Below are 144,179 nucleotides of genomic sequence, written 5' to 3' on the forward strand. Positions count from 1 at the left end.
GCTCAATTATTGAAAGAGAAATGCCAGATGAGCAGGCTGGTTTTAGAAAAGGCAAAGGTACCCGTGACCAAATTGCAAATCTCAGATGGATTATGCAAACCAGCAGGGAGTACAAAAAAGATCTGTACATGTGTTTTATTGATTATTCGAAAGCTTTTGATGTTATCCAACATAACATTCTTTGGAGTAGTCTGAGAGACATGGGAACGCCAATGCACCTGCTGGAACTCATAAGGTCATTGCATGAAAATCAAAAAGCTACAGTTCGAACAGCATACGGAAATACAGCTTGGTTTAAAATTGAAAAAGGAACACGCCAAGGGTGCATTTTATCTCCTTCTCTATTTAATATGTACACAGAAATGGTCATGAGGAGAGCAGGGTTGAGTAATTCCAATGTAGGAGTGAAAATCGGTGGCAGAATTATAAACAACTTGAGATATGCAGATGACACTACCCTTTTGGCCGAGAACGCACAAGATCTTGAAAACCTAATCATCAAAGTGAAAAAGGAAAGTGAAAGGGCTGGATTGAAACTCAACATCAAAAAAACAAAAATTATAACAACTGGTAAAGCAGATAACATAAACATCAAGATCGAAAATCAAGAAATTGAAACCGTGAATGAATTCATATTTTTAGGCTCAAAAATAAGCTGGGATTGTAATAACTCACCAGAGATAAGGAGAAGAATAGCGCTGGGAAGAAATGCATTTGTTGGAATGAATAGCATTTGGAAGAGCAAGGATATAAAATTAGAAACAAAAAAGAAGCTGATCAAAACTATAATATTCCCAATTGCAACTTACGGATGCGAAACATGGACAATGAACAAAACAGACAGAAGAAAGATTGACGCATTTGAATTGTGGTGTTGGAGAAGGTTACTGCGTGTTCCTTGGACAGCCAAAATAACAAACGAGAAAATTCTTGAACAAATTAAACCGGACATATCTCTAGAAGCTAGAATCGTCAGGCAGAAACTTTCATATTTTGGCCACATAATGAGAAGCAAATCAATGGAAAAAGACATCATGCTTGGTTTGGTGAGCGGAGGAAGAGGAAGAGGGCGCCCGAAAACAAGATGGCTTGACACGATTGTAAATGACAGTGGCATAGGAGTGCATGAATTGAAGGAGGCTGCGTGGGATCGAGAGATGTGGAGAAAGATGACGTATAGAGTGACCGAGAGTCGTAAACGACTGAACGGATGATGATGATGATGATGAACGATCTACCTACTGCGTCCTCTTTCATGACCACTCTTTTTGCGGATGACACCAGCCTAAACATGACACACCATAATTTGACTTGCCTAGAACAACAAGCCAATGAAGAAATAAAAAAGATTGATGTATGGATGAGAACCAATAAATTATCGATTAATTACACTAAAACTAATTTTATGATCATTTGTAGAAATCCTCCTGTTGCAAAATCGTTCTCTCTCACCTTAAACGGCCAAAGCATTAACAAAACTGATCAAGTAAAATATCTTGGAGTAACGATGGACCACAGATTGAACTGGAACGCCCATATATCTGACCTTTGCACAAAATTGAGTAAAGTATGTGGCATTGCTTACAAAATCAGATACTATGTCCCATTATCCACATTACGATTAATTTACTTTTCATTATTTAAATCAAATCTTCAATATTCGATAATTAATTGGGGTAGGGCCAACAAAACGTTAGTACACAAGGTGGAAGTGATTCAGAACAAATTTATTAGAGCGTGTTTGTTTGGTGACAGGAAAACTTCGACGACCTACATGTACAGCAAATTTCAGGTATTAAAAGTGAGTGACCTTGCAAAGCTGGCATATGCACAGTTCATGTTCAAGTACGAAAATATTTTTTTGCCAGCATGTTTCTCTGGCTACTTTGTTAAATTAGACGACATACATCAACATGATACAAGACATAAGGCTAAAACCAGATTTTTTCTTCCCAGGTTTGAAACAAACTTTGGCAAAAAAACACTCCATTTCTTGTGTGTGCAAGTGTGGAGTGAAATTTCACACGATATAAAAGATTTACCGTTCCATTGCTTTAAAAAAAATCTCAAAAACCAACTGTTACATGAATATACATGCGTACCTTAAGTGCTCAATACAAAGGATAACTTACCTTTACAGTAGGCCTATATCATCATATCGTACTTATTAATCTTTGTTCTCTACAGTTATTAGTATCAAATTGCCCTGTTTTTGTATGCTTCACATAAAAATTGTTGCAATTTGGTGGTGGTATCCACGTTTTTCTTCGTTATTTCAGGAAAACTTTCGCAAGTGCTGTAGCCTATTATAGCACACAATCACTAATTATTGGTGGTTGGTCAATTCTTGGTCGTTGGTTTGAATCTTCATCCTCGGCTTACTCAGTCTGAGAATGCAGATTCAAACCAACAGTAGTTGTTTTTCAATCTCAGTGGCGAACCCTTTTTATTCAATGAAGTAGTGTGCCTGCCTCTGCACACTAGTGTACTTATGAATGTGTAGTTAGATTTACTGTGATGGGGTGGTGGCTGACTAGATGACTGCTTATGGTCTTTCGCTACCATCCTGATTGCGCCATAATCTAACCAACAGTTGTACAATGCATTGTTTTGACAATTACATTTTACTCTGATTATTTGTTAATATATGGCGCTGTTAAAACAAAATAAATTGACTTGACTTGACTTGCTAACCTTCGACCAGTTCTTTACTGTATTGGAAGCGATCTTGCCCGGCAAAGATAGGAAGAATTACCTGTATTATACAGCTTCAAAAGCTAAGCATGCAAATCAAAATGTTGATGTAGAACTTGATGACGACGCTACTTTCCAACAACCTCAAAATGATACAGGAGCACTGCATCTTGGCTACATAGACTAGCGGTGGAAGATGAATTTTTCTTGGTGTTGATGAAGCTTCGTCTGGGTTTGTTTTATACAGACTTAGGCACAAGGTTTGGTATTAGTTCTGCATTCGTACTGTACACCGTGTTTTTCATTCATGAATGCACCTCATGTATTTAAGGTTGATTAGTTTGAACATATTCCGTCATCGTGATGTTATCATAGCAGCCATGAAGCCAGACTTCAAAAAGGAGTACTCAAGCACCATGATCATCATCGACTGCACTGAAGTCCGTCTCGAAGCACCACCCTCACTTCATCGTCAGTCGCAAACGTACTCAAACTATAAAAGTACGAACACTGCAAAGGCATTAGATTAGTGGGAGTTGATCCAAGAAATGGGAGTAGGCTATTAGGCTACAGTGTATTTGTATCTCATTTGTACACTGGTAATGTGAGTGACAAAGAAATATGTCAGAGGAGTGGATTTTTCACCTTTTGAAGCATAAAATAGCTGCTAATGAACTGCACTTCAATGATGCTGTTATGACCGAAAAAGGGTTTCTTATAGAAAAAGATTTAGCCTACATGGTAGGCTATTGGTCTACATTTGAATATCTCACCGTTCTTAGGTAGGCCTCAAATGAGTGAAGACGAAGTGTTGAATACACGAAGTATTGCACGCCATCGCATTCATGTAGAGCAGTGGTTCTTAAACTTTTTGAGACACGCTTCCCTTTTACAATTCTAAAAAAATTCGCGCCCCACCTTGTTTCAAAACCAAAAAACATTAAGCAGAACAGCAATTCATTTCCAGGTAAGTTGCATTAATGCGAAGGATGTAACTTTTTTGTGGATACCAAATGTTTACTTTGGGGATTAGTAGCAGATAATACACATCTCAGATCGGCTTCACGTCTAAGTTTGTTTCTAGATTTTGTCTTTATGTTCACGAGAGTAAAAAATCCATTTTTGCACAAGTAAGTGGATGAAAATGGAAGAAGTGTGCGTATAGCCACAGCACCCACACTCTTGTAAATGTGCACATATTTCTCCCAGAACTTTGTTAGTGGCATTGCTTCAAGGTTGTCCCTTGCAGCAGAATTTCATTTTAGCTTCATGAATTTTTCCTGTAAATTGTCGGGAAGAATTTTCTCATTTAGACGAAAGGGATTCCTTTTCATCTGCAATTCTGGAAGTTCTGTGTCACCCAAGTCTGGAAAATAGCCTTCAAAGTTTTATTTCCAAAGTTGAAGGTAGCACTCCACTTCGAAGTTCGAACTTCAGCTCGCCCTTCAGTTCAATTTTGGTTTTTCTCAAGGACAGTATCAAGGTTGGAAAATGAAGCTGCGTTTCCTTTTTGAACTCGACGATACCACAGCCCCAGTTTTGCTATGAAAGCCTGGATGACATCATAGTCTTTGATACGAATAGTATTCTTTTCCTGCAGGAACAGATTTAAATTATTAAGGGCTTCGAAAATGTCCACGAGGTAGGCCAACTGGATGATGCCAAATTCCGAAAGACGCTTCTACAACTTCCGCCGACGACAGTTGGCGAAACCACTCGCTACTTGCAATCTTCATTTTTTTAAAAGAGTTTTTCTTGCATTGGGGAAAGCTAAAAGTTTGCTTTGGTGGTCAAGGTTTTTTTTCCAAGATGACGCTGCGAACGAGTTGGTCTCAAACCGTCATTGCTCAGATTTTAAAAACATATGACGCATTGTAGCCTACTTGGTCATTTACTATGACATCTACAAAGCCAAACTTCAGATAACTTTTGTTACCGTATACTTTCTTTTTTTCCCCACTCATTTTATGTCAATAGAACTGATTAATTAAAAGTAAACCTGATTAAATCAATGCTAAAATTAAAAAAATAGTTTACACATGGTAGCCTACTATTGTAGAATTGGGGATACTGTTGTAGCCTATTTCTAGCCTCTGTCACTTGTTGGTCAGTCGTTGCCATTATTGTTAGCCTACAAATAAAGCTCGAGGCTGCTGTGTCAGAAAGCTGTTGTGTTACGAGAGTTAAGATTTCGCGCAAACATTTAGCAACGTCTAAAACATCACAAAGAATGCGAGATGTGACAACAACACTTTCTGCAAACATTGTAGGCCTACTGCTGTAACAGAAAGTTTCATCTTCAACAATCAACTGTCCAGCGTAGTTGTGAAGACATGTTGTCATAATTCATGCAAAATTTTTCAATTTCTTGCGCCCCCCTTGTGAGCCTCACACGCCTCCCAAGGGGGGCGCGCTCCCCAGTTTAAGAACCACTGTTGTAGAGAATGGGCCATAAAAAAATTCGTTAATTTCACATCTTCGACAGGAAAATACCAGTGACTATGCTTGGGATCACCAATGATTAAATGAAGTGTGGTTGGTTTGTTGCATATGTTATGCAGAATGAAAATAAAATGTTGCAAGACAAGGTACCACTAACGTGATCCATAATTCCCGGTCAAAATGCACACGCTCCACACGGCCGTCCTAAATTGCCTTTCCTAATCTGTTAGCCAACACTATGATTAAAACGAACAAGAACTGAAGTGTACCGATAACCTACAATTCATAAACACAAAAAATTACTTTTACCTGCCAGCGACCTCACGCTTGCTTGCAATAACAAGAAACGCCTTCATAAACCGTAGAAAACAAACGATTCTTAACTCTCGGACTCCGCGTAACTCAAACGTCACGCTCTGATGATTTTGAATGTGCAAAACGTCTATTGGCCTGCATCAAGAGTGCAATGTCGTGTATTGTTTGCGTATCTTTCAATCGCCCGATATGAAACCAGCGATGCAGGGAAATCCCTGCAGCGATCCTTGAATAGTTCCCATCACCCTGAGTGTGCCTTTCGCGTCCACGTTGGAGTAACTGAGTTAAATTATTAGTTTATGCTGATAAACTATGAAAACTTCATATCCTACTGCAACAGTGCTTTTTTGTTTTTGAGCTCTCTTTAGTGGATGCTTTTTCTTATTGAGAGTCTTGACTAATATAGCCTAGTCTTTCGCTGCTTCCTGTCTGTTGTTGAATATTTTATTTTATTTATTTGCAATCAGACTCAAAGTCCATAGAATTCAAATTTTTAACAGTCATCACACAAAATATCAGACTAATATTGTAATAATATATATTTGTACCGGTTTATATTTGTACCGTGTACTATTTTTTGCAGCAGACAAAATAAAAGGTTTTCCTCTTTCTTTCTCTCTGAGTCTCAAGCTACAAAAAGGATAATTTAGGATTTATGTTTAGGGGTATAAGAAACTACAAAAATTTAACAAGTTAAATGTAGCCTAATGTAAACTGTATTTTTGGTTTTCGTTTAAAAGATGCTAAAGTCATAGAAAGGATCTGTATTTTTTGATAATCGAAGCTACAAGCTCTTTTTCGCGAAATTGAGAAATACTTATCCTGCCTAACTCGAACCAATTTAGTTTATTGCGACAAGTGTCAGAAAAGCAACATTCTCCGCGGTGAATTTTACCTTGTTCTAGAGTCGTTCGGTCTGTTCTCTTTTGAAAGTCTCTTTTCAAATGGAAATCTTTTTGGTTGATATATGTTACAAGTATTTTTCAAATCCCCTCTTATTTCATAATATAGGCTACCGTAGTTTAGCAGTAATATGATGCCTTTTTAGCAGTAGGCTAATATGATGAGAGTTATGAAATCGAAACAATTACGCAGTTATATCGCTTCAGAAATAAATGTGGTGAGCGTGAGCTGAATTCCTTGAGAGTGGCATTTGTTAACAGGAAGCATGACCTAAATTCCGTGAGAGCAGAATTTAGATTTCGAATTTTCACATTTGAAGTGCATTTGCAAATTGCAGTTCTCATAGGTTTTGGCCAGATATTCTCATAATTTAAATCTGTTAGCTAAAACATAGTAGGCCTACATGTTACAAGTGCTGTATAAAAAATGTCCAACGATAAAACGTCAATACAATTCAAATTAAATTTATATTCTGTAACTTTACTTCACTAAAAACATTGAGTTTGAAACAGTTGGCTTCTGTCTGCAGCATATTATTTCATTTAAGTTTATTATTTCTTTTGAATGAAAATAGTTGTGAGATCATGCAATTTTTACTTTGTTGGAGACTATATGTGGGCTACTTGAAATATTGCTCATTATAATTACTTTTACTTTCATTGACTTACACAGTCAAGTAAATTAATCGTTTAAATTGTGCCACATATAAAAAAAAAGTAAGCAGAATATATAATACATAAAAACATAAGTGTTACGGACAATCGTTTCTCAAATCAAACGTCACATAAAACCGTTAAGGTCTACTTAACCTGGTGTCTTACGTCATGGAATATTGCTAAAAAATGAGCAGAGATTGCATCATCTCTTCGTAACACCTGTAAAACATTGCACAAACCTTTTTAACACCTGTGGAATTGCTTAACAATACTTATCTACTATTACGTCACAGTTACAAGTTATGTGGTTTGAAATATCCCAAGTCAGTTTCGTCATTTTAGAATTGTCGCTGGAAAATTTGGTTGAATAATAAAACTGTTTTGCTTGTGCTTACCAACCAGACAAAGTTTCCGTCTTTTATCTCAGAAATCTGTATTGTGGTGACAAGTTTTAGTGCGTACCGTGTTGAATTTCTTTTTCGACAGCCCGTGGCTATTTTTTCTTGAAATACAAATCGTGAAAATACTTTTTCAGAAGAGTATTTTTTCAGTGTCATCGCATACAGACGATAGGATTCGGGAATTTTATGTTACAACTTTCCCACGAAGATGTTTTGTTTTTTCCGCTGTGACCAATAAGCGAGTTTCCATCCTTTATGGGTCTTTCCTTTTAATCATAAACTAATCCGTCAACAGTCAACACCCATCTTTTTCTTGAAAGTTCATAAAACTTGAAATGTTTTTCCTTGGTTTGCAGCAGTGTTTCAAACTGGAAATTTTACCTTGCAAGATGCGCATAAGCGCATTGCGCAGAAGCACGAAACTATTTAGCATTTTATAAGTACGGTATGGCACTGTTACCGTACGTTATAAAGTCATAAACTTAATTTTGGTTTGCAAAAACAGCGATGCATACGAATGTGCAGATAATTACTATAGATCATAAAAAATTATTAGTATCCATGTATTGCAGGGTGCAACCAAACAAATAATGATGTGATGACTGTTAAAAATTTGAATTCTATGGTTTCTTCATAGGCTGTCATTCATTACTACATGTGTGCTTCTCTCTGTTTTTGTTTTATTTTTTGCTATTTGTTTTTTTTGGGTTTTGTGGCCGTGCTAACTACTGATATATAGCCTACTACATAATTTTTCACACAGGCACGTTTTAAACCTTTCAAGGTTTTGCCACCTTTTCCCGTTCGTTAACGTGCTGGTAGGTTTATATCGATTTTTGTAGTTAGTATCTTTTTCGTCCCGGATGCGTTAATGACGAAAAATAAAATGATTGATTGATTGACTTGAGTCTGATTGCAAATAAATAATAATAAAAATAAAATGAAAGCAATCTTGTTTATGAGAATGAATTCAATGAAAGATAAAATTGAATCAGTAAGTGAAAACAATCAGGTTTCGCGGTCTAATTATCCTAAATAAAGCTTGTCAAGAGCTTTCGCTTGCAAAAATATTTGGATTTATAACTTTTTTTGGCATTAATTTAAACCATGGAGGAAGCCAAATATTTTTGCTACAGTACAACTTGTTTTAATGTTGGCAGTGGCTATTTGACCGGCGCCGGTCTTTGAATCTGAAACACTATTTGACCGTTCATGACGTCACTATACAGGGATCTTTTTCTCTTTCAAAGCAAAAGACGAGAAGCGCGTATATATATAAGTTCTAAATTAGACAACTTTATTCAACTCGACCTGTGGCGCGTGCGATACTTCGCTGGCTTCTATTCTAGAGGGAATGAGTTCGATACTACAAATTTTATTAAATTTTAAATTAAATTTTAATTAAATTTTGACCCGAAGTGCATTTTTGTAGTCAATTTTTAATTTGAGTTGCCTACAGCCCAATTTTTTATGTCTTTTCAAATGGGAGTAATAAAGTTAGAGTTTTTTTAATGACAGTGGCAATTTGACCGGCGCCGGTCTTTGAATCTGAAACACTATTTGACCGGTCATGACGTCACTTTATAGGCATTTTTTTCTTTTTCTCTTTCAAAGCAAAAGACGAGAAGAGTGCCTATATAAGTTCTAAATTCGGCGGTTATGTTTTCGATACTACGCGGAAGCGTTCTTTTATTTTTAATTTTTAACTAAATTTTGACCCAAATTGACTCAATCGTTAGGCTGCTGCATTTTTGTGGTTATTTTTTAATTTGAGTAGCCTACAGCTCAATTTTTTACGTCTTTTCAACTATGAGTAATAAAGTTAAAGTTTTTAATTTTCTGGAATTTGAGAATTTCTCTGGGTAATTTTCCGTTCATCGTAAGAGGATGTGACCGTGTTAGCCGAACGATGCATTACATTTTTGCGTCGTTCGGCAAACACGGTCACATCCTCTTATGACGAACGGAAAATTATCCAGAGAAATTCTTAAATTCAAGAAAATTAAAAAATAAAATTAAGTAGGCCTAATAAAGTTAGAGTTTTTAATTTTCTGGAATTTGAGAATTTCTCTGGGTAATTTTCCATTCGTCATTACATTTTTGCGTTGTTCGGCAAAGGGCAACACTAAAAGGCGGAAATGCGTAATGCGGAAATAAGCCGGGCGTGAAATGGCGTATTGTCCGCAGAAGTAGCGATCTAATGCCGATGTAGAAAACGCGGAAGTACGATCTTGGCGTCCATATTGTTTAACATAGCGATGACTTCATCATGAAAGAATGAAATGTTGCAACATGGAAAAAGGCGGAAATGCGACTTTTAACAACAACTCACCACCGAACCTACTTTTATGTTGAAATATCATTGAAAGATATTGTTTAGAAGCAATTGTGAGGTCGTTAAATACTTTGACTGTTTTAATTCCACAGCTATTGGAGTAAATTTTGAAATTTAATGGAATTTATTGAAATAGGAAAAAGGCGGAAATGCGATTTTTAGCCACAACTCAATACCGAACATTTTCTTATGTTGAAATATCATTGAAAGATATTATTTAGAAGCAATTGTGAGATCATTAAATACTATGACTGTTTTAATTCTAAACTTATTTCGGCTTATTTCCGCGTTTCCGCATTTCCGCCTTTTAGTGTTGTCCTTCGGCAAACACGGTCACATCCTCTTATGACAAACGGAAAATTATCCAGAAAAATTCTTAAATTCAAGAAAGTTAAAAAACTCTAACTTTATTACTCATATTTGAAAAGACATAAAAAATTGGGCTGTAGGCAGTGTAGGCTACTCAAATTAAAAATTGACCACAAAAATGCAGAAGCCTAACAATTGAGTCACTTTGGGTCAAAATTAAAAAAAAAACGCTTCCATGTAGTATCGAACATTCGAACTCATTCCCTCTGGAGCACCAGCCCGATACGTATCCTACGTGCCACAGAATCAGCTGAACACAGTTGTTAAATTTAGAAGTTATATACAGTAGGCACTCTTCTCGTCTTTTGCTTTGAAAGAGAAAAAGAAAAAAATGCCTATATAGTGACGTCATGACCAGTCAAATAGTGTTTCAGATTCAAAGACCGGCGCCGGTCAAATAGCCACTGCCTTTTTTAATTTGCTGGAATTTGAGAATTTTAAACCATAAACAGACATAACTAAGCAACAACACTACATTTAACATTATAAAAGCAAAAAACAACAAGCGAACGTTTTCGGCTAGTCATATAGCCCTTTTCAAGCCTATAAGAAAAATACATTATTGAAAGAAATGCTAAAGAATCATATAGTATCACAGCAAAAATATGGTCAAATCTAAAGATTTGAGAAACTGCCTCGCTCACACAAAATGATAACTGAAAATTACACAGCGCAACGGGTCAAGTATTTCAGAGGTAAAAAGAATTGATTGTTCAGACAAGGACTCAGGCAGATTACGCAAGAAAGACAGAAGCACAAGAGATAGTGGCACAAAACAAAGTAATGCGAAAAGCACAAGACGTGATAATTTAATCAAAAAACTGTTAAAAGGTAAGAAGCTCCGCAAGCAAATAATTGCCTGTTGAGCCCTGGGTTTAAAGATTTGATGATCAATGCCTCATGAATTTTGGTTCCGAATTCGGACAAACACTTACGTACAATTTTAAAAGACTGCAATGACGGTTTATTATTTGAGCACGATTGGCAGTTTCTAATATGGTCTTTAATTGCACTGTTTTTATTAAAATTAGCCAAATTCAAATGCTCTCCCACTCTCGTCACCAAATGTCGCGTGGTCATACCAATGTATGACGATCTCGCATCATGCGAGCAAGTGAACTTATACACGACGTTAGAACATAAGCGGAAAGGAGTTTTGGACTTTAACTGAAAATAATAACCAGCTTTAAATGTTTTATAAACGGGAAAAATCTTAACGTTAAACTTCAATGCAATAAATCTGGACAAACTTGTGGGAAAACGTTTGGATTCCTTGCCAACAAACGGGATTGTTAGAAAGTTTTTGAAATCAGGCTCCTCAACTGGAGACGTAGTGGAAACCGAATTCAAAAACCCTCCAAGAACCTTATTAAAAAACCAAGTCGGATAATGATTAGCACCAAAGTATGAGCGTAATTTATTAATTTCATTATTGAAACAGTCATTGTTCGAGCAAATGTCTCGAGCTCGCGAGATAAGGCACTTGATCAAAGCAGATTTGTAATTAGACGGGCAAACAGCGCTGAAATTAAGGAAAAGATTAGTGTTTGTCGGTTTACGCCAGACCCAAGTATCAAATCCATTACCATTTATTTTGATTTCTACATCCAAAAAAGGTATAGTCTCTGTGGCTTTTATCTATACAAAGATAAATTGTACAAGCAAATTGACGGAGTGGCTATGGGTTCGCCTCTGGGTCCCACTCTTGCCAATTTCTTTCTAGCCCACCTTGAAAATAAGATTTTTTCTGAAAATACTTCCCAATTCTTTCCCAAGCTTTACTTACGTTATATTGACGACATTTTTGCCATATTTGATGACGATAATTCTTGTTCACAGTTTCTTGAAGTACTCAATACGCAACATCAAAATATAAATTTTACTGTAGAAAAAGCCACGGAGACTATACCTTTTTTGGATGTAGAAATCAAAATAAATGGTAATGGATTTGATACTTGGGTCTGGCGTAAACCGACAAACACTAATCTTTTCCTTAATTTCAGCGCTGTTTGCCCGTCTAATTACAAATCTGCTTTGATCAAGTGCCTTATCTCGCGAGCTCGAGACATTTGCTCGAACAATGACTGTTTCAATAATGAAATTAATAAATTACGCTCATACTTTGGTGCTAATCATTATCCGACTTGGTTTTTTAATAAGGTTCTTGGAGGGTTTTTGAATTCGGTTTCCACTACGTCTCCAGTTGAGGAGCCTGATTTCAAAAACTTTCTAACAATCCCGTTTGTTGGCAAGGAATCCAAACGTTTTCCCACAAGTTTGTCCAGATTTATTGCATTGAAGTTTAACGTTAAGATTTTTCCCGTTTATAAAACATTTAAAGCTGGTTATTATTTTCAGTTAAAGTCCAAAACTCCTTTCCGCTTATGTTCTAACGTCGTGTATAAGTTCACTTGCTCGCATGATGCGAGATCGTCATACATTGGTATGACCACGCGACATTTGGTGACGAGAGTGGGAGAGCATTTGAATTTGGCTAATTTTAATAAAAACAGTGCAATTAAAGACCATATTAGAAACTGCCAATCGTGCTCAAATAATAAACCGTCATTGCAGTCTTTCAAAATTGTACGTAAGTGTTTGTCCGAATTCGAAACCAAAATTCATGAGGCATTGATCATCAAATCTTTAAACCCAGGGCTCAACAGGCAATTATTTGCTTGCGGAGCTTCTTACCTTTTAACAGTTTTTTGATTAAATTATCACGTCTTGTGCTTTTCGCATTACTTTGTTTTGTGCCACTATCTCTTGTGCTTCTGTCTTTCTTTCGTAATCTGCCTGAGTCCTTGTCTGAACAATCAATTCTTTTTACCTCTGAAATACTTGACCCGTTGCGCTGTGTAATTTTCAGTTATCATTTTGTGTGAGCGAGGCAGTTTCTCAAATCTTTAGATTTGACCATATTTTTGCTGTGATACTATATGATTCTTTAGCATTTCTTTCAATAATGTATTTTTCTTATAGGCTTGAAAAGGGCTATATGACTAGCCGAAAACGTTCGCTTGTTGTTTTTTGCTTTTATAATGTTAAATGTAGTGTTGTTGCTTAGTTATGTCTGTTTATGGTTTAAAAGAGTTACCTCTCTACCCAAATTGTATTTGAGAATTTCTCTGGGTAATTTTCTGTTTGTGGCTATGCTAACTACTGATATATAGCATACTACATAATTTTTCATTCAGGCACGTTTTAAACCTTTCAAGGTTTTGCCACCTTTTCCCGTTCATTAACGTGCTGGTAGGTTTATATCGATTTTTCTAGTTAGTATCTTTTTCGTCCCGGACGCGTTATGACGAAAAATAAAATGATTGATTGATGTGACCTTGTTTGTCGAACGAAGCATTACATTTTTGCTCTCAACAAGTTAGTTATATATATACAATGCTTCTTTTAAAAAACTGGTAGGCCTAATGCGGAATGGCCCGTTTCGGCGAGTCCGATTCGGCGAGTCCGATTCGACTAGTCCGATTCGGCGAGTTCCCTATTCGGCGAGAGCCTTTTTCGGCGAGTGCCCTATTCGGCGAGTTTTTGAAATTTTTAAAATGAAATTATCGGGTACCGTAGCCTAACTACAATTGCCGTTTTTACATCGTTTTGACGTCGCTAAACGTTGAAATCGTGCAGAAAGGAATAAAAATAAAATGTTTGAACTATTAAATTAAAATTCGTCATGTCAGTTCAGTTGTTTTTATTTTTGACCATCATATCAAAAACAATACACGTCAACATAGCAAAGGTCGAGAAAAAGATAGAAGCGACAAAACGCGAAGTTAAAACGTGCTTGTGACCGAAGTAAGTTATTGAGTTGAAAGAAATTTGGCACGGTCGCAACACCTTCAGAAAAATTTAAGATATGAAGGGAAAATAAACCAAACAATGTTACAAAAAACATCATGTTTATGTCTATAAGTTAGTACTTTTGAATAGTTAAAATGATTAGTTTGGATCAACAAATGTGTGACCCACAGCTTAGATTGAAAGGAAATTATCGGGTACCGTAGCCTAGTTATCCCGACTAGCAAAAATTTGTTCCTAGAACCCAGTTAGCCTAACAGTTCATTTTTACATTGTAGTAACAGAATAAAAAGGCTAACCAAATGTGTGGCCTATCGTTTTAACGTCGCTAAACGTTGAAATCGTGTAGAAAAGAGAACTTTGCTGACTAGGATACGTTGAAACTGAAAAACATTCACAGAAGCCCTACGATACGTTGCATTTTTAAGATAATGTATTCAGACGTTGAATCAATGTACAAATGAAATGTTATGCTAAATGGGTTCTTGGAACAATTCGAAAGGCTTCTGTGAATTTTTGCTGGTCGGGATAACTGGGCTACGGCACCCGATAATTTCCTTTCAATCCAAGCTGTAGGCGGCCTACAGTAAGCCACACATTTGGTTAGCCTTTTTATTCTGTTACTACAATGTAAAAATGAACTGTTAGGCTAACTGGGTTCTTGGAACAAATCGAAAGGCTTCTGTGAATGTTTCTCAGTTTCAAAGTATCCTAGTCAGCAAAAGCTCCCTTTTCTACACGATTTCAACGCTTAGCGACGTTAACACGATAGGCCACACATTTGGTTAGCCTTTTCATTCTGTTACTACAATGTAAAAATGAACTGTGTTCTTGGAACAAATTTTTGCTGGTCGAGATAACTAGGCTACGGTACCCGATAATTTCCTTTCAATCCAAGCTGTAGGCCACACATTTGTTGATCCAAACTAATCATTTTAACTATTCAAAAGTACTAACTTATAGACATAAACAAAATTTATTTTATTTTTTTTTGTAACATTTTCTTTATTTTATTTTCCCTTCATATCTTAAATTTTTCTGAAGGTGTTGCGACCGTGCCAAATTTCTTTCCATAGGCGCCGACTTTTCAAAAAACCTTGGGGGGCGAGAAAGGTGATGACGTCATAACCATAACGCTATTTTACTCAATTAAAATAGTCTTTAATTAAGCTTAGTGTCTTGTTTATATTAACAAATAGGTCGCAAACCGTATTTATTAGAAGCGCTGCTTGAAAGGATTAGTTTTACGCATGCAGTACGCCTAGTCGTAAAATTTTTGAAATTGTTAGCTCATAATTGGAACTGTTGGAAAACAAGCCGATTCATTTCCTTTTCGTGCGAGTGAATAACAACGATCAAGACAGTGAAGTTATCGAAATAAAACGCAAAAATCATGATCTCAAGCAGAGTGAAAACCCGCTATCAGTTTTATTAACCTCGTTTCGCTAATTACTTTCAAAGCGTTGACAACGGCGAAGTGTTTTCTCTTCTGTTTTTTATCGAAAGTCTTTATAGTCTTTTATTGAATACAGTAGGCTATACTCGAGTAAAGGTCGAGATGTTCCCACGTGATTTTCACCTCAAAAAGACAAGTTCAACTAACACGGGACAAGCTGTTGTCTCCAGCTCGGCAATTTTCAAAATGAACGCACTAAAAATCATTGTCGACGTAGATTACGGAGTGTGAAATCGCGTCGGCCTAAGTAAAACTTTTGAATACGTTTATTTGCAGTGATTTAAACTTAATTTTCAAATTCAATGATTTCTTGTCAATTCTAAACTTTATGCACTTGTTGAGCAATATGCAAAGCTCACGAGACAAAACAGAAAGAGGAGATCAATTTTTTTATTTTTGCGTGTAGGATATAATCGTTCTTATTATAACGTAACATTCCATGATCGTTGAAGTCGATGTCAAACCTTAGCGGTCGCATAAAACAATGATGTCAGGTTAGCTAGGTGATAATAGCGGTAAGAGACGTCGTTAATGCAGGCAATATCTGCGACCAAGACCATTAAACACCTTTTCTTTTATCGGTTTTCGATTTAATTCTCACACATTGCGAAGAAAACAATGCGTTCTGTTGAATCATAATTGTCTCACAGCGGGAAGACCTCGTTGAAAATAGCGCGTCTAATTTAGCTGGTTTACTTAATATTGCAGTGAATAGTTACGTGACTATTCCAGCAGTGCAAGTTACTCTACCATCTACTTTGAAACTTCCATACCGTATGAGAAAGCCATGCGATCAGCTGCTGTTTTGCGGGCAAGAGCAACGTAGGCTTTTCTTGCTTTCGGCATTCTTTAAGTCCGTTTAAATTATCTAAATCTCTTTCACGAAGTGTTTTATCTTTGAAACACCACTTGTCATCACCATTTTTGTTGCCCTTCAACCATAAATTTACGGGGGGCGCCGCCCCCCGGAAGTCGGTGCGTATGTTTCTTTCAACTCAATAACTTACTTCGGTCACAAGCACGTTTCAACGTTCGTGTTTTGTCGCTTCTACCTTTTTCTACCCCTTTGCTATGTTGACGTGTATTGTTTTTCATATGATGGTCAGAAATAAAAACAACTAAACTGACATGACGAATTGTAATTTAATAGTTTAAACATTTTATTTTTATTCCTTTCTGCACGATTTCAACGTTTAGCGACGTTAAAACGATGTAAAAACGGCAATTGTAATTAGGCTACGGTATCCGATAATTTCCTTTCACAAATTTCAAAAACTCGCCGAATAGGGCACTCGCCGAAAAAGGCTCTCGCCGAATAGGGAACTCGCCGAATCGGACTAGTCGAATCGGACTCGCCGAATCGGACTCGCCGAATAGTAGCAGACCCGGCCTAATGGTATGTAAATTGTAAATGGAATGCAACTCAGATTAAAAATTGACTACAAAAATGCACTTCGGGTCAAAATTTAGTTAAAAAAAAAAAAAAAGAACGCTTCCGGGTAGTATCGAACTCATTCCCTCTAGTATAGGAGCCGGCAAAGTATCGCACGCGCCCGAATCGAGTTGAATAAAATTGTCTAATTTAGAACTTATATACGCGCTTCTCGTCTTTTGCTTTGAAAAAGAAAAAAAGTGCCTGTATAGTGACGTCATGACCGGTCAAATAGTGTTTCAAATTCAAAGACCGGTGCCGGTCAAATAGCCACTGCCTTTAATGTTTGATTTGTAAGTGTTGTTGAAGATGCTCAGGTGCAAATCCAGGTTTTTATTTTGGTGTCCTATGGTATGAGGTTTTGGTGTGCACAAAATCAGTTTTACGATGTTACCACATTATTATCGAACTTTTTGTCATAACACATTAAAACATAGAACTTTGTGTAATGTGGTGAGTTACAATATTGGTAAGAGAAACAAATGTCAGTCAAGTTAGTGTTTTCAGAAGATTTAGATGTTTTTTTTTCATATGAGGATAAATCAAATAATCCTGGAAGCCGGTATTTTGTATAAAATCAGAAACTTTGTTGCAACTAGTTTGTGCAAATTAAATTTCTTTTTATTGTTAGGTTGTTCTTTGTGGTATATTCAGGTATTAATTTTAAAAATTATAAAACAAATATATAGTTACTCAAGAAACTAGACTTATCATATACATCATGGTGGATACAAAGTGCTGTGCCCTGTTGGAATATGCTGCTTACTTCACTTTGGGCGTTGCTATTTTGAAAGTTGTTCATACTTTGTGGAAGCTTCTGGATACATATTTTCTTGGATCTTGTCCTGACTTTAAAAAATATGGGGAATGGTCTGTTGTCACTGGAGCGACTGATGGGATTGGTCTCGCATTTGTGAACAAGCTTGCAAAATGTGGCCAGAACATTGTTCTTATTAGCCGTAGTGGAGACAAGCTGCAATCAGTTGCTGATCAAGTTGAGAAAAAATATGATGTAAATACTCTTATAATTCAAGCTGATTTTGCGAAGTATGATATTTATGACAACATTGCACGGAAACTGAAAGGTTTAAACATTGGTGTATTGATTAACAATGTTGGTGTGTCCTTCAGCTACCCAGAATATTTCTTGAATGTTGAAAATCTTCCTGATGTTATTGATAAGATGGTTTCCATCAACATGACGTCAACTGTGAAGATGATTGAGATTATTTTACCGGCAATGGCTGCAAAAAAGAAAGGAATTATTTTAAATGTTTCATCCGCTGCTGCTGCTCGTCCGACACCCTTATTGTCATTATATTCAGCATCCAAACTGTTTGTCGACTGCTTTTCTAAAACTTTAAATTCTGAATATAAAAAGAATGGAGTCATAGTTCAATGCTTAATGCCATATTATGTCACCACTAAACTATCAAAAATTCGTCGACCAAGCTTGATGGTGCCAACTCCAGAAACCTTTGTGTCTTCTTCTTTGAAAACTGTTGGAAAAGCAAGCCGTACTTATGGGTATTTTCCACATGCTCTTCAAGCAACAATAGTAAATCTTCTTCCAGAAAGTCTTTACATTTGGATTTCAGATCGAATGCACAATCAAATTCGTAGAAGGGCTCTACAAAAAAAGGCTGAGAAAAAAGCATAGGATTATTTGAAGGTTTTAATGATAAAAATGTGCAGTTTACACCATTTTGAAATGACAATGTGTTACGTTTATCTGGCTGGTTAAAAGATTAAATCTGTTATATTAATATGAAGTGATTTAATGTTGTTTAGAGTAGATACTTAACCCAATTGGCATTCTCTAAAATCACTGTTGCGACACTTATATTACCAATGTGTTCACATCATGTAGCTACTAAGCTTACTTCTGCTGACCTATAAGTAGCTTCAAACATGCTTTGTTTGCTAATAATTTTTGTTTAATTTTAAGTATGTGATGTATACTATATGATAGTATATAATAGTGAATAGTTTTAATGGGCCGTTATACTTGGCTGCTGATTTTATTTAATGGCTTGATTAAAGCTAATAAAGAAACATGATGCTGATTGTTGAATGATATATACATATACTGTAGGTTTGTTTTGATTGATAAAGTGATGATTTAAACTTGTTTTTGTACAACATTATATATATATTCAGAATTAGAGAAGTGTTGATGTATTGCTTAGCATAAAACCTCTTTTGATGCTATGTCTCAAACTTCAAATCTAGTACGTACTTACAATGCTACAACTCAAAGTCTTTATTTTAGCTAATAGTACATTTGAAAATATGATAATTAAATTAAATTTCTTGCAACTTTCTTAGTCTAATAAACCATTATAATATACAATACATTTTAAAATTGGTTCAAACGTATGATTTTTGTTATAAAAAATTTGCATTGGTTAGCAAAGCTCCAAAATCTTGGTACAATGTTGCATAGTAGTTGTTTTAAATATGTTTGCTTTGTCATTAGATAGTCACTAACTAATATGATACTAAACTATTGATTTTCCTTGCTAAATATGCAAAGTGTTTTAGGTGCCATGAAACTGTTCATTCAGTGATTGCTTGTATTTTTGATACCGCTACATGGTTTATAAATCACTTGTTATTATAAATGATGATTTTTGCTCAGAAGACTGTTTTCTTTAATCCATTTAGAAGACTTTTCAAATTGTCTAATTCCCTGGTTTTTGTTAATTTGAAGCTATCTTTTTTGGCAATCTCTTAGTGACTAAACAATATATCATACTATTTGATTTGTATGAGATACTGTTGCAAATGTTAATTGTTATGCTTCGGTTTTGACCAATTTGCAGGCTTTTTAGCACAGATTTTGTAGCAACTGATTAGTGATCATGGGTAACTGCCATACGGTTGGACCAAATGAAGCATTAGTTGTTTCTGGTAAGCTTTCATTGGTGTATACCAGTGGTTCCCAACCTGGGGGTAAATTACCCCGGGGGTAATTTGCCTATTTTTGGGGGGTAACAAGACCCGATTTGGAAACAGTAAAGGTTGTGAATTTTATAAAAGCGAAAAAATTGACTAGCCGTCTTTTCAAGGAACTGTGCAAGAAGATTGGAGAAAGATACGAAGCATTACTATACCACACAGAAGTATGATAGCTGTTTTGTGGCAAAGTGATAATCCACCTGGTAGAACTTTGTAAGGTTGTCCATGTTTTTCTGATAGAAAAGCCCGACTTGGCTGAATACTTCACTAACCAACAGTGGATTTCCCAGCTGTCTTACCTGGCTGATATCTTTTTTTGGTGAATTGAAAATAGGCAATTCAAGGTAAGAATGTAACTGCGATCCACACCAAAGTAGCCGTAGCAGCAATTATCGCGAAGGTTAAGTTGCAAGCTAGTTGGAAGAGGCACAGTGGCGCAGTTTCAGATGCTCAACGATCGACGTCTACCTTGCAGGCAATGGACTGAAGTTGACAGCGGCGTTGAAGGAGGACATAGCTGACCACGTAGGCCAGCCAGCCAAGAAGATTGACTTCCAAATTTGGACATGCACAGTGCACACGGCTAGTCTCCAATGGTGCATTGAGCCCTTCACATGTGATGACAGCCAGGTGGATGATGACGACTTTCCGGCCAAAGAAGAATTTATCACTCTCCGAAAGAACGAAGCGTTGAAACGTGATTTCAAGGGGAAAGGCTTGGAACCCTTCTGGATTGGCAGACTCCAGGATGCACTAACATTAGCGACACGGGCATTAAATATCCTGACATCTTTTTCAACAACGTATCGCTGTGAACAAGGATTTTCAACTGCCTTGTGAATGAAGACAAAGAAGCGCAATCGTCTGGATGCCAAAAGCGACGCAAGAATCGCCCTCAGTAGGCTACCACAAAGCCCAGGATCACAAAGCGGGCGGCTGAAGTCCAGGCCCAACCTTCACATTGAATGTTTGCCATGCATTGTTATCTTGTATTCAGTGAAATACATAGCAATAAACACCTTTGTTTTTGAAAATTGATCGAGGGGGTAATTACCTCACTTCAGGGTGGAGATTAGGGTAACAACCAAAGAAAGGTTGGGAACCACTGGTGTATATTATTATACTTTATCTCTAAAGTCTAATTTCACATTTTGAAAATTTTTTAATCTTGATCACATTTCTGGTATGGTAGACCTTTAATTTTTGCAATTTGAATGTGGCTGGATTATACTAGATTTGCCTGATGTTGATAACAAAGTGCATTATCTTGCAAGATGGACAGTTGGACATACAGCAAACTTATATTTTATCAATAAAACTATTCTCTGTTTACTAAAGTTCTGCATATATTATCTTTGAACTACAGTTTTGACACTTCCCAATACTGAATAAAGATTAGCTTACAAATGTTTAACATTTTTAGTAATTGTGTTGTACAAATATATTTGTCTTTTCACAGGTGGATGTTGTGGGAATGATGGTAAGAAGTATGTTATTGGAGGGTGGGCATGGGCTTGGGCATGTGTATCTGAAGTACAAAGGTAAAATACCCCAATGTATTTAACAGAAAATGATAAAGCAAATGTAATTGATTAAATGGTCTCCAACATTATAGATGTCGAATGACTTTTAAACCCAAATGACACTATTTGTGTTTTTACCTTACCCAAATATCGTGAGATCGATTAGGCAATGTTTCAAGAGGTTATTGCATCTATAGGGTTTAAGTCATTATGTCACTGTGGCATTTTGGTAAGACGTTGTTATAGCTTTATAGTATCCGTGTATGGTGGCATACAAATGGTGCATTGGTGCAATCAAGGTGGAAGTCATTTGGACTGCCTCATAAAGACTTTCTCCAATAATAAAAAGATAGCAGTACTGAAATTAACACAATATGTACGATTGTATGGTATACTAATGCACTTGTGTATCGTTTTTTGTCTTTACCTAATTTGTAGCGAGCGACACGTTGTGCAAAGTTTTCTATGCAATCATCAATGGAGAACATTTCCAAGCATAGATCATTAATTTTGTTGTGTTATGCTCCTACAGGTTGTCTCTGGAGGTAATGACATTAAATCCAACATGCCAAAGTGTGGAAACTGCACACGGAGTCCCTCTTACTGTAACTGGTGTAGCACAGGTGCATTTCTCTTAACTTGAGTTCAGATTAAGTTATTCATATTCCTGTAGATTTATATGTTTAGTTATTAGGTTACCTTCTTTAAAAATGGTATTGCTTGTATATTATAATCATCTTGCATATTATACAGTTACAATGCTACTATTTCTACATACATCATTGAACCACCATTATCTATCATTTTATTTGTTTACTTTTTGTGAACAGGTGAAAGTTATGACAGAGAAGGAACTTCTTTCATCCGCTTGTGAGCAGTTTCTTGACAAATCTGTGACTGACATTGAAAACATTCTTCTTCAAACTCTTGAAGGGCATCTCCGTGCTATTTTAGGTAAGACAGGGAAGTGTTTATAGATTATGATTATATAACTAATTAAGCTATAGTCACTGCAGTAATTAAACTTGACTTTTTGGGATGCAACGTCACCTGGAGTGTTGCTTTTTGCAGTCAATAATAATAACTATGTTTTATTTTGCACCCACTGCAACAACATATAGTACACTGCGGTCACAGATGCTATACAAGTCACAGCGAGCACTGTGTGTTGTGTAACGCTTTGCACAAGGCCCGTGCACGAGGGTTTTAGCCATTCAATTTTTTTTTGTATTAAGTAAGCTGTTTCCACCTTTCAATGACTAAACGAATGCTTGATTATTTGCCTTGCATTCTTGTCCAGTTATTCAACTATGTACGCACAAGAAGTAAAATAAGGTTTTTGTGGCTTCGCCAAGGCATCGGTCTGCTTGATTACAACGGAGACGCTCAAGTTTATTAATAATTTACTCGCTGTACCTGTGTCCGTACTATGCTTCGCTGTAGAAACTCTTTGTTGTTCATCCTTATTGATTTATCGCGAGAAGGTTTGTTACAAAAGAGCAGCACTTCGCCAAATCAAAAAAAAACCAGGGGTTATCACAAGGCTTCAATTTTACATTTTAAGAACATTTTATGAAATTATTTAAACGATTGCTTAGCAACTAGAACGATTGACGATACATCTGGAATGCCAAAATTCTGTGGAGTGCAGACGTGTTTGACAAGTTCTTTCATTGAATTTCTAACTCTTCAACTTTGCACCCTAGTCAGCGTAAGCTAGTTTGGACAGATTCTTGTATTGCAAAGAATATGTTGTTCGCTGTTTTAAAGCACTTTACGTTAACTAGACAGTAAAAAAACGACATAACGCGTTTACTTTTGCCTTGCCTAGCCTCTGTTTCAGCACTTGGACAATAAACGTGATGAGACAATGTGGTTCATTGTGCTGTTCAAGTTTGTTGGATTCCTTCATTTTCTGCTCTCCTAGGTACCTTGTCGGTGGAGCAGATTTACCAAGATCGTGAGACGTTTGCCTCATTGGTGCGAGAAGTAGCCGCGCCTGATGTGGGAAGAATGGGCATCGAGATACTTAGTTTTGTTATAAAGGACGTAGTCGACAACGTCGACTACCTGAGCTCGATCGGTCGGGCACAGAGCGCTATAGTGAAGAAAGATGCTGCTATTGGCGTTGCTGAAGCTGAAAGGGATTCGGGGATAGTGGTAAGTCATGTAGTCTTATTAACAACTTTTCAGCTTCGGTTACACTTGCATGTAGTAGTTAACATCTCAACAAATTTTGAAAATACGCACGATATTAAATGTACTGTATAACCAAGAATCAATGCACGTCGTGGACTGCAATAGCAATGATGCATACGTAGAGAGAGACATATGATACACTGATACAGTAAAGAACACAGGAACACAGTAAAATCCACAGGTTATCTGTTTACTTGATAACATACCTTCCCAGACAACAAAATCTGTGATTTTTACAGTGATTCGACGTTTGAAGACGTTAAATTAATGTAAAAGTGACAGATTCTGCTGTCTGGGTTGGTAGAATCTGCAACGCGGTTTTCTTCAGTGTACATATTTTGATGTGAACCGCTTCCTTATTACCACTTCACAGTTTTCCCACTGTTTTAGACTAGACTGAATGCATGCTCGCTAAGCTGTTTCATTGATAGTAAGCAGCTGTTTTTTTCTGATGCTTAATTGTGTTCACGGAAACAATTCCGTTCAAAATAGTCGAATGGCAATGTGGTTTATTCTGGAGTACTTAGTAATTTGAAGTGATTTGCGTTTCGTGCATCAGATTTATTGCTGGCTAAATTGTCACATTTTCGAGTAGCTTTTTGTAATTACAACGAGGCAGTTGTAAACTTAAAATACAATTAAGTGATGTGGGTGACTAACTGAAACTCCCTGAAACATATTACTGCACCAACCGAAAACCATCAATTTTTGCTTAATTTTTACGAAGTTTGATCGATATACTTGTTCATTTTTTATGGTTCAACTTAACCGGCAAGAAATCATAGTTGTCAGTTTGCCAAAGGTATTCAAGTGAAAAAACGAAGCTATGTCACCACATTGCTGATCTTGAATTGCTTTACTCAGGAAGCGAGATGTGACAAAGCACTTATGGACGTGAAGTTCGACGCCGACACCAAAGTGGCCGACTCTGAACGAGAATTCAAAATGAACCAAGCAGCTTATCAAAAGGAAGTCAATACAGCGGTGAGGACTTCGCTCTCTGCATGTTTCTTCGTGTTTTTCACAAAATTCTGCCCGACTTTATTTGCTTATTTTAACATTATTGAACTCCCTAGTCATGTATAATATATTCAATGCGTCAATTTGTGAGCAACTCAGTCAACAAATCACCATTTTCTACGTTGATTCAATGTCTGCAGACGTTGCTTTACTGACTGGGTACTAACTGAAGCACCTTATAGCAAACCATCTACGGTTTTGTTTACCTTCTTTTAACTTCGTGATTCGTTGCTTCTTCATTGAACGTGACTACTGACTGTATGAAATAACTTAGCGCTTTGCGGTCACAGCAAAATTGTTGCAGCGTTTTCAGTTCACGACTATCGAGTATTTTTTTTTTGCTTACATGCGTTTGCATGCTCACACGTAGGGCGTGAGCTACAGTTAAAAGCAATGTTAGTCTTAGGTTTGAAAGGTGTTAGAAATATGTAGTATCAGCAAAACCCTGCTTGCGGCCGTGCTGTTTACAAGCCTACTTGTTGCATATTACTTCAATTGGAGTGACTTGATGAAATTAATTTTAATCTTGTATAAAAATTTTGTGTTTTGCTGTTGGGCTTGGAAGCAGGATCTAAAGCAGCTTTTGGCCTACTGTTAAAACCTCAATCTGTAAAGGGTTGTAGGTACCTATCGTGCAATGAAATCATTTCCTTCGACGGGATACGATTGTGGCAATTGATATGTTGCGCACTAAAAGAGATATTGTTGATGTATATGAACTGAATGCTTGACCTTTGTCTTGCTGCTTTTTGTGAAGTTTTTCCTCTTGCTCGCTTGACTCAATGCTCTGTGGTCGTTGGTTGATGGAGTTTTTGAGTGCTTGGTCATTTGGTGTTGCTGAGTTCCAGATGAAATAAGTTTCAGTCGCACTGCGTAGCGTTGTTTCAACTGCAGGAACACCTTGGCAATTCCCATTTGCGACGATCAAAATCACAGTACCCAAGTTCTTCCATTTAAGCAGTTTAACTTTCTGCATTTAAGTGTCAACGTTTGTGGATGACAATGTGGTACTTAGCTGATTGCTCAGTGATGGTACCCCGGACAGTTAATCAGGACTTTTTTTTACATTGGTTCAACGTCTGCAGACGTTGAGTAATTCTGACTGTTTGCACTGGAATAATGCTTACGGAATTTGTAATGACGCTTTTTTACTTGTCCCACCAGTACGCTGCTTTGCTTGTATTGCGTATTTCGTTTCGCATCTTTCGGAAGATCCGTCATTTTTCCAGCAAGTTCTGCCAAAAAGCTTCGTATATTAAGTTAACGCAGCACACTGCTGTGTCACATGCCGACAAGTAGGCAAACCGCCACTGAGGATGTCACATGATACGTATCGGCTAGCCGCAGATAGCAGACAAGCCACTGGCCCGCAACGAATGTGTTTGCGTTGTTGACGTAACAATATGTAGAAACAACCTTCGAGTTAGATTTTGTGACTATGATGACTTAAGTTGTGTGTTTAGGATTGGAAATCAAGCTCATTCATGTTTTAACCCAGTCGCACGTTTGTTCACTACCTTCGGTATCATTAGTTCGAGAGTGTTTGTTTTTAAGCTTTGGCCACAAGACTTCTGGTTGTGTCTTTCTAGCTTTAAAATTAAGGCAAACTATTCAAGATATTTCTATGTTTGTTGCATTGTGTTGCCCATCTACAATAATGGTCGCTGCAAAGTATCCGACAGCATAGTTTGAAACCCTCCTACGATTTCCGCAGCTACGTGCAGTATATTCCTGAACCTGATACGCTTCAAATTTCCAATTTTGGAATATATCACTTCTCTGCAAACAAATTTCTTGGAAAAGCTTTTGTGTTTCATTTTCTGATCAACATTTCTGATGTATAAATCTAACTTTCCGTATAATCCGTACTGTACTTTTGTACTGAGATGAAAAAATGCAGTCTTTGATTTTGGTATACCTGTAAATTACTTTTGTTTGTTGGAACAAACAGTTACCGTCACGTCTTCTCAACTATGTCTGTGCAGACGAACACCGCTGTTTAGTTGATGCACCAAACACGACAGAATAGATGATGTATATACATGTAATAATAATTCGCATTCACTTTTTTCCAGAACGCTCAAGCGGAACTGGCATACAAACTTCAAGCAGCCAAAGAAGAACAAAAGATTCGACGAGAAGAGATCGAAATCGATGTTGTGCAGAGGCGAAAACAAATTGATGTTGAAGCGAAAGAGATAGAACGAAAAGATCGAGAGTTGGAAGCCACTGTCCGAAAACCCACCGAAGCTGAGGCTCATAAAGTTAAAACACTCGCTGAAGGAAAGAGGTAAGTAGACGACTGATATATATATCGGAAAATATCGGCAATATCGGAAACGTGTAAGGTTTTAGCTCCGCCTTAAATAGCTTGGTGAGTGAGTACTATGATAGTATGACAGTGTCGCTGGTTAATAGTGGTGTTTGTGATGTCAAAATAAGCACACAGCTAGTTGTGGCTAAGCAATCACAACATGTACAAGTAAAGTTCATTTGCAAGTGAGCTGATATGCTTTGACAGCATAGGAAGTGCGTGATCAAGTTTTGTCAACGTAAGAAGTTGAGTAATTGTTAGTTGTTTTTGTGGGGCCAACAACATTGTACCCTTGCTTCTTGGTGATAGTGTTCTGCACTGTGATATATTTTTTACCCTCAGAATCCGTCGCACGTTTAAACTTATCCGGCTAACCGCTTTGCCCGCAAGGTAGAAGTTATGGTCTGTGTTTATTGCTACTGTTAGGTGATCATTTCAACTACATATTGTGATCTTAGATTAACACCTTCCTTGCTTCTTTAGAACAAAAACCGTGGAAGCAGCGCGCGCCGATGCCGAGCGCATAAAGTTGGTCGGCTCTGCAGAAGCCAGTTCGATTGAAGCGATTGGTAAGGCTGAAGCTGAGAGCATGAGACAGAAAGCGTCCGCTTACAAACAATATGGAGATGCTGCTCTTATGTCCCTTGTGCTTGAGTCCCTACCAAAGGTAAGATCAATCATCTTGATAACTTATAACGCAGTTGAATAAAATGAAAGGGATGCACTCTGAAGTCATGTCAAGATGCCAAATGGTTGATTTATGTGTGATATGCGCTACCGCTTGTTTTGCATGGCGAGCCAAATTGACATAAGTTTGAAAACAGTCATTTTTCATAAACGTATGTCGCATATCAAACTAAATTTTGCTTGCCTTAAAATTGGTCTTTTGTTTCAGATTGCCGCCGAAGTGGCCGCTCCCTTGTCGCGCGTGGACGAGATCGTGATGTTGGGTGGGGAAAATGATAGAACAACGTCAGAAGTCACCAAGCTGCTAGCCGAGATGCCCCCAGCCGTGCAGGCCATCACCGGTGTCGACCTTTCAAAGGTAAGAGGACGTGCCTTTTCTCTCGGCGTTTATGAGCGATTATCGAAAATTCGTCCTGTCTCTCTGTTTTGGTGCATTTCGTGCGGTAGCCTATTGTTGTTTTTGAATGAAAAGTAAATGAAACGAATATCAACTTCGGAGTCATTGCTAATCTTAACCTAAATGTTTTTTTTTAAGTAGCTGTTCTTCTGTGCTCGCTAATTGGATTTCATTTCTCTGCAGATTCTCAAGCAGGTGCCAGGGGCACGGTGAGAAGTCAGTGCGGGAATGATGGTTTTTCCTAGAAAGAAACTATACCTCGGAATTATCTTAACTAACAATGAAGATATTTTACGTTCACAGTTCAAGCTTCGCGCGTTTAACATGAGCCACTGACTAATCGTGTTTTAACAAACATTTTTGTATATTACATTATTCTAATGTTTTCTGCTGTTGGAGCAGCATTAAATTCATTAGCTTAGTTTGTTCAGTAATCAAATGTCGTCTGTACCTTGAGTAGCAATTGTAGGTATTTCTTACCTTTTTATAAAGTCTTTACCACCCGGTACTATTGCTATGCCGTTCCATCCCAGACAGCAAATCAATCGTCTGCAGATGTTGAATCAATGTAAAAAAACGACTGATTTGCTGTCTGCGATAGAGCTCTCTAACAAGAGATGTATGGTGAACTTTTGAAGTCTTCTTCAATGTTGATTGGAGTGCCAAAACCCAACCAGCAAAAGTTGACCTTTCCCAGACTGCAAATCCGTCGATTTTTACATTGATTCAACGTCTGCCGACGTTGAATCAATGTAAATAATGACTAAGTTGCTGTGTGAATGTAGACTACGTCAAAACGATGTAGAAATCGCAACTTTTCCTAATTGGGAACAAATATATCAACGTACCCCCGCAAATAAACGTAGCTTTGTTAACGTTACCTTGACGTATTGCAACGTTGTAGCAACATTAAATGAGCTTTTGTTTTAGTTTTTCCGTCGAGGTGCAGTGAGTTTGTTTAATATTGCATGTGAAAACATTTTCCAGCCGACAAACTAGTTCTTTTTTGCTTTAATCCGCAGATGTTGATCCGTATAAAAAGGCACCCATTTTCTGCCTGGGTTGAAGTAATTAAAAAATGTGTTGATTTTACGTTGAATGTTGCGTGATTGTCGCAAATAATTCGACTTGGGTCAGTTCGAATCCTTTTTATTTCCATCACGACGAAAACAATACATGCCAACACAGCAGGGATTGAGAAATAGGTAGAAACAGCAAAGCGCAAACGTTAAGGCGCGTTCGAGTCCAAAATAAGTCAAAACATACGTTAAGGCCGCAATATCTTGATATTTAGGTTCCATTGTTATGTTTCTTCCCAGAAAGCAAATCAGTCGTTTTTTTACGTTGATTCACCGTGTGAAACATTTCGACGGTTGAGACGTTGCATCAATGTAGCAAAGGACTAATTTGCGTGCTGGGACCACGACAACTTGCTAGTGATATTGTTCTTACACAAAAATCCAATAATGTTTAGTAACCAAAGAATTATGTTGCAAAGTCAAAATGGACGTTTTAGAATTAAATTGAAAGTGGTGACGCAACGTGCCATGTGTCCCTTCAGTCGGCAGCTTTTTGTTTTAATGTGATTTCTGTTCTTTTATTGTAGGCTTATATGAAATACATGCATGCTTTACTTCTCGAAATGTATCGTAACTGACACATTTGTAAACACGTCCATATCTGTACTTGCAACAAACGTTATTTTCCATGACTTCCACCAAGCCATGTTATATATCAAATCTTCTTTGCTGAAGCTTTTTTCGGTGTTTTTGTTCAATTCTGTAGATTTGCAACATCTTGACATCATATTCACTGATAGTAGTAGGCCGAGTGCTGAAGCCCGCTTTCAAGATTGTTTTTATCAAAACATGAATTAAAAATTCGGACGCCAACTTAAATTGTGAACAGTTGCTTGAAAGCGACAGATATTTTTTGTTTTAAAACTGGACGTGGTTTATGATTGTGCCTTATTTTCGGCGTTTGATAAAAGGCACCGTTGTAGTGTTACTATAACTGCAGTTATGCTTTAAGACTAGATTTGTAATCAAGATTACCTCTTATTGGAAGTTTTCCGGCTAAAATTCGCCTCACTTCAGTCGATCGTCAACATTTGTACATAGATGCAAATATATTCAGGAATAACACTTGCTGTGCGTGTTGTGATGGTTTCAGGTGAAAAGCTTATTCTGGGGACTGATAAGAAGTAATTTCTGTATTGTCTGAGAAAGCTTTCTGCAGCTTAATGGTAGCGGTTTCTCACAAATGCAAAAGCTTTGCAGTGTACTACCTACAATTTAAATACAAGTAGGCTAACTGGCTCACCAACCCCTAATAAATGATGCGATAAACAATTAGTCATTGAGACTTTGCTGTATATGCCAAGGGCGGGGTACAAGCAGTGTTCCCTCTAAGGTGCGCAACTGAGCAAATGCGCAGTACCACCAGACTATTTGCGCAGTAAAATCTCATTCTTGCAATTTCCAAATTGAAAAGTAAAATGATCTTCAACATTATTTTTGGACAGAACGCTTCTGCGCTTATCGCATTTATACCGTGTGCTGATGCACAGTACCCTTTTGTTACATCACAATCCTTTGTCTTTGCTTCACAAACACTCCACACTCGTGGATGCAAGTAACTTTATTACTTAGCTTGCAAAATATAGCCTATTTTCCAGTTTCGACTCTGAAGACTGGTTTAACTAATTACAGTAATTATTACAATTACATAAAACAGGAAGAAACTATTTGAAGTAAATGTGTAATTTGTTCGCTTTTTATTAAACTTCTTCTAGACCAGTGGTTCCCAAACTCGGTTCACAAAGTTGGTAATTCATTTTAACTCAGCATTAAAATGCTCATGCTCACTAAATCAAATAGTTGCTCAGCGTAAAATTTTCTTAGAGGGAACACTGGGTACAAGGTAAATGATAGATTGTTACTGTTCCTCTGTTCGCCTCAAAGCTGATTCTCGCTCCTTTTCGAATCATGAATCATCTTCGCTTTTTCTTACATATCGGTACGCGTATTTGTAATCTGCAGGTTGCTGCAGCAGATAGAGTGTTTTGACCGGTGGATACTTTTAACATAGGACAGTTTTCCCTATGGGCCAGCTGACTGCAAACCCTTCTAGCACTCAGCCAGAGAGTTGATTCTTGCTTTGAACTTAGTTTGGTAATTACAGAAGAAAAAATGGTTCATTCGACCGCGTGGTTCATTTAATTTACTTTGTAATGTGCAGGACCGCAATCAGCTGATTTAAATCTTGCCTTCTGGTTGGTTGATACTTGCAGATTATAAATACGCTCCCGGTTCTAAGTGATATTCATTTCCTAACAAAGTGCTATGATATGACGTAATTTTCTTGCTTCTCGTCACTGTTACCCCAATTTCTTCATGGCTATATTGTCGGCCTATATGAGGTTAATAGCTAGGGTGGTTACAATTTTGTATTTATCAAATATATAGGCTATTTTTGACATCCCTGAATTAAGTTTCAAAAAAACGATGATTCGCTGATATTTCGTGATACAGCATAGGCTAGTAGGCTACCAGTAGTCCAGTTTTAATAATAGCTCCATGATCATTGATCAAGTCGGCATTTCTAATAAGCCAGCCGATTCGCTTCGAAAATACAAAACAAATGAGTTGTTGGTTTATTTTAATTAAAAGTGCTGTCGTCTGTCACATCATTGTTCGATTAGGTAACACACAAGATGAGCAATAGAACTGGTAACAAGAATACACGAAACACAATTTCTTCATTTGCAATCTGAAAGAAAAAAATAAATACAGGAGTTATAAAAATAGTGTGAAAGTGTGGGCTAGTGCTAAAGCATAAAATAGCTACATGTTATCTTGTTGAGTTTGCACCATCTAATGACACTTTTTAGTCTTGGTGGTTCGGTAAATCTGACCAGCATTGTTGAAAACGCAAACCTGTTGCGATCATTTTAGGCTACTAAAGTAAAATTATTTTGCAGGCTTAAAATAAAACTTGGCCTACAGTAGTAGGTTATGGAAAAACAGTCACCGGAAAATCGACTAAGATATGAAAAGGCTTAGGCCTACGTAGTCTAGGCAACATCGCATTTCTGTGACGTTTGACATTTATATAGCCTACTCTTCATTAAGGTTGCTAACATTAACCATGAAAAATAAAATGTTCAGTCATTGACTATTTACTTTAGTACCAGTAGTGGAGCTTTTTAACTGTTGGCAACGCTACAGTCACAAGCGAGGTAGCCTATAATGGAAACGATGCCTACAGCTTCACTCTTCACAGTAGGCTGCTGATTTATTTTAGAAACGTGTGGTCACTATTTTAAATTATGTAACTCAACATACAGACCTATTTCATATAAAAACCGACATTCAGTCGGAAGATGCTCTATTTGGACGAAGGATGAGGTCCCGGGATGGGGGTTTGGTCGAGGATATCTTCACCCCTAGGGCCTTCTCACCCACTGGCATTCCATCACTTCTGTTGTCGTAGTGGTAAGCTGGTAAAACAAGTGCTGACCGAATAGTCTCGTTAAGAAAATAACTGTTTTCGTGTTTGAGGCATTTAGCTCTCAAGCGTCATTGTTCTTCAACGTTGTGAGTGAAACAGTGAGAATCGTAACCTACGTTTAAATTCACAGCTTTTAGATAATTTTCACTATTTTACACTTGAAGTTCAAAACTTTGGCTGAAGAAGTAGGCTAGAACTACATCAGTGGTAAATAGGGTAATCGTGACTTGGGCGTTGCTTTCTTTTGTTAATTTTAGTTCATTGCGGTAGTCTACATTGAGTTCCGTTTTTAGCAGCATGATCGTTGCTTACTTCACAAATGCAGATACAAACAAACTCTTTTAACCTGATGCTGCGGGTTTAGTTTATTAGATAAACTAAACTAAACCCGATAAACTAAACTTATTAGATAAACTAAACCCTATAAACTAAACTAAGAAATAAACATTTCTTTTGACATATCGAGCTAACAACCACGGTACACGCCTAATAAAGTGCACGCTTTACGTTTGCTGGTTTTCAGCTCGACGTTCCATAGATTTAGTCATATCAAAAACACGACTTTAGAAGAGATGTAACTTTGGTGTAGGCTACTATAACAGCTGATTGATGGCAATTCAAGTAGCCCAATTGAATTGAATAACTGTAGGATTCAACCGCTTAGGCACAAACAAACATCTAATCTTGCTGAGCGAGCACAAGCAAACAGCACTAGTCTGAATAAGCCCGATAATGGCTTCAATTTTTCTGCAGAACATCAATGAAAGGATATTTGCTGTAACTGGAAGCTGAATGATGTCGGTTTCAGTGACGATTTCAAGTTGATGGTTTATCGTCCCAACGCCCGAATCCCCCTCGACGCCGACCGCTACGGCGTAAATTTCCAAATTGAGTTTCACCTCCATACCAGCCGCAACCTGGAAATTGTGATCAAACTTTACAACAGAAAATCTATTTCTAGAATCGTATGGAGGAAGAGATTAAGTTAATTAATTATTTTTTATTTTTCGGAACTAATATGTCGCCTATGGAACTGAAACTTGGCAAAATTACAAAACTCAGCTGAAAAAGTTTGAACTAGAGCTCCAGGTATCGCTATTTGTAGTTTGCAGTTAGTATTCCAATAACTACGTTCTGTCAATAGGTAGATATATTTGGTCAATATATTTGGGATTACTGTGTCAAGAGTTCACTACTAGATTTGAAGAAACAATTGCATATCAGACATAAAATACATTTCTAATTTCTATTTTAATGGAGACTGTCAAATGAAATCTTGAACAAAACGCAGGATTCTTTCGCTTAGCTAAACCAGGTGTTAGGTCTGCACAATTTTTAAAAGAATTGCAGATCAGCCAACTCTGGTCGATCGTTGCATCAAATAAAGTTTCAATATCCCCCTCACGCGTCCTCAACAACGTACCAACAAAACCATCCTTAAGTTAAACTTACAGGCCCGGGCGAGTAATGAACACGGAGCCCAGTGCCGGGAGGTGGTTGTTTTATTTTGAATCGGCAAAGATCCACACCAACATTCCGCATTCGCACGGTGTACAAGTAAGTGGTACCTTCACGGAGTACGCCAAACACAACCTGTGATGGAATGAAGAAGTCCATCAAATATGCTCAGTCTGACAGGGAAACAAACTGAGACGACAAGCGTTGCCTCTTTCATGCGTTGTCGATTTTGCTTCGAATTTGTCAGAAAGTGAAAAGGTGACTTTTTTCGGTGGAAATTTAAATGATCTGATAGGCTGTCACCAGGTTCCATAATTGTTTAAAATCGTTGTAGGAGACTTATATTGGTGAAGTATCAAAAGACATATAAAAAAAATTAATAACACAAAAAGTATCTAAAAATCTGCTTCGTTGCAACGACGTTTTTAAATCCAACTTTTAGTGTAGTTTTAAGGTTTGGTTGTTAGGCTACCGTGTCTGAGACGAAAAAGGGAGGCTATTAAGTGTCTGAGACGAAAAAGGGAGGCTATTAAGTGTCTGAGACGAAAAAGGGAGGCTATTAAGTGTCTGAGACGACAAAGGGAGGCTATTAAGTGTCTGAGACGAAAAAGGGAGGCTATTAAGTGTCTGAGACGAAAAAGGGAGGCTACTATGTGCCTGAGACGAAAAAGGAAGGCTACTAAGTGTCTGAGACGAAAAAGGGAGGCTACTAAGTGTCTGAGATAAAAAAGGAGGCTACCTGCTACCAACAGCAAGGCTCATACCGGCACTGCGAAGGATAAGATGACAAATTCAATAAAATGTAAAAAGCAAAAATTTTAAACACGGAGTAACTCACTTCAGGAGGAAGAAGCTGAAATCCTCTTTCATCCGCATTATGGTTTTGTAACAAACCTCCTGCGACTGAAGAAGTCCGAACCTTCCTCCTAACTCCATCCTCCACCTTGATGAACTAAACAAAACTTTTATTATGACGTGTGTGGACATAAAACAACAATAAAATTAAACAAAAATCTAAAGAGTTTCCAAACTTAAAAAGAATAAAAAGGGACCTTGCGCTCACTACAAAGATGATTTTTAGAAAATAGGAATTATTGTTCAGAATCAACGCTAATTAAGGGTTGTAACATGTTTCAACAAAACGATAATATTAATAATGGCAATACTTCACACTTGTTGTAATTCTGCAATAGCTTATGAGAGGACGTTGCCTTTTGACAATCTTACGCCAATGACATCACAAACCCTTTCGTTCGGAACTGCGCCGGGTTTATCGCTGAGAATGGAGGTTGGGAGGCGCACGCGGTCTTTTCGGGGATTTCCGGTGACGTCATACAGCAGGCTACGTGTGAGAATGAGGTCAGACGACTCGGTTTCCAAGGGCAACATGCTGCTGTAACGACTGGGATCCGTTGTAACGGCGGTCAGGTTGCTTTGTGTGGGAGTCAGTTGGCCTTTGCAAGTAAAGTATAGAGCGTAAGCAGAACTGTATGTAGCCTATGTTTCTCAAAGTATTTCAGACTTTGCTGCTAATTTTCATTCATCGAATGCTGGTATTTGCACCACAATCTAATTTCTTGACATAATCTATTAAAGAATCGGTTTCACTACAATAATAGAATCTTCAGATTATTCGAACAGAAAGTATTTAAATCATTTTATTAAAGTATTAAGGTTTCTTAAACTTATGAAAATATAAACTTATTGATCTAAAAAAATTTGCATCATTATTATTCTTTCATGTTCTCTTTGACAAGCATTGGTTTATAAACATTGTTTTACAAAAAAAAATTAGAAACAAATTATAGCGCAAACAAACACTTTTACAAACTTCACCAACACATTACATGTGATATAACAAAGAATCTTCATATGTAGGAAAATAGAAGTGTCTGAGCACTGAACTGGCACCCTATCGATCGACACGGAAACTAGTCCGCCCACCGCTACAAAGATGATAAACTTCATTGTCATCATGAAAGTGTGGCAATGCGGCTTCAATATTCTTAGTATTTTTGGTTACTGACGTACGCTGAAACATTTTCTTGACTTCACTCCTTTTGCACCATTGAACAGTCAGTATGCAGATAACAAAATGCGTCGTTTTTGACGCATTTTGCTGACATCTTACTTTCGCGCTGCTGTGCTGATGTTGGGTTCTCTGGTATCGGAGAAGGTTGGTATTGTTGACTTGTCAGGCTCGTTACCGGTTCCGGCTGCTTGTTACTTGCACCATTAGAGGCGTGACTGGGGGTGGGGTTGCCTGGAAAAAGTAATTAAAGTCTTCACTGAAGGTTTATGAGCCTGGTATCGTTATGTAATGCTACTTATTCGAAAAAAAACACATGTGAGTTAAACACGGCGAGAGGTTTTACAAGATCCTTAAATTCACATCTTTCTTCACTTACTTGGTCTGGCATTACGTTGTTGCTGGGCCCTTGCTGAAATAGGGGTCGGGTTATCCGGCCGAACTTTTGTTGGGGTCCCACCTCCGCTAGCATGGGCTGGAGTGGGGTTTGTGGGGCGTACTTTGGAGGGGGTATCTGACACAATTCCTCCACCTGACTCTCGTCTACCCAAAGAAGGGTCGGAGGAAACATCTGGAAAATAAACGTTTCAACTAAAAAAAGAGCAATCAACGTGCTAGCGATAACTGGTGGTCTGATTGTCAAACAATAATGACTTTTTGTTGATATGATCGTTAGCAATAAGCAAAAATATTGAAGCAAGATTAGAAAACAATTTTGTAGAATTCTGAAGTAATTTAATCCAACTTATAGGCGCTATTAGAAAGCAATTGATATTTAATCCACATGTTTGGCAAAATAGTAACTCAGTTAATGCAAATGTAAAAAAATGTATTTTTGTCGAATGCAAGCCGAGGCCATTTGGGTGAGTGAACAAGGTAAGAAGCCCATGTCACGACACCGTCGCACGAACTCGACAGGTGTGGGCTGTGGCATTGCTGTACTTTTAAAGGGTGCGCATTAACTTTTATCGACACAACCAACTAGTACCTAGTACACACATTCAATAGCCACAGTTGGCCACAGGAAACAGACGTTGAATCAATGTAAAACTAACGGATTTTGCTGTCTTGGGTACAACTCTCACCTTGAGCGGATGGAGATGTAGAACTATCAAGTCTCCCTCTGTCCTCAGCTTGTTGGCCAGCCTCGTACATTCTTGCCTCAGTGCCGTCTGTGCGAGGGTCGTTGCTTAACTGCCTTGCTGCACTCTTCATGTCAGGGGCTTGAGTTAGAAGCCATGCTTTCCCCTGCTCGCTTTCAAAGTAAGCTGGCACGTCAAGTTTCTTTAATGTCTTACGGAGTTCCTTATCTTCTTGTATGGATCGGCTACGTATGAAGAATATTGTAAGAACAAAAACGATGCTGATTTTAACTAAACGAAACAAAATGAGGAAGTGAATAAGGTGATAAAACAGTAATAAAAAAATATGATTAGATGTCGCAATGATATTAACTTGATGGTGCGACTAAGATGCAGAGCTTTTTTGTAATTATGCTTAAATACAAGACGGTGAAATGTATTTTGTTACATACTGAATCCTATCCCAATCAGATTGAGTCAGTTTACACTTCGGAGGGGGCACAACTGGTAATGGTGGGGGCGCCACTGCCGTCTCATATTTCCTTTTGACAATTTCCGAATTTTGCTCGTCGGGAACTTCCGCCGGGAATTTCTTCAAACTCTCAGTTTGAGAAGGAAATACTCCTGATGGAAAGAGGGCCACCGCTTCGGGTGATCTAGGGGTGCCCTAAATGAAATCCAGAAATACTGTCATTAAACCAAGTAAGCTTTAACATTGGTAATTAAATTTTTAAAATATTGTAAATAAGTTTAAAAAACTACTATATGGGATGTGCATTCAGTACCTCCTGCTTAGTCGAAATTCTTGGTTTGAGATTTAGTTTTAAAAGTAGGCTACGAACTAGTAAGCACGAACAAAACGACGCCTAGTCTGTATTGTTCATTTTCGAGCATCAACGAAGGTTTGCGCCAATTTATGATAAAAAAATAGACTGTAAAAGGGTAAAGATTTCAATAATAAAACCTTTTTCACTATTAGTGGCATCGAGTCATGTTAAAATATAAAAATTTAAGCAGCTTAAAGTTAACCCACACCTCGTCGTCAAATTCAAGGACAAGTCTGAGTAAGTCTCTGGCCTTCATTTGCTCTTCGGAGGTTCTGGGCTCATGGACTCTCCTCGATTCACGTAGGAACTCCTGCTCACAAACAGCCTTTCCGTATTCCATCACCTTGGTGGCAAGATGCTGTCGAAGTTCTGAATGATGAACAGTTGGGTTTAAGAATGGTTGATCTCACCACCCAGGTTAATCTTGGCATGTTCCAGCACCTGAACTTGATTTTAAACTTAAAATTTAATCAAGAAATGTAACCGGGTCTATACAGTTAATAAGACGTTAATTTAATGTAAACAACAGCAAAAAAGCACATATTTGTATAAAATACTCTTATAATTAACGGTAAAATTGTGTAAGTTTTGTATTATTCTACCGCGTGGATTTCGTTGTAAGACGAGCAAGTAAGTTGGTCGCTTTACCTCGGGATATGGGTTGATGCTGAACTAGCTGACGAAGTTCCAGGGCAGAAGGACAGGCTGGGGCAGGCGGGGGTAACAGTGTGGGGGGTGCAGAACCAACTGCCAACCCTTTGCCTACCGTAGTAGCAAAACCAGGTCCCTGTTTCTTGACCTCTCTAAAAAAACGTCAAATTTATTTTATTTTTCCTTAAAGGTTAATTGAATAGTAACTTGATACGGACTTTATACAGATACTGATTTTGTAAGGACGTCAAATACGAGAGCGACGGACGGCCATGATCATCAATGTCTGCATCAGATCAGGCACAAAATTAACTCATTATATTAAACAGCAAAATATATCGATAATAGACGCACATCTTTTATTAGTTGAACATACTTTTCTTGGCCGAAGTGATATTATTGACTACATCACAGTGCACAAGGGTAATCCCCGGTAAAGTGGGGGTGAAGCCATAAAGCTACCGGTGAAAAAATTTATAGCGTTGAAATCACAACGAATTCACTTCGCGTTGCACTAGGGACTTATATTACGGGACGCACAACTCCGTTGTTCCTTCAACATTAGAAGGGTCAATTGCCAATTTGACATTTTTTTTACGCTTTACTGCAGGCTTGCTTTCAACTAAAAACCTTAAATTACTTTAAAACCAACTTAACTCTTCTTATATAACCCATAAAAAGTAAAATATTTTGTAAATTAGATAAAAAACGTAACCCTTCTAGTGTTGCGGATAAGCCAAAAGCGGATGAAGTTTCGCATCCCTATTATCTACTATCCCTAGCGTTGCACGAATGGAGTGACGTCTGTACGTCACGACCAGGGCCAACCTTTAGCATGATCCACTCCGCAGCGATTGCTTGTTATTAGAGTTAAAATAATCACTTAATTAATACAAAAAAAAACATAAAAACAATGCGGCGCTTACTTTTGTGGGAGAAGTTTTAAGTCTCTTGATTGAAGGTTTTTAGGAATAATATTTTGTTCTTCCTTTTGCAAAACCCAGGCATCTCCACTGTTGCCAAAGTGTGGCCTCATCACTGTGATGCCTGTTGGGTAAATGTTTAACACATTTAATCACTCATTGTTTACAAGTTGTCAGCATTCTTCATTACTTCTAAACATATACGATCTAAAAATCTTATTAATCGACAAACCAGTTATAAAGTTGTTCTTCGTGCGCAGATGTGCTTGTTGTGTGGTAACACAAAATTACAAAGTCTCCGCAGTAAAACCAGATTTCTAAATACTGACCAAATCCTTGCAGGACTGACATAGGTGGACGCTAATGCATCACTTGACATATGAGTGGCGCTACATTCTGAACACCGGACATTTTGTTGCCCTTGTTCGGCAAATCATTTTCGATAGTTTTAATTAGTTGTACAAGAAATCGTGGAACTCACATTAAAGGATCAATAGCTACTATCATGTTGTAATGAAATGTAGAAAACCTCTGATTGAAAATAGGCATTTTGTGAACGTGTTTCGTTAATAGGACAACGAAGTACCACATCTATTAGTAAAAGATTTATTCCGAGAAAACGATAATGGTAAGATCCAATATGTACGAAAATGCTTACGCATGTTGATATTGTAAATAGGGTATAACCACACCGCGTTACAGTACAACTTGAAATAGTTATCTCCGTTGAATGCATCGCTATACGTTGTCATGTGAAACAGCATGGATCTAAACTGCCAAGCAAACTCACCCATCACTTTAATGTCGTCCGGCATTGGCTCTCTGATGACTGCGGTTATTGGATCCAACTGAGCGTCACTTATGTAATCCTGCACATCTTTGTAACGTAACAATTCTGTTCCCGTGCCATCGTGATTGACTATGAATAACCTAAGTCATGTAGATTCATCACATGTTATGAGGCAAGAACTGTAACTAAAATGACCACTGCCTTTAAGTCAGGTAAGTTTTAACAAAGTATATACAAATCCTGCACTCAATGACAAAAGAAAAAGTTAACAGCACTGATGCGGACGTTAATGTCGACTTTTTGTGTCACTCGACGTCACTTTTTAAGAGAGCAGAGACAAAGACCCACGGCTGCGTTAAGTGGTGAGAGAGCTGATACGATGTTCAAAGCGGTATCAGTTCGACACCTCTCATAAGCATACGACTGTGTCATCGGCAAGAGACTTAAGGACATGCTTGAAGGTGGACATGAAGATTGACTTCCTTGCCTTCCCGTCCACTTAACTTAAATCTTCCACCATAAAGCATTAACATGGATATAACAAAACATTGGTCTAATGTTCATCAAATATAATCCTGAACGCGTCTGATTGAAAATACATATTCAAATATCAAAGCATAAGTAATAATGCGATGTCAATCCAACCTGGGGGGATGATGCCCAATTGAGTCCATTTTGGCAGGTTTCACGTCACTTTCTCCTCCTCCCTCCTCTGATTGCACAAGGATGTTGGTGGTGATGACGCTTATGTCTCCTGTCGTTTTTACCTGGACAAATAAATAGAACATAAAGGTGTCTGTCGTAAATGTATGGAAAAATAATCTGACCTCAACACGACGAAAGCAAAACGTTTACAAAAAATGAAAAATTCTTCTTTTCAGTGGCAAAGAGCATCACAGATTTGTGTAATGTTCTCAGCTCAACTCACATCACGGCTGAAGAAAGTTGAGACAAAGCAAGGATACTTAGTAGTAAAAATTAAAATAATTTGAAAATAAATTCAAATTTTGAAAATAAATTTAAGACGAACTCTCAGACGTAATCAGGATCAAAGCGTGGAAGCGCAACAATTGATTAAAAGAATAAAGTATATATGGTCTCACTTACTTGAAATACGTTTCCCTCCTGATCCAAAGCTTCACAACAGACATTTGAATTGTGACGCATCAGATACGATCCTACTGATTCAGGATGAGGAGGAGCAATTTGATCTTCTTCAGCATCTTCAGGAGTACACAGTGCAGCAATCAGGAGATCGTTGTTAGGTTGGGGTGTATACGTTACATTGCCATCATTTGAGATGTCGACTTTTCCTCCATTCCAGTGACACAACTAAAATTATTGGTATGTTAGAAACTCTTTCTTCAAGCAATTGGAAGTGTACATCACAGTGAGCAAATACTGTAAAGAACCGGCTCGGTAGCTTACTGGTTAGTGCACCCGCCTCTTAATCGGTAAGCACAGGGGTTCGATACCCTGTCGGGTCATACCAAAGACTTTTTCAAAATGGTACTGAATCTAATTCCTGCTTGGCACTGAGCAATGGAATGGATTCGGGTAATAATGTGCTCAGTTGCGTCTTGATACGGTTGCATTGACACTGTCTGCTTTGTAAAGCGCTGAGGAGCAACACAATTCTGCGTTGGATACAGCGCTATATAAACACAGTCCATTATTGTTATACCAACTGAGAAGGAAGTTAAAAATATTGCATAAACATGCTTTCGTTGCAAATGTACTGAGGAGGGGTAAGATTTTTTTCGTGCAATTTTTTTATTTTTTTATTTTAACATTACCTCTATAATAAGCAAAATCATGTCATGAAACATGAAAAAAGTTGGTTAAGCTACTGCAGCAGTTAGAAAAGCACCGTGGAACAGTCTGTCACAATTGCATGAAGGTAAATAAACACTTTGTTGAGTAGACTAAAATGAAAATTAAATATGTTAATCAGCAAACCGGCAGGGGTGCAAAAGAAATCGTTCCAGAAGGTACAAATCCATTTGGCGATATCAAAGGCGAAACTTTATTTCGAAATATCCGCGGTAGTCTACAATAAATTTAATACTTTGCAGGTCCACGTTTCAAGACCTGACAAAATGCCCAACTTACAATAAGCTACAAGCTCTATTCTAATGACTGAAAGGCTTAACTTGATTTATTTTTGATAAAAGCTTGTACTAAAGTTATTATATACATTGTATCAGCAAACTTGTAGGATATGTCATTCCTACTTGATATGTTCCGTCAATATTCGTGGTCAAGGTTGACCCGCTGCCAAACATGGTCATGCATGAGCGATCGTTCTGGTTGAAAGTGACGGTGGCGAACCCTGGACATTCCACTCGAACAAACCAGATCTTGCCTGCTGAAATAAGAACATCGATCGATGCAATATACACCGATGTTGAATCAACGAGTGTTTTTCTTTCTTGTTTGTTTCTGAGTTTATCCGTTACATAAAAATAGTTATTACTGTCTAAAACCTCTACAGCCTGTTTTATCCTAAAAAAGGGATCATCAGAAGATCCTAAAAATTCATTTGTTTTTACTTTTATTAACAATCATTGGCTATCATGCATTGAAAATTTTAGTTCGCAACTGCTATAACATCATTTCTGAAACATTCTATCTGTTTTACGCAAAGTTATAATTTCACGTTTTGCTTGAAAACGTTACAAAAAATCAAATCAAAATAAATGTTAATCAAAATGTTAATCCTACCAGCTTCCACTTTCAAATTCGATCACGTGCTTTATTGCACCAGTGATATATTTTGCAGTCATCGTTTCAATGTAACAGTTGCAGCAGTTTATCTTATGACTATGCTTGGTCATCAAAAGCATCATACACAGCCAGGTGGTTGCAGTCTAGAAGTTCAGCGGAAAAACGATCGGATCTTTGTCAGTTTCTACAAAAATAGATGAAAATAAATCGCTGGCATCATCACCAACCTTCTTCTTCACTTCTCTCCTCCTCCCTGCAGTATCTGGTGATCCTGGTCCCATCCGCGTGGTCGCATACCGAGCTCCCATCCGGTCGATCTACTCTTATCACTTTATCCTCACGAGAGAGTAGAACCTACACACAAGCAAGAAGATTAGAATTGATTGTTCTCAATATCCGTTTATCTTTATCCATTCTTTATCCGTTCAGTCGATTTCAACTCTCAGTCACTCTGTAACATGTACCATGTTTTTAAATAACAAATTTATATTTTAACATTTAACCGAAAATTATCAGTATTGCAAAATGCATTTCAATGCTGCAAATTCAAAACCTAACGTTCTCATAGAACATAAGTCAAGCTTCCTGTTAACAAACGCCACTCACACAGAATCTAGCTCAACACATCTGTATTTCTAAAGCGACATAACTATGAAACCGGTATAGTGTTTCCCTTGATTCTTACGATAGCTATTATTCATGAAAAGGCTCTACCGGGATATTATGATATAAGCGGGGAATTGAAAAATGCAGACACTCAGACTTGGAATTCGAAATTTGACTTGCAAGCGAACGGACTGAACTTTAGAACGAGAATGTTAAATTCACGACTGGGGAATGTCGCTCTTTTGACACCGGTCGCACTAAATTATATTGATTAGAGATATTTTTCAATTCTCGAATAGCAAATTTGAAACTTTCATTTAATAAAAAATGATTCATTCTATTTAATTCGTTTGCTTTTTGTAGGAAGTCATACCCCTAGACTAGACAGCCAGAAGCCTAAATTATCCTTTTAATTAGAGACTTAGAGTCTCTCAATATTCTTTAAATTATCCTTTTTATTTCCTTTTTATAAACAAATTACGACAAATTAGACAGCCAAACCCTACACTAGGGGCTTCAGACACGTAAAATCCCTACAACTCTATCAATCATCTCCCTACACAGACCTCGATTCCTCTCACAGCCCATCCCGCTGTTATTTCGGGACGACCTTTTTATCTTCCTCCACTGACCAAGCCAAGCATTGGAAGAGATTGTAGGCTACTGCGAAAGCGCGATATACGTTTTTTGTAACATAAAAGTTAAATGGTGTAAAAGTAAAATCCTAAAATGTTACAAGCAAAAAGTTAAAAAACCATCAATTCCAATTTGTCGATAAGACGCGGCATTCTATGCCAAACTTTCTTTTCAGAGGACACGGTTTGACTTGATCAGAATCGTCATCAATATTAGCATTAAACAAGGTTGCATCACTATCGCTGATATGTTGCCTACGTTGCGATGAATATTATGCTACTTCTCCTTGACAGTTTGCTCTTGATGCAAATCAACTACATAAACAATAAATTGAAGGAAAAACTAAAGTCTTACAAATCGTACCTCTCCAGACACTGGGTCAGTGGCACTATAACACAACAATGAGTCTTGTGAGACCACAGAACCGTCGAACTTTGTCAGAGTAACTTCACCAGTTATGTAAGTTGTAAGCCAGGTCTCGGCCGTCTCCTGTTCGGCCTCCAATCTAAACGAGCAAAGATATCTTGAAAATCGAAATGATAAACCAATCATGATTGTTAGCATGGGAACTAATTTTACACCGTGATAAGACAAGTGGGATGGCGGTGGGATGGCGCAACGGATAAGGCGTTGGCTTTCCAATTATGCACACCTGGTTCGACTCCCGGCTTTAGCTGGTTGTTGAAAACACCGCTCACCTCTACCCAGGGTGTAATAAATTGGGTGGGCGTAGTTGCTGAAGTAAAGGCGGCCGAGAGAAAGGAACTGGCCACCCTACTCTCCTTAGTGCCGAAGGCTTAGTACAATGAGAACCTTATCTTCTCATACCCGACACTTGAATCAAGTATGGGACCCCCCTTTCTGATAAGACAAGTAATGGAAAAGATTTGAACCTGGGACTTATGTACATCAAAGATGTGCTTTTCGCTTTACACCGCACAAATCGCTTTTTTGTTTTAAACTTGGCTTTACGACTATAACATCACATTTTTCAACCGTTTTTAAATCAAAGTTGAGTGATTTTCTTGAGTGCATTAACCATCTAAAGACATTTTATCAAGATTATGTTCACCCCACCTTGCCCCAGCATCCGCTTCCAGACCAGCTGCAGCTTGGCCTCCTAAAGTACCAGCGACTGATGGATCGGTGACCGTTGCTTCTGGAAGCGTTCTTCCGCTTGACCTTCGACCTTTTGACCCTAAAGTAAATGCAGAAAAATATGTTGATGTTAAAGCTGCGATATTGGTACACGCAAAAAATGCAAGCAAACTTTTAGAAAACTACTAAACCCGACAAATCGGGAGAAAAAATAGTCCATCGCTCTAAAAGTAATATATTTTTTGTATGTGTATGACTTATTTAAACAGCTGGCTGAATAGAAATCGAACATTTAGTTTGTTTCACATGGCTACCGGTGTTGGATTCTGCACATATAATATTAACTAAGTGAAAGGCAATGAGTGGGATTTTTTATTCAAGTTACCTTTCTTGCTGCCCGCAGACATGGCTGTTCTCTGGTCGTCTGCAATAACAGGCTGTTGGCTAGCCACGCCTGATGGCAAACTATTTGGAGTCACTGGGATGCGTTGGTCGGTCACGATTGGCCCGGAACCGGCATTGTGACAAACTGTTCCGTCTCCAAGCAGGATCTAAAGCAGCGGAAACCTTTTTGATCTGTTCCAACTACAAACGCGTTCAAATAATAAAAACAACCCATAAGATCTTTACTTTGAATAAAAAGGCCGGTCAAACCTTTTTCAAAGAAAAAAAGGCAACATTTAACAAGCGAATTACGAGGCTGCCAATTTCTACTTCAATGAGTCGCGTGGATGAGTTTATAAAAAAACGTTTTGCAAACTACAAATATGTTGGTTCGGCTCCAATGCGAAGCATGCCACTGTCTGTTTACGGCACTTCATGATATGCACATGCTAGCCGTAAGAAAATTGTAATTACGATCTTTGCCTGTACGTTTACTGAATTTAAGATGTCCACCTATCTGGCATAAGCCTGTGGGAGACACTAGACTTGTTCTATTTTAAGTGACGCCAAGTTGTCATAACTGACAATGCAGAAAAGAACGGGTCCGCCCCGATAGCAAAGTGATTAAGTGCTCGACTCAAGATCACGCGGCGCTGATTTGGCACTCGCGGTGTGCGCTTGAGCAACGCATTTCAGGAATGCTCTCCATGCAGCAGCTACCAGTGGATAAAATAATTCCCCGGCAACAACATTTCAACAATCGGAAACTTCACTCTGCCAATCACGGTAACCGGTACTGCGACAAATGCCACTACAAGTATGCAAAAAAACAGAAATAACCTATCAAGGCTTTGTCAGGCCGAAGATTCAAAACCAACCAAGCAACGGGATATAGTTAAGACAGGGTGCTCAAAACTAAACGAAAGAACCCAATAAGGACCAATATTCGGCAAATCACACAAACCTTGGTACTGCCATCTTTCATAACTTTAATAACCCTTCCGTCTGCAAGCAAAAGTCGGGACACTTCTTCCATTGCGGGCTTAGCTCGCAGTTGCTCAGTGGTTTGCTTACCAGCCGTCTTGTAGCGGTAATTTTGACGCACCATCAATTTGAAGTCAGCCTCATCCGCATCCGAGTTGATGACTGAAAATATACTTGATAATTTAACTTGAAAATTTCACTACTGCACTGAATGCTATAAAACAATATTGTGAAATTTTTGTTTTTTTGTGTTATGTTAAGTTAAAATAATACCATAATTTGCATTGAAACATCACACAAATCCAAAAACTACAGTATATGTCATTTAATCATTGTTACAAAATCATTAAAATATGATGTATTTTCCGACATCTCCATGATATATAGTTGTATACGGTTTGAGTATTTAGCCTTCTGCGGACGTAATGTATTTCGTTTTCAAGTTGCAGTGAGGAGTCCTAACTGGCGAAAACCGGTTCTGCATCGAATAATTTTTGCAATATGCTCTGTGAGTGATCCCGGTATTTGGTTGCCTTGAAGGTTTCACGGGGATGATGATGTAATGGCTATTTATAACTATTCACCATGTTCTTGAAGGTCAATGATATAACTAATGTATTTTGTTTTTATACAGAGTTGTGGAGTGTGGACAAGACCTCGTAAAAGATATTTGTGATCTGTTTCATCGATTTCACGTCATCCGTTCTCGCTTTTACCAAAAAAGGAATACACGTATGAAGATTACCCAACAACCATCGAAGCACTTTGAAAAGTTAATTTTTTCAAAGTAACTTCAAAGACCTCTTCAAGAACCTAAGTTTAGTGACATGTTGTCTAATCAATATCTTTCACTACTCTTCGCAGGACAAGTGCTTTCAGATTGATTCTACATTGCTCATCAAACGTAAAAGCAAGATCGTATTTTTTTCGTTGGACGGTCGTTCAGCGGATACTAAGATTACGTTATGGGGGGAGCTAAAAACTCGACAAGATTTCAGAAAAAAAATTTGCATGTTTTTTGAGCTTAGTTATTGTTTTTGACAACAAGCTGAAAACAGAAAAAGAAAATGATACATAACTTATTAGTTGCGGAGTTTCAAAAAAGTCAGGATATTTGTAGTTTTAATTACCAAGAATGTTTTCAGGTTTGTAAACCATAACAATAATTTGGATGCAAAACAAACTTAGGCAAACACAGGAACAGATGTCTTGTGAGATGTTTAGCATTTAACCTGAGCTTTTTTAATCATGAACAAGAGAGTAGTCAAGATATGTTGTTGCTCTTAATTTATTTGCAGGTTTTAAGTATGAAAAACAAGACCATTTCTTTAGGAAATATAATTTTAATAGGTTTTGTGCTATTCCTTGCTATCGTAAAACTCACTAAAAGAAACTCAGCAGTTTCTGAACTGCGGCAATCACCTTCATTCAACAAGACAATCGTGTTTAAACGGAGCTTGAAAGGAACATTCACTGGTAAGCTGTAGGTGGTGTCACGCGCGTCACCATTATTTAGCATTCAAAAAGTATTAAAATCATTGTCTACTATCCAGTGGTGAGCAACTAAAAATTTCTGCTTTGCGAGTTAATGCTCAAAGTGAATTGACGTCAAAATGACCTTTGAACCCTGGCTTTCGCTGACAATAAATAAGAGTTTGAGCCAAGCGATGCAAAACACTTTCATTAGGCTTAATCATTTACTCCATAGATCTTTTCGCAAATAAAAATATTCGGCGTTCATTAATGCTCGTAAAAATAAGCATGTGATTATAATCTTTTAAATCTGATTGCATTCTTTGTAGAAGCAACGCCATTGCCAGAGTTAACAAGTTCAACTGAAAACACCACGAGGATAATGGAATTTCAGAACGGAACCAAGCTTATATTTTATTTGTGGAAGTTTCGCTACTCATTCATAAATGGCAGCAACACAACGACTTCCACCCATAACAGAAGTGAGGCATCACCAGAGATCACCATAGCAGAATATGACGCTAACATTGCGTCATCAGGCGATGACGTCATCACGAAAGAAAATGCAACAAATTTAACGAGAAGGTTACATAAACAAAGTGACCTAATGAAAAAATTCCATTCTTCACTGCTTTCAAAAATAAAGGAGCGACGCAAGTTGCACGCAATGTCGACTACTTCAACCAAAGAAACAGCTATTGCTGGCTCAACGACAAGAGACACACCACTATCGTTTGATGCATCAAATGAAAGCGAGAAAGCGGAAAATGATACGTTCACCTATGGCGAACTTGTCGGTGCTATTATTTCCGCAGCTCAAGGTGGCATACTAATAACACTTTTGCTCTGTGTGTGCGTATTCGGTGTGTTATGTTCAAAAGGTGTAGTTACAGTACAAGGATCTCACAAGACTCCTGTAAACCCCGCATCTAAGCGGCAGCCACCAAACCGTAATAATGTGATTCAGGCGCAGAACGGAAACCTTGTACGTTCACAGAATAAGCTCAAGGCAAGGCATCAACGCAAGACAGAAGTTGACACTGCGAATACGGTAAGTGTAAGGACTGTGGCTCACAATCATAGGCAAAGAAAATGTGCCAATCAAGAACCAGAATTTGGGATAAAGCGTCACAAAGTATTTTGTCCAGAAGAAAAAAGCAAAAAGAATCAAAACACTTTACTAAACGTGTTTCAAAAAGCAGCAGAATCTAAAAGGGCAAAACAAGAAGCAAAAAGAAAAACAAACTATATTCAAAAAAGCAATGTCTTTGAAATTAGTGTCACTGGTTGAAGCAAGTATACCAGTAGGCTATATACGTCGATGCATCCTAGCTATATCGTGTGATGTTGTCAACCCAAAATAAGCTTATCTGAAGTTACAGCAAAATCCGTCAGTTTTGCATTGATTGAACGTTTGCAGACGTTCAATTAATGTAAAAATGGTGGATTTTGCTGTCTCGGAGACGGGTTAAAACGGTAGTGCTAAAAATTACAAAAGTCGGCCACCGACCAAGTAGACTGAAAACACTGCAATATTTACATTTTAAATTTGTAGGATGTTTCTTAGTCTATATTTATTGCGATATAATTAGAGCTACGTTCTTGTTATTACTATCAAGCATATTTTGTTCTAATCTGTGTTAGAATTAGGCTACAGCACGGGAGAGAGTAGTTTGGCTTTGTTGCACCCCAGCCAATAAATGGCATTTTTACATTGATTCAACGCCTACAGACAAACAATAATTTCAAAAATGCATTAATTTATCGACTGCGCATAGCTATAGGCTCTGTTTCTAGTAATTTTGCTATGGTTGAGTAGAGAATTCAAACCCACTAGAATGAATCTACTATTTGCGGGCTACGTGCGATAAACAGTAATTTGAAAAGTAAGCAATTATTACAACCAAAAGTTCTTGATATATGTAATCCGATTTGATATAATCCGCAATGATGTGTTCGCATCGTGGTTTGCATGCAATACGATTTGTTTACACCCGTACGTCGGTATGATTGCACATTTGTTTATTCCTATTGCATCAAGGATATACTTTTTTTCTTTTTGATTTTACTGCAGTATTAGATGTGACTTGGTTGTTATCTGATGTATGTTGATGATTTTTTTTTTGAAAAATGCATCATTTCCTATTTAATATTTTACCACTATTGTTAAAATAAAGCGGAGTCGATATTAAAAATCCGCACATGCTGTATTGTGCTTCACAAAATAATTGGCAAACAAAATCGATCATTCCAAGTAAATAGCTAAAGAAGCAAATTCAAGTCTCCTGAAGAAACAGAATGTTTAGGTGACGAAATAAAAGCAGAATGAAGTGTAGGTTTGTTGTGATTTTCATTGTGAACAGCTGGATTATGCACTCGTCTTAACAACAACGTAAAACCAACAACAAGTTGTCTCAAATGGCATCCTTCAAAACAGGTGGTCACACAATGCTCTGTATCTTCAATTTATGAAAGGAGCCAATGTCGTTTGTTTTACGTTGACGCATCGTCACAACAACGCTAAATATGCAAAATCAGACCATAAATGAAATCACAGCATCTCTTTTGGCAGAGATGAGTGTTTGCATAGGCGGCTGTGTAAATGCGTGTAAAAGCTTTCGGCCAAAATAACAAACTTTCTCCCGCAAAGAATTCGCTGTTGTAACGCAAGTCATGACATCCACCATTCAAAGCAACAAGAGCATGTCTTGCGCTCAACGATTCTGTATAAACCACAGAATAGGGACAAAGTTATTCAACATACCAGCGGAATTGTTTTGAGAAGAAGTTAGTTATTGGAAAAAGTAAGGTAAAGTTGGTCCCATACTTGATTCCAAGAGTCAGAGATGAGAAGGTATTTACACGGTTCTTAAAAAGTTCTCATTACACGAGAAACATGAAAGTTACTGAGATATTAGCCAGTTTTGCAATTTTAATCATCAATGTAGAAGCAGATTGTTCATACCACTGTGAAGCGTTCAGCTGCCCTTGCGACTGTATAAAGAAAGAGGTAAGAGATTTCCCAATGTGCAGTAATAACAAATGTAGTAAAATGGAATCGTAGTATTACACACCGACCGTTCTATTTGAATAAGCTGCATTTGATGAAGTTACACGCTTATAGCAAAAGCTCAATTAAACTAAATATATCGACATAGCGTGTAAACTTATTTCATTGTTGCTATGATAGCCTACAAACGTTTACGCTAATTGCTTTACATAACGCAGCATCAGAAATAGCTATCTCTATTTCGCATGGTGGTTCAGTCAACACTGGTTTTGTGTGATAGATCATAAAATTATTGAGAATATGATGCTAATTATTATTATGCAGGTTCAATGTGGTAATCGAAATGCCACAGACATATACAAGTTTCCATCACACAGGAGTTTCCAAATGATGGATTTTGGAAATAATAGAATCACTGCGATCAAACGACGCCATTTTGCCGGGCACTATATGTAAGTTACGGAGTTAAAAAACTTTTAATTAAAAAAAACAAGAAATTTAAGACACGTAAAATGTTTAAGTTTAAATTCACGGTACATAACATGCTACTGCATTTATTCCAACGTTTTGTCTATCAGACACGACTGTCTTCTTTAAGGAGCTATAAGCTAACGTTAAATGTTTATTAAATCATTGCAAGCTTGAGCCTCAAAGCAGTAAGAAACAACAGTGCAGTAGCCATTTAACGCTTGATAAAATTTGAACTCTCGAGAGAAATTAATATAAAAATATTTACGTAGCCTACTGTGTAGGTGCATACACTTTCTCCAGAATTCAAGTGTCGCAAATACATTAACCTCTGCGTGGGGTTGAAGGTTATAGCAGCAGGTTAAACACTTGTGCGCAACTGCGTGCAAGTCATACCAAGCAATTAGTCATTTTTTAAAATCTTTTCAAGCTTAGTCAATGTTGATTCAGTGTGAAACAAAAAGATTGGTTGGCTGGTACAGACGAAGAAAACTGTTATTATTTATGTAACAATTATTGTATATATAAAAAACTGTTTGTATTTATGTACAAAATGTTTGGCGCATTGGTGAAAAACGTACAATATAATTTATATGATTGTTGTTGTACGCAGGCAAAAGTTGCACTCGTTAATGCTGCCAGACAATCAAATAGAAGATATAGAAGACGACAGCTTCAAGACATTAATGCATCTGACTTCTCTCTTTTTGAACAGCAACCACATAAAAACCATCAATGCACGTACATTTGCAGGCTTGCATAAACTAAACAAACTCTATCTCAATAACAATCAGGTAAGAATTCCATTGTGATGCTTAAACTTCTATCAATTTACGGTGTTGTTGAATTTTTATAAAGAAAATATAAATGTCTTTAAAATTGTGTTTTGCATGTTTGGTAGTAAGTATGGACCTATTGGCCTGATGCAAATAAAATAGTTACAAAACAAGCATAAATCCTGAAAGGTTTATCAGCACTAAACATGGGACAAATCACCGAAGGCCTACAAGTCTCTAAAGTTATATGAAGCAAAATAGCTTCCGTTTTAAAATATCTATTTGAATTTTCTAACAGCAATTCTGTTTATGTATCAGATCGGCAATGCAGGACATATGGGTTACTTTGAGTTTTTATGTATTTAAGTTCACTTTTTGCAAGCTTTTTTGTTATGTTCATGCAAATGATTTGTGTTGCAGATTAACATGCTCACAGAAAATGTATTCGATTCATTCAGAAGCAACTTGAAATTACTTTATCTTCAAAACAATCAAATCCATTTCATTGCGCACAAGACGTTTTGTGAGTTTCCTCATCTGAAAACATTGGACCTAAGTGGCAATAGACTTGGAAAACTTGACAGTAGATTTGTTTACACAACCCCTAGTTTAACGCATTTGTTCATGGGTGATAATCCTTGGATTTGCGACGAAGAATCAATATGTTTGTCATATGGGGTGACACAAGAGGCGAGGAAGAAAAGTAAAAACAAATTGTCCCTTCATGATAAAATGATTTGTCAAAAACCAGAAAAATACCAGTTAAAAGACATGGCCGTAGTGCTGCAACTTTTCAAGTGCGATCAAGATCGCATACAACAGCGCGCAACCACAACAACTCCAACAGTGACTGACGATTCCCACGGCAATGCGCAGAGGATCGTTTGTAATTCATTGTTACAACTTTTTGGTTTACTGGTTTGGCTGATTATGCTTTGTTTGTTGTAATGCAGTGTCTTGATAAACGACGATCATTTTATAAAATCGTTTATGTTCAATATTAAAGATGTGGTTTACAGCATTTTTATCATGATATATAGAGTATCTTTGTTGAATTTATCGCAACTTCATCTTAGCAGCAGATTTTCTTTCTACTTGTTTTTAGACCTTATTTAGCTGTAATTTGAATAAACTGATGATTGATTTTGCCTTTTCCAACAGAAGCTATGAAGCATGTTGTGCAAAGGGTTTTGTTTTTTGTTGTTTTCTCATAAATGAGCCAAGCTACAAGTTTAATTGCAAATTCAAGCACATGTATTTCTGAAGTTATGCTACAAAAAAAAAATGCAGCATGATATTGGTAAGTAGATTCCGTTATGGAGTGTAACCTACTTTCGTGAGATTGTTTTACTGTATCTTCCTTCATAGGTATGCACATTACACACTGTATCCTTGTGTACTTTGTTCACTGTAGCAGTCAAGCAAAAATTAATTGCACAAAAATTAGTGAAGTTTGGCGGAGACACAGCATTGGCTACGTCAAATTGGCTGCTCAGTTCATGACGAAAACTATGTGCATGACCTATAGGTCAATCACTTTATACACTCTCAGTTGGAAAAATGTTAATTTGACGTCATTTCAACGTTCAACGACATTGAAACAACGTAAAAGTGACAACTGTTGCCAGCTGGGTAATGCACTGAGAACACTCAGCCTACATCAGTGGGGTGTGTGAAACTACGTTATTTCAAAACTTCATGAAATATATTCAAAATCCGAGTTTCCGATTACATCATTGTATCGAAGGCAAAGTGAAAGGAAATAAATATGTTCTGACAAGTGTCTAACCCACAACAATGCTTGATATAAACAACTCGGTTACATGCCTTGAATACAAACAAATCATATTTTCACTCGAGTCAGTTCAATCCTAAACAGCTAAAAATCAATTTCGATCTCCTAGGCTAGATTATCTTCAGTTAAGCTTATTCAAATGGAGAGGGCATCATATGCAATCTTGAGAAAGCAATCGTTCAGGTAGTCCAGGTAAAAGTAGTTATCAATTGAATAATTATAAAATGTTTGAAATTTTGCTATACTCTTACCAATAGATGAAGGATCTATTTCGTAGCGGATCGATAGTCCATCGGGACAGGAAGTAAAGAGCTGGGGGAGTTTTGGAATCATTTTCTTCCTCCTCTCCAGCTCTTGAGCTTCCTTAGCCTCCAACAGCTGCTGCTCCAGTTCCTCCTAAAAACAATACTAAAATTTAAAAAACAAAAGCAAATAACTACTAACGCATACTGTACAGACCAAAGAGAACATGTTTGAATAAATTTTTAAACTAAATCAATCATGAAATTAATTCGACTCGTTTTTTAACTAATATCGGAAAAGACGTTCGACTGAATGTAAAAGTTCATTTCAGATGCTTTCTTGGCAAACTGTGACTTGGTGTTTCCGCCTACTTACGTTTGATACAAGCAGCTTTAACTATTTGTGGAATGAACAGAGCCTTTTGATCGTTTGTTTCTTTTTGATTAAATAAAAATATTAACAGATTTGGTGATGATGATGATGTTCGCCCTTCGTTTCCGAAGATGGCCAATGAGACTGAGATCAAGTTTCTTTTTTCTTTTTTTAGTGTTGACTTTGGTCAGTGTAGGCTACATGAGTGCGGAGATGGCTGATGAGGCCTATCTGTGAGGTGAAACTTCTGCTGCAGGATGGACATTGGAAGGATGGTTGGCTAGGGCCAGGGTTGTTTGAGGCTCGGGCCTTGCGATGTTCTCGTTTTCTGACAGCAGATAGCGTACGGTGTTTCTCAGCTGATTATGCGCCTTTATAAATAAGACTGCGCCATGTTGGTCGTTCTGCGGCTAAGTCTTCCCACGAATCTACGTCGATGGCGAATTCTTTCATGGAAGCTTTTAAAGTGTCCTTAAAGCGTTTTCTTTGACCACCTACATGACGTTTGCCGTTAGTCAGTTCTCCGTAGAGCAGTTGTTTAGGAATGCGATGGTTCGGCATCCGGTGGACATGGCCAGCCCATCTTATTTGTGCCTTTTTTACGAGGGTAAGAGTGCTGGGCATGTTTGCTTTACTGAGAACTTCGGTGTCTGGGACTTTGTCCTGCCATCGAATCTTGAGGAGCTTTCGGAGGCAGGAGAGGTGGAAGTGGTTCACCTGCCTTTCGTGTCTCCTATAAAGAGACGAGGCCTCACATGCATACAGAAGGGTCGTCAGAATAACTGCTTTGTAAACTTTTAGCTTTGTGGGCAGCAGAGAAGGTTGACTTTCTGATATATGAATATCCACCAAACTTTACTCTTGAAGCTCACCCTGCATTGCCTTTTCATGATTAGGGAGAAAAAAGGATTTTAGGTTTTTTTTGTGTTTTTACATCCTGCAACCGAAACTAACTACAAAGCATGCTCATTGCTCATGCGCATTCACCTGCAGCCTTTGTTCTTCCAATCTGTGAGCTTCCAGTTCTTTTTCAGACTCTTTGCCGCCCTTTTTCCCTCCTTTAGGGCTTTTCGACCGAGGACTCTTGCCTCCTTTTGGAGATTTCCTTCCTCCTTTTTTGGGTGTTTCAGCTCCTGGAGGTAGAGGAGTAGGACTAGATGCAGGAGGAATGTCGCTCAGTATCTTTGTCATCATTTCTTTGGCTTGCACTGAAAATAATTTCAAGTGAAATAAAAGTAGAACAATGCAGCTTCATTAACTCTGAACCTGAACACAGCGGTGGGATGGCGCATCGGGTAAGGTGCTCTCTCTCCAATCATGCAATCCTGGTTCGACTCCCTGTTTATACTGGTTGTTGACAAACACCGCTCACCTCTACCCAGGGTGTGATAAATTGGGTAGGCGTAGTTGCTGAAGTTAAGGCGGCCGAGAGAAAGGAACTGGCCAATGGCCATCCTACTCTCGTTCTAGCATCACTCGTTCAAGCATCGGGAGATGAGAACATAAGCTTTCGTGACTAAATATTTTCGGTTGCATTCTTCGCCACTTCTTTGTTGAGTAGTAATGCCATTTTAAGTTATTTAAGCTTACATTGCGTTAGTTGTTCATCAGACAATAGATTACAAGGTCATGTCAACTTTCTTGTGATCATTACTTCTCTTTCACACAAGTTTGACACGAGCTTAGGGAATTTAAATAGGAAATACAAAATAAATATATCAACTAACCAGCTGCAGCAGAAATACCATCCGGCCCGTTGTTGCTGAATGACATCGTCATCCCATCACACAAGGTAGCAGACCATGAAGTGAACAAGCTGTGGTAAGGCTGTTGGTCTTCAGCATTGGTGTCGGTCAGATCACTGCTGTTCACACGAGAAAGATGGCCATCTAGTAATTTAAAAAATAATATATTTTATCAAACGTTATCCAAAATAAAAAAACATGGGTCACGGGAACTCTGGTTTTAATCACACACCACACTCACAGGTGGGTCCACGTCCATTCTCACAGGCAACAGCCTTGACTGGCTGGCTAAACCATATGAAACTTTCTTCTGTGTAGCAGAAGGTATTTTTTAAGGTAAAATTTATGCACACTGCCAATACCTGTGGTTAGCATCAAAAAGGGCATTCGCTGGAAAACGTTTGCTGAAAAAAAACTTTTAAGATGTACTCACACTGTAACAAATTACCTTTTTCTGAAGGTTCAGTGTCTCCTTTCTCAACGTTGTCGTTCGTTTTCATTTGGGTCTGTGGGAAGGTTAAAAGATCAAAGAGTTCAGCTTCCTCTTCTGGATTCATGGGTTCCAGGACATGCAGCACAAATACGTGGCCATCTTTGTACAGACTCGTTTTAACTGAAGTCCGACCTACATAAAATATTTAAAACGTCACTCAGAGAAGGTGACTAGTGTTGCTTATAATAAGGAAAGGACTAAAAGGAAAGTCCTGAAACGAGATGGCTCGATATAGTGACGAATGACAGCGAGATGGGTATGGAAAAGCTGATGGAGGTGGTGAAGAATCGAGAGTTGTGGAGGGAGAAGATTTTCAAAGTGACAGAGAGTCGAAATCGACAATAGAAGATGATGATGACTAAGCCTACCAGTAAAATTAGCTCAACGTGCCTTACAGCATATCAATATTTACAAAATTTAATGTATGAATCGCTCACTACTAAATAACGTTTTTATAAGGTCATACGTCATATTAATTGCACCTTGTTTGTAAGCGACCTTCTCCACTTTAATGGTACCACCATCGCATGGGTAGACATGAGATATGTTTCCGTCAGCATGTATTAGATTGTTCCCAACGTCGTAGCTTCAACATTATAAAATTTGAAAATCAACAAAGAACAAATCCATTCTGCCACAGTCTAATCAATGTGTTGCAAAGGTACAAACACAAGACACTTTTATCTATGGCAGATGGCAACCTCAAATCATTACAAAAGCGATAGGTTAGAAATGAACTTTGCCGATATCACCTAACTCATTTTGTCATTAATCAATAACATGCACATTAGGATATCTTGAGAAAAACTTTCATAGCAATCTGTTATACGATGATAATATTATTCAAGCTGCAATCAGTTAAACACAATTGTTTCTCATTCATTATTCCACTAATTTGACGAAATTCTTCTGGATTTATTCCCACTTCAACTGGATCGCCGGTGCAGATTGCAGTCCTCCACATCACTTTGTCAGCAACATCTTTCTCCTTCACTCCCACTATTTCTATATCTTCTGTCACACAATCTCCCTATCTTCTTTTTGACCTTCTTCGCTTTCTTTCACCAATTTCTTATTCCTCTTCCGACATCATGTTCGTCTCTCCATACTACATGACCCAACTATTTAAGGCGCGACTCTCTCTCAGCTTGTCTTTTAGCTCTCCAACTTGCATTTGTTGCATGATGATTTCACTTCTCACTCTGTCTTTCTTTGTCAACCCCAGAGACCATTGCAACATTTTTATTTCTGCCACTTGCACTTTCCCTTCCTGTGTTTTCGCCAGGGCTACCGCCTGCATCCCATACAACATTGCTGGTCTTACCATCGTTTTATAAGTTTAGTTAGACAAAACAAAAAGAAAAATCAACAAATATTTCAAGAGACATTTTTCGTTTCTTATTTCAGTAGCGGGAAGTGGCAATTTTTCATTACAACTGCAATGATGACACGATGTACTGAAGCAAACAAATTGTCTATCTTCCACTCGAACCTACCCGACAAAAGGAAGTTCAGGCATTTTCGGAACATCAAGATCCACATGTCTGCTTTCTTTGTCTGGCGTGGATGATCTCGATCGAGATTTAGAGCGGCGCCCTGCAGACTGTGACCTTTTTCTCGATCCACCTGGAGATACGATCAAGTTCATATACTTCCAGTCAAATGCAATTATAACAATAATTATATCAAATGTAATAGATTGAGTTTCGCTTTTAGCAGCATGATTGTTGCTTACTTCACAATGTAGATATTAACGACCTGTTTTAGCCCGATGCTGCGAATTCGCTGTGGCAATAGCAGCAGCATCAGGTTAAAACAAATCGTTAATACCTACATTGTGAAATTATATCTAAGCTTGCGTAAAGGCAGAATCCTTGATTGACTCTATACTGATAGAGTCAAAGTTAATGTTAGGATTGCTACTTTAAACCTTAAAAGATGGAACATCGTAGCCTGATATGAGGTTTAAAAGTCAGTGACATGTCCTTACTTGAGGGTCTTGAATCTAACTTTCCCGAGGATCTACTGGCAGCCGATTTTCTTCCTTTGGATTTATCAGCTGACTTTCTTGCTTCCTTAGGTTTCTTTGGAGGTTTTTCTTTCTCTTCCTCTTCTTTCAACTTGGCTTGAATTTCCTTCTCGGCTTTAAGCGTACCAGCCATTATGAAGGGTGAGCTAAAGTGGTGGCTGTCTTTGTCTTCGTTAGTTCCGGCTTTGCTGGAAGATCTCGACGGACTGCCACGACGACCTAAGCAAGCAGTAGTGAACCATGAATGATACAAGCACAAAACCCGTCGCATCAAGTTATTTATGTATCTGTGGTCAGGAAGTCCAATGTATCTGAGACGTCCGTGTATCTGCATCGGTAAACGTGTCAGTTTATCTAAAAACTAGAGAAAAAAATAGAATAATAACAAGCACGTCAGACCATGGTAAACAGATGTAAAAATAGATAATGCTAAGCCGTCCAAAGTAAGCCAAATAATATTTTCTAACAAACTACTGCACAAAAAAACAAGAAAAAGCGACAGAGATCAGGTTTTAGTCAAACCGTTGTGTTACATCGCCTGCGTTGACTCTGCTTTGGTTGCTTGAAAATGTACAATTCAAACGATTTAAGAAAAACGCATATGAGACAACCGGGAAGTACAAACTGTCAACGATAGGTGTCCTAAGCTGTGGCAGGCGTTCAAAACTTCCATATCTGCAGTCATGCAAGATATATACGGACCAAGTTTTGAAAAGGCCTTTCTTAGTCATAAAATAAAGGTTATCTTAATCATACAATAACAACAATTCCAAGGCAGTTGATTGCGATTCAAGACGCACTTAGCGTTAGTCCTGGAAAGAGCTCGAATTATTCAACAAACAACAACTTGTTTTTCAAACAACGTTCAACAAACACAAACTTGTTTTCGACTTTGGTCTTTTTCCAGTAGGTGTAGGTGGAGTTTGTGCTTGTTCAGCTGCCGCCTGGGCTTCCAGCTGCTGCTGTTTCACTTTCTCCAACTCCTCAGCAAGAACAGCAGCATGGTGTTTTTGCTCTTCAACTTTTGTCCACGCCGCGATGGGTTGAGCCACGTGCTCCAAATAATTTCTTAAAAACAACGTAAAAATAACGTAAGCAGGTGATATAACTGTCATTTGCCACAAACAAAACATATTCAAAAACACATGAAGCCTGCTATGTTTGCGTAAACGCAATCAATGTGATAGAAAGAACAAAATGCACAAAAACCAATTAAAAACAGCTCTAAGACAACGTTTGTAGGTGGGTAAAGCCCACTGCAGTGTTCTTATGCAATATGCAATCCGAATGTTAGCTAACAATCGTTAAAGATTGCAAATGGTTATTTACTGCTGCAGCAATAGATTTTTCATGCTATAATTTGATTAGGTTAAACTATTAAAGAGTGCGAAGTCTCTAAGGTTAAATACAGTCATGAAAGAGCGAGACTTGACAATCTTTGGGCGTTGTTCTGCTTTTCCTATAATAAAAAGTCTCAATTTACAAAAACGAGGAGCACTGCTAGTCTCGCCAACCTGAAACCGACGTCGGAGTGCAAGGATGCCGACCAGTTGGATATAGACTTCAGATCATCGGACATTGGGTAGTGGAACATGACCAAGGTGGTATTGTTGCGCTTGCTGTAGTAAGTGTCCATGCATGGATAGGCATGCCTGGCTTCTTCCATCATCTGCAAGGGGGTCGGTCATCATGATTAATGTTAATGATTATCATCATGATTATCATTATTCATCATGATTAATTCATTTGTGGCGGTAATTTTTATTTGATGTGCATCTTGCACCTTGATGACACCTTCAGTCACTAGATTTCGGTTATACTTTCAAGGTTCTGTGTTCGATACCTTGGTAGCCCATTTGTTTTTATTTTCCACCGGGAACAAAGTTTCTGTAAAAGTTGCTAGCGATAGATCAAAATGAAATCTTTAGGCTATGAGAAATGAAAGAACATTCGTGGTTGTAATTAACTTGTGATTTTTAAACTTGCGGTACGAGAAAGTTGGAAAATCTTTTTAAGCAAATTTTAACTATTGACTGTACTTTTTTATTTGAACATTCAAAAATTTCAACTGGGCTTGTTATTTAAAGCTTTCTGAATTTTTATTGTAATATCACTGCTAAATAATAATGTGCAGGCCAAAAATGCAACACTTTTATAACATCTAATCGTCCCTAATGTTGATACATAAACTAATAAAACATGAAAATGTTAGCTTACTTGAAGCAAAACAGCTGGTTTGAACGTCTCGGTGTACGAGTAGTTATCTAATCGTCTCAACGGCTTGAAGTACAACTCGACTGGCTTCGCAGGCTGATGAGATTCTTCCTTGCCCAAAGATTCTGTTGCTCCTTTTTCTGAGAATGTTTGACAAGTAAAAGCATTTTGCTGCATTTTACGACTATTCCTAGTTACCATGATATGACGAAATTAAACAGCGTAGTCCCTACGTGCAAAAGCAAGCTTATTCCTGAGTTTTAATGCAAGGGAAAACTCTAAAAACGCCGATCTCTGCGAACAGGCTAAATTGGTGGTTTAGGAATTTTCCCTTTAAAATGTAAGGGAACGTATACTGTAGACTTTCACTCATAGAATTGGGTGATGCTTTTTGTATGCAGCTGTAACGCATGAACTCTATTTTGCTCAGTCTTACCTTGGTCACTTTTCGGTGGTAAATTCCCATCTTCGATCGATTTCTTAGCAGCAGAGGTATAAGGGTCGTCCCACAAATTGCCTGAAAATTCGAGAAGGAAGAATTTAGTTATATAAATTGCAATTGTAGAGAACTATACAGGATGACAGGAAGCGGTGACAGATGGCCAACGCTGGATCGTGATTAGTACAGGCTGAGAATGAACCTTGCCAGATCCCGTCCCACCTCGCCATCCGTAAGACGGGACGAAAAAACGGAAGACAAGACGCTGTCACAAAGTAGTTAAAGAACTACTTAAAATCGAAAAACTGTCTGTATCACATAAATTTGCATCAAACTAACGTTGAAAATTAGTTAATGTACCACAATTGTTCGACGGTTTCCTAACCACACTGCGGTCATCCACAACCGACACGGGCATGTTTTCAAACTCGAACAACTGCAAGGCTTGATCCACGTCATTGCCGGATATGACGTCAGCGCTCTCACCGGACTTCCCCGATGTGGTGGCGTAGCGATGTAGCTCGTGCAGCCGAGCGGCTCTCTCGCAGGCGACATGAGCTGGTGGTGTCGGCATCTTTCGTAAGCTGCACAGCAACCCAAGGACAAGGTATTTTTATAATACAAATGCGGTAGCAAAATGGTTGGAACGCCTGGTTAATCTAATAAAAAAATATAGAGTCCAAAATATAGAATATAGATACTAAACTCATGTTAACCAATTGTTTCGACAACTATACCGTCTTTATCTTCAGTGCTATAAATCACATTTGATGCTATATAAATGCACTGAAGATTGATTGATTGATTGAATCTTTATCCTCGGACTGGGAAAGCTTCTTGCAGAGCTTAATCCTGGCAGTTTCGCATACTTGTAGAGGCTTCGGATCACTGACGCAGGCCTGGTCATCGAGATTGACAGAGTGAAGTTTCCGATTGTTGAAGTCTTGTTGCCGGGGAACTATTCCATCCATTAGATGCCGCTGAATGGAGAGCAGTCCTTAACGTGCGTTGCTCAAGCGCACACCCCGAGAGTCGAACCAGCGCCGCTTGATCTTGAAGTTTCTTCGTTCCAGAAGTGACGCGCTAACCAATTGAGCTATCGGGGCTGTATAGTCTATAAGATGAAGACAGTATAGTCTTCAAAACTTTTGCTGAATATGAGTTTAACATCCACAGACGTGATATTTTCCAAACACATCATGTTTCCATCGCATAACATGAAACTAATGTTATTTAATGAATACCTTGCAGAAGGGAGACGATCCAGCAAGGCAGCTTCTGCTTCTTTGGGAGAGAAATTATCAAATTCTTTCAAGTGATGAGTTCTGACAGACATATCGTCGCCGTAGTGAAGAAGCACCGGTCCCGACTTAACGACGTTCTTTTCATGCTTTTCATCCTTCTTTTGTTTGTATTGTGGAAAATCTTTGCAAAAAATCTGTAAAAATGGATTTATTTTTCAAAGCGGAAACTATACAGTATATCGTGTTTTATGTGATAAATTTAAACCCCGGGAAATGAGACGTAAAGCAGGATATCTGGAAATTAAGTCAAAATGGCGTAAAAGTCATGGATGACAAAATATTATAAAAACAAAAGTAGCTTTAAATTTTAAAAGTTTGATCAATGAGCAAGAAAAAGAAAAAAAATGATTAGAAAATGATGTTAGGCGAGTGTCAAAACCAAAGAATTCATGCAAAAAAGGAACCGCTTTGTGATCAGAAATAGAGTCTGCTACTATTCGGTGAGTCCGATTCGGTGAGTTCCTAACCTCTAACCCCTAAAACGGCAATGATAATTAGGCTACGGTACCCGATAATTTAAAAAAAAAAAATTGAAAAAATCACCGAATAGAGATTGGACTCACCGAATCGGACTCACCAAATCGGACTCACCGAAACGGACCATTCCGTCAGAAATATTCGTTGATTATGTGTTTGTTTTTCACGTTTGAATTCTTGAAAAAAAGAAACGTTTTCAAAATTACCTGCTCATCTTCCTCAGTGAGTGAGAGTCCCTGCAATGAATCAGCGATGCATTCAGCAAGTGCCATGTGGATTCCATCATTTCTTCCGGGCTGTTCTACTTCAGAAGGAGGAATCTTGTCCTTTTCTGTGGCTTCGATCTAAATCACCACAAGAAAAAAAGCGTAACTTTCAGCTGGGCAAAAAGTAAAATAAAAAGTAAATTGAATTCTATACTAAGTGGAGTTGGCATTTATGACACGACATCTTGAAATGCTGAAAACAGATAATACTTTAAAGCAGACTACATGGTTTCAGATTTTATCCAAAATTTTAAGAGTGCAAAAGTGTTCATACCTGTTCAAGCATGCAATGCATTAGCAAGTTCACACTGACTGATTCCATAGGAATGCAGTTCATGAGATCTTGGTAATATCGTGTATCGACTGTTGGTTGACTCGTGGTGCTGATTGGTGGAACTAAGTCGTCTGCAGTTGTATGTGTAGGTGGTTCCAACGTGACTTTCGATTTTTCACCACGCTTTCCTAAAATATGCAATAACTTTACGTTTAAACTACGTTGGATATTATAAACTAAATGTCAGTCAAGTCAGTCAGGTGCATGTGCAGCCAAGTGGCAGTCTTCGTTGCATGAGCGTTTGAGTAATGATGTCTTAGCGTACTTAGTAATACTGCATCTTTTTTTTACCTTTAAAATAGGTGGAAGCAAGAAGTAAAATCAGCATTCTTATCAAATTCTGGTACACGAAGAAAGAAATTTCACAATCGAAAAGATGATAAAGATCATGAAAGTAACTTGTACCTGCAGGAGAGGAGGGCAAGTGATGAAGCGGTGTGCCTCTTCCATCAAAACTATGCTTGTCTGCCTTTCCAGCGACGGGCACATGGACCAAGTTAACATTCTTTAAGTAATTCAAATATTGCCTTTGCCAGTCCAATGAATCGTAAATCTTGCAAGCCACATCCTCAAATAAAGCTGTACCGTATCCAACCTTTACGTTAAAGTAAAGACAATTGTAACTGTGAGCAACATTTAGTTTATTAGATCGATCCTTTATTTTTTGCCTTTATTTACAAGTAGGCTACACCTTAAATAATGCATTTATTAAATTCCATTAAGGATAGGGGATCTCCTGGCTACAATGCAGCAGGCCAGCGATTCTCCATCAAGTATCAGTTCAGTATTTTTTTTATTAAAAATGCATGAAGAATCAGCAGAGCGCTATTTAAATGAATCAATAATATGAAATATCTTTGTATTACTATTTAAATGGATCAGCAGAGCCTTAAATAATGCAATAGACTTACCATGTTTTCTTGGTTCTCCCAGTCAGCTGGATAGAACTGTTCTCTGACGGTATACTCGTGCACACCCAAGTCTTGGAGCTTGGAGTGAGGAGGAGCACTCTTGAGGATGGCAGGAAGAAGTTTCCAGAAGACAGCCAGTTCCTTCACTTCAAGCTCACGATGAAAATGAATTTGCGCAAGAGCTTCTTCTGCATGATATTTGACTCTTGTAAATACATTAGCTATTTTTTTAAACTTTATATTACGACCGATAACAGTCTACAACTTGCAGTTTATTTCAGTTACCATAAATCTTGATCAACAGAACGTAATGCGTTATAGGCTACTTCAATACTTGGTTTAAATTCCAGTTTCTAGCTAAGAGATAAAAGTTCTGACGAAATCTACTTAAAAATCAACCATCAATAATTACCATCGTGGCCTTCAGCTGCAACTTTTTCGTCTGACATCTTCGCCAAAAAGTCGTAACTTTCCGATTGTATCTTGATTATCCCATTGACATTAATCCCCAGCTCCCCAAGAATGACCAAGAGTTGGGGCTTGGTGAAGCCGCTGACGAGGATGTAATGCTTCGGACCATCGTCTGGTTCGTCATCTGGAGATAATTGATCGATGTTTGTAAAAAAAGTAATGTAAATTTACGTTCTTCCGACAAACTAACAATCGAAACATTTACATTTCAAATTAAACCAACGTATTTTTTTTATATAAGACGTTAAATTCCCTGCTAAAAGACGGTTGTTGTTGCGTTCGTACCAATATACTTGTTTCCATCATCTTCTTCTCCACGTTTCTTTAATGTGCTCCAATCTTTCTTGTGGTGATGTGGTTCAGGTGTCTTTTTTCCTTTCTTTCCAGCCGATTTACTTCTCGGCCTTTTCTTTGCTGCAGAAAACGAACAGCAACAAAGTAGGATAAATTATGCGCTACCTAAGGTTTCATGTTAAATAATAAGCATCAGGTGCAACACTTAATTGTTTCAGCTCTGCTGTTGCTGGATTGAGCACTTTGTTTGCAATTGCCACAATTTATACCAGGAATATACAAATAAGCTCATATATACAAGATGTAGTACATGTAACCAAGTCCAAAGATCGATAACGTCCTTCGCTTCAACCGTCTCCGCTGGTTTGGACATGTTGAAAGGAGCAGAGGATAAATAAATCATTGCCGAGATCCGAGATGTGCCAATCCCCAGTACAAAAACGCCTGGACGTCCCAGGAAGACATAGGTTGATACAATAAATGATGACAGAAAGCGGTGGCAGATGACCAACACACATCCGCACTCCGCAGCCCCTGGATCTCATGATGAATGGAGATTGAGTATGTGCCTTGCCAGACCTCGTCCTACCCCGATATCCGGAAAATGAGACGTAAAACAGGAAGAAGTACCAAGACATAATTTACAGCAATAAATACGTATGCTATAGATTGCTAATATAATCAAACAATCATTGCCAAGTGATTGTTATTTAATTACTGTATATATAACATGAAACCTTTGGTAGCACATAACTTGTTTGTATCAGTTTTTACAGTGAATATTTCGGTTTTGTTAATGTAATATGCATTGGGATACACATCATTTCTATGGTTCTTGTTGAAAACAGGGGTATATTTTTATGGGTTATATGTAATATTTTTTATTACCTTTGTCAAATACTACCAATTTGTTATTTTTTTGCATGTTTTTTGCATAACCTGCTTAGGATGACAATAATAGTGAAACAAGCTATTGTTGTTTCAGCTTCTATTGTAAAACCTACTGCATATATAACTAACGTGTGTATGGCCGAAAACGTTTGTAGCTTATAGTTTATGTTCAATTTTAATCCATTATGTTAAATGCCGTGTGGTTGCTTGGTTGTATATGTCTGTGGCTGAAGAAAGTAACCTCTTTACCAAAATTGTATTACTGCATATATATAGGCTAAAGTAGCCTACGAACGTAGGCCTACACAAAAACATCTAATTACATTAAAAAGACATAACACTCTTTATAAGAATAATATTTAAAATTAAAAAATGCTGACTGGAATTGTAAAGCTCATCCTATTTCAAGAGTACACTTCATGTCATTCCATATTATTGATTCTGTATTCATCGTTTTCGTTTCCAAATAGGCCTACTGACACTTGGCATGACTATGTGATCTCTGAAGGAAATTTCGTAACAACGGATTTCTTCATTAAACAAGCATTTTCAAATGACACATGCAAATGTTACTTAAAATTATCATATCACTCAGGATACCAATCAACCTGTGGCTATGTTTAGAGCCAATTTATCATTCATTTTTTATTTAGTCAGCTTAAGTTACAAAAAATGCAAAAAGCTTGTAAAAGTGTTTTTATATGTAGCCTACTTAGTGCTGCAAAAATTAATTTTTTCGCACAACAACACTTCTTTAGTTTCTGATCATATAGCCGACATTGTGATAATGAAAAAAATATAGGGCTGCCATACCTGATCCTTTTCCATGCTTTTCTTTGTCATCTTTCGCTTTTGACTCTTGCTCTTTTTTCCTTATTTCTTCTTCTTTTATGTTTAGCAAGCCAAACTTTATTAGCTTGGCCCACAAAGGCAAAGGAATGTCTTGGTTAGCTTGAAGTAGTCCAAAAACTATTTCAGTGACCTCATGAAATGAAGGCAATTTAGCAGGTTTCTTGTTCTTAGGATTGCCAAGTTCTGAAACCTTAAAGGAATAAAATCGAAATGTGAAAACAGATTGAAACGTTTACCTTGCATAGACCAACATTTGCAGCCTGCCCTGAATGGTTAGTTGGATGAGCACCTAACTCTGTTAACAAAGACATGGCAAGATTAATCACCGATGGTTTAACTCATAAAGTACACTCTTAAGCAAAATATTTCGTGGCCAGATCTCTATTCAGTGGCACCTAACAAATGAAATAATCAACAGATCACAAAAATGTTCTTATATTTTCAGTTGTCAATGACCAGGTCTATGACAGTGGTTAGGCCTCTTTAGGCCTAAGTATGCAAAATGTCAAGAATAAGCTTCCAATAGAGCTTTCTCATTCAAAGATAAACATTCTCAATAACAATCAATCAGTTTTATTCTTTCTTATCCAAATATCCAAAACAAAATGCAATGTTACTAAACTGTGATATTAACAATGTTTAATAATAATATGCACAAGTAAACACCACTATATAATTTAATTCAAATTGTAAAATCTCGTACAATAGTGTACCAACTAACCATTTCCATAAGATCTTTCTTATGTAAATAGCTGAACAAGCGTCGTTGTGGAATCTTCACTACATTCAATAAAGCTTTAATGTGGCACTCATCCAGAACATCATTTTCAACAACAAACTGGATATTAGCTTTCCAGTTATCCTGCACAAAATGGAGATATGAGACTGGATACTACATGATAAGTTTACAGCCAAGATTGTAGATGCTCTTAACTATTCAGACATTTTTCTAATTAACATGTTGAAACAAAAAACAGAAACAACTCATGGAAAAGCTAAAATAAGTAAATACCTTACTTAGGCTGTAGCTAAAACAAGTAGACTACGGTTAACCAGCACTGTGATTGTAAAACCGCAATTGATATGCATCTGCAAAAAATGTGATGCAATGACAAACTTTAGAACATTCCACAAAAACTCTTAAATAACAAAATATCAGATGCAGCTTATGCCTGGTAGTTGAAGAATTAGATGAAGTGGACGAGAAGGCAAGGAAGCCGATCTTTATCTCCGCCTTCAGGCATGAATTTATGTGTCTTCCCAAAAACGCAGCCTTATGCTCTTGAGTGGTGTTGAACCAGTCAGTTACAGTTTTGTTTTTATTTCTGACCATCACAACACAAAAAACAATATATGCCAAACATAGCAGAGGTCTAGAAAAAGGCAGAAACGACAAAACACGGACGTTATAACGTTCATGATACGAAAGCAGAACAATCAGTTCAAAATATGGCACGGTCGCAGCTTCTTAATAATTTCTTTTTAAATTTAGAAGAAAAGGAGAGAGAAAAAAGGCTAGTAGTAATTTTTTTAAACAATTTAGATAAGTAAAAAAAAAACAAGACAAAAAAATGGTTGCTATGTTGATCGCCTTGGTGGGTTATCAAAGGTCGATCAACCAGTGCCCTTTCAAGCATCGAAGCAGGGTTCTCACTACTCGGCAATGCAGCTGACAATCTAATGATAATCATAAAATACTTACATCTTCAAAAGGGCATGACATCAAAGCGGGCTCCCAGCGACCATGACCCGCTGTTGATGACTTTCTTGCCTTTTTAGACATTGTGGTTATCAACACAACAAGGTTTGTTTATTAACATTAAAACGTATCTAATATAATGCCCTACATACAAAATCACTGTTTGTTATGATGCTGTTTGCCTCCCTAGATCAGTGGTTATATGCCCAACTCAAGATCAAGCGGCGCTGGTTCAGCTCTTGGAATGTGCACTTGAGCAACACATTTTATGGACTGCTCTCCATTCATTGTGGATGGAATAATTCCCTGGAAACAACATTTTAACAATCGGAAACTTCACTCTGCCAATCTTGATAACCAGCCCCACGTTAAATTTTTTTACAAGTAGCCTATGCAAAACTACCAGGACCAACCAAGCACAGGCTAATTGTTAGTCTGAGGATAAAGATTCAAAACCAACCAACCATATTGCCGGAAAGCTATGAGAAGATCATGAACAGAGAACAAACACCAAGAAACGGAGTCAAATGCTATGCTACCTAAGGTACATTATATAAAGCACAGTAGGCCTACAACACTGCACGACAAAGGATAGTGCATTCATCTAAATCAGGGGTCACCAAACTTTTTTCTGAGAGGGCCGGATTGCTGCAAGATTAACAGCTGCGGGCCGGATGCAAATTGCGAAAAGATATATATACAACTATTTAGAATCTCCCATTGACTTGAATTGAGCACAATAAATAACAAAGTCAGCGGTGGAATAGCAAAGTTGTGATAAAAATCGAAAGGTTGCTGGAAAAGTTACCGTATCCCCTGCTAAGATACACTACAGGGCATCGTGCTCTTGAAAAAGTTTGGTAACTTTTTTCCTTGTGCAACAGTTGTAGCGCAGCTATTTATTTCCGCAGCACGTAGCGGGATGGATGAAAGCAGTTTGCGGGCCGGTTCCGGCCCGCAAGCCGTAGTTTGGTGACCCCTGATCTAAATGCAGCTTGTTTCACTAGCTTACCGGTACTGGTTTAAGCTATTAGTTTAGTAACTTCTCTAGCTTAACCTGCATGTTTTAACGATATATTATACTTCTTTTCTGACATATTTGAATATATTAATACATTACACACAAAAGTATCTGATCAATACAGAGTTGACTCATGCATTTGTTAATGCTAAATTTTTTTACAAATTGAAAAATTTCACAAATTTTCATAAGCCAAAATAAACAAAAATGTGCAACATGTATAAAAAAACATTACTTGAAAATTTTCAAATGCCTTTAGATTCTGTAGTTTCTACAAATCATTTCTGAAGGCCAGACTCTAGGCGCAATGCCATCATACTTTGGAATCACCATCTGGGACACCAGTTGATTTCAAAGGCAGCGTTGTTCCTACAGCAACCGAAAACCGTCAGGTTTCCACTAGGGGTCCTTCTTCAAAAATAGTAGGGACAAATCTTAAACTCAGTGTAGTTGTTTTTATCAATCAATGTTTTATTTGCCAGTAACAGGAACATAGGTACATGTCTGAAATATGCAATATACACAATGCAAAAGCTACACAAGTTCCCATACCAACAGGGAGACAACGAGACGACCATACGGTCTACTAGTCAATTGCTACCCTACGGAAATGACGATTTTGCCATGTAAAATAAGCTTACAAGAGAATAAATAAATAAAACGTTGAAACGTTCCCGCGCTTCAACATACGCACAAAAACAACATACATAAGATAACGTAGGCCTAAACACAAAATTCCAAGAAGCAAGCAGAGAATAATCAAGTTTCCGAAGAAACTGACAAGTTGGTTTCCATAACATATCACTTATGATGCACTGTAGCTTTGTAAAAGAAAAAGAAAAATTTACAGTCAAAATTTACATTCAGAAAAATTTACAATTGTAGCCTAGTTAGTATTATTAAATGAAAGAAACACAAAATAACAAAAAAAAATGATGTATGATAGCCTATATCATAATTTAGGATGAAAAGTAAATGAAAAAAAAGTTCTAAAAACACATATGCACTATGCAAGTTATAACTCTATAATTTATATTGGAATCAAATATTCGTTCTAGATTTCTTTTAATTTAGTTTCTGTTAGATGTTTCAATAGCGCTTACAATATTACGTGCATGTAGGACTCCGTCTGCTGCGGCGACCTACGGTTGCATATAGCCTGCGATTACGATTAATTGGGACGCAATTAATTGACTACCGGTACCAGTATTATCTACGTGACTTTAGAAAAAGCAACAAATTGTTTATATTTCTATCATGTTTTAATGAAATCTACTGTCATTTTAAGCAAGCTGACAAAAACAAAAATAAATTTAAGCAATATTTGACTGAGTGAAGCTTGCATGATACTTGAAGATCGCTGGCATAGCCCACAATACCAATTCGAAGTTCGTTAAGAACGGCCTCTCCATGAAAATGAGCCTATAACAATGATGTAAGATTACGGTACATTATAAAAATATAGGCTATGCTAAATATTAAATAATGCAAGTAGTCTACATCAACATTGAATTTACAGCAATAAGTCGTAATGAAATTCTAAAATATTCATAAAGTTAACCAGGTAAGTTGGCAGTAGTAAAAAAGTAAAACACCAAGACGATGTAGTAAAGGACGTAAAAACCTTAACTTTCATTCAAATATTGGAATAAAAAAAAACTGCGTTTTTAGAATTGAGTTGTTGATGATATGTATAAAAGTGTTAAACTCAATAATAAACTAAGCCGATCTATCTGGTTAGCCCAACAAACAGCATTTCATCTGTGGCGATTACCATGACATCATATCAAGTAAGCCTATTAAATAACTGAACTACCAAAATGGAATTAAAAACATTGTCCAGGGCGAGATGCAATATGACGTCGTGGAAGGAATGGGAAATTGTTTAAGAAACTTTGTGTAAAGTAGTTGTAGACACATTTACCATCATATCTGCAAAAACAGAACGATCTGTATAGCAAACGCAAATTTTCAAGTAATTTCGAAAGTTGTATTTATATAGTTACTAGTTAGTTTTGTAGAGATCGGTGGGTGTGAGCAAATCAGAGTCAAAATCAGGATAGAAAGACAATTTCATTTTGATCTAATTGAAACAGTAGCCTAGGCCTACACGAGATTTAGAAAAAGCTTGAGAGAGATCTACCTTTTGAAATCTGTTTTCTAAGTTCTAGGAATCTAGCGACTGATTTCCATTCATCCTGATTTTATTAATCACAAGCGGCACCTAACGGATGTAATAATTCCCCGGTAAAAACACTTCAATAATCGGAAATTTAACTCTGAGAATATCAGTAACTTGCCCTGAGACAAAAGCCTCTACATCTACAGTATGCAAAACTACCAGGAATAACCTTTCAAGGTTTTATCAGTCTGATGTTTTTATATGTAATAATATGCCGTATGTTCATTGTTTATTCTTAAATGCTCGTGTTATTGATTTTTCTTTTTTTATATTGGTTGTAAGGTTCAGTCGTCCGCGCATGGTTTCATCAACTGGCACACCTTCAGTTGCTTTAGGTATGTGGAGCCAACTGGTTCTTCCAACTAATTCATCTACTTTAAACTGTTAGGTTTTGTGGCCGTGCTTATTTTACTTTCGTGTACGTAACCTTTAAATTTGCATCGCATGCACATTTGAAACTTTTGTAGTTTTGCCACCTTTTCCTTTTGTTGGTTTTGTTCCCGTTTACTATTTGTATTTTTTTCATTGCTGTTGTTTTCCGACAAAGAAAAAAATAAATTGAATTGAATTGAATTGAGGACAAAGATTCAAAACCACCAACTAAGAAAGTCAGAACGATTTCTTCTATCAGTGCATTTCTCTAAATATTCAGAAAAATTCAAATATGTCACTGCTTGATAAATTGTTCTTTAGAAGTATTAAAATGCAATTTCATTAACTAATAGCACTGTTTGAACTTTAGAATCATGAAATTGCTGCCTCTAAAAATAGATTTCAACAACACAAAAGGAATAAATTTGTCTTTTTCGATATGAAACACCTTGACGTCATTTGTAACCAAAGTTTTTATCTCAATAGCAATTGAGGTTTAGCTTTCTAGATATGGAACAGGGATCGTTTCAGAATAAGACTAGGTCAGAAAGCGAGGCAGACTCCGACGCAGCTCAGCATCAGCCAAGAGCAGTTAGCTACAAAGTTTTTATGATAGAATTGATTTATTGACAATTTCTCCTTCTGATGAAGTAAACAGAGTCCTACTCCTACTACATGATCTTACCATTCAAGATTCCGCACAGTAATTTCATGTTAAGCCAATTTCCATTTCTTCTTGTTTTCTATGGTTACAAGCTTAGGTTAAGCAAAAGGTGGAAGCGATGGTGATGGATACTTTTTGGATTTCTTTAGTACGGTAGGGCGGGTAGGCTAGGTTACCGGTACAGCACTGTAGCCTATATTGTAAAATTTAAATTGCCCTTGTTGCACTTGCAAGTGTTGATTGTAGGCCTACTTTTACAAATTACAACTGACAAAATAAAACTTTCATTTTTTGTCTTTCTTTTCTTGGTTTGGTGGCTGTGCATTTTTAAGATATATATGTTTTCTAAACAATGTTTTATCGATGCATATTTTAAGGGTGCAACCTAATTCGTACCTTGAAAAGATTGAGAGAAAAAAAACAAAAAAAAAACAAAGTTGCTGATCGCAGTTTCCGCAAACATTTTAAAAGGGTTAGGGTATCGGATTTGGAGCATCATTTAGGTATCCTTGTCCTTTTGGTATCCGTTTCCTTTGGTTGGTTTTATTCCTGTAAACTGTTGGTAACTCCATCATTGCTGTTGTTTTCCAACAAAGAAAAATAAATTGAATTGAATTGTATCGGTATCCGCAAACAAACAAACTGAAAAGATCGAGAAAAAAAAATAGAGCATTGCTGATCGCAGTTACTACCGTAATGTTTTTCCGCAGTTTCCGCGAACATTTGATAATTTCCGGTAATGATCCTAAGAGTTTGCCGAAGTCACTGATCGTTGTTTCCGCAAACAGTTTAAAAGAGTAAGCGTGTTTCCGCAAACAAACTGAAAAGATCGAGAGAAAAAATAGAACAAAGCTGAAATAGCTGATTGCAGTTTCCGTTTTTCCGCAAATATTTTATAATTTCCGGTAATGACCCTAAGAGTTTGCCGAAGTCGCTGATCGCAGTTTCCGAAAACATTTTAAAAGGGTTAGCAGGCCTCGAAATTTGTATTTTTTTCCGGCGGTCGAGCATGTCCTACCGGACTGGCCCTTTCAGCGGACATTTAATATCTCAACCGGACATATTTTTTGCTTGTAGATTTTGCGCAAAATCACACTACAGTATTGTGTAGTCGTGTTTGTAGAAGAAGATTTTCTACAACAGAATAACTCTGCAATGTCCGCAGCAGAGGCCGAGTGGTTAGCGGGTTGGGCTCGCAGTCGAGTGCCGGCATGTTCGACTCCAGCCACCCGCAGTCCCGCACTTGCTGTTGTTTCTCTGGGCAAGAAACTTTACGATAATTGCCTCTACGCAGTGATCGATTTCGAGTAATGGGTAGTACCAAATTTAAGTCATAAGTAGAGTAGACAACCGGAAACAGACATTGCCGTCGACTGCAGCGTGGGTCAGGGGTACGTCGGAAGGCGTACACCGATGCACAGCGCTCAAGTCCGCTTTCCCGCAATGCAGGATAAAGATATGACAAACAAACAAACAATGGTTGATGGCTTAATTAACCGATCCTGAAGTATACTGGAGCAGATTGCTTGCAAATAAATCAGTGCGTTAATGACAGTCGTGTAACGACGCAATAAACACAATCAAAAACAACAATCCAAATTTCTTTGTTACAAAAACAACTACGATCACTTATTCCGTGGTTTTTGCGTTATAGAATCAGTGTGCCAAGCGATTACTGCCGGCGCGGGGTCGTAAATCTCTAGCTCAGGACCGTCCAGACAAATGCGCATCAGTGACTCAATATCAATAGTGTTAGCCCTCAATAGTGTTAGTGTTAACTAACTAACACAATAGTGTTAGTCTAACATGCTCCCTTCCGTGCAGAAATTCTTTTTCTATCAGTATCAGCGTGAATAAGGTCGCCACATGCGCCTAAGCACGTGCGGAACCCAGCTGAGACTTGCTTCTCTGTGACGTTTCTTTTTAACAAACGATCAATGTAACGCAATAATCCTCATTGTTAAAATTAGAATACATATCCTGCCGAAAAGTTCAGACAACTATATTTCAAGGCAACATTGCAAGGCGTTGAAATGATGTAAAAATGGCTACTTTTGCCATCAGCTCGTTAACCACGCCACTCTAATGTGATCTTTAAAGCAATAGCCTGTACTGTACTATTATTGTTTCAGCTCCGTATTTGTTCACGTTAAACAAACAATTGTAAAAATTCAAATTTACAATATCTTTTAGTTGCATTAGCTCTATTTTTGTCAAGAATTTTGCGGCGGTCATTTATGACCGACCAATGAGTCGGCTTCGGCAGACATACGAGGTCATTCCGGAGGTCATGACCGCCGGAATTTTGAGGCCTGGGTTAGGGTTAAGGTTGATCGGAGTTTCCGCAAACATTTTAAAAGGATTAGGGTTGATCGGAGTTCTTGCAAACATTTTAAAATTTCCAGTAATGATCCTAAGAGTTTTTGTTTGCTTGCGGAAAATTTTAAAATGTTTGCGGAAACTGCGATCAGCAACTTCGGCTTTTTTTAATTTTTTCTCTCGATCTTTTCAAGGTACGAACTGACGATACAAATTGTTCATGGTACGAATTAGGTTGCATCCATATTTTAAAAACAGTTACTATTTGACCGGCTCCGGTCTTTTAATCTGAAACACCAATTGACTGGTCATGACGTCACTATATAGGCACTTTTTTCTTTTTCAAAGCAAATAACAAGAACAGAAGAAAAAGTGCCTATATAAGTTCTAAATTCAACAATTTTATTCAACTGGGTCGGTGGTGTGTACGATACTTTTTCGGCTGGTATGTCAGAGGGAATGAGTTTGATACTACGCGAAAGAATTTTTTTAAACTAAATTTTGACCTGAAGTGACTCAATCGTTAGGCTGCATTTTTGTGGTCAATTTTAAATTTGAGTACCGTACCCAGAGAAATTCTCAAATTCCAGGAAATTAAAAATACTTTAACTTTATTACTTATATTTGAAAAGACATAAAAAAGCTACCGGTACTTGAATTAAAAATTGACCACAAAAATGCAGCAACCTAACGATTGAGTCACTTTGGGAGAAAATTTAGTTAAAGAAAAGCGCTTCTGGATAATATCAAACTCATTCCCTCGGGAACACCGGCCTGAGAAAGATCGCATGCGCCACTGACTCAGTTGAATGAAATTGTTGCATTTAGAACTTGTATAGACACTTTTTACTTCTCCTCTCATTTTTCGCTTTGAAAGAGAAAGAGAAAAACGAATACGTCATGACCGGTCAAAATAGTGTTTCAGATTAAAACACCGGAGCTGGTCAAATAGCCACTGCCTATTTTAAACCTTTCAGCCACGGCCTACTAAAACACGGCCAAATATGTTGCTATTTGGAAAAATTTCTAAGAGTCTGAATCGTTACAATCATAGCCATGATAAACCTGTCATTTTTCTACTTACAGAAGTATGTAAAACAAGCAACATTTGCATCTAGACATATTTTTGGCTTGTTTTATCAGAGATCAGATATGTATGTTAAGCACAATTTATGCAATAATAATGTAAAATATGTAAGACTTTCCAACTGCATCCTGAAGGTAGTCTCATCATACAGTCTTAGGTTTTTTTGTAAAGCAGGATGTTTCGCCAATAGCTATATTTTACTTGCAAAACTAAACTTGGCGAAAAACAAACGAATTAAAATTTAAATTGACACATCAAATGAACAGCTTACAGCCTTACAACATTGAATCCACAAAAAATCCTTGATATTTTAAATGGAACATGCAACTGCACCAAACGATACTACCTCCAGGGTGCAGTTGAAAAGTCTTACATATTACATTCTTATTGTGTAAACTGTGCTCAACGTACATTCCTAATCTACAATTAAACAAGCCAAACATATGTCTAGGTGCAAATATTCCTTATTTTACTTACTTCTGGTAATGGCAAGATGACAGGTTTATCATAGCTATGACTGTAACAATTCAGACTCTTAGAAATTTCCTCAAATAGCAACATATTTGGTCGTGTTCTAGTAGGTCGTGTTTCAGCTTTGTCATCTTTTTTGTTGTTGGTACGAAATTCGTGTATTTACCTTATTGGTTTCTACATGTTTGTGCCAGCAATGAAAAATAAATTGAATTGACATGGTTTCAACCTCATCGTGTGAGCATCTGGGACCGAGGGTCCATCCTTTTACCACCCCAGATTAACGATGTTCAACCTGATCTTCTTCCAATCTTCTTCCAATCCATCCTTCACAGTAATTGATGAGTTATAAAGTGTATGGGCGTGGTTTCAGTGACCTCACTTTGTTTTAGTATAGTTAAATCCTTATCGACTATTTGTTGTGTGTTAGTCCTGACTTAGGCTTATTTTCTGAAATTGAAAAAAGGGAGCTCTTGCGTATTTATACAAATATATATAGTACAGGGTGCGGCAGAAAAACCCACCACATTTCAAACTAGAAAAAAAAAATTATAAGCAATCAAATTTTGCTCAAATGATGTATTTTGCTTAAAAGCCTCAATGCCGAGGCGTGCTTGCGAGCTGAACGACTAGGAGATTGCAAAATTGATTTTTTTACAGCAAGGAGCCAAGGATGTTTGTTGGAGTTCGAACACTTCGAGGCCTTCCGGGTGGCTTTCGCTTTGGTGCTGAACTCATAGCTCTGAATTTTTTGACCCAGAGCATTACAAATTTTCGATTGGGACCATGATCATTACGGTTTAGTTTGAAATGAGTCTTAAAACTTCTTTGCGTTCGAGTCACAGATTCCTCATTTCTAATGAAATTTTCCACAAAAAGTGCACGGTGTTCGCTGTTCGCCAGTCCAGGCCATTTTACATAATAGATGAGCGACTTTAAGCTTGCCACTCTGTCCAACAATTTTTGATAAAATTTGTTTAAACTTTATTGTGTAATTGTTTGTGATACTACTAACTAACAAAACTTGGTTCATTGTGTAGTTGTGTATGATAAAATTAAATAGGTTGTAGGCTATGCTTTATTGTCAAAAATAGGTGTTGAAACGCCTATACATTATAGACCTACACTCCTACAGATTTGCTAAATTTCTGTTTAAGTTAGCTTTGCTAGTTTTAATCAAATGCCTTAAAAAATTTTACAAAATGTCTTCAATAAACTCATGTTTTATTTAGACTTGAATTAAAAAAAATAAGCAGTTGGTATTCTCAGTTTTAAAATAATATCGGTCAAAACAAGGCATTTTAGTGGAAATCTGCAAAAGTTCACAAGTTTAAAAAATGGCTTCACATGAGGCCGCTCCTGTAACATTTCCAGCTAACATTCAAAATCATGGAGTTGGAATGTTAAAAGATTCTTCTTCTGTTCCTATTGCACCACCAGCAAATTCTGTCCAACATATTCCATGCACTGGAACTGCTCAATCGCCATCTTTAAGCGTTATTGAAAAAGCTTACGCTGCACATGGCATAACTCCCTCAAAGCCTTCTGGTTAGTGGTTTCTGTTGTGATGAATTTTTGCTAACTGTTATGCAAAATGTCAGCTTGTAATTTAGAGTAGCCTATAGGCTGCCTCAGTAAATGTTATGCTTTTGTGTCTGTATATAATATATGGTACATAAGCGAAGAAAGCTGAGATATATACCGGTAATGAATATTTAGACTGTTTTGGTTTCGAGTGCTGCATCGCAGTAATTTCTCGTTTAATTTTATGCTCTTTATTATGCACAAGTTTATGTTTTGAATGTGTATATATTTCTTAATTGTGATGTTCTATTTGGAAAGATAAATACCACTTTAGTGTTGATGTAACAAACAACACAACGACCTATTGATTAAAGCAACTAAAAAACAACAACAAAGCATTTGCCTTGCATTTTAATAGGCTATATGCTATCTGATATAATTTAGCTATTTTTAATTAATTTGATGTTGCACTTTGTGATGTCATGGGCGCATGCTTGCGAAAGTTTAAACTCTACACTATTTGTATTGCACTAATTTAAGTTTCTAATCTTTGCTACATCATAGATTCTTTGTTTATTCATAGGCATTGGTGGAACTGCAACCACGTTGGTCCATTCAAACAAATATCTAAAGTTAAATGTTGGAGGCTCGCTTCACTACACAACGATGGGAACATTAACCAAAGAAGACAACATGCTACGAGCTATGTTTAGTGGAAGAATGGTTGTTTTAACTGACAGTGAAGGTAAATGCTTCTTAGATTAAAGTATTGGCTACCCGTCCAGCAAATCATCCATTTTTTACATTGATTCAACGTCTGCAGACGACTGATTGACAGACAATCGATGTAAAAAGAGACTGATTTGCTGTTTGGGTAAAACGCATCACTTAAAACTAACTAAAGGACCTATGTTAATGTATTTATATTTTTGTAAATCTGACAATTATTAAAATAGTAGCCTACCCAAAGTACCCATATGGATGATGCACTGTGAAGTTGCACCATGGTAGATGATGACTACTCCAATTAGTTTATCAGTAACATCAAAACTGCTTTGTTGAACTGTTAAATTGTGCATATATTCACTTGGTGCCTTATGTGTTTGTGTAATTCCAGACGTGATATCATGTTTCTGTATTGTGGTTCACAAGTTGTATATTTCTTATTTATACAGGCTGGATATTAATAGACAGATGTGGGAAGCACTTCAGCGCAATACTGAACTATTTACGTGATGGTTCAATTACGCTTCCCGACAATCGATATGAGATTGCTGAGTTGCTTGCTGAAGCAAAGTATTATCTTATTCAAGGTAAACTTTGTGAGCATAGCATTCTTTTATACTGATGCCGAAGCTTTGGTTTAAATAAGGAAATCTCAATAAAATCTCATTGTGCAGTATTAATATGAAAAGATATAAATATGTCAATTGTCAAATCAAGAAATAAAGTTATCTTACTTAACATGCATATTGAGTGCAAAAATATTGACGTACGGTAACCTTACAGCTATCATAAAGCGCTATACAGCACCCAGGAGCATAGTTTGCACTGTGGATGTGGCCTACATAAATGTTGTTATTATTATTACAAATGCAAACACTTAGTTGTAACAACATGGTCTGCAAGATTGGTATCTTTTACAATAAGTTTTGTTTTAAAACATTAGGAATACTACTGCGACCATCATTAGATGCATCAAGGTTAGGCCATCTAAATTGGGAAATTATTGCATGCTGCTGTGACTGGTTTCATGAGCTGTGTTCTCATGTTCCGACTGCGAAGCTGCGCATTTTTAATAGAACGTTGCTTGTGGGGCATTAGTAGCGTAAAAAGCCTAATAATTTTCTAACTTTAGGACTCATAACTCAGTGTGAAGCTGCTCTTGAAAAGAAGGCGATGGAACTTGACCCGATATGTCGAGTTCCCATTCTCACCTCACACAAGGAGGAACATGAATTGATGAAACGGTGCATTCGACCAGTGGTGAAATTCATGCACAATCGTGGCAACAACAAGTATTCATACACGAAGTAAATTTAGCTTTTATACAAGTGTTTGTTTAGTTTGTACACATTCTACGCCAGTACATCTGTTGACAGAAAACCATACTGTATAATAGTATGCAGTATATATTTTGCAAAATTTTAACCATAAAATATTTAGAATGAAGCAAACTTGGGTGTCTTGATACAAATTTTGACTTGTTTTTTACACAAGGTTTTCGATTTACGCAATCAGTGGATATCGTTTTTACATACCATCAATACATGTTTGTAGTGTAGGGTGTTTTTTCAAAGTAACAGTCAAATTTTGTTACCCAAGCATTACATCAACGAACTGCAACGACAAAGGTTCTGTTCTTATATGCCTCATTTCTGGAATCTTGTTTTTGCTCGTTTCAGCTCATCTGACGACAACATGCTTAAGAACATCGAGATATTCGACAAACTTGCTCTGCGGTACAACGGGAGAATCCTCTTCATCAAAGACATCATTGGTGACGAGATATGCGTCTGGTCCTTTTATGGTCATCAGAGGAAAGTGGCCGAAATCTGCTGCACGTCCATTGTTTATGCGACAGAAAAGAAACAAACAAAAGTAGGCCTCACTCTGCTCGAAGTGATTTCCTGAGATCTCTTTTGCATATAAGTTCGTCTATCTACGTCGTGGTATCTTTCAAAAACCGAATCATTGTTGAAGAATAGAGAACTGCCGTTTAATGCGATGAAAGTTAGATTGCAAACTAATGGCCATTCAGAATCAGAATAAGTTGTAAGGTTTTCTTTTGTGACTGCAAGTGCATGTTTTTCAAACTGTACATTTTTTAACTCCAGTATTACTATTAAATCCTATAAGTTTGATGTCAAGATTTTAGTTGTGCTTTTGGCTTATGCAATGACGAAGGAATTGCTTCAAAGCGCAGTGCTAACTGGTAATGGTAACTGATGCCGTTAGCATTGGCTCAAATGCTTATATTGTCAGCTGGCAGTTTGAATTTGAAAGGTCGCTTGGGACAAACCATTCAAGAGTCCACATCTTCCATCTTCATTCTTTTCGAGTTGAATAGGATGGGCTCTAAGAGTTTTAAATCTTTTGTTTTATCAAAATATGCGTGCGTAGCAGACCATAACCAATTAATTGATATGATGTGATCCATTCAGGTTGAATTTCCCGAAGCCCGCATTTACGAAGAGGTCCTTAATGTTCTTTTATACGAACCTGGCTCTGGTTCAATGCCAGTCATCGCCCATACAGACAACAACGCCGAAATCATACGAAGTGGATACAATTGCTACAGTGATGATGACGCCGAGGATTCCTCGCGCTCTTATCGAGTCAGAAGAATACACGTGAATAGCAACAGACCAGTCTAGGTTTGTGACTCCAAAAAAAAACAGAAAAACTACGCCATCTTAATCATAAGAGACAACCACAAATGTTTGAATTAAGATTCTAAGATCATGAAATAACACGATTGCGGGTATCAGGTTTTGCGTCTTATGAAAACGAACCGTCGCTCTTGAGAAATTGAACTGTGTTGTATTTTTTTTTTGTATTTTATTTGTTTTGTGTTTCTCCCCAAGTGTATTATTCTATTCGTAATAAGATGATTTTGTTTCGAATCGATGTTGTATGGATTTTGTGGCCAAACGAGGTCCTAATAACAAACCGAGCCCGAACGTGTATTTGTACGTGTAAACTTTTCTGGGTTGTTATGATGATCATTTATTTGTTGTTTCCCTGCCTGCAAATCAGTCCCTTTTTACGTTGATTCAACGTCTACAGACGTTGAATCAATGTAAAAAAGGACTAATTTGCAGGTTGGTTTATTTAATTCTATCTTAACTGAAGTTGACGCATTCGTTTGAGTTTTAACGCAGTTGACTTACAAATTCCTGTACAAGAGGTTGGATTTAAACGTTGTACAGAAACATTGTCGTATTCTTCAGCACTTTTCAAACTGATCTCAAGCAAAAACCCACGTCACGTGCAATAGCCCCTTAGTCAGATGAGATGCAATATTTTCATCTAATTCTAATGTAATTGTGAAGGCCGTTTAAGGACAACCCAGACCCAGTTTTTGTCGTAAACTCATATTTAAAAGGTTTCTAAATTTGACGCGGAATGATAATGTGTTCTACCCAGCCTTGTAACTCACCACATGTCCGTAACTCACCACATGTTCCAGCTGATTGCATCGAAAAAGACAAACTAGTCAACACAAAAACAGGACTAGTATGTAAATAAAGTGCAAAACCTTAATGCAGAAACTAAGTTCTTTGTTTAGCATTTTGAACAAATGCTGAGCCACGAGTTTAGTTTACATTTTAGGCTGCCGTGTACATTTTATTTGATAAAACAAGCCTTCCAACCACCAACCTAAAGTCGCAAGGCGTTATCGTATCCAAGGCGTTATCACACCATGATGAACTGTACATTTGAAAATTATTAGTTTGTACAGCCCTGATATAAAACTTGCAATGTATTCTAGCTTGCCCTCTTTACTACTTATCATAGCGTGAATCATCTCGATTTTTTTGTAAAACTGGAAGTTGAAAATACTAAACAATTGGAATCTCTGTGTTGTTGATCCAAGCTATCTGGTTCTAATCGTGACCTTGCAAAAAGTAATTTTTATTGAAAAGTTATTGCCAAGGCATTCTCGCAAATGGCTAGGTTTTGGTAATTACATTTCTATTGGTTACTTTGGCTGCTTGTTGAAAACGAGCTTTGCTATCTCGAGTTAAATCGTTGTTTTTTCGTAGCCTAGAGCTTGTATTATAAGTTTACTGGTTCACCAATGTTCGTGGTACTAGAACTACGTTTTTTAACTGAGTCTTCACAGTAGTTGCTTGAAAACAGATGGTTACTTTGAACTTGGTTCAAGCATAATTCTTCAAGGGGTTAAACGTTGAATCTGTACTTCAAGAAGTCAATGAAGCTCTGTCTACAAATCAAAACAGGCTTCAGGCATTCACTGCACTGCTTGGTCGATTATTGTGTGAAAGTAAATATCTACTTCAATCATACGCACATAGGCCTGCTTGACATTTTCTACAGCGACTTATCTGTGGTGGTACATTAATATTATACTTTCGTAATATTTTCGTTATTTGTTGTAAAAAATGTACGGAAACTCGGAAAGATCCCTTTTCAGGAGAACTTTCTTCCGCCTCCGTAATCCTGTGTTTCTATGTTACGCGGATTGCTTACTGTATTTGGTTTCAATAAATTAAGCACAGTATTTGCCAAATCAGAAATGCAACTGATGTTGAACCATTCACTCTCAGCAGCAGTTTTTGGAAAATCTGACTTCGTTCTTAATTTTAGCTTCATTTGTTGTACTGGGGCCCAAGCTCTTATCCTTTCTTCATCCCTAAGTTCCTTGGGCTTCACTAACGAGTTAATGGGAACCAGCCTATATTTTGGTCTTGTTGCATGCGACAGACATCCATTTTTGATGGAACCGCCTGGTGGCGAAAAGAGACATCGTTTTGTAACTCGTCATCAAAGATTTCGTGAGCATCCTTCGCAGCGAACGAATTTAGCAACAGCTTAATTCTTCGGTAGCATACGCCTGCGAGAAACGTTAAAGCCAGTCGACGATGATTCGATACGCCTTGCGTTCAATCGAGCAGCCCTCTTCAAGCAAATTTCTTCGTAGAGCGACGAATAGATATAATTAGTTTAGATTTAACTTATTAGTTTACCTTCAGCAACGTTTTCCTTAAAAACTAAACTTCCGCTGTGAATCTCAGTAACCAGGTCTGCATAAGTGACTTAAACGAAGTTAGCAGGCTGCCTGTAGGCTACAAGACTCCAAGTCAGAATGTAGGCCAAATCGTCTCAAACTGAACGGTTATAAAAGCGCTAAACTAAAAAATCGGTGGGCTAATGCTTTCTTAATTTAGAAAATATGTTTTGAATTCCACAAAACTATAGACACCAATTTTCTACTGAGTAACTTGACCGAACAGCTATAAATGGATGTTCAACTACTAGCCCACATGTGACTATTTTTTTGGGCATTTTCAACTCCCACAGATGACGTAAGCACTGTCTCTGTTCCATATGATGATTCAGATGGTGTCACGTGATTGTGACAGCCTTTTGAGCAGCCAACGAGCAAGTCACCAATTGCATATCTTTGTTCAAAGTCGTGAGAAAATAGTATAAGCTCTCAATATACATACACGCATTATCAAAATAGACACAGTAATAGCACAAGCTTATAAGTTATATTTAAAAAATTCCTTAACGAAGGGCACTGTCAATTAGGCTACATTTCAATTAACAGCGGCTTTAGCATTTTTGCATAATTTGACATTTCGTTTTAGGGCCGCCTAATACTTGTCATTAGGATGAAAGTGTCTTTGATTTGTTTTTATCCATTGGGAATTCTGTGGTCAAATAAAATTCGTAGCGGTTAGAGAACGTAGAGATCACGTTACAAAGCGAATTAGGCAGCCTACAGATGTTTTTACTGCTTGCAATCCAAGTGCCAATGTGATGCTATCAAGCCACGCTTCTTCGTGGCCTAATTTATGCTAAGAAATGATGCATTGCTATAGATTTGCTGTTGACTAGAAAGTTTGCTTTAGTCTTACGCAGTAGAGGAGATATGGGTTTTAAATTTTCAAGAATTGTTCATCTCAGAACGTGGTTTATGATGATTTGAGCGATTGCGATTGGTGCGTTATTCAGGGGCGCCGGAACGATTTTTGACTGGGGGGGCAAGATTATGAAAAAAGGGCACTTTTGATTACTAAAAGGCCAATTTTTTTCAAGTTTTAAGATAAGGCATAGCGATAATGCTAATTTATTAGCTCACTATGTAGGCTCTTGAGTAATGATAGCCTACATGTGTCCGGTATGCAAAGAAGGGCATCATGCTATGTTATCATGATGTAACCTACTGTCAAGCCTGAAAGTAGGCCTACCATATTTTCATCGTCTAAAAAAAGGACACGTTTCGCCAGCGTGTAGAAGTTTACGCTTGAAGAATCTTTTACATGTTTATTGATCATTACAGTATAGGCCTACGCATGGCCACCTGGAGATGCGGCCTGATTTGTCACATTTTGCAGATTTTGATTACAGCTACTGCTAGTGCTTGACTGACATTTTTTGAGATGTTTTTACTTTTTGCGGTTTCGTAATCACATAAGACTTTTTTGTAGCCTTGGGGAAGCAATAGCAAATGAGAAAAAGTAAGTTGAAAATCGCAAAATCAGACTGTTATTGAAAAATTAACAGTCTGACTAAAATCTTCGAAATCAAATTTTCTTTGTTTTTCAACTTGTGAGGATGTTAAAACCTATTGTGTCATCTGGGAAAAAGAGTGAAGAAAGCTTAAAAATCTAATTTTTATAAAAATTTATTTAAACGTTTGCCCAAAGTTAGAAAAACCTGGAAATTCTGCAAAATGTGACAAATCAGGCCGTATCTTTAGGTGGCCATAAAATTATTTGCAAGAAATATGAAAACAGTAAGCTGCACATAACCGTTAAGATGCTAAAAACGGCGTGAACTAAAAAGCTGTTCCTTTTCTTGCAAAGCTGTAGGCCTATCCATGCCACGATTTCTTTTGCTGTAGGTTAGGTGTTATACACATTGCACTTTTAGACATTAGTTTCGATTTGTTTCAAGCAACAAACGAACCAAACTGAGTTGGTAGGCTAATCAACAACGTCTACAAGCGTTGTATCAATATAAAACGTATGAAGGAAAAAGAATATTTTTTTTGTGAAAGTGTGAGCAACTGAGCATGGCCTTTAAAATGTCGTTTAATATCTTGCAATGAACCAGGCAATGAACGTTCAACAACAGTTCCATAAAATGCGCTAATTTCTTGTAGAATTTATAAATCAGCATGTTACATTGGTATACAAAATGTTTAGAAAACAAATAGCCGATGCTGAAACGTCATCAAGCAATATAATCTCGTTGAAAATATAAGCATGATAACCCAAACTGTCAAAAAAGAAGACATTTGAGCATTTTTTAATGTCCTCCGAGGACAATTCATTTTTCTTGAAAAAAGAGGACAAATCTTCTTAAGATGTATGAAGACGTATGGTAGCCCTACTTAAAGCAGCCTGCGGCCATGGCCGCTAAGTAGTGCTTGAATGACCGCCGGTGCTACCTCCTCAATAGGCCAAGTTTGGCCGCCGGTCTCTTCTAGCCAATTATTTAATTTCGCAATAGAATGATCGTGGATTAACTGTGGAAGATATGTAGTATCAAAGAGTGACGCAAAATTAATGTAAGTCTTGTTTGTAATTCCCGACGTTTATTTAAAAAAATCTTAATCCAAAGTGCTAATTTACATCGGCTGGCAATATTGTCGTTTTTATGTCGATTCGATGTTGTCGGACATTGAATCGTTGTTAAAAAGGAGAACTAAGTTAGTTGATATCCGAGGGGAAAACACTTTTGGATCATATTTTGCAAAAATTATGCTTCTTTTAGTAATGTCCTTCACATCATTGAAATACTTATTACCTTAGCGTCATCGTCATTCGTCAACACATGTCGAACGTTATTTTTCGTTGCTAAAAAGAATTCTAGGGGAGTGGCGAACACTTCTTTAAAATCAGCCACATTGGAGACACTCGAGCGAGTGTCGTTTGATAGTCCCGCAGTACTGGATTACAATCCCGATTAAGCAGTTATTGCGTGGTGCAACGATTCTATTGTAGGACGTCGCCCAGGCCCAGACTTCAACATCGCTAAGTGATCATTTTAGCATTGTTGCAAGTTTAATTCTATTTACTTGTGCTATCATTATTTTTATTTTGTATTTTAGTCTCCAAGCACGCAGATTTGGCCGCCGAGAAGGAGCTCCCGGTAGGCCACGATGGCTGCCGGAAAAAAAGAAGAGTTGTAAGGCCTGTACTGTTGCAAAATTTTGTGCCGTAAATATTATTTTGAGGCAAAAATGAAAGATCATAACTTGGCTAAAAGCGAATAGCAGAAATTGTTACATTGCAAAATGTGCAGTAGCTTACATGACTTTAAAAGGGCATCATTGCCTCCCCTGCCCCTCCATCTGCAGAAAAATTGAGGGCAGGGCCATGCCCCCCCGCTTCCGGCGCCCCTGGCGTTATTGCTTTACAACAGCGCTTCCCAGCCGGTGGGTCGCGACCCATTGGAGGGTCTCGAGGCATTTCTAAATGTTACTGAATTTTAAAATTTTCTAAAAAAATACCGACATTACTATGGATCTCACAAGCTGCAGTTTGGTCTTGAACAGTACTGCGCCTTCGCAATCGCTACTCTTATTTTCACTTTATTTGTTGACTTTCCATTTTCATGAATTGTGCGCTCTGTTTTCTATGAGATCGGTAAATTATTGCAATATGATAACAATAAGATGTGTTGTGTCGCATTAACTATTTCAGTACATACGCCAGTAGTAAAGATGCCATAATAAAGATGCCATATCTCATAGGAGGTCGCACAATAAAACTTGCATTAAAAGTGGGTCGCGAACCGAAAAAGGTTGGGAAGCACTGGTTTACAACATATTGCAGCTGAGGCTTACTTAATGGAGTGTCTTACTGTGCATGTGTAAAAAAATAGTTAGGAAAATGCTCGTTTTTAGAAAAACCAGAGCTTCACTAGCCTTCTCCAAAGACAACAGTAAGAATGAGTGAATGACCTTCAGGTATCTTTTCAGTTCCATTGTTCAATATCAGTAGCCTAATTGTTAATTATCGTATTTTACTCTGAATAGAACAAAAAAAGTAATGAAATTTTGCAACTACAAAAAAAAAGAGCAAATTACATTTGAAACTACCTGACAGAAAATTGTAAATGTTAAACTTCAGACCGCAGGTAAGGACTCAAAACATCTTTTATCCAATAGCAGATGCCGATGGGCATTCAGAAAAAAAAATTAGGAAGCGCCAGAATTCAGTAGAAGAAAAATGTATGAGATAGACTAGAGCAGTGGTTTCAACCTTTTTGGTGGAACGGAACCCAATGAAACATTCCAAATGCTCGAGGAACCCTTGTCCAATAATTTAATTGCCTTATGCAAAAAACATCGTTTGATTAATAAAAATTAAATTAAAATAGGTATGTTCACAATTATTTACGTACAATAAAAATACAAACTATAAAAAATTATATTTATTCTCTTAAAAAATTCAATGAAAAACTTGAGCCTGGTGTTTCTTGCACAATTCGGGATCGCAGCGAACGTGTTAAAGTGTAGCAAATTTATTAATAGTGGCAAACCTAATCAATATATGATTATATTTAAACAATATGCATATAATAATAAAATAGACTCTCGGTTTTGAATGTAAGCTTGCGGAACCCCTAGACTTACTGGCGGAACCTTAGGGTTCTGCGGAACCTTGGTTGAAAACCACTGGCCTAGAGTATAGACTATAGAACAATACAGTAAAACAGTTTGAGGTATGTAGAACAATGATGAAATAAAACTAGGGTTCTTGGCTATAGGGTCACCACCAGAAAAATTTAACAAACTTTTGCGTTTTTTTTGGTAGTTTTTTGGCTTCAAAACTCCTTCTTGTTTGGGACGCATAGGCGTACACTTTGCATTCAACCATGAATCTCCAATTAAAGCTAGGTTTCCGTAAATGTTAGATTTCACAGCTTTTGTTTAAAAACTACCATATTTTTATGGACAATTAAAATATCGTTATTCCAAACATTTATTTTTTGACAACGTTTTGCGTGGGAAAGCGTTTGTTTAGGGAAGGTGGAAGCACTTCGGCAAAGAAAGACTTTGGAATATTTTCCTCTCACGCAAATATTATGAAGTTGAATGAATATTTTTAATGACAAACATAGCTTTGTTTCTCAATTTTTGAAGGGAGTTTGCTGAAGGTTTTCTTTTGTGATTGAAATATTCCTAGTTTAGTTCTTTCAAAGTTTTTTTAAAAGATAAAAGTCTAATTTTGCAAGACGGTGCAGTTTTAAAAGTCAATCCGTGATTGGTGTCATCTACCATAAACAACTTACCCAGACAGCAAACAGTTTTTTTTACATTGATTCATCGTCGGAGGACGTTGGATCAATGTAAATATTTGCTATTTGGGTAATAGGTATAATAATCTAAGAAAACACAAATTAGCTTCGTAAAATAGACGTTGTTTCTACATCAGAAAACAATGACATTTTATGCAATAGAAGCAACGTCATGGGTCAGAATATAGCACAGCACGTCCGGATATTAATAAACAATAGTAAAGCAAGCTTTGAGCAACCATCGGTACATTGTGAGTCAGGTCAGTGCGTGAATGCCTCAGAGTTATAAAGCGAATTAGGCATCTAGCGTCATCATTATTACTCAAATATAGCGATATATATACGCAGATATTCATTACACATCTTCGTTTTTCTACGTGGGTAGACTATTGGATACAGTCTAAACTCTAAGCGAATCTGTATTTTCAAATTTTGACATTTTGAAATTAATTAACCGATAGAGTATATTTTTAGAAGAGTTAGTTTGAAAATTAGAGAAATGCATTTTTAAAGTAGTTTATTAGTCTAACATCAGCTTTGAAAAAGAAAGTAGGCTAATTGTATAAAACAAACTTACGGTAAAGGAAAAACTCGCAAAAACTTGGCTTGCAGTTAAAAATATCTTTATGCTTTTGTGGCGTAAGTGGATTAACTTTTTTGAGATTTTTTTGTTTAGTGAGTTAAGGAACTCACAAATTAATCTTTGCGATATATAAATCCGTATGAATTTTATAGGATCAAAAATGCTGTAAAGGACGAAATTCAATAAATGACTGCGTGTTAGTCTCAACCCAATAAATAATGATAAGGAATAAAGAATAGGATCTTTAAAAATGTTATTTCAAAGCATTGTTTAATTAACAAAACAACTTCATATTTGTTTTACAGTAGGCTACTTTTCAGTTGTGTCATAGAACAATTAGATTCCATTCTGTCGATATTGATTTTACAGTGTATAGATTATTTTTCGACTTAACAAAGAATATGTTGACAATTAACATGTTACTACACCTTTTTACGCTGTAGTGTCAGAGATGGAAGCATTCAGTTATAATACCAATTACGTTTTTCAGCATAGATAAACTTAAAAATGGCTTCAGTCTGCATGCGTATTTTCTTTTTGTCTTGGATCGTGGCCGGTAAGTTGCATATTGTATAACCGCATTAAACTAAGACGTAGACGTAGTAAACAAATATACTGGTGAAGAGAATGGGTTTTGTTATATGAACAAAAAACATTCTCAAATAACTCTAAATTATTATGTTTTTAAAACTGATAGATTATGTGCAACTCTCCATAATTACATAACTTGTATATCGGAAATGTTTTGTTTTCTGTACGTATTTTCATTTATAGGTTTTATGTTCTATAAATTTTTATATTTTATACATCATCACTATTACATCGGCGGTGGGACGGCGCAGTGGATAAGGAGCTGGCTTTCCAATAATACAAACCTGGTTCGACTCCCGGCTTAACCTGGTTGTTGATAAACACGCTCACCTCTACTTAGAGCGTAATACATTGGATGGGCATTGTTGTTGAAGAAAAGGCCATCCTAATATCTTCAATTTTGAAAGAATGTCTAATTCGTGATTGTTATTTCTTTACTTATATGTACTTTAAATTTTTATAGGTGAACTTGCATCTGGTATACATTTTACACTTGAACAAGACGACACGAAGTACCAAGCAAGCACTTCGATGAACAACGTAAGATACCGATTGTCAAGCCACAAGCTTCCCTTCTATGAGGCCATGGCGGAATGTAAAAACGACGGATCCAACTTAGTTGTTGTGTCGTCTGACAACGTCACAATGGTGATTGAAACAATGTTGGAAGGAAGCTCACTGAGAGGTGGGAACACCATCAATGCTAGTCTAATAAACCACGGAGTATGGATTGGTTTGAAATTGCTCCCGGAAGATAAGATGAGAGGAATGTGGTCGGATCAGACTCTCTTTGACACTGCAACTTCGTGAGTAAATTGTGAAACAACATAGGTTCACTTATTCTGTGAATCGATTTGCTAACCTCAGTGTTTTGCTCATTTGTTTTACCCTACTGATCTGCAAAGCCGAGTGGTGAGAACCCTGGAACGGCAATCGAAAGGGCGCCGGTTCGACACACCTCAAGAGCATGCGACTTTGTCTTTGGCAAAACACTTAAAGACATGCTTGATGGTGGTCACGAAGATTGGCTTCCTTGCCTTCCCGTCTACTTAATCTAAATCTTCAACCACCGGGTGTAAGCCTGGATACGACGAACAATAAGCCCTACCGATGTCAGCCCCAATAGCTCAGTTGATGAATTACGTAAGTTTCTGGATACACGAAGGAATTTTAATAAGTGGCGCCAATTCGACTCTCGGGTGTGCGCTTGAGCAACGCATTTCAAGGACTTTTCTGCATTTAGCGACAACTAGTTGATGGAATAATAATTTACAGACAACGCCTCAATAAGCGGCAACTTCATTTTGACTCTGTCAATCTCGGTGACCGGGCCTGCAACCTTAGTTCAAAGCCTCAATAATTATGCAAAACTGCCAGGATTGTGCTTCAAAGAAACTTTCTCAGTCCAAGAATAAAAATTCAATTAACCGTTGAGAGGATAATTTGGGCCCGGTACAAATAAAATCCCCGGATCTCAAATTAAGACACTTCTAAAAATGGCGCTATATGGTTTAAAATATGCCGTGATTTCTTTAAGTTCCTGGGTCTCTTTGAAAGGTTAAGGATCTCTAAAAAGATCTCAGGTCCGGGTCTAAAAGTAGAATGTTATAAAAGTACCTGTCAATGCTACTGCTTGGCCCTAACAAACAAATTACAAAGCAATGGTTCAACTGTCAGAGTGCACAATTACACAGGGCGTTGCCAAATAAATCTCTAATTAAAGAATCCTTGTGAATACAGCAAATAAAAAGGAAATAAACTTACTTAAAATTATCAATATCGATTTTTCTAATCAACTTTAGATAAAATAAAAATGCTCTCTGTGTAATTTCACGGTTTTAATTTTGTTTTTTTTTAAATGTAAAACATTATCAAGTTATTTAATTATCAAAATAAAATAAGTGAATCATTAACGTCTTAAAATAGCTAAACTAGTTCAACCCAGTCTATTTTGAATTAAACCATTGAAAGCAACGTAAAACTTAAAATAAGCAGGACCAGCAGACGCACGATACACGTTCCTTCTAGACGTATTGCGTCTAGAACGTGATTTTCCTCTTCTGACAAACTTGAAATACTTGCACTCTTTTGACTGAAAAAAATCACAGCTCAGATCACGTACCTATAGTAGGTAGTGAATTATGTCTTTATACGTTGATTCAACATCTGTAGGAGGAAGTATTGCAATAATAATAATGCTTGTTTTATATTGCGCTGTATTCATCGCAGAATGCATTGCTCTTCAGCGCTTTACAAAGCAGACAGTGTCAATGCAGCCGTATAGAGGCGCAACTGAGTACAGTATTACCCGAATCTATTTCATTGCTCAGTGCCAAGCAGGAATTCGATTCAGTACCATTTTGAAAAAGTCTTTGGTATGACCCGACAGGGTATCGAACCCCTGTGCCTACCGATTAAGAGGCGGACTCACTAACCACTTGGCCACCGATCAAAAAAAGTCTTAAACGAGGACGAGTCAGGCGGGTAGGTTCTAAAACTCCTTTTTGAAAAAGGTCTCAAACGTGATAAAAGTTGTTCTTGCAGTACGTAGGCCGATGAGCCATTTACACAGCAATCACGAGGTTTACGCAGTTTTGACGTCACGCAGGTAACTGCTATGTCATCTACAACTATTGATTTCCACGCTTTTTGCCTTAATGCAATTTTTATTTAAATTTGCAACAGTTTTGTCAAAGTTGTTTTCAAAAATACAGTTGTAATCGCATCCACTAACGAATCATCGGAAATTAAATAAAGTGTGGTTGTTTCTCTTGAAGAACAATTGAAAACCAATGATTCCTAACCTACTTCCAATATCGCATGGCAACCATAATAAAAAAAATTCTGTTTAAAATATTTAAGTTGCTTTAATGAAGCATTTTAATGGAGCAAAGCAAAATCAAAGCCCACAAGTTTACAACCTTATAGGTAGTGTTGCCATGTTTGTTCAGAGATCGGGATACCGCAATGTCGATTGTTTGCAAATAGTGGCCAGTTATCCACTTCGCTGGTATCGATCCAGGCTATTTGAAGCAACATTGTTTCAAAGTTGTAAAATATTTAGTTATGTTATTATGTTTATTCAAACTTATGTTTAGTCAGTTGGAATGCTTTGCAGGTATTCCAACTGGGTTCCAAATGAACCGAAACCAGAACCGGAAACTCTGTGTGTCCAACTCTGGAAAGCTTATTTTTGGGAATGGGATGACACCTATTGTGATGAAATGAGAAACTACATTTGTGAAGATCAAGGTTGGTAGTTTGAATAGGATTTTTAATTGATTACTGATCACTTCCAAAGCGTCAATTTGAATCTACTATGCAATCATGCAAACTGCGTTAGTCTTTATTTTCACTGCAAAATAGTCCTTTTTTACATTGATTCAACGTTTGCAGACGGTGAATCAATGCAAAAAACTAATTTTGTGGATGAGATCTTTTTAAAATAGCTGAAAATTATAGTCTTAGTCTGCTGTCAACGTTACAATCAGAATAGGCAGAAAATCACCTCAATCAAGCCAGAAAAGCTTTTGACATTTGATGTTCTAAATTTAAACAAAAAATGATAAGCCACAAGATTTATCTCTGGTACGCCATGACGTCCCGATCTTACAAAAGTGTGAAAATCCTATACAGTAGTTTTTGTCTTGTTTTTTGTTGCAGATCCGCAAACGTACTCTACGCAGCAAGTGCAAAACCTGACAGAGTCCATTGTTGAACTTGGGTTTATCGATTCTCCAACTACAACTAGTTTGAATAAAATGGTTTCCCAAGTCAGCACTTTGCTTGACATACAAAAAAAGACAATCAAATCTTCTGAAGCCTCTAAGAGAGATGTGTTACTTGCAATCGAAAACATTACAAACAACTACAATGCCAGCCAAGTAAGATCCTTGAACCCTTTGACATAATTAGGTTTCTTATATTATAACACTTGGTTATGGTTGGTCGGATTTAAACCTTTATCTTCGGACTGATAGAGCCTCTGAAAGGTTATTCTTGACAGTTTCGCATACTCGCATAGGCTTTGAACTACTGACGCGGGCCCGGTCATCAAGATTGACCAAGACAAGAATATAATTATACAGTATGACTGGGCAAGGTAGCCTATTCCTGTCCTATACAGATCGAATTATGGAATAAACTTTTTTGGAGCATTTAGGCTATATGTTTACAAAAGAGTGCCGAACTCACTCGTCAAAAAAATGAAGCAAACTGCGGTACCGACCGATAAGTCCATGTTGAAGTGACTCACTTGTGGTACACAGTTGATTTATCATAAGTAAGTGTTTTTTCAGGAGGATTAATATGTTTTAAGAGTTGCAATGTTTTATTCTTAGCCTCATGAGGTCCAAATCGAATAATATGATCATTGTTTTATTGTTTATATTTGCAGGGAAGTTTTGAAAGTAATAGAGAAAACGTTTTGTTGGAAATCGATAATTTATCAGAAATTTCTACATATCACAACAAAGTCAGTTTCGGTGAAGATTTCTCTGAAGAACTTGAATTAGCAAGTTCTGTAACTTTGTCTGAGGATCTTTTGGAAGAAACGCAACAAAGAGCTCCAAATCAACAAATTCAACTCAGTTCTGTAGTTTACAGAAAAACGACATTGTTTCAGACCATATCAACCAATTTGAACGAAGAAGTGCAGTTTGGCGAAGGAGCTGTTCGAAGTAAAAAGCCTCAGATTCTTAGTCACGTGATCTCTGTGGACGTTCAAAATGTTGATATGAGCAATTTGAGATCTCCAGTTATAGTCCAACATTTATCCACTTCCTTAAACTCAACATTTATGAAGCTTAGAAACAACAAAACTAAGAAATCCACATCGGTTGATGGTAACAAAACAGAATTGGTCGTAAACAATATAAACACAAAAGATAGTGTGAGGACACAATCGAAAGTCGTGTGCGTCTATTGGGACTTCGATATGAACGCTGGAGAAGGAGGCTGGTCTGACTATGGATGTGATCTCTCTTCTGTGACTACCCAAAATGGAAGAACGCTGGTCACCTGCTCTTGTAACCACATGACCAACTTTGCGATAATTCTGGTATGAAAATTGTTTTAATCATTTTTTCTCCCTATAAACCAAAATACGACAAAAAGAGAGTCACCACGTTATTTTAGACAACAAAAATTATAAGTCTAAAACTAATTATTATTCTTAAACTTTGTTGATGCCATTTTAGTCTGGTCTAGCCCTAGTTGTCATATTTAATTTCAAGATAAAGAAAGTTATTACTCATTCTTGCCAAAGTTTTTGATGTGACTTGACAGAGTATCGACCCAACGTCTTCCAACGCAGAGACGAATGAAGCTATTGTATATTTTGTGTTTGCATTTTCAGGATGTTTCGGAGTTTTATGAGCCAGAATACCTGACCTATCTAACAAAGGCTGGTTGTGCCATCACAATCGCCTGCCTCATGGCCACCTTGTTCACTAACCTCTTCTTCAAGTAAGCTTGCTATAATGTTCACAAAATACTGCGCAGTGCACAAGCATAATTGCTTTCAAAGAGCAGTGCTTGTTGCCATCAAAGTTGTCTGTAAAAAATAAACATAATCTAAAACCTTACACAAACAATAGCCTGCCCAGCAGCCTACTTGTATGAAACAAGTTGTTTCAACTTAACTTAACCACTTGTAAGAGTTGAATTTTGAATTACTTTTTTCATAAGAAAGAAACCAAAAAGGTAAGATTGAGAAGTTTTGGCTTCAGTAGAGCTCGATGCAAAGTTGTTTTAATAAATTGACATCATTACAGTGATATAATACTTCTTTTTAATGTCTTTTTAGACAGCTGAGAACCAAACTTCCACAGCAAATGCTCATGCATATTTGCTTCAGTCTGATTTTGCTGAATACTGTTTTCTTGTTGGGAATTGACAGAAAAAATGAAGAAACGTTTTGCTTTGTTACAACAGCTTTGCTTCATTATGCAGTGCTACTGTCTTGGTTTTGGATGTTAGCAGAGGGCGTGTTTCTATACAGAACTCTAGCTATTGGACGTATTAGCTCTGGCACAGGAAAATGCTTCATCTGGAGTACTTCAACAATATGTTATGGTAAGTTGTTCGTTAGAGGTCAAAAGAAGGTGTTGTTGCTTATGCTTATATTTCATAAAGCAGTGATTGGCGTCAACCGTTTGAAGTTAAGTAGCAAGAATTACATTTTTGTTTCTCAACAGTCGATTATTATAATAGCAATAATTGACAGCCATAGACACATGTTTCGCCCATAAAGCTAGGCTCATCAGTATCGCACCATTAATTAGTAAATCCACTAGGCTACGGTACTTCGAGGAACTAATAGCAGTGTAGCTTTTATTAATATTGTAAGAGGAAATCTATTTCCGTATTATATGATTCATCCTGAAAGGCACGACAACCTATGAGTGTTTCAATAATTGAATAGTATTGTTTTAGGTGTTATGTAGCCTAAGCGCAAAGGTTAATCCCAGGTCGAAGGTTTACTGTTCTTGAAAAACGCTGCAACATCAACAGTATTTTAGTAAATGCGTATAATGCGATGCGTCAGAATAGAATGAAAATTCTTGCAAGGCTTCCATTCAACGGGATTGGGTGCTTTCATCAAGTCTGCAATTTCAAGGGTGCATTTGAGATGAACCACTAGTTTTTCAAAACGCTTCGCAAACTGAAAGTTGCTAGAAAATGGCTACGGTATACAATACATACGGCATTGTTAGCTGCATCTATGCTAATAACTATGTTAAAAGCATCATGTTGGAAAAAGGTCAAATTTAAAAAAATTGTTAACTGTAAAATGTAAGCTTATAGCTATAAACCTACAAATTAAATCCACGTTTGCTCAGCAATTACTGTTGCACTTTCGCAAACTCTTCTGTTTGTCAACGCTATCAAATTTTAAGCAATCATAGCGATATTCCAGTCGCATTGCCCGTATTTGGTTGTAAGGAGTTAGTTGGACCTTAATGACACCAACGACGTCAAATCATGGTTTATTCCTGAACATTATTCTTTGTTGTTTGCAAACGTAAGGTAGTTAATTGGATGTAGTCAAAGCAATTTACCACAAAAACTGAAAAGCATCAGAAAATCAATGCACTTTGAAAACTTTTAAGCCTATTTGGCACCCTAAATGCTTTTCACTTGCTAAGTGCAATTCACTCAATAAATTGCAATTTCAAACTACACGAGCAGCTTCTGAAAGCATTGAAAAATACCTTCAGTCTAATTTTCCAAATATTTTCGTCTAATCACACGTATTTCATTGTTGGAGTTGTCACTAGCAAAAATGAGCATAGAAACTATTTAAAAAAAATACAAACAAAATTTAGTAAAACAAATTAAGTTTCTTCCGATTAGAAATTTTTTCCTTATTTTAATTGCCAAAAACTCTGGAATGCCATCGCATTTTGGTGCATTCACGTTTTGTGGTTTCATGTAGTGATTGTGTTATCGAGTTTTGCTGCACAATGTTATGCTCAATTGTTAAAAATGGGTTATCAAAAAAAGGGTGAGTTATCAGCCCCTAGATTTTCATCAACCTCCCACGTTATGACTTAGCTTGTCAAATAATGCCATTTATTGTTGTCAGGTCTTCCTGCTATTGTTGTTGCCACTTTGGCTGCATTGGAGATAGAAGGCTATCAAAGCGAACGATATTGTTGGCTCTCTGGTGACATCTTGTTGTACTCATTAGTCATTCCGGTTTCGTTGATGTTGGTCATCAACTGCATCATATTTGTTGTTGTTATGTACAACATAACTCTACGATCACAGGTAAACAAAAGAGGCTTAATTTCAAAAGCTTGTATGTCCAACTTTGCGTCAATGCCAAGTAGTAATTATGAAACAGTGGTAGGCCTATTTCACTTTTGCTACTTGATGACGTTTTTTATGGACGTTGAGTGACACCTTACGTGTACCAGAATTAGTCATTGACCGTGACGTCAGATTGGTGAGAAGCACAGCTGCATTGCTGAACGGTAAAAGTATATGCACAAACTACAAGAGTAGAAAGGCGCCTGAACGACAATTACAGTAACAGATGCCATCACTTTTCGATTCTAATGCACTTGGATCGGTTCTTGGCTTAAGATGGATGCCGGCTGCTTGACCGGATAGTGAAGCTTTATGATGGACCCTGAAAAGAATGTCTGTTCGATAGCCATTGAGGGCACTATCGTCAGCTGCATAATCTAGTAGTGAGAGCCATGGTACGGCACTCGGAAGGGCGTCTGTTCGACACCGCTCAAAAGCATGTGGCTGTGTTTTAGCAAGACACTTAAACACGTGCTTGAAGGTGGACAGCACGATGATTGGCTTCTTTGCCTTCCCGTCCACTTAATTTAAATCTTCAACCACCAGGTGTAAGCTTAGATACGATAAAAAAACACCCAGTTGTGTCTGGGCCAAGATAGGCTACTCAATGGGCCAAATATGCGTGGAGGTGCATACAAAGAGTTGCTTATTTGCTTCTACAAACTATGCATAGCCTAAGCCTAAACCCTACAAATAGACTTTACGCTAGCAGCCACAGTTACATACTTAACAAAACGTTAAGGTGACTTAACTTTCAGATGTTTCGTAAAAACATCAATTTGGAAAAGATATCACAATCTCTTCGACGAGCAGCCTGCATGATGGTTGTTCTTGGATTACCATGGATATTCGGATACATTATGTTGTTGAGCAAAAACGAAGAAGTAAAAAGTGCTTTCTCGGTGATCTTCACAATTTTTAATGCTTTTCAGGTAACTGATCACTTACATAAATCAAATTTTTAGAATTAATTTATCTTTGTTGAATGTTAACTTATCATTTTCATCAATATTTAACTTGAATTCATTGTTTTACATGTTTAATTAAAAAAAGAGAAAAAAATACGTAAATTGAGCTCAAAGTTATGTTTGTTTGTCATTGCCATCCGTATTTTCCACAGCGCAAAAAATAATGACACTACTTTGCAGGGTTTTGCAATCTTTATGTTGTATTGCGTGCGGCAAGAAAATGTCAGAAATCTGTGGTTTCAACCTGTCCAGAAGCAATATAGACAAACTATAAAGCGGTTGAAGCCTCCTGCGCGGAGTTATACCAAACAAAATTTTACAAACGATATGTCCCAGGTGAGATAGACTTGTGAGGTTTAAAATTTGCATAGAAAGTTTTTATGGTAGCCTACGGTTTATGTTTTTACGTTTATATTTAAAGATAGGCTGTACGGTTGCCTAAGTTTTAAATCAAGAAAAGACCATTTTATGTTGAAAATACAGTAACTGTTCAATTTGTCAAATACCATTTGTTTTTGAAACACGTTTGGAATAGAACTTAAGATACCACAAACAAGACCCCATTAGTTATAAAAAATCTCAAAGCAAAGTTGTTCGTGTTGATCTATATCCAATCTCGGACGACAACGCTCCTCAGCAAAGCTAAACAGTACGTTAATACAATAAACAAAACATAACTGGTATACTGTGCAATTACAGGATAGTCACAGCTCCCGTAAAAAAAGTTCTTTGGAATATCCTGAAACTCCTCGAATCTATACTCTTCCTTCAAGTGGAAACCCTGTCCAGCAAGTAAGGATTGTAGGCCACTACGAAAGTAATTACTACCAAGCTGCATGATTGAGCCACAAGTGATGATTATTTCCATCATTTCAGTAAAGAGCCTGTTACAAGCTTGAAGTATTTAAACTTATTGTAGCTAAACTAACTGCTTGAAACCCCTTTTTGACTAGGGCCTAGAAAAATAACTGATCATCACCCGAGTAGAGAAATAGGTTAATGCTAATACAGTAGGCCTACTTTGTAAAATCAAGAACCCCTATGCATCATTCTTGTAATTTCAACATAACTTGTCTCTCGTTCAACACATGCAACAAAGATAACAACTTTTCTTTTTCATGCAGAATGAAAAACCTCCTCTACCACCCAAGAAGCTGCCCTTCAGAAGTGGATGGGTGTAAATTTAATGTGCACATTCAGAAAACGTTTCTTCTTAGAGCACACAACGGCTTTGAGGACAACTTATAAATTCCTTCTGTTTCCATTTGCGAGACCACGGGCAATACGCTGTGTCAGTTTTACATCCAAAGCCAACGTAGTGTTTCTTTTGAACAACTGCTGAAGTTAACTGCACAATTTTGTTGAAGTTTGTAAGATCGTTACATGGCAGAGCTTTGTGCCAATGACTTTGACTCCATACAAACATGCAGAGACTAATGCCAAAATATTTCACCCCCCAATCAAGTCTGCGTCACACCAGATGTTTTGAAGCTTTTTCGCGCAAATCTATTTTTAAAAAATGGGTTGATAAACCGTTTGCTGTGCTAGTATTGACCAGAGTTGGAGCAACTACACAGTTTTCAATTCAATTAGCCTGCATTACAATTACATTGTTCTGAAACTACGATTGCTTTTTGATGAAGAAAATTTCACGTTTCCACAACAACAAAAAAATGTTTCAATATTTATGTATATCGATAACTTTTTACAGTTTGATTTTATTAAAAATCAAGTAAATTTGCATTTAATAAAGGTTAGGTTGCATTTTAGGTTCTAGAAGTCTCTTTTAAACTCCAACAAAAGTATTGATATCGTGCGTACAACTTACCAATTGTACTTTGGACCAAAATTTTTTGAAATAACGATTACGCAATAACACAATTCTGAATTAGAATTACAATTACATTCAATTACATTTACAATTGTTCCAACTCTGGTATTGACTGCTTCAAAAGCAGCATGTAGTCTACAGTAAGTTAGGCTCTGTGTAATTTGCCATTCTCAGAATATCAAATTACAAGTGCAGCAGTTGGAGAGTGAAACATGAAATGCTGCCCAATCACTAAAAATGAGGGTTAAAGAAAGTCTTGATCGAAAATACTAATATATTTTTAATCAAACATCATTTGGGTTGCAGCTGAGCTGACTTTGATGACTTTTTAGTCTTTCGCTGCCATTCTTGTTACGCGATTTAGGCTATGTGTGTTTTGTATATTTTTGTTTTTTCGCCAACAAAATAAACTGAACTGAAACACATAGCCTTCTTTACTTATCATATTGCCATGATGTTTATCAGTTGTGACAGGGAGTTGAGTTTTCGCTTTCGTATTATTTTATTTACTGATCACCTCGTTAGCTCAGTGGGCGCCAGACTTTTCACACGAAGAAACTTCAAAATCAAGTGGCGCTGGTTTGGCTCTCGCGGGGTGTGCGCTTGAGCAACGCATTTCAGGAATACCCTCCACTCAGCGGCAGATAATGAACTGATTAATTCACAGACAAACACACATCAACAATCAGAAGCTTTACTCTTTGAATCTTGGTATCCGGCCCTACGTCAGTAGTTCAGAGTGAAGAACTGTCAGGAATAACCTATCAAAGAAACTTTCTCAGTCCGAGGATGAAGACTCAAACCAACCAACGTATGTTCACCTTTTGCGCTGCGCAGTGTTCACGATTTCGGAGCACTTCAGTTTCAGTTCAGTTCAGTTGTTTTTATTTCTGACCATCATATCAAAACAATACACGTCAACATAGCAAAGGTCGAGAAAAGGGTAGAAGCGACAAAACGCGAACGTTAAAACGTGCTTGTGACCGAAGTAAGTTATTGAGTTGAAAAAAAATTTGGCACGGTCGCAACGCCTTCAGAAAAATTTATGATAGCTCTCTCTTTAAAAAAAAGTATGGAAAACCTTGATGACTAAATTGTACAGTAGATAAGTAGATTTTCTACAGAAGCAAAGATATAGACTTTTTAAAGTTTTAACTAACGTCACATTGATGTAGAAAAATAACAACCTGTTAAATTTTTGATACCTCACACTCCCATGACTTCTTCCGCGCTCATTTTGGCATTGGTTGCTTGCAGTGATTCTTTCACTTAAACAAAACGTTTTGTTTCAGCAGTTTTGAGTTGTTCGATTCTTAAGTTGTAAAGGAGACTCAATTTTTCCAATATTTATCATTTGTGTTTCTTCTTTAATCTCAGCAGAGTATAAAACTTGTAAAAGTTTTTCATCCATACGACGTTATGAATGAAATTATATTTCAAATCGGCGTAATGACGTGACATCATCTAAACATTTTACCGAATAATAAATTAACAAATTCGATCGTCAAAAGTAGTTTGGTGGTAGTAAATATTACGTAATGAAAAAAATGTGATAAGGTTGGAAGACATGACGTCATGTATTTTCAATACAAATATGAAGTTTAAAATTTATTCTTCTGTTCATAGTCGTAATCCACCTTCAAAGCGGTACTACAAAGAATAATTTTCGATAAGGGGGGCATCAAGAATAAGTCGACATGACTTTTAACCCTTAGAAGGTTGGGCTCCTGGAGTCTTGCTCAGTTTGAGGGGGGGGGGCTGCCAATTGTTCTTATGCTTTAGGAGTGATATCTCTGTTATTTTGGCACGGTTTCAAAATTTGGGATTCACTTTGTAAAATTATTCACGCTGAGCATATCCGAAAATTAAAACTATGTGAATTTTAGAACTGCTCATATACGTTGAAATGTTGAAAGTCACTTATGAGTGTAATTTGTAGCGTGAGTTTACACATTATTTTTTGGTAGAGTAATGAAGAACGTGCATAGTAATGTTGTGATTAATTTTTTTTACATTATTTTACATACAGCCAATGCCCTTCACGCTGTGAAACAGTTAGGATTAACGAGACATGGGCCAAATTAATTACTTTAATCCAGCTGGTGAGAAAATGTTTCACAATAGAATATGAAATATTTCAGAGGATGTGTTGAGAAATGCCTTATATCTTTCAATTTATAACCTTTATTTGCTCAAAATTTCAGCTCAATAGAGGTGAATAAAAGTTAGGAAAAGTCAAGAATCTCGTAGTCGCAGCCTCAGTGGTTTTAGAGATACAACTTTTGATACAAAAAAGTTGAATTGACAGCCCCCCTCCCAATCTTCAAAGGGTTTGCATTGAGTCAACAGATCTATGCCTTAAGGTTTACATCAGCTCCGGAGATCAGTAAAATATAAGGTTGTCATCTTCAGTGCAACAAAACCATTGATTGATTGGTTTAGTGAGGATTCGTAGGATTCGTAGTCCCATTGCTTTCATTTTGAGTGGTCATACTGATTTTCAATTTATTCCTACAAGACGTTACGTAATGAAAAAATATATAACTAAGGTTGGAAGACATTACGTCATGTCTTTTCAATTCAAAATGAAGTTTAAAATTTATTCTTTTGTTCATAGTCGTAATCCTCCTTCAAAGCGGTATTATAAAGAACAATTTTCGATAAGGGTGGCATCAAGAATATGTCGACATGACTTTTAAGGTTTACGTCAGCTCCGGAGATCAGTAAAATATAAGGTTCTCAATATCGTGATTGTAAGCCGCCAGAAATTTTTTTCTATAAAAAACAGATTCCCGGAAAGCTAAACATTTTTTCCAGCCCTGGTAGAAAACAAGAGAAATTAAATAATATACCACTGTCTTGCATGTCTTGCACCAGTGGCGTAGCGAAGGGAGGGGGGTTCGGGGGTTTCAACCTTTCAAATTGAATTACGGATGTTAATACATTGTTTACAAGAAAAGTTTTAGCCTATGATGTAATTTCTCGTCAAACTGTGCAAGGATGCAAGCCATCTGCAACTGCTGAAATAGCTTTTTCGATCTAGATTAACATCTAAACAGCTATTCGTTATACAAAACTTGAATATATCAGAAATAAAGTAACTTCATTGTCTCAAAGCTTTTTGTTTGACACTCATCAAGATGTATGACCTCTATGACGTTACATTTTCTAAACTTTGGGTTGACTTCAGAGCATAAAAGTTAGTAAATTACCGGAATAAGATCGTTTTTTGAATCAACCAAGGAGAAAATTGATAAGTAATAAAACTGTAATAATCTCGCAAAAAAAGCAATCAACCTATGTTTCTAAAACAAAGTTTGCCTAATTTTAAACGAAACTGCATTAAAAGAGCGAGTTTTGCCAATACCAAACATTCAAATATCTCAGTCTGGAATTAGGAACAAGAAAACATAGAGACTTAGCTTCATTTCCGAAAAATGCCAAAGAAAACATGATCTTATCCTTTTGCTATGCCACCGGACATCACCATTTTACAGAAATATTCATACCCACAATTTTGTTGAAAATGCTCTCAGAATGCACCAAACTGAACGTAATTTTTTTTTAAATTTTTTGGGGAGGCCCCCCAGACCCCCCGCCGCTAAGTGTCGCCTTCGGCGAACACGCCATCGGGCTTTGCCCGCCGGCTGTCAACACCCCACCTTTCAAAATTTTTGACTATGCTACTGTCTTGCACTGTCAATATTTTGCCCCCCCATTGTTGAAGGTCTGGCGGCGCCACTGAATAGAGATATACTCGTGCTGTGTGAAACAAATCACACTGATGAGTTTTTATTAATTATTCTGAAGATATCTGCCACGGCACATTGGCAAACCAGAAGAATTTCACAAGTGTGCCGATGTTGCTTTTTTTTAAATTTTTATGCTGTATTTTCATAGTTCACACTTTTCAAATCTTGCAGAATCGATAAATTTGAAAGTAGCATTATTCAACTTGAAAGGCAGGCATTTGACATTCGATATACCGTCGCAGTATCATTAGCAAATGTAAGCTAAACAAATAAGAAAACATTACTTCAAAGAAATGGCTGCTACATTCAATTGTCATCACGTTTATTCGCAAACCACTCAAAGTAAGGTTAAAAACTGGAGCTATGAGCTAAAGTCCCGCATTTCTGTTGGTTTGGAGCCAAAAACGTTGCAGGGACAAAGTTGACACTGACACAAACTTGGTATGGTAAGCAAGTAAGCTGAAATTACTGATGTAGCAACTGTACTGTATAAAAGTGCTAGACATTTATCCACATGTTGAAAAAAGACATGTTCTCTCATCCCCATTAAACGTAGGATCTTGCGCAGCGTAATTGATTTTGTTTGTTGAAGGTAGATAGTGATTAGTGAGGTCCAACCGCGTATGCGGGATTTTAGCGGGAAATTCCCTAGACCTTCGTAGCGTTAAGTTGTAGAATGTAGATGGTTTAATTCCAGTAAACGAAATCTCTATTATCAAAGTAACCTTAAATCCTGTTTTACCCTTCGTGGGATCACCATAGGAAGGTTCTGAAATATATGAGGATAGATTTTCCGATATTTTTTTAGACAAGCGTGTACAATTTGAATTTAGATTAAATTTAGAGAATGAACGGATTTTAAATGCATAGGTTTCGAGTAATCAACAGAAAATGAGAAAATAAAATGAATTATTTGGCCTAGTTGTAGTTATTTCGCTGTTCTAAATTGTGATGCCTCAGGTAAAACCACCCACAGTTTAGCTGACTCATCATGACGAATCAATCCATTCATATCATCAGCGTAAAAAGTGGTTACGTTTTTACGCTGGTTACGCATCGAAAGGTAAAAAACTTGTTCTGCTAGAAAGTACCAAGATTGACAGCATTGTCAAGCATTCAAACTATTGTATCTGAAAGAGAGTCACATTTAATGTTGCATCAGCATGTTCAAAGTATTGGCAAGCTGGGGCAAGTATTTCTGAACAGCACTTCAAACTAGTATTTTAACTTTTAACTTTAACGCAGTGAAGCAATACCTACCATGTTCAGTTGAACGCGGGACTGAGGCAAAAAGCTTTAGAAATGTAAGGAAAGATAAGTAGATTTTCTGCCAGTCGGAGAAAAGAAGTATCGAACAATCTAATCTTCAAGATCCGATTGATATGAAGATCGTTGAAATTTACATTACATGATTGAGATTTGATACAGGTGATACCCCAACAGCATTATTACATAACAAATAGGCTACGATGGGCTACTTTCAGTTAAAGTAGTATTGTGGTAACCAAGTTGTTGCAAGTTAAATCCTTGAAAATTCAGGTCAGAGTAGTGCAATCTGTTTAATACAAAGGCAAGTTAGAAAAAATGCAATGTTTTCTGGCTACCGTACTACAAATAAATACACATGTTCAGCTATTACTAGAAAGTCATTGCAAGTACATGCAGATTGAAAATATCATGACAAATGTACCGGCTACACATGTGAATGTTAAAAGAGAAATTAATGGAATACTTTGAACAGGAAATTGAAAGAGAAAACATTCCAGCATGATAAACACTCATGTAACCTTATTTGGAGAAATTAGTTGAAAGAAGAGGAAGGGGCGCATAAAAAGCTTCATAAATCATATAACTATACGTGTATACAACAGTCTCATACATCATAACAGAAACATTGGAATAACAGAGCGAAGTTTGAAATAAAGAGCTATTCTCCGAATAAAACGGCATGCAACAATATAGGTGCAGAAAGATGATAACGAATGATAATAGAAGAATGATAACAACTAAACAGACCCGGTGTGGAATGATGGCTTAGTCTTTCTGACTTGTAACATTCCATTTAAACCTTGAAGCGTAGCAACTAATGTCAGAGAAAAATGCAGAGTGTTCCTGAGGATAAGCGTGATGACGTTGGTATGGCAGTTACGTTGCTTATAAAAACATGTCTTTTAATGCAAAAATTGCTCTTGCCAGAGGTTATAATATTGCTTTCATGTAAAAAGCGTACTTTGTGCAATATTGAGCATCCTGCACTTGACTGCTATTCAGACAGCGAAATCTGTCATTTTTACATTGATTCAACGTCTGCATACCTTAAATCAATGTAAAAATGACGGAATTTGCTGTCTGGGATAGGCTAATGATGCTGATAGTCGCTCTTCGTTGCTGAAGTGAATAAAATGCAATGTGGCTTAGTTACACTGTTAAAGAAATCTCGACAAAATCCCCTCGGTGATCTCGCCACAGAAAAATCCCTAATCCCTTAGACTTTGTGGACCGTAAATTATTACCATGGGTCAACTGTTCAATGAACTCCAGACTTAGAAAGCCTTCTCAAAAGCATTTTTGACAGCTTTGAAAACAGAATATTAAAAAAAAATTCATTCAATAGCTTGTACACTCATGGTTTCTTTGTGTATTTGAAGAGAATGGAGCATACAGTAAAGAAAGTTGAGCACCAGTTAGTTTGAAACATTCAGTAATTTTTATACTTACCCTGATGCTCAAGTGTGGTCACAAAAACCAAAAAATGCAAATTGAACACTTCACAGAAGATCGGAATATCAAGTAACCTATCTGCTTGAGCAAGTTTTTTTTTACAACAAATTCATTTTTAGGCAGGCAGGTAACTGTTCGTTACTGTAACCTTGGCTCTGGGTGGCATAAATTTTTGTAAAATTTAACACGTGTCTGCAACCGCCCACTATTCTCGTGCTCTTAATTTTATCGTCATATCGTGCCGTCGGTTAAAATTAACAGGAAGTCAGCCTCGGGTGTTTTACCGCGATTGATGTGGTGGATACAGTGAAGATATGACAATCACGCTGACGCTTGGTGAAATGTTTGAGAGAAAAATTATTTTTCGTTGCAGATATTAAGACAGTTTGTATAAGATTGATGTCAAATTCAGTAGATAAGATGAAGACTAACCTCAACAATCAAGCAATTATCAAGTAAGTATTACTGATAGTTTTATAGTGATTTACGTGTGTGAAGTGTCTCTCTGGTGTGGGTGGTTGATCTTCTACCATAGCAGCAAGTTATGTGTAAGCTTCCTCAAATCATATCGGTGTAATGTTCAAACAAATGACTGTATCAGCACCACGACAAAATAAGCAGTCACCGCATACATCATGCATAGGGTCAGTCTTGTTCGCTTTTTGTGAATAATCTTGTGTGGTTTCAAGTGCACGGCAAGTTATCTTAGCTTGAATGTGATAACCTGTGAAGGCTGTAGTAGTCTAACCATTCTCACGGTTCCATAGCAGAGCGAAAATGTTCTGAGAAAAAACAACAAAACAACAACCTCCCGAAAATACCATCGTGTGGCTGTGACATTACGTTTTTACTGCGTGTTTTTCAGTGTTTTTTATTAGCTATCATGAACATAGATTTGCAAGTGACGTTAGTTTCTGAGTTTACAATGATATTCACTGTTAATTTTTAAATATTCTTTTTATTATTGAAAAGATGCTAAAGTCATAGAAACTTTAGAGTTTTATGTCATAATTTTCAAATACGTTCATATGTACCTACAGAATATATGCGTTCAACGATTTTAAAGTTAGTGAAAAGTAAGATTTGGCGGTATTAATCAAAAGCACGTTTAAAACCTCATTGTTATGTTTATTGTAAATATCAAACGTAATTTTATGTAAACAATCCTGTTCTTAGGCTTTGTTCTGTTCGCGTTTGTACCACTCAATTTGACATTTATAGTATAAACAAATAGTTGAGCTCGCATTGCCTTCTGAAATGATAATAAATGTGATGGAAGATTAAACAGCTGGTTTACATCAACAATCAGGATTATTAAATCTCATGCAATTTTTTCTTTTTTATTCTACAACTTATGTTAATGTAAATTACTTGACTACTTGATGTAGTAGAATGTCAACATCTTTTTTTACGTTCTTAGTATAGGAAACTCATCAATCATTCAAAGTGACAGCTCAGTATTTTGTCAAACGATTTTATGAAGCACAAAAGAAGTAAAGCCTTTTTTTCTTTCTTGTAAACTTACAATGTACAAAAATAAACCTCCAATCGATATAAATTACAATGATTTGCGAGCCGCCCGCCGTGTTTTAAACCACTCAAATGGCTCTCAATGGTTCCACAACTTTGCTAAACAAACAAAGTCTATACGTAGTAACTGACATGATGAGCAGTTCCTTTTATTTGAAATACTTGCATTTCGCTCATTATCATGTAGGCCTTGCTCTCTCACTTCTGTGTAATGTACCAGTGTATTTGCCGTGATAATTTGAGAAAAAAATAAATCAGTGATTGATTGGATTTGGTAAAAATACTATGGCAGAATGGCAATAAGCTTTAACGGTGTATTTAACAAGTACAATTTGGGTAGAGAGGTAACTTTTTTTTTGCTGGGGTATGTCTGTTTATGTTTAGGTAACAAGTGTCCGCGCTTGCCAAAAAAATCAATAAAAGCTTCTTATTAGGCGTTTTCCATACAACGCTGGGGACTATTAACTTAGAAATTATCATATTTTTCAATATTATACTTTTTATTATACTGTATAAGTAAATGAAATCAATTCTATCAAAGTAACTTTTTGGGACAAAGCTGTTCTTCAACATGCATTTTTATTTTATCTATTAGTTGTTTAATGAATGTTTTTTTTTTCTAATACAGACGAACCCCTTCCTTCATTGGAGATGATTCACAAAGCTCCGATGGTAGTAAGCAATGTAAGAAAAAACTGTAGTTTTATGTATAAATGTAATGCGTAATAATCAAGTGCATTTATAAAAAATAACTGTATCTCAGACATCAAAATCCGCTATTTTTATAGTAGACGTTGAATCAATGTAAAAGTGCAGGATTCGCAGTCTGACATACGCTACTCTGTAAATATGTGCTGCTCTTAGACAAAGATATCAGTACAAAAATCCATTCCCTCAATCTACCTGAAACGAAACGAAACGAGAAGCGAAACTACCAGGAATATACCTATCAAGACTTTTGTCAGTCTGAGGATAAAGATTCAAAACCAACAAAAATGTATCATCAATTTCATAAGGTTTTTGGTATGACCTGACTCGGAAAGAAACGCAGCTTCACCGACTAAGAAGCGGGCACCCAATCCATTAACCCTTTGACTGCCACAGCTTTTTCCAATTGGGTTTACCTCTGTGCCAAGGGTATTTTACCAAAATTGACACTTTTATGAAAAACAAATTTCGGCGCGTTTTTGAAAGGCTGATTTAGGTTGTTTTGTCAAAATAGATTTGTAACTGTCAAGGATATGTTTTGCGTCATCGATGGTTTCTATGACATCATAAAAATGATCATTGATGACGTCATAATTTTTGCCTTTTCCCCCTAAAATCTCTTTTTCTAACTGTTCAGCACACTATGATCGTGTAAGCTTTTATTTGGGGGAATATTACAATTTACTTCCAATATTTCACTTTCGTGTGGTATTTCGTAAAGCATTCTCCAACATGCAAGCCTGGTTTGCTTGGAAAATAGGTGCAATGGTAGCGCACATCTCTCTTCATTCCTTTTTTGTAGCACACCCGGCAGCGTTTCTGAAGACGCAATTTTTTCTCACTATAGCTGGTATTTTCCCGATGATGTGCCTTCCAACTATAGACGATGCATGCTTTTATCTGCTTGGGTGTCGTTTTATTAGCAGACCTTCATGAAAGATCAGCCCCAACAGAACCTGACAACAAAATAAAATTGATAAAACAAATAAAAAAATCATCTGATGTAAAAGTTTTACCATTGACTCACTTCCTGAACATAAGATAAAAGAGTAACTCTTTTTCCTTCTTAGATGCTCGTCAAAGTGCAGCCGTTCAACAAAGCAATTTGAAGCAAGTAGATCGCAATATTTTTGTAACACTTCAGTGATTTTCTAGCCATGTTGTAGGGGTGTAATGGCTGTAAAAAAGTCAAGTTTTAGACTTTAAGCATGCTGAACCTCATCTCTGCAAATGTATAAAAACACAATTTCATTATTAGCAATATGCTGCGTACATCTCACACCTACCGGACTGGCCGTAGTTTGCTGCCTGGACATCAGCATCCACATTGTCAACAGTAGCAGAATTGGCGGCGCCAAAATCATCGTTATCATCTTTGTGTTGCGGTAGAGGAGGATTCCACTCTTCATTATCTTCTAAGTCAACAACCGATTCTCTACTGACCGAATCCAAAATCGATTCAACGACCAATTCATCTTCTAGCATCGGCAATGAGCAACTGAGTAGGCTACTGTATGAGGCTAATATTTGATTTGAGGAAGTAAACTGCGGTCTAGCCTAGAGTATCTGAAATCGTATCTAAATTTTTATTCATCATCACACATTTACTGCAATTATAATCGATCAATATGCTTACATTCAGAACTTCCAGCTCTTTGTCTTTTTGAATCCATTCCCAAATTCGAAATATTAGACTGAAGAGAAAGCTTGGCAGTAATTTTCTATATTGTCTAAAAACAGATTACTAACTCTTGCAAGATTTCAATTTTTGAAAGGGCTTCCAAAGTACTTTGGAATTTATGATTTATATCATCATCAAAGTAGTTATAAGCTTGTCAAACGGATAGATTTATTTTGTTTTGGCATCAGTAGGCCTACTATGAGTATGACCACTGACCAGTGCCGGTCTTTGGGGTGTGCAAACCGTGCGATCGCAATTTACTCAGAAAATGCAGTAATTTTTTTCATTTTCAATGAAACATTCAAATATCTCAGCCAGGAATTAGCAACAAGAAAACATAGAGGCATAGCTTTATTTCCGAAAAATGCCAACGAAAACATGATCTTATCCTTTTGCTATGCCACTGGACAGCACCATTTTACATTAATATTCATATCCAAATTTTTGTTGAACATGCTCTCAGAATGCACCAAATTCAAATTAATTTTTCAAATTTTTCTGGGGGAGGCCCCCCAGACCCCCAGCCCTGGGTGGCGCCTTCAGCGAACAAGCTGTCAAGCTTCACCCGCCGGCCGTCAACCCTCCCCTTTCAAAATACCTACCTACGCTACTGAATTGGATCATTGTCATTGGGGCCCGCAAAGCAGATTCTGCACAGGGGCCAAAATGCCCTAAGAGAGGCACTGCTATGACTAATGATTATACACTTCGGAGGCAAAATTCAACCTTATCAAGTATCTTGTCAGTGCATATTTGTATTCAGAATGTATTTCGCATTTGCTTTGGACGTACCAGAAACGTCCAACCATCTTAAAAAACATAAAGCCTGGCATACAACTAACTACATATTTTGACGTATCACATACGTCCTTGGCATACAAATAATACATTCTTATGACGTATGAGAAACGTCAAGGGCACTCAAAGGGGCCATCGGGTCGGATGTATGTTCATATTTTACAGCAACAACTGATAAAATATTATTTTTGTTTTCTACTTTTACATTTGATAATTATTGTACAACATCAAACTTAAGATATCACAAAACTATTTCGTGTCAGTTTTTGTTATACATGTCGGCTGCGTAGCCGAGTGGTGAGAATGTCTGTGCGACGTTCGAAAAGACGTGGGTTCGACACCGCTCCATAGCACGCGGCTGTGTCTCGGCAAAGACACTTAATGGCAAGCTAAAATAAGGGGAGCAGCTGACTCGAAGACTATATGTCACTTCGCTGCTTCCTGTCGTCTGTTGTATTGCATCTGTGACCGCAGTGTACTGTATGCTATCGCAATGGGCGCAAATAAAAACACGATTATTATTATTATTAGTGGTTTATATTTGCTTGCTGCGTCAAGCACTTTATTTGCCACTGCTGCATTTTATCTCTGGAATAACAACTGTACATATAAAATTTTCATCTTTTTCAAAACAACATCTCTACTGCTGTTTAAGTTTCAGTGTCTACATGCGACTTTGTCTTGTCAAAACATGTGAAAAGTTTTAACTCTCTCTGTAGCGACACGGGGTTTTATGAGGACGCCCGCTCTAGTAGTGAAATATTTCACAGAAGGAAATGTGCTAGAAATGCGAAATTTCTTGACTTTTTTAGTTTTTATTCTTTGCGAATTTTTAAACCTAAACTGGTCATTTTTCTACCTTCCTGCCCTTCACAATAAACATTTCGTCTCAGGTGGCTAGACATTTTCGTGCAATGCTAGTTATCTATATGTTAATGTTAGTGCAATTACTTTGAAATGTAAAAACGCCAAAAAGGTCTTATATTTATAAGAAAAGTAATTTTTTGTTTAGTTTAGTATCAATTTATGTTAAAATTCAAAAATTTCAATTTTGAAGCTATTTTCTGGAAATTAGAATAAAAATCGACTTTTTGACGCTTTTTCAACTCAAACAATTTATTTTAATAAATTTGTTGGGTAATAATTTAATTTCTACACTTACAATACACATGGCTGTTATCTTGTAAAATATTTTGGCTTTGTGAATGGTTTGAACTCCTGGTTAATCTACTGTAATAAAAAAAAATAAAGAGCCCAAAATGTAGATAATAAAATTATGCTCAGCAAACGTTTCGAAAACTAAACTTTCTTATCTTCAGTGCTATGAATGTTATTCTTATGACTTTTAAATATCTCTCATAGCATTCAAAGTGGAACTGAAGAGAGAAGTGAGTTTACTTGCTGGAGTTAGTTTGGTTGTTTCAACAATGATTGGATCTGGAATTTTTGTCTCCCCAAAAGGAGTCATGAGGAACGCTGGATCAGTTGGAGTTGGACTTCTGGTAAGTCTTTAAATTTTGATTGTGATTGGTAACCAGTTGGCTACCTCGGAACAATGACGGATGTAGGAGGAAGGCGACCTGGGCGATCGTTTTCAAAGTCGAATTAATGTAAATCTACACATTATTGCGTTTGTTTATAAAATCCCTCCCTTCCTTAAACTACCTCCTGAAACTGCCCTTACATCGGAACACTAGCTTGGCAGACAAAAGATTTTAAAGCAAAGTAGACAGTATCACACTAAATCAAAATATCCTTCCTAATTTTTTTTTATAGAATTGATTTATTTGATGTAGTTTGGTACTTTTTACTTTATATTAAATATTTTATCACACTACGCATCCTATTGGATCATCATTAAAATTATAAGAAGATTTGATAAAAAATTCAATAACGAAGTTTTGTTTTCAAAAAGATTTTAAGTTTACTAAATAAGGTTTGAATACAAATGTAGTTTGAGATCTTAATTTCCCCCCTCCCCCCCGCTGTGTTTTAGTGTTCAGTACTAACTTGCATGACAACGTATCACGTCACGTTCAGCGGTTGCTCTGTTGCCTTTGCTGGAAACATTTTTTGTCCGGCTATATTTAACTAAACGCAGTTTTAATTTATGCATACGACCCTAAAAATGTAGTGTTGTTTCCAAAATTAGCCTAGCGTTTACCCCTAGGGCGCAACAAGTTACATAACTGTACTTTAAAAAGTCATAGAGGTGGTTAAAACACAATAGCAAGAATACCAGTTTTCACTTTCCTCCTCTTCACTTATAAAGTAACGCAAGAAATTGTCTGTATCTGATCTGTTAGCCATCACAATTTCCTTCTTTAGGCGCAGTCTGCATTTGGAAAGTATTATTTTAATCCTCAACGCTGTTCATAAAATAAACCTTCAAAACATTTGTGTCTGGCGCGTTAGATAATATGTTTTAATACGACATTGCTTTATATTTTATCTGGATAATAGTTTTAGTCTTTTTTGCTGTGTTTACATAACATCAAGAAAATATGTCAAGAACATCAAAATCAAAGAACATCAAAAAAATATGAAAAAGCTATATGACTTTTTGCGTTTAGATTTGGCTGGGTTGTGGAGTTTTGGCTACTTTTGGCGCTCTCTCGTATGCAGAAGTGGGAACAATGATTCCAAAATCAGGCGGGGAATTTCCGATTCTGCTTGAAGCTTTTGGTCCATTACCGGCCTACTTTTTTGCTTGGACATCTGGAGCTGTTTTAAAGCCTTCAGCACTGGCTTTGCTGTCTTTAACGTTCGCCAAGTATTCTGTGGTGGCGGCATATCCAGGTACGTTTGAGATGCATCGTCTACAAATGCCAGGTTAATCTAAAAGAGCCAACTTTGTCACCTTGATATTTTTCTAGTCCGTCGAAGAATTTAGGACTTTGTGAGTAACCTATTTGTGTGACTAGATGAATTTTCATTTAAACTGCTTTCACCCTAACTTTGTTGACAACATTTTATGTGACCAAAATCCTTGAAATAAAACAAAGGAAATAGTCAGAACGAAAAATCGATCGAGTAGCTTAACTAAAAAACTAGTAGGCTACAGTAGAACAGTATATTGCAGCCTACAAATAAGAATATGCAAGACTTGAAAAAGCTAATCGTATTCAAAGTCCACTGCCTGAATGTATTGTAAACGTGAGCCAAAGTTATAAGCTTTTTTTTTAATTTGTCTTTTTGTCAAAGTTGTAATCTTTTATGTTTTTGATCCTATGATGCTCTTTAATTGAATAATAGTAACAACATTTAGATAGCGCCACATCCACAGTGCAAATTATCCTCCTAGGCGCTTTACATGACATTGGTGATAAATAATACGAAATTATCAAATAAACAATAATAAAAAAAGATTAAGCTAAACTTTTACTTCTATTCAAAACTTTTACAGAACTCCATAAAAATGTAAACAAAAACATTTTTTTTCCGGATACAAACTACACTTGTACCCCTTTAGAGAAAGTTGTTTGACGATACTTTGATTAAATTAATAATAACAACGAACGCATTTATTCTTATCATTATTACTAATTCACTTATTATGACGTCACACTTGCTTAGGAGAGTCAAAGTTTCCAATCCCTCTTTCCTGCACGATTGTGAGCCTTAGTTTATCCCCAACAGTTTAGCCTACTTAGATACAGTAGGCCTATAGCCTATGGTGGGGATCATTATGACGTTTGCTTATGTTTGTTTCAGTTGATTGCGGTGATGATTCTGAAGTTGTTCAAAAACTCACTGCTGTTGCGGTGATTATGATAGTAGTGTTTGTGAATTGCGCCAGCGTAAAACTTTCGACAAAATTCCTGACTTTCTTCAGCTTTGGAAAAGTTTTAAGTTTGATTATTATTATCATTGGTGGAATGGTGATGCTTTGCAACGGTAAGGAGCAATTGCTTTTGAAATTTTGACTGAATTACACTATAAAGCTTTAATGGACTATTTTCGAAGGCATCTAGACACCCAGACAGCAAAGTCAGTCGTTTTTACATTGGTTCAACATCTGCAGACGTTGTACGAATGTAAAAACGATGGATTTTGTTGCCTGGGATATGCTCTCAAATTTTGTTTTTTTTATTTCAGGTCACACCGAACATTTTCAAAATGCCTTCACTGGAGAAACACCAGGTGTCCGCGAGGTGGCGCTAGCTTTCTATCAAGGATTATGGGCATTTGACGGTTGGAATCAACTGAACTACGTCATTGAAGAACTCAAGGTAGCGTACACGACTTCTAAATGTTTCTATATTTTTGTTCTGTTCTTCGGCTAGTTGCTATTAATTCAAGCACAGCATACCGTGTAAAAGATTTCGACCTTTCCGCCACAACTTCTTCAATTTTCCAATAAATCTAAAGATTATGTTGTATCAATAGTAACAATTACGTTACAATAATATTCTTACTTTTTTGTCGTATCCAGGCTTACGCCCGGTGGCTAGAGATTTAGATTAAGTGGACGGGAAGGCAAGGAAGCCAATCTTTGTGACAACCTTCAGGCATACCTTTAAGTGTCTTACCAAAGACACAGCCCCTTCGCTTGAGCGGTGTCGAACCGGCGCCCTTTCGAGTGTCGTGCCATGGCTCTCGCCACTCGGCAATGCAGCCGACATTATTACTAGTATTCTTACCAACAGCGGCATAGGCAAGATTTTTTCACCGGAGCTGTCCTACTTATTATGTTTCTTTTTTTGTAGCAATTGTAACTTATCAATTTTGTGCCTCTTACTTTGCCGGTTGGCGCTAATTTATTATTTTCATTATTCTGACTTGTAGAATCCGATGGTAAATCTCCCAAAAGCTGTCGTTATCGCAATGACACTTGTGACAGGATTGTACATGCTTACAAACATAGCCTACCTTTCCAGCATGTCAATGCATGAATTACTGGATTCACCAGCTGTGGGTGCGGTGAGTGTGAAGTGTTGGACAGTAGTGATATTCTGAATCGACAGATTAAATGTTATGGCTTTTGAAAGACCGGTGACGTAGCAAGAAAGAAAACTAGAGGGCAAAGCAACTGTTGGGGAGAGCAAACGTCATTCAACATTAATTAAAATGGTATTAAAACGTTGTAATAACATAGAAGCATATTTATTTGGGTGGATAAGATACAATTTTTGGGGAGAGATTGCCCCCCAAGCCCTTCCGTGACTACGTCCCTGCGTAAAACAAAGCGCAAGAAGCGTAATAGGTATATCTCATATATTAAGTTTACAGGAGATTCACAAACGAAACTCCAGCATGACCAGCAAATCTATAGCCTTCACAAGTTAAAGTACTGCAATCTGATATCTACTCCACACTAATATACAGTATGTTTTTGTAAATTGTACAGACGTTTGGAAATCGAGTGTTGGGATGGTTTGTGTGGATTATTCCAGTTGCTGTTTCTTGCTCCGTCTTTGGAACCTGTCTTGGATCCTGCTTCACAGCTGGAAGGATATACTACGTAGCTGCAAGAGAAGGGCAGTTTACAAAATTGCTCGCTATGCTGCACATCCACAGGAATACCCCAGCACCTGCTGTACTGTTAAATGTATGTAACGGATATGTATGTAAGCTGGTTTTGGCAAGTATCTTAGTTAGGCTACTGCAGATTCATTTATTTATTTAGTAATAGTTCTTTAGGTGATGCATTCGTGTGTTTGCTTTTTTGGCACTAATGATGCTCTACAGTTGTAGAGCGAAATGCATACGCCATAAATAGGGCTCTGCTGATTCTCCATGCATTTTAATAATAAAATACTAAATTGATACTTGATGGAGAATTGCTGGCCTGCTTCTTCTTGGTCAGGAGATCCCCTATCCTTAATGGAACTCAGTAAATACATTGTATGTAAATGAGCATGCTTAGAGTAATTTTAAATTTTGAGAAGACGAAAGCCAGGCGATAAAGCGGTGGTCGAATACCCTTGTAGCAAGAATTAGTGGTGCGATACTGACAAGCCCAGCCTCATGGGCGAAACACGGTGTCGATCGTTGTCAATTCTTGCTACAATCGGCCGCTGAGAAACAAACAACTGCTTATCTTGCGTTTTTAGTGTTTCAATTATTAAATTTGGCAATTCACCAGGTTTTTAAAAAAAACTTAAAAGCTTAAGCATTGTGTCTGCAGCTATTTATGTGAAAAGGTATATGTGTTATTTTAGAAATTTCATAAAATTATTAAACTTTTATTCGGTTTGTTTAGGGATTCTTGGCTATGCTAATGGTGGTACCAAACGACTTCGATACCTTGATAGACTACTTTAGCTTTTCGATGTGGATCTTTCATGGATCGACGTGTGCTGCTCTTCTGTATTTTAGATACAAACTTCCTGACCATCCAAGGCCTATCAAGGCATGTAGTTGTTTGCAAATATCATTTAATCGACAAAGTTAAAGAAAATGAAACGCTACTTGTGCTTATGTACGGTAATGAATAATTTGCTGGATTTTATTTTCAGAAAAATTCCTGTTTTTTTTTCTGTTGACAGAATGGTTTCCATTTCATTGAAAGAAAGTTTTTTTTTGGACATTAGAAGAAGTTTTCTACCGTAAAAGTTTTGCTTTCTATACAAAAAAACATCACCGTCATCATCCAGTCACGTCACTGCTGGCAGATGGCCTCCACATATGCTTCCATATTGTCTTTTCAAAAAAACATAGGCTATCATTCTTTAAATCAGATGTTTACTAATGTTTTTTTTTCTCATTTAGCCCACCCCTTTCTGACTGACTAAACGTAACGTTACTAGCCTATTACCAGCTTATGACTTATGCATTCATCACAAGCTTGTCTCTTCTCTTTATTAAGTTTACTCCGTTGATATAATTGAAATTTAACTTCAGGTGGTAAATATAACTCCGATGGAGAAGCTTTGGGCGGGAAAATTTTTCTAAAGCTCTCCTGGGGTAGTAATGACTTCAAAAAAGAAATAAAATGAAAAAAATTGTTTGTTTGTTTATTGTATTCAGTGTTGCCGAACGGCAACACTGGGAAAGAAAGGGTTAATTACACTAAACTATGCCGAGGGAAACATAAATCGATCCAATACTGAGCAGAGATTCGTATCGAGGAACACCCGATGTGAAAGAAAAGCGAAGACGTGTCTTACTGTTAATTTCTTTAAAAAACTCAAACCTTAAACTGATAGCACAGCCAACACGCTTTTTGTGTCAGCATAGTAAATGTCATTCTAGGGTATATTTTGGGTGCTGAATTCAAAAATCACATCAGGATTTTATGATATCTGGGTGCTGTTTTGGTAAAAATGGGTAAAATCGACTCCTGATCTGTATTGGTAGATTATGGCGTTTCATGGAATTTGAACCCTTTTTTGTCAACAAGGTCTGTGATAAAGTCTAAATTCATTACGATAAAGTCTAAAGTCTACACAAGAGATACAAACATAATATTAATGAAAACATTGAGGTATTTCAAGACCTGTTTTATTTTTTTTTATTTTTTATTTTGTTGAAGTGTGGTAACTTGAACCTAATTCTTCAAAGTTTATCTGCTAACACTAAACGTTCAACGTCATTTTTTTTGCAATAGTAGGCTACATTGTTATTTTTTTCGTGTTAAGAAGTAGGTTTGATGGCTGTGCAAATCCCCAATACATATTTTAAACCTTTTGGTTTTGCCATCTTTTCTTTTTGTTGGTGCTACAGTTGCGTGTTTGTAGGCCTAATGTCATTCGTTATTATGTTTGCGCCAGCAAAGAAAAATAAAATTGAAGAAATCGAATAGAACAGACACATAAAAATAGGTTCAATTCTACAGAAAAAAGAAAATTCACATGCACATTTGGGAAACGTTACTCTGGACAAACTTTCCCTTGCATGATTTTTGTGAATGTTGTGAGTGGATTTAAGATTTCCATTGATCTATCGTCTTAGGTTTTCCTCACAAGCTTTACATGCAGCATGTGTGGAGCCCATGATTTGTCCTGATTGCCCAGGCGAATTTTAAAGTATGTAAGATATGCTTGTTTCACAAAAGTTATTATGGTTTGCCTTTGGTTAGGAACAGTAGCCTATAACTGCTACATATGTAACAAAGAACATCAGGGTCATTTTCACACTTTTTTAAAGATGTCATTCTGCTACTTATTCACACCACAAACAGAATTAACACCTTGCTAATATGAAAAAATCTGAATATATGAAAATTCAAATAAGAATGAGTCATAGACAAGTTTCACATGCGCTTAAATCTCCACGTTCAGCGAAAAAGATAAAACCAATGTTATTTATCAAAAAGTAGAATGGTACTAAGCATTCAGGCGAAAGTGAATGTAACCCTGCCTGTAAGGGGTGGTTTATGGACAGTTCTCAGAAGGTACATAAGTTGGATGGTCTACCATAGACAGATGGTCCACTAGCCAGATGGTCTAGGTGACTCGTTTGACCAGTGGACCATCTAGCTAGGGGGGCTTCTGACTAGTGTACTGTACCTTCTGAAGGTAGGTCGGTCACTCCAATGGTCATGGTGTCATCATACATCTCCAAATGTTACAAAATAACGTCATTTCCATGAATATGACAAATTTTGCAACACTTTTGGCTCATAAGGTCTTTATAAAACGGTAACAGTAAGAGAAAATTTGGCCAAAAACCCAATATTATGAGAAAAAGTATCATGTAAAAATCTCAAAAACCTGATGTGATGGATGAAATCTGATGTGATTTTTGAAATCAGCAGCCTCAATATACCCCAAATCACATCTTACATTGCAGACACAATTTTTTTTATCTTTTTTGTTGGCCTGCGTAGTCAATCCGAATGAACAAAAAACGTTTTTATGTTCAGGTTCCTATTTTCATTCCGATCGTCGTCCTTCTCTGTGCTATTTGTTTGGTACTTGCTCCAATCATTGATGATCCACAAATACAATATTTATACGTCGTGTTATTTATTCTCTCCGGTTTAATTTTCTATATTCCATTTGTTCATTTTGGTTACAAGAGCAAAGTTATAGGTAAGTACACAAGTACATTGTTAGTGCATATTTGAGTCGATTTTAATTTTTGTGTGCTTAATTATAGTAACATGCTGTGTAAATTAGGCCATATTTTATGAGAAAGTTATATTTTCAGGTCGTGTAAAGCGATTTCTACAAAAATTGTTGTTGGTAACACTACCTGATGACGACATGCCAAAGTGATGAAAAGACATTCAATGCGGCGTATTGAAGCCTGTACTTAAATTCGCAAATGTTACACATTTTAAAGATAGATTAATGAGTGCAACTGTGTCTCAAGCAAAGTTTTTGCACAAAATAGTTAAAGTAAAGTTCTTTCATAGCAAAATTAATGAAACAATAAATATTTGCTTAGAAAAAATACGTACCAGCTTCATAGACACCATCACGGCCTAGTGTTTGTTTTCGAACACAAAAAAGCCACCATCTGAGTTCTATGAGTTGTTGTGAACAAATTGTCTTTAAATTTTTTTTTTTTTGTAAAAAAATGCATAAAAATAAAAAATTCTTAATGGGGCAGCCTCCAGATTTCACCCATTTTATATCATGTATTTGAAAACTTTTCGTAATTGTTTAAATTATTGTAGTTACAACACAGTGCAACTGCATAGTTTTAAAACTTGGTTATTCACAACAAAAGCAGGTTAATTCGCCTTCTGAATGTTGGAGGTACCACCACCGACTGTTACATTTTACTTCCATCTCAGCGCTTGCTTGAGTAGTTTTATTGTTTGTGGCTTCTTGTAGTAAATATTTGCTGGTGCTTATGGTCACTAGATCCATTCTTCTTTTTGGTCGCATGCTCTTCATTTGTTGTTGTCTAGGGGAGATCTGAAATTTGTTCAAAGGTGCAATAAATGTGCGTTCCAACATTAACATTTCACTATTTAGTGAGAAGGAAAACAATTTCACATTTATTTGGCAAAATATATCAGAAAAATGGAAGTATCCTATTTTGTCAAGGAAAATCAAGAGTTCACCGATCAGCTCAGTGGCCAAGTGTTATCGCCTTCGGCTTTGGAGCTGGTAGATCTGAGATCAATTCCAGGTCGGGTCAAACCAAAGACTTTAAAATTGTATTGATTGCATTTTTTCTTGCATAAAGCAGTGAGAATAAATCGGGTATTAATGTGATAACATCGTAAACCCGATACAAAATTTAAAATGTGCCCTTTCAGTAAAATACCTTAGCTGCTGCAGAGCGACAATAAATAAAGCCATAACACTATTATTAAGAGCGCACCGAATAGCGCAACTTTTGCCATCTTCATTCTGAGAGTAGACTGTGTAATGCAAACGCGATGCCAGATCTTCTGTATATTTGCCAGGAAAAAATATTTTTAATCAAGTAGCCTAAAGATAAAGGTGGTCCCATATTATTTACTGAGCTTCGTTGAATGAGAAGATACAGTTATCACACTAGGCCGGTTATCACTTTCGGCCTTCCTTTTCTTACACCCTGGGTAGACGTAGACTCGTAAAGGTAAGCGTATGCAACTGGAGACAAATGCAATACTGAATTACCCATAACTAATGAGTTATCTTTTCTATATTTGATGAAATATGTACAAAACTACTATTCTGCACTTTCTAAATATGCCTCACAACCATGTTTAATGAAACTTTACGTATCACGTACATGCTGGGATTGGCGTGTCAATCAGAAAACTAAAAGCGGACTGAGTTCCTTTAACTTCCCAGTGTAATTCGGGAAACATCGCCAACATGGGTGGAATCACCTTTGGCCTAAAAAGTTCATGATGAAGATACGACTGCGAAAAGTCTCTTTCTTGCAATTAACTTGCTATTATTGTTGTTAAACAAAGTTTGTAGTCGCAAAAAACTTGAGAAAAGCGAGCTGCAGCCTCTGTTCGAATAATTAAGATAATAAACACTGCGATAACTTCTTTTCATAAGAATTACGATAATAGATTTAAAAACTTAAATCGTAAGATTTAATGACGTTTGTTTTGGCCTGCAAGGTTTGCTAGAGTAGAAATAAATGCTTTTATAACTTCGACATGTTTGTAGGTTAGAAATGCGCATCTTCACCTCCTCTTTGTCAAACATCATAAAATAATATTAAAATTTCTTCATTTCTTAAGATGCTATTAAACTCAAGAATCAGTTATTAATGCCTCTCACCATCCAGACAATATTCACTTGAATCTTGATGACCAAACGATTTCTTGTTAATTTCAGAAATAATATTACGTAGCGTAGCCTATACCATGTTGCGGCATGCAACAAAATAAATTGGAAATTAGTTGACTTTGAGAGAATAGAATGAATATTTGTGAAGAAAATGAAACAACAAAATACTTTCAGTTGATCCCTGTATAACCAGAGATGTACGTATACGACGCAAATTCTACGCCGCAGACTTGCGGCGTAGACTTTTTGTTTACGCTAACGCTTGCGGCCATATTTTTTTGGATAGTTTGCACTTGAGGCTACGACGTAAAGTTTTCGCGGCTTTTTAGCACATAGCGTCAACGCATACTTTTTAATGTATTTTTTTTGGCTACAACACGCCAATACCTTCCAGCGCTGCAGTTGAAAGAATGTTTTCAATGGGCAACGACATATTGGAAACAAAAACAGCAAAATATCAGACGAACGCTTTCAGATGCTTGTGTTTCTTCGTGGAAATTCAAAATAAAACTTGTTTGTTTCGAGTGGTTTATACCGTGTGATTGTTTGACACCAAGCAAACAAAATTAGTTTACGCTAGTGTATGCGCTGACGCCGCCAACTTTATTTACAAATTACGTTGACGCATACGGCGTATGGTTTTTCGAACGTTTGCGTTAACGCTGACGGCGTCAATATTTTTGTATGCGCGTACATCACTGTCTATAACCCAATGTGGCAAATTTGCAACAAGTTGCACAGCTAAATATTCTGTGTTGGTTGTACCACACCTTTTAACTAAAAATTTCTGAAAATTTTTTTTTTTTTTTTTTTGGGCGCTACGAGGTAAAAGCAATCCATAGCGTACTGTACTAGAGTTATCAATTCATAATTACCCTCAGTAGAATGTCTGCATGCACGCTCGTTTGTTTAAAATAAACGTCAATGATTCAAAAAAAATATTTTTTTTAGTAATGGATAATTTACAAGATTACAAATCATATTTGATTCAAAAAATTAACTATATTGACTTTTGCTTTGCTTTCAAAGGTAAATAGTTCATTTTGCAAACTTAACTGTTTTACATTTGAATGAATCGTTTTGTAGAAGAAGTTTACATATAGTCTGTCATCTAACCTAAAAACAAAAAGCCTGAAAAGTAGAAACTAAACTCATGTTCAGTCAACGTTTCAAAAACTAAACTGTGTTCATCTTCAGTGCTATTAGAAAGCAGCATTTGCTAGCACTGAAGATGAAAACCAGTGGCGTTGACAGGGGGTCCATAGGATACTGCTTAACCTAGGCCCGGGACGCTTTAGGGGTCCGCGTACCCTTTCCAAGGGGCTTGGAACTTGAAGAAAACGTATGCTTTCGATATAGTGCTTTTTTATTACAGGTTTCCTGGTTTGAAGCCGGGGCACCTTATTAGTACCGGACCAAAGTATTCGCTCAGCAGCCCTGATGAAAACAGTTTAGTTTTCGAAATGTTTTCTGAGCTTTAGTTTAGTAACTACATTTTTTGGCTTTTTTTTTCATTAGATTGACCAGGCGTTTGAATCATTTTGCTTGTTAGTCTGACATCATTACAAACTTATTTCAAAATGTTTAGAAATATTTTGTTTCATAATTTTATAATGATTTCAAAAAATATTAAATTTTGTATCACTCTTCCTTAAGGTTCATCACCAAGCATGCAGTTGTAAGCAGAGGTAGGCACCCACTACTGCTACCCGGGCTAAAGTAGCTCGCGCTACCTTTACTTCTCTCGCTGCTTTTATCAACTAATAAAAGCGTCGTTATAAATCGACACTATAGAAAAGCTCAAGCACTTATAGCTTCTGTCTGAAAAAAGGCCTCCACAATTGACTTTTTTCCTTACCGAAGTTTCATGGGATGGCATCAAGCAGTGTTGTACGTTAACGCCGTCAATTTTACGGCGTCAACTTTTTGTTGACGTTGAGGCTAGCGCCGTCAGTTTATTTTTTAGTAGACGGAAGTGATAGCGCCGTCAACCATTTTGCCGATTTTAAGCGTCAAGCGCTATGCGTCATGTTTTGTTTTCATGGAAAATCTCGTTTCACAATCAGAGTTTCACTATATATTCTGGCCAGCTCGACTCATCCGAATTACCCGCTTGCGCGATTGGAATGGCTACCTGGAATACAAGCGAAAGAAGTTCGCCAAATGGTGATCATTCATATCGTGAGCACTGAGCAGTATCGAGAACGAGGGATCAGAGAGAGAAAGAGGAAAATCAATGAATGTCATCGCGGAGGTTGAAGATACTTTATTTCAAGAGCTCTATGCCCTTGAAAAGAGCGATGTTGGTGCAGTGGACCTCGTTAAAAGATTTATATATGCTAAGCCATCAAAGCACGCTTGGAACAGTGATCCCTTTCCGAGTAAACGTTTTCAAGACTTGTTTTTGAAATACAACACACCAATACCATTCAGCGCTGCTGTGGAACGCATGTTTTCACTTGGAAAGGACATTGTGTGTCCCAAACGCAGTAGATTGTCAGACAAACGTTTTGAAATGCTTGTGTTTCTACAAGTAAATAACTAATAAGCTAAGCAGCTAATTACAATACAGTCTCAAAACATAAAACCCGTTCTTTATTTATAGCCATTATTCACCTAAACTTGGTTGCAATACTTCCGTTTTGTGAAACCCTGGCTAAAATAGCGCTAGAAATTAGCGTTGACGCCGTCAATTTCTTTATGAGCTGACGCATTACTTTACGCCGTAAAGTTTTTGGGCAATTCGCGCTGACGCTAACGCCGTCAATTTATTTCATTGACGCGTACAACACTGGTACCAAGACACCAAAACATTCATCCACGTAGTCGTAGCCTACCTGGTGTTGGTGTCACTCTGGTCGGTATCAACTTGGCTTCTTGTTTCTCCCAGTAGTTTAATGATTTCTGTTCTTTTTTCGAGCATTATTTTCATAAAAAATCCCCAAAAACGAGTCATTTTTCACTTTAAATTGGAAAGTAATAGTAAGTAGCGAGAGTGTAACTGAAAGAAATGTAGGGCCTCTCCGCTACCGCTACATCTATCAAAAACGTAGCGGCGCTACAAAAGTAGAAGTGTAGTTTTATAAGCTTTACTGCAGTAAAGTTGTTTGGTGCGCACATCTGATATGCAGTGTCTTTGGCGCTTCAACTAGTATTTAAAAGTGTCACCACATGCGTGTACTCAGTGCCGGTCTTAGGGTATTTCGGGCTCTGTGCGGAATATGTTTTGCGGGCCCATTGACAATGATCCAATTCAGTAGCGTAGCTAAGTATTTTGAAAGTGGAGGTGGTGGTTACACCCAGCGGCTGGGGGCCTTGTCTAGAAATTTTTTAAAAATTACTTTGAATTTGAGGCATTCTGAGAGCATGTTCAAAATTTGGGTATGAATAATACTGTAAAATGGTGCTGTCCGGGGGCATAGCAAAAGGATAAGATCATGCATTCTTTGGCATTTTTCGGAAATAAAGCTATATTGAGTCTGGATGCAGCTTAATTCGTCCGCTGAAAAAATTGTACTCCGACTTCGCACCTTGAAATCGGAGTAACAAAGTCAAATTTCGATCTGTTTCGTCCCATGAAAAGATCGAGAGAAAATTGAAATGTTTGCGGCAACTCCGATTAGCGACTTCGGCTATGTTGTTTTTTTCTCGATCTTTTCAGGGCACGAAATGTTCAGGGGACGAAATAGGTTGCACCCGTTGAGTCTCTATGTTTTCTTGTTTCTAATTGTTTGTTTGTTTGTTTTTCATATCTTTATCCTGCATTGCGGGAAAGCGGACTTGCGCGCTATGCATCGGTGTACGCCTTCCGACGTACACCTGACCCACGCTGCAGCCGACGGCAATGTCTGCTTCCGGTTATCTACTCAACTTATGACTTAAATTTAATACTACCCATTACTCGAAATCGATCACTGGGTAGAGGCAATTATCGTAAAGTTTCTTGCCCAGAGGAACAACAGCAAGTGCGGGTGGCTGGAGTCGAACATGCAGGCTCTCGACTGCGAGCCCAACGCGCTAACCACTCGGCCACTGCTGCCGACTGCCACTGCTTCCTTTGTTGAATTCACTTGTTGAATTTTTCCATTGGAAATGACAAAATTACTGTATTTTCTGAGTAAATTGCGGGCCCCCTAATTTGCGGGCCCTGTGCGATCGCACGGTTTGCACACTCCAAAGACCGGCACTGCGTGTACTGCTTCATATTCACCGCTGAATTTGGTGGCTGGGCAATCCTTGAGGTGATTTACATCCTCAATACTGGATTCGCAATGTGGGCATCCAGGGCTGCAGAAAGTGCCCTATCTATGTAGTACTTTCACTACCTGTGTAGTGTAGTGTTTTACCATTACGCACGAGAATTTTAAATTATATTTGATTGTTTAGAACAAAGTACGAGGCAAACCCTCAATAAGGACATTGCACTTTGTGTAGTTATGAACTGATAACGCCAATTTTTTTTTCTTTACATTAATTTTTGCAGTGCACAAAAGCTTTTCAAAAAAAGTAAGGTTAAGGTTATTGGGTTAGGGTTAATTATTAGGGTTAGGGTAATTCTTAATCAATTCGGGAAATCTTACTTTTAGACTAGTGACCAGAATCAATTTCTTTTCTCAACTTTTTTAAACTTGACTAGAATAGGTGTGTCGTTTTTGTTTCAAGTTTAATGTTTAGATTTGGACCTGCATGGCGAAAATCGACTGCTGTGAGGGCGAAAATCGGTAAAAACAGTTACACGCGCCGCGCGGTAACCAGTGATAGCTACACTTACAGAAATACGCAAATGAGACAAAAAGTTCGTGGGAAAAAATTTTTGCCCCCGGGCCTGGGACAAAAAACACTCCCTGGACTTCTTCCCCCTGTTAACACTACTGCTCCAATATCAATGGCTTTTTGAGATATTTTTGTCGAGAATAGTAGGAAATTGTTCAGTCAACGAGTGTAAACATTGAACAAAGATGAGGAAGCCTTAAAAACTTAACAGCTGCCATCATCGCAATAAAAAGTACCATTCCTTTAGTAAATTTTTACTGTTTGGATGAAAAGTACTTCATTAAATTTCAAAGAGTTTTAACAATCAAACTTATCAAAGATATAAAATTTAGTTTGGAAATTTCGATAGAAAAGACGTCATTAAACCTTATAATTCTAGTTTTAATATTTATGATATTAGTATTTAGTAATTCTTCCAACAGAAGCTGGAGCTGCCTTTTTCTTACAGATTGTAATGTTTCCAACAAAGAACTGATTTCATTTTATTTCATTTCCAATCTCCTCCACAACCTAGGTCGACGCGTTGTCATTGTATGAATGGAGACTTGAGAGCATCGCAAAATCTGTCAGGCAAGCAAGATCATGGAACTTCAACACTTTATTTGACTAGTTTATGCTGTTTCCAATAAAATAAATGATTTCGTTCTTTATTTAATTTTTAATCTTCCTAAAATTTAACGACATGCTAAACCATATTAAGAAATTATAGTATTCCTCAACATCCAAAGTTTCAGGACAGAGATGATTTTTATTAAAATTTACTGAGTAAGGGTATAGAGCTGTTCAAGGATTCGTGTTAATTGATGTAGCCTACTATTAACGTCTTATTTGATCAATTTATTATTCTTAGGTCTTTTGTGACAAACAAGCTGCATTGTAAGAATAAACATGACTTTGATAAAATTGTCCGTTGTCTTGTTTATCACCTTCATCTATGGAAAAGCAGAGGAGGTTTGCTTTTCCGTTAATGGAGATGGAGCTAGTCAAGGTAAGAGTTTTTGTAAGAAAGACATAATAATACATTGAAACATTACCACAAAAGATTCATTAGCAACTTATAATAACTGTGTATTTTGAACCCCTTACAGAAAAATAAGCACAACTCAGCCAACTTCCGGTCAATGTGTACTATATTTCACCCAGATACAGTCTAGCTACTTGCAAGCCAGTGTAGAAAATATAAACCACGTACAATAAAAAAATACAGAATAATTAAGCAATAATTCTGTAATTTAGTGTACCTAAGATTTGTGTTTAGTGTATAAGATATGCAACATTCACTCAATTGCATCCCATAGCAAAATCAGTTTGTGAAACTAAGCAAGTGTGTTTCGCCTTGGTATTGAGAACCCTTCCGGCGCTGCAAGCACTGATTGTTTCCTTCGGTGCCGTAGGCATTGTTGGATTCTTTCGATGCTCCGGGCACTAGTTTTCTTTCGGTGTTTGTGGGCACTGGTTGATTCTGTCTTGCTTTAAGTGTAGAAGCAATGGAAATCATTGACATTATGTTTGTAAAAGAGTTTCCTTTGAATACTCCGGACATTTCATTCAACGGACCAGCTCAGTGGCCGAGTGGTTTCGCCTTCGGCTCTGGTGCTGGTAGATCTGAGATCGATTCCAGGTCGGGTCAAACCGAAGACTTTAAAAACGGTACCGATTGTGTTCTATCCTGCATAGCGCAGTGAGAATGAGTCGGGTAATAATGTGATAACATCGTAAACCTGATATAAATTAAAAATGAGCCCTGTCGCTAAAAGACCTTAGCTGTTGTAGAGCGACAATAAATAAAACCATAACATTATTATTATTTCATTCAACGGACCAGCTCAGTGGCCGAGTGGTTTCGCCTTCGGCTCTGGTGCTGGTAGATCTGAGATCGATTCCAGGTCGGGTCAAACCGAAGACTTTAAAAACGGTACCGATTGTGTTCTATCCTGCATAGCGCAGTGAGAATGAGTTGGGTAATAATGTGATAACATCGTAAACCTGATATAAATTAATAATGAGCCCTGTCGCTAAAAGACCTTAGCTGTTGTAGAGCGACAATAAATAAAACCATAACATTATTATTATTATTCATTCAACGGCCTAGTTTTGTAGACACGAATGTGTACTATACTTCTTTATGTTCCATTACCCTGGCATGAATAGCCTATGCATACTTGCCTGCGAACTGTAATTAACTTCTGCTCTCTCTGTGTTGATTTTTGTTAATAGTAACATTTAATTTTTTACAAAACCGTATCATTTGTTTGCTTGTTATTTGTCTAATGTCTTTCACTCATGCATCTGCGTGGATTATTAGTGATAATTCAATTCAACATTTGGCCTTCCGCGATGCCACGTGATGCTATTCTTTTGCGTGCTCTTCATATCTTGAATAAACCCTGCGTGCTGATTGCCGCGTCAAACTGTGCTGATCCACATATCTCGTAATTAACTGTACCGATAATGACATTTCAGAGACCCATGTGTCCTCGAGTCAGGCTGCTGCTCTTGATTCAGACGCAGAAAATGCGTTCTACCTATGCGATTCTCTTAATCGGTCACTAACTCGCAACTTCAATAACTGCGAATACCACAACAACAACCCTCCTACTTTTGAGACAATTCGTAGTGCATCATTATTCGTTATTCATGTAAATATCAGGTCATTACAAAAAAATTTTGACTCTTTGTACGATTTTCTTGCTAACTTCGACAAACTTCCTGATGTTATTTGCATAACTGAAACTCGTATTAAAGTCACTCCTCTGTCAAATATTACGCTACCTGGGTACGAGTATAAATACGTTAACTCCATTACTTCTGCAGGTGGAGTTTTGATTTACGCACTAGACAAATATAATATCACACCCTTGAAACCTTTTGAAGTGCCTTGTGTTGACTGTGAAAGCTTATTTGTTAATATAAGTAACACCACAACAAGCGCTAACATGAAAATTGGCGTAGTATACCGTCACCCAAACACCAATATCCAACGTTTTGTTGATGCTCTGGACAGTGTGCTAAGTAACTTAAACAAAATGAATCAAACCTACTATATATTAGGTGATTTCAATATCAATATTTTAAATGACGTTCTCCCTTCACCGGTCACAAATTATCTAAATATGCTAAACAGCAATGGTACTTGCCCTATAATTACTCAGCCAACAAGAGTTACTGATAAATCGTCAACACTAATTGATCACATTTTATCGAACGATGTTTCTCATTCCGTATTACCTGGAATAATTAAGTCTGACATCTCTGATCACTACCCTACTTTTTGTATAATTTCCCATGTTGATAACTCGCATCAACACAAACCTCGTTTCTACAGAGACAAGCGTAACCTTGATTCGGCTTCCTTCTTTGAGGACTTGAACTCCCAACTAGGCACGTTTCTGTTGGGTATTAAATCATTACAACCTCAGGAACTGGATTATAAATATAGCGAACTATTACAGATTTTAAAAAACGCAATTGACAAATACGCTCCACTGAAAAAAATGTCAAGGAAAATGTGCAAGTTAAAAAGGAAGCCGTGGATTACCAGTGGGTTGTTTACTTCAATTAAAAATAAGCAAAAAATGTACCAATCGCACTACCTGAAAGGGAATCAAACAGACAGGCTAGAGTACAAAAAATACGCAAATAAGCTCACTAAATTGAAATACATTTCCAAGCAAAATTATATACATTCGGAAATTGAACTGAACAAATCTTCCCCACGTAAAGTCTGGGAAGTCATTAACTCACTGCTGCCAAATAAACAAAAATCAAAGCAAACAATCAATTCCATTAATATTGATGGAGTGTCATCAAACAAACCCATCGAAATGGCGAACCAATTCAATAAATTCTTCTGCAACGTTGGAAAAGAGATCTCTGACAGCGCTCCGCTTGCCAACGATAACAACTTCACATCCTACCTTACAAACCACGTTCCTTCTTCTATTTTTCTTGAACCAACGACTGGCGATGAGGTACTCAAAGAAATCCGAGCTCTAAAACCCAACAAAGCAACTGGCTACGATGACATTTCAGCATATTTCATACAGATCGCCTCCGTGATTATTGCCCTGCCCTTCTCAAATCTTATTAACTATTCCTTTCAGTTCGGTATTTTCCCTGATACATTTAAACTTGCCAAAGTTGTACCCGTCTTCAAATCTGGAGACAAACTTGAGGTAAATAATTATAGACCTATCTCCCTTTTATCGTCTTTCGAAAAAATTTTGGAAAAGCTCATATATAAAAGGGTCTCTTCCTTTCTAGACAAACATTCTGTCCTTGCTCCTACGCAATTTGGATTTCGGTCTGGCTCCTCTACTTCATATGCCGCTATTGATATTATTAGTGCCACCTATGAACACGTAAAAAGCAACCTGTACACAGGTTTGGTTCTCTTGGATCTCAAAAAAGCCTTTGACACAGTATACCATCCCATTCTACTATACAAACTCAACCACTATGGAATCCGAGGTACAGCAAACGAATTATTCTCCTCCTACCTAAAAGACAGAATGCAGTATGTCGCGATTAATGAACAGGAATCTGAACAGAGATGCATAACACACGGTGTACCTCAGGGTTCAACGCTGGGTCCATTACTGTTTTTATTGTACGTTAACGACTTACCAAACTGCACGTCTTCTGTTCCAAGACTTTTCGCAGACGATACCTGCCTGGTAATTAACGCTCCTAATCTAACCTACTTAGAAAAGGAAATATCGTCTGAATTACTTAACATCAAGAACTGGATTAATGCCAATAAATTAGTTATCAATCCTTCCAAATCAAATGTCATTGTAATCCCTCCTAAAAAATGCAGCTACCCAGAAGATATCAATGTACTTTATAATTGTGTTCAGATCGAACAAGTTAAGTTTGCCAAATACCTTGGCATTATTTTTGACAATGGTCTAAATTTTGAACCTCATATTAATATGCTCCACAAGAAACTTTCTATATCTGTAGGGATATTGTCGAAACTCAAATACATTCTTCCAAACAAAACATTATTACAATTATACTACGCACTGGTACATTCTCATATCGTATTATATATGGGATAACGATTTGGGGTTCATGCTGCAAGACACAAATGAACAAGCTTAGCACCTTACAAAATAAGGCTGTCAGAATAGTAGCAGGTGGCAGGTGGTCTGATCATGTCACACCTTTCTATAAGAAACTTAACATACTCAAGCTTAAAGATTTGTACGAACATGAAATTGCTAAATTCATGTTTAAATTTGATACGGATGTATTGCCTCTGCCTTTCGCACACTACTTTGAAAAAACCAAACTCATGTATAATGCACGTCTTACTAGACATTCTTCCAATGATTGTTATTTTGTCCCACGTTACGCCTCATCCCGACTCCAGCGCAGCATTAAATATGCCGGAGTGAAAGTCTGGAACTCCTTACCAACGAGCTTGCGTAAATTGTCATTTTATTCTTTTAAAAAACAACACAAATATTCACTCATCGCCAAATATTAGCACGATTAAATTTGTATTACCTTTATGCTACCGATAGACTACTAAATATATTTCTCTATGACCATCTTCTAACACCTTGCCTCAATTTTCGTTATTGAATTATTCTTATCGCAATTTTAGAACTTCTATTAGAATCTGGGGTATCTGCTTGACTCGAAGACCCATGGTCTCTTCGCAGATTCCCGTTGCTGGAAATTCCTTTTTTATTGCTGTATTTATTGTATTATATTTACCTACAACGAAATAAAATCAATCAATCAATAAAAAATGTTCAAAAATGGTCCAAATTACACATATGGTGTGTATTTTGGACCATTGGGGTGTGTAATTTGAACCATAAAAACTACATTCTATCATTTCCAAATTTTATGACTTTGCTGGTACGTACTTAAAATAGCATCATATGTTAGATAAGAACAAGAAATCATTGATTTTGAAAAGTAGGTCAAGACAATCTTGAAGGTATCGTGGACTGTGGATTATCTAACTTCACAATAACTATGCACAATAATAGAAGGTGACGTCAGTAACATTGGCGCAATCTTTATGTCCTAATCTTTACACTTCAAGCACTGAATCCAGTCCTCATCATTTGTATCTCCACAGACTATGCAGGTGTAAACTGGACTTGATTTTTGGACCCTTTTTTCCTTATAGAAAATAGGTGAGATGGCTGGTCCAAATTACACACTGTCATGCATTAGTAAAAAATTACCAACTATGACCGCCATACTTGGTCATAACTCTTGTAATTGATCACAACATCTCCTTATAGGTTAAATACAATGCCAACATCATATCAGTCTCAATATAACATCAGCATACCCAAAACCACAAAGTCCAATCTCCCATCCACGTGTCTAAACCAAAGTTTTTCACATCCGGGCTATTATTATTTTTTCTTTCAAGCTGTTCAAAAATATTGACAAAACGATTTTTATTTTTTGAGTTAGGGGACTGGTCCAAATTACACACTGGTCCAAGTTACACCACTTTCCTCTAAGTTCTCAAAAATTAATATGTTAAATCTGGCAAATTTACTCGGTTTTGTGATTTGATGGTACAACAAGACAAACCCTCCACCAAAGCTCAACTCATCAGAAAACAAATACATGAAAATCGGTTGGTTTGGTTTTAAATTTTTTTCCTCGGACCGACAAAGTCTTAATAACAGGATATACCTGGCAGTTTGGCATAGCCTATACTTGTAGAGCCTTTGACGCAGGGCCGGTTACCGAGATTGGCAGAGTGAAGTTTTTCCGATTGTTGAAGTATTGTTGCCTGGGAATTGTTCCATCCATTAAGTGCTCCTGAACGAATAGAAGTTCTTAGAATGCGTTGCTCAAGCGCACACTCCGAGTGTCGAACCAACACCGCTTCATCTTGTTCACAAAGTCACTTGGTAACCAACTGAATTATAAGGGCGGATTTAGAACTCTGCCTATAGTAGGCTGCCTAGTTGGATGTGGCGATTGAAACAAGCAGCAAACAAAATGAAATCCAACAAAAAACGTTTGATTAATTATTATCGGAGTACTGACGTGATTTACGGGAGTACTGACGAGATTTACCAGCCCTATATCTGGTAACCGTAGCCTTGTTCCAATCGATGCTTAAGAAAGTTCACGTCTTAGACAGACACAGAAAATAGATGTTCTCGGTTACTCGCAGCACTCGGTTACCCGGTTACTCAGCACTCGGTTACTCAGCACTCGGTTACTCAGCACTCGGTTACTCAGCACTCGGTTACTCAGCACTCGGTTACTCGGTCACTCAGCACTCGGTTACTCGGTTACTCGAAATCTCGCAGCACTCCGGCCCTCAGAGAAAGAAGTTTGGTGACCCCTGTTCTAATCGATGCTAAAAGAAATACACGTCTTAGACAGACACAGAAAATAGATGTTTTCGGTTATTTCATTCATCAAAGCGAACAAATAATATTTGTAAGCTTTTACAATGAGAAATGAAAACTTTTTTCTTCATTATGATTAAACCTGTAGTTTTTCTAAAAAGAAAAGCAAGTTTCTTTCCATTTCTAAGGGCTGTTGATACGAAACGAATACTGTAGTGACCGACTCTAATCAATCCAAACCAGCCTTAACCGCACGATTGATTTCTGATCTACGTACAGCTCAAAACAGGCCTCAAATATTTGTTAAATCTAAACAACGATTTTCTGATGATCAGTAGGCCTACATGAATTTAAGACAACGAAATGTAATTTTCGATTCATTTGAAATCTACTACTGTTGAAAATTAGGGGTTTCTTTAAATTTTGAAAGTTGAAAAAATTTCGATTGGCAAGTTATCATTTTTGTTCTTGCAATTTTAAGTCACTTAAAACTTTTCTTGGCAGAAACACTTTGACGCAAATAACATACTTCATTAACCTGAGGCTAACAAATTTTTGTTTTGGACACAGCTTCTTTCTGCACCATTGGCATGAGAGACAGGAGAATTAAAGATGGAGCTATAACGGCTTCGTCTTCATTTGATCATCATCACTTTCCACACTTTGCGAGACTGGACAATCGAGATGGCTTGCGTGGAAACACACCAAACATAGGAGCATGGGCTTCACTTTATAGTTAGTTTTCAACAACAACTTTATAAATTTTGGTGTATGTTTGAAATGGTATCGTAATACTGTTTTGATTGTGTTATGTAACAATTGGTGTTTCTTCATCAGGATTTCCATTCATTCTGTTTTATCCCTAACGTCGTTCTATTTGGACTTGGACCTCTTCTTTTAACATTTTAACAGATGCATATGTTCTATGTTTGTCTTTCTCCCAAACTTTTTCGTTCTGAATTACAAATATTCATTTATATAATTCTCAGCCGTGTACTGTCATGGGATGTTAAGGGTAATTTTGTGATTTACATGTCCTGCTGGTCGAAAAATAGTAAGTACAATGATGGGTGATTTGCTGTTTGAGGTTAACCACAAGCGCAGGCTGAAGAAGTGATGAGTCACACTAACCCTAGGTAAACATGTTGCGTTTAAAGCGACCACCACAAGCACGAGGCGATACAAAGTCATCCATTTATTTTTTGGGCGGGTCTGAGCCAGGTGGTACTTTAGTATCTGATGTGCTTTGATGCGTATTGGACCATGCGTTGTTTTCTCAGTAGCTTCTCTATGATGGCATCACTTCAAATTTGTTTTCAAAAAGTGCCACAATGTGTCTGGCGAAAGGTCGTGCGAAAGACAAACTTTGACGTGCAAAGAACTCAATCCAGAGATTCTTAGATTTCTGTGATTTATATCGTAAATGCTTACGTTGTTGTTTGTCGTACAATACTTAGTGTTTGTTTTTGCTATGCAGACCGAGTTGGTGAATGGATCCAGGTCGATTTGCAAAAACCAACTCATCTCACTGGCGTCATAACTCAAGGAAGGCCACGGGTGCACAATCAATGGGTGGTGTCATTCAAAATATCTTACGGAGACTCCCAAAGTCACATGCACGTCATTTGCGATAAAAATGGAAAAGATGTGGTCAGTATTTGTTGATTCTGTTAAATCTTATTTCTCTTATGGTTTTTATTCCATGATATGAGGTTGCTGGTGCGCAATTTCGACATTCACAACGGCTTATTATGAAAGTTCTCTGTATTCTTTAAAGGTTCTTCTTTGTTTATTTCCCACCACCAATTGCTGCACATTTCTGCATAAGTCATTAAAAATTCTAGTCTAAATTTAAGTAATAACTTTATTCCATAAGAATTCTGATGAACATTCAATTGATGCTTTGCAGGTGTTCCAAGGCAACAATGATCCGGAATGTTATGCTACCAACAAGTTTCCTGCTCCAGTGGTTGCTCGCTACGTTCGACTTTATCCACAATCCTGGCACAATGGTATAACTCTCAGAATGGAGTATCTCACTTGTTAATGTTTTATAACGTACAATGATGCAAAAGATTTAACAAGCGAAAAATTGATCATGTCTAAAATTTACTTTACAATGTCATTAAAGAAGGAGCCGAAATAGTAAAAAGAATGAAATGTTGAAGAAACTTGAAAATCTCACTTAATTGTTGAGTAAATTGAGGCACTAAAAACTTTTTAACAAAATTCTAATAGAAGTGCCAGTAATTTAAATCTTCACCATTGTAACTGCTTGTTGTGTAATTAAGTAAAGAGCAAATTTTACAAGATGAACAAACATGGTGAATGACAAAATAGCGTTTTTATGACGTACTAGACTAACCAAAAAGCGTTTGCTGACAAGTAGTGACGCTTTTTCTTGTTCATTTGACCAAGTTTAAACAATTGTGTGCAAATCCTGCGCTTTGCTTTTGCTATTTTTTGGTTGTTATAGTCCCAATTTTTTTAATAAATTTTTGGTAATTAATTTTTAACCGAGCAAAACGTGAATTATAATTGGCAAACATAATTATTGAACTTATGTAAATTTGATTTTCATTAGTTTAAGTAACGACAAAGTTATACAGATTTGCAAACTCCCCTAGAGATTTTGTTTGTTGCTTAAATCAGTTTATAACAAGGCGTTGTTGCAAAATAATTTATTTTTATTATTTGAATTCGTGCTCATGCTACATCATCAAGAATAAAGTCACCAATAACATGCCTGGATTGTAATGCAGTCCACATATGCTAATGAAATGAAATAGACAGAAGTAATGTTTAACTCAAACTTTTTACGCAAAGTAGAAAATGAATATTTAAAGTTACACTCTGATCTCTTTACAAGTGTAATATAGCTTGCGAACCCCTAAACGTGTAACAGTAAACTTTTGAAAAATTGTTTCTAAATGATGTATTATGATTTTTATGATTGTTTAACGCCAACAAGAAGTGGTAAAAAAGAACACGCCTTTGGCTCTGAAAGGTCGCGAAAACGAAATGATTGCAAAGTATTATCTCGCAAAATATCAAAACATAGTCTCGCTCTTGTTTCCAGATAATCTCACATTTTTGTTGGAGTAACGCGTAGACGCGGCGAAGATTGAAGGCTATACAAAGGAGGTCATGTCTTAAATAAGAGTGCAAGAAAAGAATACTAGAAAGAGTGCACAACATCTCCAATTTAATCATAACATCTGTTATACCATTTCTTTTTACCCTATTTGCAAAAAGCTTAGTTTACCGTCCATGATTACATCATGTAGGTTGCGGGATATAATTAAGCTAACTATGGAAAGCAGTGCTTATGGTTACTAAAAGCTTCGTAATTTTTATAGTTTTTGTTATAAGAAAGTTATTTATCACACAATCGAGAATTTGCTGTTTAGCCAGAAGATCTGAAAAATAAACGCTTGAATGAGCTCCCCCAGAGAGCTTCCTTTCTTAAGCCTTTTTGTTATTTCGGAAGGCTGAGCCCCCCCGAGCTCCCTTAAGAATGCAACCCTGATTTCCACCTCATCAAAGCTTCAATCCAGTTGGTTTAGCCAGTTTATGGCTCAGGAATAACTACGTCACATCTTGACTACGTCACATCTTACTTTGACGTGGCACAAACTGGAAGAAAATGGAGCTTTGGTTTTTATTCATCATCACAACTTCTGCTTATGATTTAAAATGTTAGTGATGAAATTGAGAAGCTTAATTGCAAGAATTGATAACGTTCTGCAGAGTTTGCTCCAATAGAAACAAGTGCTTTTATGATTTCGGCTTGTTTGTACGTTGGAAATGCAGATCTTCAGCAGCACTTTGGCGAAAATCGTAAAAACTTAATGTAAGCAGCTGTAAAATAGATAAAGTTTATAAAGCTCTCAACGCCCATAGTTTACATTGTCGATTTGACTCTCGTTAAGCAAACGGTTTATTAGACTCCACATCACGATAACTCAAAAAGCAGTGGATGCTGGTGGTCACAGCGGTAAACCATAATCTCTTCTTGGGAAAATTTTTAACTTAAAGTTCCCTAATCCGTTCGTCTGTATATAATGACCGAAGAAACACACACTTGAACTTCTTTTCAAACAGTGTATTCCTGTAAAATTAGCCCGAGGCTACCGAAAACGAGGGGGTGCAACGCCTACACCACTTAAACTGTCACTACACAACAGATTACTTGGATAAAAGACGGAACTTTTGTCCAGCTAGCAAGCACTAAGCCAACAGTTAAATGTGCGGCCAACTTTCAAACAATCATTTTACGAATGACCAGAATAGATATCAATATCTCAAATTCACGTAGAAAGTAACTGTGACGCAATAAATGAAAGACAATTATGAAGTCATTCCAACAGGTGTTTAAAGCTGATGTAATATTTCCTGTTTAAACAGGCCCAAACAAGTCCAAACAAGTTTGACACAAGTCTATGAACGATGGTGCAATTTTGGCACATTTTCTAGCAACTTCTATGACGTAATATTCAGTAGACTTGAACGGTTTTATATGACGTTTGATTTGTACAGAGATTGGCCGTAACATAGCGGCCCCTAGTTATGACAGTCTAACATGGCATAACTAAAAAAGAATTGAAGGACAATCGTGAGCCAATGAATAAAACACACGATACACAAATTGTTTGAATCACTCACGTTTAAGTTAATACGCAAATACAAAGGGCATGCAAAGAATGAACAGCAATAAGAATAAACACGACGATACATGAAATTGGTACCATAGGTACACGCTAAATGACGCTATATACAATAGTTGCGATAATAACCGACTGTTCCGGGCTCAGACAAGTATCGGCCACCGCAGACAAAACCAGGCTCAAACCCTAACACTTAGGTGTTCTTTACGGGGGCGAGGCACGAAATATCCCTCAACACGTAGTCTACTTTCACTTTCCCCGTACTCTCATCATAGTTGCAGACGGCAACTTTGGCTCTACGAACCACAGGCTTCCCTTTCCTAATTTGTGGAACTACCTCATGCACTCTCCCAAGTTGATACTTCCCACGTTTACCAATGTCTTGGAGAGAACCTACCACTACAAGTTGACCAGGCTCCAAATTCTCGGCCATTTTTAGCCATTTTTTCCGGCCCTGAAGACCTGGCAAGTAAAAATCGATCCATTTATTCCAAAACTGCTGAGAAAGTGACAAATTGAACCGATAATCCCTTCTTAATTGGTCACGATCATGTGGTTGCCCAACAGCACAGTATGGGTCTAAGTATGGGGTCAAAAGTGAGGCAAGGGTGATGACAGTAAAATCCCTAGGGTCGTCACTCAAAGGTACCAAAGGGCGTTCGTTCACGATCCGAACGGCACTGCCTGTGTACGTAAGCAGTTCAATAAAATTGGGCTTACGAATTGAAGAGTCCAAAATGTGAAAAAATGCGATTTTAAATTGTTTTACCATTGCCTCCCAGGCGCCACCTTGCGCCGGAGCATACGGAGGTATAAATTCCCAGTTTATCTCTCTCTGTCTCAGGGCGTTGTGAAATTCAGCTGATTCTATCAACTCGGGTAACTTCTTAGATGCTGCCTGAAAGGTACTTCCATTATCGGAATAGATAGCATTAACCTGCCCACGTAAATCTGTAAACCTTGTAAAGGCAAGTAAAAAATCACTCAGCGACAATGACGTGACCAGCTCAACATGAATAGCGCGAGATGCCATACATGTGAATAAGAGTCCCCAAGCTTTTTTGTGACTCCTACCTTCAACAAAGGTCAATGGTCCAAGATAGTCTAAGCCGCAATCAAAAAAGGGTTTCCTATGGGCAGTTGTGCGAGACAAAGGTAAATCAGACATGAGCTGCCTTATAGGCCGAGCTTTCTCAATCGCACATACACCACAATCATTAAGATACCTCTTCACGGAAGCATTACCATTAGCGATCCAAAACTTCTGTCGCGTAGACAACAAAGTGTGCTGTACTCCACAGTGCGCATTTCGATTATGATGCGACAGTACAACAAGCCTAGTGAAGGGGTGTGTCGAAGGCAAAACAATCGGATGCTTTGCTTCTAGAGAAATCTCGGGAGAATTACTTAAGCGCCCTTCAATGCGGATTACACCAGCATCATCTACACAAGGTCTGTACTTTTTAAGTGAACGCAATTCTTTTAAGCGTTCTTTCTCACGTTGCGAAGCGCCAACACTACCCCGCTTTATCACTTCCTCAAGTGCATCCGGCGATCGTTTGGTCATTAAATGTAACACATCGCCATACACGCTTTTCTGAACAAACTTTACAGTTAAGTCTAAGGCTCTATTAAGATAAGAGGCGTCCAGTTTTGGCTTCATAAAGCTACGCTTTCTCGTTTTACAGCACAAAAATTCAACAAAAGCAACCAAATAAGCAATTCTCTTTTTCATAACATACAAAGAAGGTGCGGCCTCGATCAATCTGTGAAGGCCACCCTGTCCAACGTCAAGCGACCCCTCTTCGTCACGAAGATATAGGCTATGGACAGGTACTGGAGTGGGGTTTTCTACAGATGGAATTTCTTCACACTGATAGAGAAGACTAGAACCATTTAACCACAACTCTCGAAACTCTTTCTTTGTAATAAGATTTGGCCTTGTGCCAACATCAGCTGGGTTCATATCGGTAGGGCAAAAACGCTAATCCTGGGCTCCAGACAACAATAAAATATGCTCAACTCGACGCGTAATAAACTTATTCAAACGTAAATCAGGGTTTTTAACCCACTGCAACACAGTCCGAGAATCACACCAAAAATACTTACTGCAGTCGGGCATCTTCAATGCCTCGTAGGCCTGCTTCACGAGTCTTGCTGTATTTAAAGCGGCAACAAGCTCTTTCCTAGCTATCGGTCAAGAAAACTGATTTTTTACAACAATGGTAGATTTACCCAGAACGAAAGACACACTCGGAACTCCGTTAACCAGTCTACGTAAGTAAACAACAGAAGAGAAAGCTTGATTCGAAGCATCACTAAACCCATGCAATTGATATGAAACAATATCATCCGGACTGCACACACCAGAGTTTGCAAAATACCATCTCGGTAACGAAAAATCCTTAAGCAGGTCCAAAGAGCGAAGCCACGACTCCCACTCTTTAACAAAGCTATCAGGGACCTCGGTGTCCCAATCAAACTTGTCTATCGCCAATTGCTGAAGTATAAGGCGTGCTTTTAGAAAAAATGGCGCTCCAAAGCCTAGCGGATCAAAATTTTGTCCAAGCTGACTGAGCATACTTCGGCGCGTGTGTTTAGCTAAGGGCTTTAAGGAACATGCGATACGCATCTCGTCAGACTCGGTTTGCCACACACAACCCAATGTCTTCGCTGATGGCAAAGTCATATTTTCAGTCTGAAAGTCAATGTCACGAATCAAAGGTGAAAGCATCTCATTATCCAAATTTGACAAGACAATCATAGCCTCCTTGTTAGCACTCCACTTAACAAGTTTAAACCCACGGCTATCAAACAAAGCAATTGATTCATGAGTGATTTGCTGAGCTTCCTCTAAGCTATCAGCCGAAAATATAAAATCATCCATGTACATATTATCTGCAATATTGCAGAGAGTTAGTTCACCAGCTCCGCTGGGGTTCTGCTCGATCATTTTCTTTATAGCCAAGCAAGCGATATATGGGCTACTCTTTATTCCCCAAGGGTGTACACAAAAACGAAATGGTACAATCTTTCCACTTTCAAGGTCATCATCTTCAAACCACAATATACGAAACAAATCCCTCTGCGACTCAGGTAACTTTATTTGAAAGAAGCATTTAGTCACATCAGCCATGAGACCAAATCTACCAAGCCGAAATCTAGCCAAGACATCTACCAGAGGGTTTAACAAGTCAGGACCCGAAAACATTACATCATTAACACAAGTTTCTCGAAATTCAGACTTGCCATCGTAAACAATACGCTTTTTTAATTGTGACGTCACAAAGTATGGTAAATACCATTCAAATCCCTTGACATTTCCTGCTTCACCAGCACGCTCAATATAGCCATTAGATTTAAGATCTTTCATGGTGTCAGTAAGGAAATCACGAAGTTCAGGTTGTTTTAAAGCTTTCTTTCTTAAAGCAGCAGCTCTATCTGACGCCAACACAA

The 144,179-nt window shown here is 37.3% G+C and overlaps 7 protein-coding genes across 9 annotated transcripts; 6 read left to right on the top strand and 1 right to left on the bottom strand.

Annotated features, from left to right (window-relative positions):
• The first annotated feature begins 17,468 nt into the window (after positions 1-17,468).
• Positions 17,469-19,638, top strand: LOC145776320 (very-long-chain 3-oxoacyl-CoA reductase-like). The gene has a single exon (XM_082587721.1). It carries the CDS (start codon positions 17,535-17,537, stop codon positions 18,471-18,473), a length of 939 nt encoding a protein of 312 aa, XP_082443847.1. The 5' UTR covers positions 17,469-17,534; the 3' UTR covers positions 18,474-19,638.
• Positions 19,637-30,061, top strand: LOC145776319 (flotillin-2-like). Its single transcript, XM_082587720.1, has 10 exons — positions 19,637-19,726; positions 21,234-21,315; positions 21,830-21,920; positions 22,128-22,251; positions 23,225-23,457; positions 24,361-24,480; positions 26,592-26,806; positions 27,314-27,497; positions 27,726-27,875; positions 28,098-30,061. Exons 1-10 carry the CDS (start codon positions 19,678-19,680, stop codon positions 28,125-28,127), a joined length of 1,278 nt encoding a protein of 425 aa, XP_082443846.1. The 5' UTR covers positions 19,637-19,677; the 3' UTR covers positions 28,128-30,061.
• A 1,485-nt stretch (positions 30,062-31,546) lies between these two features.
• On the bottom strand, positions 31,547-70,523 carry LOC145775290 (sperm-associated antigen 17-like). 3 transcript variants are annotated; one of them, XM_082586552.1, is made up of 45 exons: positions 70,434-70,523; positions 69,181-69,249; positions 68,200-68,340; positions 67,440-67,668; positions 65,727-65,855; positions 65,383-65,565; positions 64,971-65,158; positions 64,465-64,654; positions 64,000-64,187; positions 63,666-63,803; positions 62,923-63,116; positions 62,039-62,262; positions 61,676-61,756; positions 61,243-61,379; positions 60,540-60,694; positions 59,906-60,093; positions 58,987-59,244; positions 58,493-58,622; positions 57,479-57,582; positions 56,952-57,128; positions 56,486-56,647; positions 55,746-55,966; positions 54,395-54,539; positions 46,602-46,783; positions 45,639-45,804; positions 45,233-45,353; positions 44,519-44,660; positions 43,141-43,267; positions 42,421-42,554; positions 41,294-41,518; positions 40,832-40,953; positions 40,187-40,326; positions 39,400-39,520; positions 38,471-38,625; positions 38,031-38,191; positions 37,448-37,662; positions 36,999-37,240; positions 36,293-36,484; positions 36,016-36,147; positions 35,130-35,338; positions 34,723-34,836; positions 33,879-34,019; positions 33,199-33,343; positions 32,265-32,427; positions 31,547-31,685 (listed from the first exon to the last, which is right to left on the bottom strand). In XM_082586552.1, exons 2-44 carry the CDS (start codon positions 69,199-69,201, stop codon positions 32,288-32,290), a joined length of 6,909 nt encoding a protein of 2,302 aa, XP_082442678.1. In that variant the 5' UTR covers positions 69,202-69,249; positions 70,434-70,523; the 3' UTR covers positions 31,547-31,685; positions 32,265-32,287. The 3 variants fall into 3 exon arrangements, with proteins under 3 accessions (XP_082442678.1, XP_082442677.1, XP_082442676.1); XM_082586551.1 differs by lacking the exon at positions 70,434-70,523 and having other exon boundaries at positions 42,421-42,551; positions 69,181-69,320; XM_082586550.1 differs by lacking the exon at positions 70,434-70,523 and having other exon boundaries at positions 69,181-69,320.
• On the top strand, positions 50,816-54,290 carry LOC145775291 (uncharacterized). Its single transcript, XM_082586554.1, has 4 exons — positions 50,816-51,104; positions 51,429-51,556; positions 52,186-52,366; positions 52,769-54,290. Exons 1-4 carry the CDS (start codon positions 50,991-50,993, stop codon positions 53,294-53,296), a joined length of 951 nt encoding a protein of 316 aa, XP_082442680.1. The 5' UTR covers positions 50,816-50,990; the 3' UTR covers positions 53,297-54,290.
• Positions 70,524-78,532: 8,009 nt separating the features above from the next.
• LOC145775160 (BTB/POZ domain-containing adapter for CUL3-mediated RhoA degradation protein 3-like) lies at positions 78,533-84,074 on the top strand. The gene is made up of 6 exons (XM_082586393.1): positions 78,533-78,841; positions 79,401-79,562; positions 79,993-80,130; positions 80,676-80,850; positions 81,223-81,418; positions 81,982-84,074. The coding sequence occupies exons 1-6, from the start codon at positions 78,631-78,633 to the stop codon at positions 82,192-82,194; spliced, it is 1,095 nt and encodes a 364-aa protein (XP_082442519.1). The 5' UTR covers positions 78,533-78,630; the 3' UTR covers positions 82,195-84,074.
• Positions 84,075-108,462: 24,388 nt separating this feature from the next.
• On the top strand, positions 108,463-122,649 carry LOC145775685 (b(0,+)-type amino acid transporter 1-like). The gene is made up of 11 exons (XM_082587025.1): positions 108,463-108,540; positions 110,244-110,299; positions 114,165-114,304; positions 115,376-115,601; positions 116,517-116,699; positions 116,901-117,034; positions 117,591-117,725; positions 118,153-118,353; positions 119,008-119,157; positions 121,612-121,780; positions 121,899-122,649. Exons 1-11 carry the CDS (start codon positions 108,485-108,487, stop codon positions 121,964-121,966), a joined length of 1,518 nt encoding a protein of 505 aa, XP_082443151.1. The 5' UTR covers positions 108,463-108,484; the 3' UTR covers positions 121,967-122,649.
• A 6,915-nt stretch (positions 122,650-129,564) lies between these two features.
• Positions 129,565-138,807, top strand: LOC145775838 (lactadherin-like). Its single transcript, XM_082587219.1, has 4 exons — positions 129,565-129,698; positions 136,627-136,791; positions 137,534-137,706; positions 137,966-138,807. The coding sequence occupies exons 1-4, from the start codon at positions 129,599-129,601 to the stop codon at positions 138,101-138,103; spliced, it is 576 nt and encodes a 191-aa protein (XP_082443345.1). The 5' UTR covers positions 129,565-129,598; the 3' UTR covers positions 138,104-138,807.
• The last annotated feature ends 5,372 nt before the right edge of the window (positions 138,808-144,179 follow it).

Source organism: Aplidium turbinatum, chromosome 8 (assembly GCF_918807975.1).
Source record: "Aplidium turbinatum chromosome 8, kaAplTurb1.1, whole genome shotgun sequence".
NCBI classification, from domain to species: Eukaryota; Metazoa; Chordata; class Ascidiacea; order Aplousobranchia; family Polyclinidae; genus Aplidium; species Aplidium turbinatum.

What these genes read in the sequence shown, in the direction of transcription:
- LOC145775838 (XM_082587219.1), top strand. Translation starts at nt 129,599, where the DNA reads ATGACTTTGATAAAATTGTCCGTTGTCTTGTTTATCACCTTCATCTAT. An exon ending in TGGAGATGGAGCTAGTCAAG is followed by an intron (nt 129,699 to 136,626) that starts GTAAGAGTTTTT and finishes TTTTGGACACAG; the next exon opens with CTTCTTTCTGCACCATTGGC. An exon ending in AGCATGGGCTTCACTTTATA is followed by an intron (nt 136,792 to 137,533) that starts GTTAGTTTTCAA and finishes TTTGCTATGCAG; the next exon opens with ACCGAGTTGGTGAATGGATC.
- LOC145776320 (XM_082587721.1), top strand. Translation starts at nt 17,535, where the DNA reads ATGGTGGATACAAAGTGCTGTGCCCTGTTGGAATATGCTGCTTACTTC.
- LOC145775685 (XM_082587025.1), top strand. Translation starts at nt 108,485, where the DNA reads ATGTCAAATTCAGTAGATAAGATGAAGACTAACCTCAACAATCAAGCA. An exon ending in AACAATCAAGCAATTATCAA is followed by an intron (nt 108,541 to 110,243) that starts GTAAGTATTACT and finishes TTTCTAATACAG; the next exon opens with ACGAACCCCTTCCTTCATTG. An exon ending in CTCCGATGGTAGTAAGCAAT is followed by an intron (nt 110,300 to 114,164) that starts GTAAGAAAAAAC and finishes TATCTCTCATAG; the next exon opens with CATTCAAAGTGGAACTGAAG.
- LOC145776319 (XM_082587720.1), top strand. Translation starts at nt 19,678, where the DNA reads ATGGGTAACTGCCATACGGTTGGACCAAATGAAGCATTAGTTGTTTCT. An exon ending in TGTGTATCTGAAGTACAAAG is followed by an intron (nt 21,316 to 21,829) that starts GTAAAATACCCC and finishes ATGCTCCTACAG; the next exon opens with GTTGTCTCTGGAGGTAATGA. An exon ending in TGCTTGAGTCCCTACCAAAG is followed by an intron (nt 27,498 to 27,725) that starts GTAAGATCAATC and finishes CTTTTGTTTCAG; the next exon opens with ATTGCCGCCGAAGTGGCCGC.
- LOC145775160 (XM_082586393.1), top strand. Translation starts at nt 78,631, where the DNA reads ATGGCTTCACATGAGGCCGCTCCTGTAACATTTCCAGCTAACATTCAA. An exon ending in TGTTTTAACTGACAGTGAAG is followed by an intron (nt 79,563 to 79,992) that starts GTAAATGCTTCT and finishes TTATTTATACAG; the next exon opens with GCTGGATATTAATAGACAGA. An exon ending in AAAGTATTATCTTATTCAAG is followed by an intron (nt 80,131 to 80,675) that starts GTAAACTTTGTG and finishes TTCTAACTTTAG; the next exon opens with GACTCATAACTCAGTGTGAA.
- LOC145775291 (XM_082586554.1), top strand. Translation starts at nt 50,991, where the DNA reads ATGAAAGTTACTGAGATATTAGCCAGTTTTGCAATTTTAATCATCAAT. An exon ending in GCGACTGTATAAAGAAAGAG is followed by an intron (nt 51,105 to 51,428) that starts GTAAGAGATTTC and finishes ATTATTATGCAG; the next exon opens with GTTCAATGTGGTAATCGAAA. An exon ending in TCTATCTCAATAACAATCAG is followed by an intron (nt 52,367 to 52,768) that starts GTAAGAATTCCA and finishes TTTGTGTTGCAG; the next exon opens with ATTAACATGCTCACAGAAAA.
- LOC145775290 (XM_082586550.1), bottom strand. Translation starts at nt 69,261, where the DNA reads ATGTCTAAAAAGGCAAGAAAGTCATCAACAGCGGGTCATGGTCGCTGG. An exon ending in AACCAGCTGTTTTGCTTCAA is followed by an intron (nt 60,695 to 61,242) that starts GTAAGCTAACAT and finishes ACCCCCTTGCAG; the next exon opens with ATGATGGAAGAAGCCAGGCA. An exon ending in TACATCTCCATCCGCTCAAG is followed by an intron (nt 36,485 to 36,998) that starts GTGAGAGTTGTA and finishes TTTATTTTCCAG; the next exon opens with ATGTTTCCTCCGACCCTTCT.